This window comes from Daucus carota, chromosome 5 (assembly GCF_001625215.2).
Source record: "Daucus carota subsp. sativus chromosome 5, DH1 v3.0, whole genome shotgun sequence".
Taxonomy (NCBI): Eukaryota; Viridiplantae; Streptophyta; class Magnoliopsida; order Apiales; family Apiaceae; genus Daucus; species Daucus carota.
The window spans coordinates 10,475,334-10,617,971 of record NC_030385.2 but is presented as its reverse complement, the minus strand read 5'-3'; the positions used below and the strand labels follow the sequence as shown (position 1 = coordinate 10,617,971).

The 142,638-nt window shown below is 34.0% G+C and overlaps 17 protein-coding genes and 1 long non-coding RNA gene across 27 annotated transcripts; 13 read left to right on the top strand and 5 right to left on the bottom strand.

The window, feature by feature from the left end:
* Positions 1-3,464: 3,464 nt before the first annotated feature.
* On the top strand, positions 3,465-7,672 carry LOC108224106 (OVARIAN TUMOR DOMAIN-containing deubiquitinating enzyme 4). Of its 3 annotated transcripts, XM_017398661.2 has the most exons (8): positions 3,465-3,829; positions 3,929-3,978; positions 4,200-4,498; positions 4,685-4,780; positions 4,927-5,048; positions 5,289-5,329; positions 6,926-7,024; positions 7,188-7,672. In XM_017398661.2, exons 3-8 carry the CDS (start codon positions 4,288-4,290, stop codon positions 7,357-7,359), a joined length of 741 nt encoding a protein of 246 aa, XP_017254150.1. In that variant the 5' UTR covers positions 3,465-3,829; positions 3,929-3,978; positions 4,200-4,287; the 3' UTR covers positions 7,360-7,672. The 3 variants fall into 3 exon arrangements, with proteins under 3 accessions (XP_017254150.1, XP_017254149.1, XP_063950451.1); XM_017398660.2 differs by having other exon boundaries at positions 3,468-3,829; positions 4,200-4,780; XM_064094381.1 differs by lacking the exon at positions 3,929-3,978 and having other exon boundaries at positions 3,694-3,829; positions 4,200-4,780; positions 7,188-7,586.
* A 2,337-nt stretch (positions 7,673-10,009) lies between these two features.
* LOC108220843 (transcription factor bHLH130-like) lies at positions 10,010-12,345 on the top strand. Of its 2 annotated transcripts, XM_064092951.1 has the most exons (7): positions 10,098-10,232; positions 10,305-10,612; positions 11,025-11,350; positions 11,438-11,608; positions 11,719-11,784; positions 11,872-11,940; positions 12,023-12,235. In XM_064092951.1, the coding sequence occupies exons 2-7, from the start codon at positions 10,345-10,347 to the stop codon at positions 12,083-12,085; spliced, it is 963 nt and encodes a 320-aa protein (XP_063949021.1). In that variant the 5' UTR covers positions 10,098-10,232; positions 10,305-10,344; the 3' UTR covers positions 12,086-12,235. The 2 variants fall into 2 exon arrangements, with proteins under 2 accessions (XP_017250202.1, XP_063949021.1); XM_017394713.2 differs by having other exon boundaries at positions 10,010-10,612; positions 12,023-12,345.
* Positions 12,346-19,083: 6,738 nt separating this feature from the next.
* Positions 19,084-21,247, top strand: LOC108220312 (cytochrome P450 705A1). The gene is made up of 2 exons (XM_017394048.2): positions 19,084-20,006; positions 20,387-21,247. The coding sequence occupies exons 1-2, from the start codon at positions 19,170-19,172 to the stop codon at positions 21,044-21,046; spliced, it is 1,497 nt and encodes a 498-aa protein (XP_017249537.1). The 5' UTR covers positions 19,084-19,169; the 3' UTR covers positions 21,047-21,247.
* Positions 21,248-22,254: 1,007 nt separating this feature from the next.
* LOC108220610 (polygalacturonase inhibitor) lies at positions 22,255-23,542 on the top strand. Its single transcript, XM_017394418.2, has one exon. It carries the CDS (start codon positions 22,311-22,313, stop codon positions 23,310-23,312), a length of 1,002 nt encoding a protein of 333 aa, XP_017249907.1. The 5' UTR covers positions 22,255-22,310; the 3' UTR covers positions 23,313-23,542.
* An 11,349-nt stretch (positions 23,543-34,891) lies between these two features.
* On the top strand, positions 34,892-36,153 carry LOC108220462 (polygalacturonase inhibitor). The gene has a single exon (XM_017394240.2). It carries the CDS (start codon positions 34,947-34,949, stop codon positions 35,943-35,945), a length of 999 nt encoding a protein of 332 aa, XP_017249729.1. The 5' UTR covers positions 34,892-34,946; the 3' UTR covers positions 35,946-36,153.
* A 971-nt stretch (positions 36,154-37,124) lies between these two features.
* LOC108222536 (zinc finger BED domain-containing protein RICESLEEPER 2-like) lies at positions 37,125-39,266 on the bottom strand. The gene is made up of 3 exons (XM_017396451.2): positions 38,333-39,266; positions 38,142-38,236; positions 37,125-37,533 (listed from the first exon to the last, which is right to left on the bottom strand). Exons 1-2 carry the CDS (start codon positions 39,252-39,254, stop codon positions 38,175-38,177), a joined length of 984 nt encoding a protein of 327 aa, XP_017251940.2. The 5' UTR covers positions 39,255-39,266; the 3' UTR covers positions 37,125-37,533; positions 38,142-38,174.
* A 10,451-nt stretch (positions 39,267-49,717) lies between these two features.
* On the top strand, positions 49,718-62,090 carry LOC108224072 (uncharacterized). The gene is made up of 9 exons (XM_017398621.2): positions 49,718-50,417; positions 51,568-51,708; positions 53,647-54,027; positions 54,779-54,883; positions 56,823-56,963; positions 58,422-58,625; positions 60,901-60,993; positions 61,125-61,236; positions 61,681-62,090. The coding sequence occupies exons 1-9, from the start codon at positions 49,929-49,931 to the stop codon at positions 61,722-61,724; spliced, it is 1,710 nt and encodes a 569-aa protein (XP_017254110.1). The 5' UTR covers positions 49,718-49,928; the 3' UTR covers positions 61,725-62,090.
* A 1,628-nt stretch (positions 62,091-63,718) lies between these two features.
* On the bottom strand, positions 63,719-66,535 carry LOC108220003 (squamosa promoter-binding-like protein 14). Of its 2 annotated transcripts, none has more exons than XM_017393632.2 (3): positions 66,024-66,535; positions 64,706-64,845; positions 63,719-64,456 (listed from the first exon to the last, which is right to left on the bottom strand). In XM_017393632.2, exons 1-3 carry the CDS (start codon positions 66,392-66,394, stop codon positions 63,846-63,848), a joined length of 1,122 nt encoding a protein of 373 aa, XP_017249121.1. In that variant the 5' UTR covers positions 66,395-66,535; the 3' UTR covers positions 63,719-63,845. The 2 variants fall into 2 exon arrangements, with proteins under 2 accessions (XP_017249121.1, XP_017249122.1); XM_017393633.2 differs by having other exon boundaries at positions 64,727-64,845.
* A 2,225-nt stretch (positions 66,536-68,760) lies between these two features.
* Positions 68,761-74,394, bottom strand: LOC108220298 (transcription termination factor MTEF18, mitochondrial). Of its 3 annotated transcripts, XM_017394032.2 has the most exons (3): positions 72,204-74,394; positions 70,540-70,859; positions 68,761-69,302 (listed from the first exon to the last, which is right to left on the bottom strand). In XM_017394032.2, exon 1 carries the CDS (start codon positions 74,085-74,087, stop codon positions 72,366-72,368), a length of 1,722 nt encoding a protein of 573 aa, XP_017249521.1. In that variant the 5' UTR covers positions 74,088-74,394; the 3' UTR covers positions 68,761-69,302; positions 70,540-70,859; positions 72,204-72,365. The 3 variants fall into 3 exon arrangements, with proteins under 3 accessions (XP_017249521.1, XP_063950662.1, XP_063950663.1); XM_064094592.1 differs by having other exon boundaries at positions 70,540-74,394; XM_064094593.1 differs by having other exon boundaries at positions 68,761-69,221; positions 70,540-74,394.
* A 9,317-nt stretch (positions 74,395-83,711) lies between these two features.
* On the bottom strand, positions 83,712-85,865 carry LOC108222644 (myb family transcription factor PHL5). Of its 2 annotated transcripts, XM_017396530.2 has the most exons (7): positions 85,004-85,840; positions 84,754-84,916; positions 84,595-84,671; positions 84,449-84,488; positions 84,211-84,268; positions 84,048-84,117; positions 83,712-83,976 (listed from the first exon to the last, which is right to left on the bottom strand). In XM_017396530.2, exons 1-7 carry the CDS (start codon positions 85,532-85,534, stop codon positions 83,890-83,892), a joined length of 1,026 nt encoding a protein of 341 aa, XP_017252019.1. In that variant the 5' UTR covers positions 85,535-85,840; the 3' UTR covers positions 83,712-83,889. The 2 variants fall into 2 exon arrangements, with proteins under 2 accessions (XP_017252019.1, XP_063948989.1); XM_064092919.1 differs by having other exon boundaries at positions 83,712-84,117; positions 85,004-85,865.
* A 3,090-nt stretch (positions 85,866-88,955) lies between these two features.
* LOC108222693 (uncharacterized) lies at positions 88,956-89,660 on the top strand. The gene is made up of 3 exons (XR_001807050.2): positions 88,956-89,115; positions 89,192-89,243; positions 89,323-89,660. It is a non-coding gene; the product is annotated as an uncharacterized LOC108222693 (long non-coding RNA).
* Positions 89,661-89,810: 150 nt separating this feature from the next.
* On the top strand, positions 89,811-94,532 carry LOC135152724 (uncharacterized). The gene is made up of 11 exons (XM_064093809.1): positions 89,811-89,820; positions 89,953-90,183; positions 90,263-90,328; positions 90,411-90,467; positions 90,551-90,700; positions 90,747-91,523; positions 91,616-92,074; positions 92,150-92,402; positions 92,491-93,509; positions 93,908-94,336; positions 94,492-94,532. Exons 1-11 carry the CDS (start codon positions 89,811-89,813, stop codon positions 94,530-94,532), a joined length of 3,492 nt encoding a protein of 1,163 aa, XP_063949879.1.
* On the top strand, positions 94,532-95,550 carry LOC135152723 (uncharacterized). Its single transcript, XM_064093808.1, has one exon. It carries the CDS (start codon positions 94,642-94,644, stop codon positions 95,548-95,550), a length of 909 nt encoding a protein of 302 aa, XP_063949878.1. The 5' UTR covers positions 94,532-94,641.
* Positions 95,551-113,723: 18,173 nt separating this feature from the next.
* Positions 113,724-114,311, top strand: LOC108221307 (uncharacterized). The gene has a single exon (XM_017395196.1). It carries the CDS (start codon positions 113,724-113,726, stop codon positions 114,309-114,311), a length of 588 nt encoding a protein of 195 aa, XP_017250685.1.
* A 1,333-nt stretch (positions 114,312-115,644) lies between these two features.
* Positions 115,645-116,223, top strand: LOC108222658 (uncharacterized). Its single transcript, XM_017396545.2, has one exon. It carries the CDS (start codon positions 115,645-115,647, stop codon positions 116,221-116,223), a length of 579 nt encoding a protein of 192 aa, XP_017252034.2.
* A 5,380-nt stretch (positions 116,224-121,603) lies between these two features.
* LOC108223170 (protein EMSY-LIKE 1) lies at positions 121,604-128,358 on the top strand. Of its 2 annotated transcripts, none has more exons than XM_017397287.2 (9): positions 121,604-121,803; positions 123,877-124,034; positions 124,117-124,440; positions 124,549-124,725; positions 126,301-126,369; positions 127,176-127,400; positions 127,485-127,553; positions 127,644-127,707; positions 127,947-128,358. In XM_017397287.2, exons 1-9 carry the CDS (start codon positions 121,776-121,778, stop codon positions 128,114-128,116), a joined length of 1,284 nt encoding a protein of 427 aa, XP_017252776.1. In that variant the 5' UTR covers positions 121,604-121,775; the 3' UTR covers positions 128,117-128,358. The 2 variants fall into 2 exon arrangements, with proteins under 2 accessions (XP_017252776.1, XP_017252777.1); XM_017397288.2 differs by having other exon boundaries at positions 121,610-121,803; positions 123,880-124,034.
* Positions 128,359-128,478: 120 nt separating this feature from the next.
* Positions 128,479-131,456, bottom strand: LOC108223169 (uncharacterized). Of its 2 annotated transcripts, XM_064093086.1 has the most exons (4): positions 130,888-131,332; positions 130,160-130,718; positions 129,094-129,757; positions 128,716-128,969 (listed from the first exon to the last, which is right to left on the bottom strand). In XM_064093086.1, exons 1-4 carry the CDS (start codon positions 131,181-131,183, stop codon positions 128,866-128,868), a joined length of 1,623 nt encoding a protein of 540 aa, XP_063949156.1. In that variant the 5' UTR covers positions 131,184-131,332; the 3' UTR covers positions 128,716-128,865. The 2 variants fall into 2 exon arrangements, with proteins under 2 accessions (XP_017252774.1, XP_063949156.1); XM_017397285.2 differs by having other exon boundaries at positions 128,479-129,757; positions 130,888-131,456.
* A 4,071-nt stretch (positions 131,457-135,527) lies between these two features.
* On the top strand, positions 135,528-137,151 carry LOC108223766 (delta(12)-fatty-acid desaturase FAD2). Its single transcript, XM_017398177.2, has 2 exons — positions 135,528-135,694; positions 135,790-137,151. The coding sequence occupies exon 2, from the start codon at positions 135,803-135,805 to the stop codon at positions 136,979-136,981; it is 1,179 nt and encodes a 392-aa protein (XP_017253666.1). The 5' UTR covers positions 135,528-135,694; positions 135,790-135,802; the 3' UTR covers positions 136,982-137,151.
* The last annotated feature ends 5,487 nt before the right edge of the window (positions 137,152-142,638 follow it).

Genomic DNA, 142,638 nt, shown 5'->3' with positions numbered 1-142,638 from the left:
AGAAGTCTAATACAGTTTCATTGTGAAGTTTACAAAACGTTTATACGTTATAAACCCTCTACATTTTTTTCCCAACATATTTGGAGTATTATCACGCTATACGTTAAATATCTTGGAAGTTTGTTACTTGTTCTTGTCTTATAATTCAAAAAATAAAGTCTTTATCGACAAACTAGGATTTGTTGCATGTCAAGAAGTCAAGAATAACTATGTCAAGAAATCTTAATAAATGTTGTGTCACAAAGTCTACTTACCGACAAGTATTAATACATATCATAAAGTATAAATATTGATACATGTTTCACTGTGTCGATGAATCTCCAACATAGCAAAGTCATAAAATTATATCGAGAAATCTAAAATAGCAAAATTAAAAAACTATATTGAGAAGTCTCATGTAACAAACATGTAAAAAATAAGAAAAATTATAAAATTTTCATGGTATAAATTGCTATTTAGTTTCATCATTTAAATGATTATTCTAAATCAAAATATAATTTTTAAGTGATTTTTATTATAAAAAAACTCTTTTTCATGCGAATAATAGCACATATGCAATAAAAAAATTTGAAAGTAATCAATTTTAATAATAATTTAATTGTTGAATACAAAGTCGTGATAACACATGTTGACTACTTAGTTAAATTATCCGGTTTGTCTAATCTAGAGAAGTCTGATACAGTTTCATAGGCAAGTTTACAAAATGTTTATACGTTATAAATCCTCTACATTTCTTTTTCAACAGATTTGGAGTATTATCACGCTATATGATAAATATCTTGGTGTACTACGTCAAGAAATATTAATAAATGTTGTGTAGCAAAGTATCTACTTATCGACAAGTATTAATACATATCATGAAATACATATATTGACACATGTGTCACTATGTCGATGAATCTCCGACATAGCAAAATCAGAAAATTATATCGAGAAATCTAACATAGCAAAATTAAAAAATTATATTGAGAAGTCTCATGTAACATACTCAAAAAATATACAGAGGAGTCACATATAGTCTAAAACTTGTATTATAAAATCTCGAGTCAAAAATGCTATTAAAGTAAACTCATCAACAAGTCAGGAGTTTATAGAAAATTTAATTATTTCAAATTTAGATTTGATTATGTAAAGAAGTATATTATATAATTGATGTGGGATAAATAAATACTCTAGCAAGATAATAGATTAAATATTAAATATGTCTAATTTGGTCTAAAAAAGCTCAATTAATTAGGTCTATGGCCTGTGGGTCTTAAATAATTAATAAATTCGTAGATAATTAACGATCCAGTAAAACAACCCATTAATCAAAAACTTGGTTGGACTCAATAAATAAATGGATTTTAATTCATATTTATTCTGCAAGAAAAGTGTCTTGTGCATAGAAGTTTCTAGATATTAAGGGAGGAAAAGGTTATATTACCAAAAAAAACCTAAATCTCTTTGAATGCCACTACATGAAAATCCTAATAAACATTAAGATCTCTCAACTCAGAACTATGTCTTAATTTGATTATCAACGTAAATTTATATATGAAATCTTATCAAAGAAAAAAAGGGAAAAATTATTAGGAATATGATATATCTTAGTGATAAGTATGAATATTTGTATAAGTAATTATAGCTAATCAACAGATATCACACAATCTGTAGTATTCGTTGATTAGGAATTCATCAACTGATAAGATATTTTGTAACAATTTCGTATTTCTATGATAAAACAGTTGATTAACAAATTTAGTGATTGTTGAATAAACAGAAGTGAAAAAAAATGGAGAGAAGTGAATATTTATATTTGATGACAATAAATTAAGACCACTGAGAGTATCTGCAATGAAACTCCTAAATTATTCTGTAAAAAATAATATAATATATGTCTTTTAGTAAGTAAATGAATTGAAGACAATTTCAACCCTACTCTGTATAATTGTTTTTTATTTATACATTATTATTTTTAAAAATATTGGAGACAAAATTGAGTAGAAATGGACGGAAGTGAATGTTATATTTGATCATAATAAGATAAGACTATGCAGATACTTTTTAAAAGAGCGAAGAGAATACGTTCTTAAAAATTTGAAGAGTCATTGCAAGTTTTACAAATTTTTATATTTAGAATTAAAAATTTCTTTGAATAGCGCATTAAAAATGTTAGAGGGGTGTATTGGATTGGGATTTTAAAGCATTTTTTTGCATTCATGAAATCCGAGGGTATTCGATTGAGATTGTTTAAAATCCATTAAAATCTTGAGGTATTCGATTGAGATTTTAAATTATGCCACAAAATCTGGTGGTATTCAATTGGGATTTTAAATTATGCTTTAAAACCCGATGGTATTCAATTGAGATTGTTTAAAATCCATTAAAATCTGATGGTATTCAAATGCTGATGGATTTTTTTTCATTTCATAAAATGATGGATTTTGTGGTATTCTTCAGTGTATTTTAAGTTTTATGAAATCTCATCAAAATCAATGAGATTTTGAAGCATTGTACCTAAATCCTATCAACTCTGCGACATTTTATCAAGAATTCGCACAAAATCAAAATCCCATACAATCCATTAAATCTATAGACTAAAAACAATCCATTAAAATCCCAATCGAATACACCCCGTTAGTGTATATTCTTAAAACTTAAAAGAGAGAGAGGTGTTTGTCTAAAAAAGAGAGAGAGAGAGGGGTGAGATTCTTATAATTTTTAATTTTATTTTTTGTTTTAAAGAGCCACTTTTTTTTTTTTTTTTACGTACAGGCTCGTAATCTTTAAAATCCTATTTCCCTCATTTGTTAAATCTGAACTGTTATATCTGGATGAGTTGAATTCTGAATGAGAGGTTAATCTGGATGTGAATGAATGATGTTGTTTGTTTTTGTTTCTAATTTATCTGGATGACTAACTTATAGTATGAATTATTATCAAATATATTATTTTATTAAATAATTGGCACTATTGTGTATTTTATATTTTTCACATAATTTTAAAATAAAATATGATATGATTGCTGAAATTTTAGTTTATTTTTATTTTTAAAATTTATATTATAAAATTAATTTTATTATATTACTCATGTAAAACCGAAACTTAAATCATATAATGAAATAAACTATTTTTTTTGTCACCCATATACTTGTGTCTGGTGGATATTATTTACTTTAGAATTTAATATTTTTCAATAATGTAATACAATTTTTAAATATTTAATTGTAAAATACAAATGTTAAATATTTTTAATAATTGGGCTTATTAACATATATTTAAAAATAAGTATTGTTAAATGTCAAAATCTTTAGTATTTTAAGTTTATAAATAATTATTTATAAATATATAAAATAATTTAAAGAGATTAGATATATTAATATTATTAAATAATAAAGAAGTTATAATAATATAATTAGATTAGTTTGAATTTAAATTTATAAAGAAATATTATAAAGCCCTAACAGAAGAAAAACTACCAGAACTATATGAACAGAAGCTATTTATTTCATTTTAGGTCTCGTTCAGCCAAGTTTTTGAGCTGCCGTCGTCCAGCTAAATTTTATGCTTCGTCCATGTGTTCCTGTGTCGTCCAGCCGTCAGTAGATTAAAACAAATGACCTGAATCATTGTTTGCCTCTTGTTCAGTTCCTTTATTCTCATCCAGCTGTTATCAAATGACCCCTAATTTAGAAACCGATAAGGATCAAACCGCAACACACAGTCGGTAGAAGTTGCAAAACAAGGAGGTGCTGTAATTTTGAGTTCCCAGCTGCCTAAACTGAGAGAACAGAGTATCACCCCATTCTCTCAATTGCATATCTTCTCCTTGATTCCTCAACAAAAGGTAAATTCTTTACTTGAATATTGCAATTTAAAGTTCTTTTCTTTAATTCTGCCTGCCCTTATTCACAATTAATCTTTCTTTCATTTTCTTGATTTTCAGTCTTTAGTTCAAACACAGCCAATCCTAACGGGTCTTGTACAAATCGGCAAGTACGTTTTTATATTAATTGGGTTGTTATTGAATGCTATATTTGCTAATTTGGGGAATGTTGTGAGCTCAGGTTTTAATATTGTGTTGTTATTTGCAGCTGTGAACTATCAATATATTTGAGAAAACAAAGATTAATAATTAGGGTGTATTTTAGCTTGTAGCTCTTAATGTTCGAGTTATACCCGGATTACTAATCATGATGAAAATATATAATTGGCAGATTTTATCAACTTGAGGTGGTGTTTTTGGATTGCTGGAAGGCTATGGGAAGTTCATTGATTGTTTTGGTGTGGCCGTGTGCTTAAATAATGAGTAGCTGGATATTAGGTGTTAGGTGTCGTGTACCAGCCACAGCTTCGTGTATTTCTCTCTTGGCTGAGAATGTAAAACCCAGTTATCTGGATATGTCTATTATCAGGAAAAGTCGTTGCTTACCGGTGGCTAGTCTTCAGATGCTCCAGAAAAGGTGTTTTCGACCTAGCTTTACCAAACAGAAGATGAACATGAGTATGGCAACGGGTAAGATAAAAATCACTTCTACATGCCCCTCGAAGACACACCTGAATAGATTACTGTGTTGTGAATATACATCGTTGAGGATAACTCCTAAGAGTACATGTGATGTTCGGTACTCTTCCTGGATGCAAGGCTTTCTTCCTGCTAGTTTAATTGTTGGAATTTTGGTTTGTTCTACTTATAAACCAGTAAATGCTGAAGCGCAAAATGTGGACAAAGATTGTGGTGCCTCTTCTGTCAGCCATTCACACGGAAAACAGGTCTACACTGACTATTCTATCATTGGTGAGTATATAATTTACAGTTGCTTGTAAATTTTTATAGGCTTGACAAATTTCCTACAACCTGTTAATTGTATCGTAAATCTTTATAAACAAAAAAAATTTGAATTCCATGTAAGTGCTATACTGTAATACCTTCCTCATTCTCAGGCATACCTGGAGATGGAAGATGTATGTTCCGTTCTGTCGCACATGGCGCTTATGTGCGGTCAGGAAAACCTGCTCCCAATGAAAGGATTCAAAAAGAATTAGCAGATGAATTACGAGCCAGTGTAAGTTCTCCCGGGCCTTCATTTTAAGCACAATGAGCTTGAAAATTATTTACTTATATCACAATTAGTATAAAACAAAACAAAGATGTGAAACTTAGCATCTATAGTTGCCCACTTGGCTTATGTTTTACAAATACACTAATAGATCATTGACATGATCAGCTGTTATATACTGAACATATTTGTGAAGTTACTTTATTACTAAAGTTTATTGATTCATCATTTGCTGAATTTTTCTAGGTAGCTGATGAATTTATCAGAAGAAAAGAAGAGACAGAATGGTGAGTTTGGATAACAAACTTTACTCGTTACATTTCCCCATACATTTCATTAACTTACTGACAATGTTAAAATAGATTTTCCTTTTGCATAAGGTCTTCGATTGGGTTCTATTGATGATTTGGAAGACTGTCCAAATAACACGGGGCACTGCAGTCAGTTATTTACTTAATCTGTTTATCACATGTTTAAAATTACTGCATGAACCGCTCTCAAAAGTTTTATTGTGTTTAAATGTTTATTAGGAACACCTAAATAATTGATGTACCGGGAAAATACAAAACTCCCGCTACTTAGATATTTACTCTTTAAATATAGGGATCATCAAATTATGCCGTTTTACATGTAAAACAATAAGCTAAAACTAGTTACGGGAACCTACTGGTCCTTCAATGTTGTCCCTAGAGGTTTTTAATGCATGCAACTTAATTAATAGTATTATTTTGTTATTATTTCTAGTTTTGGAATATATACATTGCGCCAGTTTGTTATAATTTCAAGTTCTAAGAGTTTATAATATATAAAACCACTATGAAATCTTTTAATATTCATGAAATTAATGGAGAACTCCAGAACTTTGAATTATAATTGATTTTCGTTACTGTATTAACATCTCTTGTTATCTTTATTGAAAAAGAAAGCAAGTGCCCCCACGAAGTATACTGTCTGAATACCCCATCTTACACACCCCCACAATATTTGTCACTCTCAAGTCGATTCTTAGTAGATACCTTATGTTTTAAATGTCGAATCATTTTCACTGGAAAACTTAAGTTCTATCTTCAACCATCACCCAATTTCCTTTTTTTTTTTTTTTTTACAATAATCTGTCTATTGCATATACATGATGCAATCAGATAAGGATATATTTGTATCCTCCAGCTGTCACAATGCTAGTGAGCCTGGCTGTGTCGTGCTGTGTAGTTGTGTCTGGGGTTCCTGCAAAACAATCCCTAATCGGGGGTGAGGTCCGATAAGCACCTCCGGTGTGACAATCAGTATCTCTCAAGAAGAATATGAATAAGATTCTTCTCTAGAGCGTACCCCTTCCTTCTCTTTCTTGCTCTCTTTATACTTTCCTTCGCTGGGACTGTGACTCTCATTCATCACACGTGCATTGGCTCGTTCCCCCTGGCTTGGGCGCCGTGGCGGGTACCCCGTTGAGTTTCTACGGCTGTCTTCTGTGAGTATGTTTGCCCCCGGTCTGGAGGGTGATGGCGGATGCTTCCCTGCATTGACTCTACCTAGATGGCGGGGGTCAGTTGTGGCTGTCTTCGGAGATGACGGGAAAGGGTGGTCCCTATCACAATCTAAGCATGTAAAGTTACATAGAAAATTGTATGTAGTGATTTAGCAATTCCACTTGTTATAGTTTCTCTGAAGATGTACATTTTTTTACCTGCCAAAAGGGAGCCTAAACTAAATAAGTCACAAAGGACCTGCCTCATGCAGGTTTATATCCAGTCAAGACAAGTAATAAATAGATACATGATGGTTAAAATTTATGTAAATATTGATGAACTTCCAACCTTTACCCCATCCCCAACCATGTTATTGTTGATCTTGGAGAACCATAAATCTTTTAAATTTGTGTTTAGGTTTATTGAAGGCGACTTCGACACTTATGTCTCTCACATAAGGAAGCCTCATGTATGGGGTGGTGAGCCAGAATTACTTATGGCTTCTCATGTTCTTCAGTAAGCTCTCTCTGCCCATCCCCCCCCCACCTCTCTTCCTCTCTCTCGCCCCCCTCCCGCCATGTTGTCATATTTCTTCCGGTTGTCATATGAGTCAAAAATTAGATGATTTTTATTATATTTTCAAGAGCTTAAGAATATTCTCTACCTGCATATACTGCAGGATGCCAATTACAGTCTTCATGCACGACAAGGAATCTGGTGGCCTAATATCAATAGCCGAATATGGGCAAGAATATGGCAAGGAAAATCCTATCAATATTCTGTATCATGGTTTTGGCCACTATGATGCATTGCAGTTTCCTGGTAAGAGTGGCGCTCGATCAAAACTTTAGCTTACTGAAAAACTTGTAACATGGCTGGCTGTCACAAAAAGGAGAAGGTAAGGAAACGAATTTGCATAAATTGATCCAAAAGTTGAGGCGACTCTTTTGATTGTAATCGACCAAAATGTACAAGAATAAATAAATTTCGATTTCAAAAATCTTTGCTTTTTCTTGGTCAAGACTGATTATGGAGGTTAAAGGATGGATCAATGGCACAGAGATACTTTTTCTCTTGAGCTTGGCTTCAAATGTATTGGTGTAAAAGCTTTCATCTTCTTTCTTTGTTATATATATATATTTTATACAAGTTGTGCACTGCAAATCTTATTATGTCATGGATTTGCCTTGGAGTGAGTTGCTGCAAATCTGATTATATCATGGACTGCATTGGAATGAGTTGCCCAGTTTTCTTTTAGAAGCCGGCTTTTTAATTAGGTTGCTAGGAAAAAAAGAGATGGGTGGCAGAACACTCTATACTTGCTCTAGAGACCGTCCAGCCATATATCATACACCTCTATTTTTCTCTCCACATCTTGCGATAGTTTTTCATGAAGTCCTCTTCTTTAAAAGATTTCATTCATGAAATCCGAGGGTTTTCAATTGGGATTATTTAGAATCCATTAAAATCTTTAATTGAGATTTTAAATTATGTTACAAAATCTGGTGGTTTCAATCAGGAATTTAAATTATGTTTAAGAATCTGATGGTATTTAAATGTTGATAGATTTTTATTTTTTTTACAAACAATTGGTTTTATCAACAAAAATCACTGATCGGAACCCAGTGAGGATAAACCCCCGAACTGTAAAGTACAATTTGATTGGGAAACAACGAACGAGCTAAATAAATAGCTGTTTTGTTTTCAGATCGTTTAACACATGGAATATTCAAATTCTTTAATCTAAAAATATTACAATAACATATCAAGCAATCAAACCTACATCACCTATGAAACTAGCAGCATCGCAGTTGACTTTCGCATAAGCATCATTTGTAAGCCTACGTTCAGAACTACCAGTTATATCAATTGATATTGGAGGACCAAATGCCCTCAAACTATGTACAAAATTTTGTTGCGAATGATGAGCTCTTGCAATATCTACAATTGTTCTGAATCGATGCGAGTGTTTTAAATCATCCAAAGTACCATATGAATCATTTTTAGAGAAACTTCTGACAACCATACGAAAACACACAGAAAACTCAAAACATAACATACTAACAACACACAAGACTCAAAACATAACATACTAACATTTCAAAAATATGGGCACGACCAACAACCTTGATAACAGGTACTCAACAAGATATCATATATCTTGGTTTTACTGAAAAACTGAAATATAGAAGAGATGATGGGAGAACGAATATGGCTTAACCGGTAAAGAGATGAAGATTTAGAAGATGGAGAAGTAGTGGCTGGAATCTTGGTTACGGGAGTCGACTCTCAAAACAGGAGGCAGAGAGAAAACCCTAAATAATCAATAGACTTGGTGAATTTTTTTGGATTTCATAAAATGATGGATTTTGTGGGATTTCTCGTTTTTTTTTAGTTTTTTGAAATTCCACCAAAATCCATGAGATTTTGAAGTATTATGCTCAAATTCTAAAAAATCTATATCAACTTTGCGACATTTTATCAAGAATCGGTATAAAATCAAACTCATATATATAATTTATTAAAATTCATAAATTAGAAATAATCCATCAAAATCTCCATCGTTCACCCCCCGAGGGTGTATAATTTAAAATCCCAAATCTGATAAAACCGATTGTTCACATATACACAGATTATTTAATAGAAACATCCTCAAGTCCGGACGAGCCTCGCGACAAACTCCAACAAGAACAAAGAGGAAGTGGTCCAGATTTTATGCTCACGAAAGCTGGGAATATTTATCCGCATCCAAGAAATTATTGCGGAAAAGAAAGTATTATTTTGTCGGCAAGAATCTCGAACATTTTCTGCATATATGCGGATGTAGTACAATTCTAACACCCATAACTGGCACATGATGACATTGAACAAATACAACTCGCCCTCTTTACTCATCAACTACGTAAAAACTACTACTAAATTGCGGCGCAGTAGTTACAAGAAAGAATGGCACAAAATAGCCGAACGTGATAATACTTAACTTTTCGTAATCACAAAAATTAAAGTTTCTTGTGCTGGAGATAACGTGATTTAGAGATGGAAATCTCGTGTGTCAAGATAATTTAGAGTTAACAGAGTTTAATGTTTGATATGTGAGGATAAATAAATAGACTAATAGAGCTTGGTGCATGAATATAATATATCTGCAATATGCTCATCATTATTTGAGATACATATGGATTTCATGTATAATCGGGGGCGGATTTTGGAAGAGACACGGGACACGTGCCTTTTTTCCATAAAATTCTTTTTTACATTTTTTCTATTATTCTAAATCTTAAAAAACTATAAAGGTGCCCCCAAAATTTAAATATACATAAGTGTTTTCCGAAAATTTGTTTGGTACCTCTAAGATTTTGTGTCTAGATCTGCCTCCGTTAATAACAGACGTTGACAATGGAGACTCCGTGAATCTGATGCCTCACAGTCGATTAGTCGTAGTCGTAGGCAGCCCCCAGTTAGCGAATTAAATGTTGACGTTATTCTTTTGCACTTCTGCTCATCCAATAATTACTTATAAGTCAAAAATGAAACCCCTGTTTTTCAAATAATACAGTCACTGTATTTATCCTCTGTCTTCGTTTTCTCTCGCTGTTCTTGATTTTTTTTTGATACGGAGCATAAACAGATTTCACAGTTGCTTCTGCTGCAAGATTTCATTCGAACTGCTTAAAATCTAAGCAGTGTTCTCCAAAAGATTATCCACTTTTTCTTGAAGCAAAAAGTGAGGACGAATGTATGATGATTCTCGAGCATTATTCTCTGATTCTAGTGCTATAATTTCTTCGAATTTCAGCCCGAAAGGAGAACAACACAATTTGTTTCCTAGGAGCAGAATGAACTTCGACATGAACAACATTGTTCAAGATAGTTACCACAACAACAGTTCCAATGAGAATTCTTATGGGGACAGTCTGAATTCTTCGTTATCGCATTATCCCAGGCATAGTTCAAGTTTAACATCACAAGCTGGACATTTGGATAATTCTAGTTTGTATAGAGGGAGTTTTATGGGAATGGATGATCAAGTCAAAACGTCTGCAGGTCTAATGCGGCAAAATACTTCTCCGCCTGGATATATCTCCCACCTTGCTAATAAATCTGGTATTCTTCAGGTTCTTGATTGTTTATAATTATTATAACCTCTACAGATTACTGGTATATACGATATTGATATAGTTTTTTTTTTTTTTTTTCTCCTAAATTGGTGAAGTTGTGGCCTTTATCTCTATATACTATGTAACTAGTAAAGACCAGACAAACAGTACATCAAAGTTGATAACTTTTTTCTTAAAAGGGGTACAGGAATATGAACGTACTCTTTTTACTTGATTGAGCCAGACCTAGTTTTGTAAATGTTGTGTATTGCACTTTTCGTCTTGTTTTCAGATTATTTTTACTTGCTGATAGATTATCAAAAATTGTTGGTAGTTACTGGTTTAAATATGGTAGCAGAGTCTTTCTAAGTAATCAGCTGCTAGATATGAAATTCTAAAATTCTCTTGGTGACATGCAGGCTATGGGGGAATGAGAGATGTTGGAAATTACAGACTGGGCAATGGTAATAACAGAGACTTGACTTCAAGCAGATTGAAGAGTCAGATAAGCTTATCATCTGGAATACCATCATCCTTAGGGATGTTGCCTCAGATATCTGAAACTGATGGCGGGAACACTGAACCAACTAGTAATGTTGATACAAAGAACAGATGTGTTAGGGACACTCAGTATCACAACTCTGGCTACCCTTTACGGTCCTGGAATGATTCTTTGAATTTTGCCGACAGCTACACTTTGAAGAGGGAACTTGATGTTGATGACAGATTATTCTCTAGTATTCAGGTAGTCTTTCGTAGACATGTCACTTATTTAAATTTTAGCAAGTGATTAGATTATAAATCCATTAACATTTTCCCCTTCCTTTATCAGAATGGTGAAATTCAAAATCGTCCATCGCTGTTTTCACATCATTTAAGTTTGCCAAAGACTTTAAGTGATATATCCTGCATGAACAAATTGCTGCAGTTTCAAGATTCTGTCCCCTGTAAGATCCGTGCCAAGCGAGGTTGTGCTACTCATCCACGTAGCATTGCAGAGAGGGTATATTTATTTCACTTCGAACTTTTAATATAGTACTGTTCAAGTTATATGATACGCACGCTGGATTAAGAAAGTTCAGCATGCTAATATTAAACGGGGCTATGATTCAGGTGAGAAGGACAAGAATCAGCGAACGAATGAGAAAACTACAAGAGCTTGTCCCCCACATGGATAAGGTAAATAAAGTGGCCACTTAATCCTTTAGCCTTTAAGTTTTCTATCAACCATTACAATCTGAAAGTAATTCTTTTTCTTCTGTGCAGCAAACGAACACTGCAGACATGTTAGATTTGGCTGTTGACTACATAAAAGACCTCCAAAAACAGTACAAGGTTTCACATCTTGATCCCAAAAAAAATTCTGTAAAATTCTTGCATCTTATATGGTTTGCTGAAATGATCTTCTCTTTTGCAGACACTTAATGATAATCGGGCAAACTGTAGATGTTCGGCCATGCAGAAGCAAGGACTCAAGTGAATGGTTTGATAGTGTACAGGGAATAATTTTGTCCTCAGAAAGAAGTCGTATTAATTTTGTTCTGCTTCTATTGAAGTTTAACAGAATATGCATATCATGTAATCTCAACTCTGTGGTCCAGGTCCTGTAATTCAGTGTAAGCTCTAATTACCCAAATAGAGGGAAGAAAATATATCAAACTGTATATGGCTTGTAATAATACATTCTTCTTGTTTGTACCAATTATTTACTATCAGTTTCTAGCAATATACTTTGTTCCTAGTTGCTCGGTGATCTTTGATTACAGTTACTACTATAATTGCTCCTGCCATTATTACTTAACATTACTGCATAACAAGAGGATGAGACATTTCCAATGAACTTTCCAGCACTTTTTCACATCATCAAATCAAGCAAAACTGAATGCAAAACCTCAGGATCCTTTGCCGTAATTTAAGCTTTGTCTAACCTCTTAAAACAAACATCTCTGGATCCTTATTTGGACAAGCCACTTAGTGGTTAGCAACTTGTGGATCATGATTCGGATTTATCTAATGAGTCTGCAGAGACTAAATTACGAACTCTCATTGCACCACCGGTGACCCCTATAAGGGCGGCCAAGGAGATTTTCTTGCAGGTACTCAACATTTGGGAAGCTCATTATTTGTTAATCCTAAGTAGACGGAAAAGGGGAGCTGAATACATTTTTACCAAATATTCATTAAAATTCGATTTTACGGGATGGCTATAAGACTACAAACTCACAACTCACAAATATGCTCGTCTAACTATCGATCTTTCTTTCTAACTCTTGGAGAGTTTAAATAAAATGTGTGCGCACAATACAATTGTGTGTAGTTATCTTCAAATGAAGACACAAGCTCTATGATTTTAACTTAATCAGGGGTGGTTAAGCAAGTGATCCCATGAGTGGCTCCAGTTCCCTTGAATTTGCACCTAAATTTGAGTGGCTCTTGTTCCTTTCCAAGTGATCCCATGCATGCTAAGTGGCGCCTCAAAGTCAAGTGGTTCCAACCTTACCGCCAACAATCTCTAGCCTGAAGACCATTTGATAAGTTGAGTGCACGTTATTATGGACTAGATGAAGTAGTCTGGCGTGTGGGGATTGTTGCTTGTAGGCTAAATCTGTCTCGGGATGCCAAGATTCACCAAGTCTTTCACTTGCCCCAACTAAAAAAAGCAGTTGATCCCACCACCCCGTGCTCCACCTTTCTTCCGTCCTCGCATAAGATTTAGTTGTTGATACTCTACCTGAAAAAGTGCTTGGAATTAGCAACACCGCTGCAGGCAACACAGCCGAGTCTGAGGTGCACATTAAATGGACTGGCCTACCTGGGAGTGAAGCCTCCTGGAAACATTAATTTGCTAACATTAACCAGAGGTTTGCAAACTTCCATCTTGAGGACAGGGTGTCACTTTTGGCCAGGAGTAATGCTAGAGCCTAGAGATGATATAAGAGGCCCGGTTCTATTGACGTTTAAAAGAACGGCAGGAAAGGCATAACAATTATTTAGTAAAGGCAAAAGGTAATTTTCAGAAGGATTGAATATAAGGGAAGTTTTTGGGGAGATTAGGGTTAGTAGAAAATTATTGTATAGATTGTGCTTAGGAGATTATCACCTCCCGAAGTGTGAGGTGTCATCTGTGGCGTTCTTTGTTTGTAATCTGTTATCCACTGCTGTGAACGATCTGTAGTATTATTAATCAAAGCTCTACAGCCAGTTTGAGTAGTAGTTCACAGCATTCTGCTGCCAGAAAAGCAGAGCGAGAAAAAGATCCACACTCTGATGTCTATGCAGTATGCATGCGCTAAATGCACGCTAAAAAGAAGACTTGATATAGGTGTATCAACCATCATTGAGAGCAAATGGACCAAGCAATTGGAGAGATTGGAGATGAACAGACCCGTGGGGCAAGTTTTGATCATCTTCTCATGATTTTTGGGCACTCGGAAGTTGATATAATAGATAGCTAATGTTTAGTATGTAAAATGCTTCTTCTTGTTTTTTTTTTGATGAAAGGTAAAATGCTTGTCATTCATGCTTTTAACTAAAGGCAATAATGCTTTTTATTCAAGCTTGTAAGCAGTAGCACATGTGTGCTCTGTGTGGTGGTCTAAATTTGTTTGAACATGAGTAGTTTACTGGTACTGATTGTATAATTTAATAGTCTAGTAAGCTTGAATAATGCTTTTTATTCAAGCTTGTAAGCAGTAAGCTGTGAAGATTTTTGAAGTTTGAGAAATCTCTTGTGACAATTGATTATACAATCAGATATTCAGCTGTATACTTGCCAATTGCCCAAGTCCAAATGTGCCCGTTTGGACAACATTAATATAAGAGGTAATTGCATATCGCACCCCCTAACTATCGTTCAAAAACGATATTGTACCCATACTTTGAGAAACTCAACTCGCACCCCTTATCTTTACAATTCAAGCCCGAGATGCACCCCTCTGCCGTTAACGCCGTTAACTCCGTTAAGTCATTATACAAATAATTGCAAATCGGACCCCCTAACTTACGTTCAAAAACGATATTGTGCCCATACTTTTGAAAACTCAAATCGCACCACTTATTTTTACATTTCAAGAACGATACGCACCCCCCCCTTTAACTTCCATTAAAATACTTCATCCGTCTCAATTTACATGTCCCTTTTGCTTTTCGAGTAGTCAATTTGACTAATTTTTGACCAACTATTAGAAAATATTTATTTATTATTTTAGGAAATAGAAAGTTATATATTAAAATAGACTAAATTTACCTAAAATATACACTTACATTATTTTAAATATAAACAATAAATATTATGTGATATTAATTATAAATAATACTTAAATTTATATAAATTTATATATTTTAGGGGGTGCGATATGCAATTACCTCTATATTTTATTCAATATATAAATTTATGTATTATTTATAATAAATATCACATAATATTTATTTATATATATAAAATAGTGTGTATTTTAAGTACTTAATATCACATAATATTTATCTATATCTATTTTAAAATCATTTGATATGTAAAATCATTTTGACTTGGGGATAGCTTAATTAAACAAAAAATTAAAAAAAATATCATCAAAAAGTAAATCCAGTCTATTTTAATATGTAACCTTCTATTTTCTAAAATAATAAATAAATATTTTCTCATAGCTGGTCAAAAATTAGTCAATTTGACTCCTCGAACAGCAAAAAGGACATGTAAATTGAGACAGAGGGAGTATTTTAACGGAATTTAACGGAAGTTAACGGAATTTAACGGAGGGGGTGCATATCGTTATTGAAATGTAAAGATAAGGGGTGCGAGTTGAGTTTCTCAAAGTATAGGTACAATATCGTTTTTGAACGATAGTTAGGGGGTGCGATATGCAATTACCTCTTAATATAATGACTTTGCAGTTTACAGTTCATTTTTCTTTTTCAAAAGTACTTGCAGTTTACGGTTACTTAGTGTAATAGGAAACTATTTATAATGATTTTTATAATAAGTATGGAGTTTAAATTATTTATTTGGATAAATCATATCATATGTGACTCATACAATTAATAATGACGTCTAATAATAAGTGTACAGTTTAAATAATTTAAATTATTTGTTGTATAAGTTATATATATTATTTATGACTCAAATATAATAATAAAAATAAATTTCACTAAGTTTTCAAGTGATGAAATTAATTGTTATTAAAATATAATTTTTCCAAAATATGCTGAGAAAAATATATCTGACCAAGATCTAATTCTAAATTAATTTTCATTTTATTTTTATATTAAATCAGTCTTAAATTATTTATATAAATATTTATTTTCAATCTTAAAATTGAAAATGACTCGAAACCGCTCCCCTCGAACAGACTCAGCGAGTCAGCGTCATGTCATATAAGGACAAATCATTACATTATTTTTGTAATTATGTTGATAACCATATGTTTTCTTTACGTTCCCATCCGGGGCGGGTAATATATTTTATAGACTCAAGTCTGCACCCCAGTACGTCAAACAATTATTATTATTTTTTCTTCTAAATTTTACAGTAAAATTCTGATCGAGACAAACGCATAACGTGGCCTTTATTTTGAAATCGGTGATAAGTGTATTAATTACATGAATATTAGTGACTCTGGCCCCCAAAATATATAATACAACTTGACTGATTTTAAAGAGTATTTGAATATCATGTTTGTATTAGGTCATTTCCAACGGTGGAACCCGTTTTTGCCTAAATTTTGGTCCAAATTTACACCGAATTATTTTTTCATTCCAACGGTGGAACCCGTTTTTGCCTAAACTTTGGTCCAAATTTACACCGAATTATTTTTTCATTCCAACAGTTTGATCAAAATTTTGGTCCAAATTCATATATCAATATTTTGTTCTTCTAACTATCTTTATATTATTATTCTAATCTTTAAACAATAATATAAGATTTCATATTAATATTAAACCCGATGAATTCATTAAGCTAGAAAAACATTATATTTAAACAAAAAAAAAGAAGAAAATTTTACATTTTACTTAAATAACTAAAATATTAATGACAAAGATTCAATACTACTCCGAATTAATATATTGTTCCATGCTCAATTTTTATTTGATCAAGTCGAAGTTTTAGTTTGTATTATATTTTTGAAGTTTTAGTTATTATGTTTTCGTGTAAGGTGTATTTGTAATTTAGCTTTATCGAATGTAATCTTTATCTTATGTTTAATGTATTGTTAATTTGAATTATTTTAAAACTGTTTAATTTTATTATATTTCAAAATTAATATATATAATTATTTAAGTAAAATATATTAAAAATAATTTATAACTATTTAATAATTATATTAACATTATAGTAAAGTTCTATGGAGTCCACTTTTTATTGGAGTCCTTGGAGTCCATGCATGTTCTGCAATTAAAATATAGCTTAAAATAATACAAAACACATTATATTCGAATGATGTTCTACAAACATCATTATTTTATTGTAAATCTTGCGGATTTCATATATTTTACAAGTAAAACATTGCAATATATATTATTCTATAAAACATGTTTAGTTTTGCAGAACATACATGTTCATCTTGCAGAACATATATACTGTACTGAGATTTGTAGGATTTACAATAAAGTAATGATGTTTGTAGAACATCATTCGAAAAATAATGTGTTTTGTAATATTTTAAGCTATATTTTTAATTGCAGAACATGTATGGACTCCAAGGACTCCAATAAAAAGTGGACTCCATATAACTTGACTCTAACATATAATCATTCAATTAACTAAATATATAAAAAGTAAAAGGTTATTATTATATTAGTAAAAAGATTTAGGCCGGTGAATAGTGCCGGCCTAAATATAGGCCAGTACTGTTTAACTGCCTAAATTTGGACCAAGATTTAGGTCATTTTTGGAAGATTTAGGCCGAAACTGACCCAAATTTGGATTTTTAAGCCACGGTTGGATTTGGTCGAATGATACTTTTCGACGTCTTTTAGGTGTTGAGTCTATCTCTAAGAAGATAAGGGAGGGACGTTTACGTTGGTATGGACATGTTCGGCGTAAATGTAACTCAGCCCCGGTTAGGAGAGTAGAACACATATCGGTTCGGGGTAAGAGAAAGAGGGTCGGCCTCGTCGGACATGGGCTGATCAATTAAGTTTAAATCTTACGGGTGATATGACATTAGATAAGAATGATTGGAGAAGGCGTATTAGAGTAGTTGAGACTAGGTCTCGTGGCTCACATAGATTATGAGGGTTATGGTGTTATGTTTTAAGGGAAGGGTTCAGCTCAGTCATTACCAGATGCATTCACGACAATCAAAAATGTTTGGGTAAGTCCCATGTGAAGAAGGCCATGGGCTAATGTATTATATTCTTATTATAGCACACACTATTTTATTTATTGTGCACTAAGCCGGGGTCTTCACAGAAACAGCCTCTCTATTTTAAAGGTAGGGGTAAGGCTGCGTAAATTTTACCCTTCTCAGACCCTACTCTCAGCGGTATACACCGAATATGTTTGGTTTGGTTTGGTTTACTAATTTAACAAATTGTTTACTTTTCAACTGGTGGCGTCTATTAAACGATTCCAATTAATTAGCCCCCCACTTCTCCCTTTCAGTCTTGTATATTGTACACAGAAATTCGCCCCACCAGTAACATGGTATGTCTTCTTTTTAAGATGGGTGACTCGTAAATCACATATAATAGACCGGTTTTGGATAATTGAGTAAAAAAATTGTTTTTGAAAGAAATTGAGTAAAATTTTAATCAGATGATAATTCGATATACTGCTTATCAGATATAAATGTAATAATATTAATGAAAAAAAATCCAAATATATTATACATGTAGTAATCATACAAATATGATGATATATATAATTAATTCTAACATTAAACTCGTGTGAAACATGGGCGAATAGTTATTCGAATTCTATGATTTATAATTTATTCTTTATCATAATTTTATTAGTGGTTAGCATCTTTGGATGCTCATAATTTTTGTGCGTGAATATTTATAATAATGAATTGAAATTTGATTAAATTATATCAACGAACTGATTATATTTTATCTTATTTTTTTTAATTTGTAAATCGGTGGTATAAACAATAAATATTTTTATTATCTATCTGTAAATGTTTTGTAGTAGGGAATTACCAAAATTATCATTTTTTTTAATTTTTTTTGTGATTTTACTATATTTTGAAAATATTGGCAAAAAATACGATCTCTGACTACATGCAACTTGAGCTAATTGATCCGCAGGAGTTTGCAAGTATGATTTCATCTTGTCGCAAGTATAGTTGCATATTTTTGCAACGGATTACCTATAGTGTTTTTGCAAATTTTTCAAAAAAGTTTATATTCTTGCAACCTATTTAAAAAAATATATAATATTTTTACAAAAAATATTTTGAACTTTGGGTATTTGTAGAAAATCTCTTTCCGCTCAAATTAGAAAAATTGAAAAGTTCACGCAATGGCTCTGGTAAGTAAGTAATGTTACTAATGTATCATGTAACTGCTGATATTTAGGCTATCCTTTTCTGTGCAACTAAACTAAACAGGAAGCTGTTGCAAAAATGGGCATCACTTCCATGGACAAGTACTTCATATACTTCCTCATCACATACTTAGTCACAGCTCTTCTTTTTCAGTTGTTTACTAAAAATCGTCGTCCCAGAATCCAGCTTCAGCCTCCTCCAAGCCCACCTGCACTGCCTATACTTGGTCATATTCCTCTGCTCTACAGCTCTACTCGTCCCTTTCACAAGTCCTTGACCACGCTTGCCTTTCGAGATGGTGCACCTTTCATGAGGATCTTCATCGGCCCGTTTTCTCAGTTCATGGTGGTTTCTGAGGCTAGCTTGGCTAAACAACTTGTTGAAGAGCATGAGATGAGTTTTGTAACCATTAGGCTTAAGAATCATGCTTATGGAATGTCGAACTTGGTTTTGTTGAGGAGTATACTTGATTCTGACTCACAAGTGAAGCGTTTTGAGCATGCGCGAGAACGTGAGGTTTTGAGGCTGTTGGAAGTTCTTGTTGACAAGGCGGAACAAGGGGAGGCTTGTGATTTGGGTGCGGAGCTGGAGAAGGTTGTCAATAATGTTTTGTTTAGTATGATTATGAAAATTCAGAGTGATAGTTATGAAAGTGTGAAGATCAGGGAGTTTGTTAATGGACTTGGTGCTGAGATTGGGGGAAGGTCCTTTGTGTTGAGTGAATTGTTTGGTCAATTCCTTTGTGGAAGAAATAAGTTGGAGGGCCTATTGCTCAAGTTCGATGAGTTTTTGGAAGAGATTATATTGAGACATGAGAACAGAGGATCAGTTACAGATCGAGATGTAGTCGATAGCCTTAAGGATGAAGAACAGGCTGCAGATCTACCTAGGAACAATATCAAGGGGGTTGTATTGGTAAATAGTCCTGTCTTCTTTTTTATGATTTTATATAACTTATTATCGTTTGCTTGAAAAGTTTTGGTCACATAATTTATTGGGATTCTTTTTAATTGTAAAATGAAATTGCCATGGTATCAAACCCTCTCCCTCCACTAGGAGGTTCAGGGCCTGAGTCATATGCAGTGGTGAACATCAACAAATGAGATGTTTTAGATTTATTAGTTACAGATGGTTGAATTTCTAGCATTTTTAATCTCAATTTTCCAGTCTATAAGAGGATTTTGTCATCTGAGTAAACTGTTGTGTGCTTATTAAAATAGTTCACCTGTGTATAAATTTTGACTTGTTTGTTTGGAGGAGTATTCCGTTAACAAATTAATTAAAACGTGATTCAGGAAACTTTGATGGCGGGTTCAGGGACGATGAGTGTGGCATTGAAGTGGACACTAGCAGAAATTATTAACCATCCAAGTGTGTTGAACAAACTGAGGGAAGAGATAGTTGGGGTAGTAGGGCTGCATAAGCTTATACAGGATTCAGATATCCCAAAATTGCCTTACCTGCAAGCAGTTGTGAAAGAAGGTCTTCGCTTACATCCTCCTACTCCATTGATAATGCGCAAATGCACACATGGCTGCCAAATTGGTGGGTACGATGTGATACCAGATTCAAGAATAATCGTTAATGTGTATGCCATAATGCAAGATACTGGCACATGGAAATTCCCAACTGAATTTATTCCAGAGAGGTTCCTTGAAACCCCTAGTACATATAATGAGCTTCTAGTCGACGCAAAGGGTCAAAATCTTTGTTACCTGCCATTTGGAGGTGGAAGCAGTGCGTGCCCTGGTGCACGTCTTGCAATAAATATGATTCAAATGGTGATTGGAACATTAGTGCATTGCTTTGATTTTGAGGCTAAAGGTGGGATTAACATGGAAGAGGGGTGTTTAGGATCAAGTGCAGGTATGGCTAAGCCACTTGTTTGCCATCCTATTGATAAACATGTAATTAAGCCATCCGCCAAAGCCCTTTCCAGTGATTTTCACTTCTAATCCCACATTGGAACCTTAGACAAAGCTCAGTTGTTTTCTTGCTTTTGTAGAATTTCTCACTACTTGGTAGTTTTAGGACTACTTCGGTTAGTAATTTTTTTGGAGCAAGTCATGGTTTATTTTGGCCTTCTGGTGTAATAAATGTTGGACTATGCACATCATGGTCAATGCAGATGATGGTTTTCTCTTGTTATGACATAATGAGGTTGGCTAGTCCAGATGAGGTGAATGGATATGTTCCTCCAAATTATCTCCCATTGAACCATTTGTATCTATATGCATCAGGATCCCTATTCGTGGATCTCTCGGTTCGAGAAATCAAAATAAGAGGATCGAAGGAGCGCGGGGTGAGCGATCGCACAAGACCTACAAATATAAAAGATCCTAAATTTATAAATTCATGAAAATTTAACCAAAAAAATGTCAGTTATATATATCGGGAGTGTTAATGATTTTTTTTTATAAAATATGTAAGAAGAACATATTTTTAGTGAATTTTAAATTTTTGAATACACTTCTTTTTACAACATGTTTCTAAAGTTCATTTTATTTAAAAATTATTTAACTTTATATTAAAATAAAATTAGGGTCCTAATTTGAAATTTCGCACGTGCCTCCGATATTTTTATTTTACCCCGCCTCTCCCTCTGGTCAGTTTACCGGTTGAGGGATTTAGTACCTTAGAACTGACTCAGAAATAAACCAGGCTCATCGTGGCAGTCTCACTAATTTATGAATCACAACGCATTTGTCATTGATCTAGAAGTTATTAAGTTTATTTGCCATAAAACAAATTAACGGTCTCAATCAGGTTCTGTGTTTATAAGTCTCTCTACCTATCATGACCCTAAAAATTTTCGGATGAAATTGAAGACTTATTATACATTCTGCAAACAGAAAACACTTATCACATGTTCCGAAATGATCTGATATGCGTGGAAAGAGAGGCAAAACATACCTGCTGACTGCTGAGTTTAGCTTTCTTTATTAGGGGGCTATGTTCATGCAGGTCGACCACTCTACTATGTGACTGTGTGTACATATCCAGAAGTTTTGAGGTCAAAAAAACGTTTTCAATCCATAACTAGTACTGTAACAAATATTTTGTAGGTTTAGTCAGCAGATCTCCTGCAACAAAACACAAGGAAAATGATTCAGTATAGTGCCTTAAGTTATAAACAAAAATTATGACACAACAATTCCATCTATAAATAGACAACTGAACTTACTTCACTTACACCATCAACTCAAACACAACTTCAGTATGAATATTGAATCATCATCTTTCTACCCCATTTTGTGCATATGCATGATTTTACTCTGCCTTCCAAACAATTCTGCGTCGGAAAGATGCAACAACAATGACAAGCAAGTTCTACTTGGAATCAAGGAAGCCTTCAAAAACCCTCATCTTCTGGCCTCATGGGTTCCAAGCGAAGACTGTTGTGATTGGTACCTCGTTAAATGTGGCGAAACCAACAACCGCATAGTTTCCCTCACTATTCAAGACGACGACAATCTTACTGGCCAAATCCCACCTCAGGTGGGAGGCCTGCCATATCTTGAAACCTTATGGTTCTATAAACTCCCCAATCTTTACGGAGCAATCCCAGAACAAATTTCTGCACTCACTAGCCTAAAATCCGTCCGGCTCAGCTGGACTAATCTCAGTGGCCCTGTTCCCATATTCTTCGCACAGCTCACAAACCTAACTTACTTAGACTTGTCCTCCAACAAACTTAACGGGGTCATCCCATCTCAGCTTTCTACCCTTAAAAACCTTTCCGCCCTTCACTTAGACCGGAACCATCTCACAGGTGAAATTCCTGCTGCCTATGGGAACATTTCTGGATCCCCAGACATATATCTTTCTCATAACCATCTGACGGGCTTTGTTCCACAAACATTTGCTAGTTCGGATCCAATTAGGATTGACCTGTCTTGGAACTCACTAGAAGGTGACATATCGTTCTTTTTTGGGACTAAGAAGCGCCTAGAAACTGCAGATTTTTCACGAAACACGTTTAGTTTTAATTTTTCCAAGGTGCAGCAGTTTCCACCCTCATTAATATACTTGGATTTGAACCACAACCAGATCAGCGGAAATCTGTCTACTGCATTGGCCAAACTGCAGTTGCAGACATTTAACGTTAGTAATAACAAGCTCTGTGGCATGATTCCAGCAGAAGGGAACCTAGAAAGATTTGGCAATACGGCCTATCTCAACAACACTTGCTTGTGTGGTGCTCCATTGCCTAAATGCTAGTTAATTACCATGCAAAATGTGCCCTAAGCTTATCTTTGTGATGAGATTATGTTATGTACTAATAAAAGGAACAAAATAATACATTGTAGCCATCTAACAGTGGAATGCAGGAGGCGTATGATGACGCAATAAGTTACCTTTTTTTGTAAGATATTTGTACCTTTTAGACTTATGTCGTTCCTTGTTTGTAATAAACTTATCTTCGGTGATAGTATATCTGTATTTTCAAAGACACGTGTCCTCTTGGATTTGTGATATATTATAATATATATGTTACAATTTGTAGAGGCAGAATAAGCATGAACTCCATTAACAAACCTTCGAATGAAGCTATCAACACTGCAAACTTTATTTACAAATTGAAAGGAGAAAAAGAGATTACTTGTATTTACTTGTAAAGTGAACGTTAATCTCAATGTGCTTCGTTCTTTGATGATGTACTGGGTTTTAGGATGGCACTTTGATTATCACAATGCAATGTGACAGGCTTCGGTTTTGTAAGCCTTATTCTGCAAGTAATTTAACTAACCATGTAACCTCAGATGCTGCTGAAGACATAGATCTATCCTCTTCTTAGATGAGCTTTTTAGATACATTGCTTTGCTTCTTTCACTGACTTCCAGCTTACTAGAGAATTTCTGAGCAACAAGACATAACGTGAGATAGACCTCCATGAATAAGGACAAGCTCCCCAATTTGAATACGAAAATGCTTGTAAATTAACTGTTCAATAGCTTTCAGTATAATGCCTTGCCCTGATGTAGTGGACACTTACTTTAAAACATGGAGAAGTGAATTGTAATGAGGAAATCTTGGTGTCTGAAGGAATTGGTTTAGATATTGGACAGTAAAAGATAAATCAGGCCTGATGTGTGTTAAGAAATTGAGTTTGCTAACAAAACATCTATATATGCTGGGGTCTTGCAATTTTCTATACATGCTTCCCTCAGTTATTGAGTAAACTCATTTATGTCAAAGTAATACCAGAAGGAATATATACCACTTCAATGTCCAAAAAAAACCCCAGTTTTCCTAAGTCCTTGATGCTGAAAGTATTATCTAAATGATCTTTGAGATCAGAAATTCCTTGATGATTATTACCTCTTAAAATAATGTCATCAACATATACAACTGAAATCATAGCATTTTGATGAAAGGTGAATAATCAATTTTGAACTGCACAAATCCTTTCTTGATGAGCTCACTCAATAACTTTGCAGACCACTACCTTGAGGCCTGCCTGAATCCATACAATGCTTTAAGCAATCTGCAGACCCTATTGTATGAATTAAGAACACCTTCTAGAACATGAATATATACGTCATCATTTATATCTTCGCGCAGAAAAGCATTGTTTACATCTAACTACGTAGAAAAGAAGGCAGTGCTATGTGAACAATTAGCAAACATCTGACAATAGTCATTTTACCATTAGAGATAACGTCTCTTCGAAATCAATGCCCCATTATTTATTATAGCCTTGAGCTACAATTCTGGATTTAAAACATTCGACACTGCCATCAGCCTTTAATCTAATTTTATAGAACCATTTACTTCAAATAGGCTTCTTGCCAGCTAGTAAATCAATCAGTGTCCAGGTGTTAATTATCATGAAGGGCTTGCAACTCTTTTTCCATGACATCAAATCATCTGCTATCTTTACAGCTTTTGTATAAGAAGAAGGTTCCACCAAAGTACTACTATGATGCACAGTTGTTCGAAATGCTGATGGTAAGGTAGAATATGAAACCAAATTACATCAATGTGTGCAATCGTTACTGGGAATTAAAGTTTCACATACAAAATCATCGTAAGTAGATGTTAATTTAATAGTTCAAGTACTTCCTCTCAATGTAGGTGGTGACAGATCATGAAAGCTATCAAGAGAGAAGTCAAATGTAGAATCATTTGAAGGAGAGCTTAACTCAAAGACATTATAAAATAGATTGTGCTAACTTTGCATTTTGCAAGGATGGAAATTGCTTATAGTACTAGTTTATGAAAGGGGGTGAAGTCAATACATGTAGGAAGAAAGAAAACAAGAGGTGACTTTGAAGACAATGTATTCCATGATGAATTGGGAAATGTTGTCATGGAATATGACATCTCGAGAGATAATAATCTGAAAAGTTTCCATGTCTAGCATTTTGTATCCCTATTGGCTAGCAGGATACCTTATAAACATACATTTCTTGGCTTTGATATGGACTAAGTTATCAAGAACTTGCAGAGGCATTCGGTTTATGAGATGCACTGCTCATAATATACATTGATGTGCCAAAAATTAGATTTTGAAATTAATCGCAAGCGCATGATATCATTTTAATATTTTTAAGTTCGTACTCAAGATATTAAATTAATTTCGCCAACTCTTTAATTTAAAATTTAGTCGAATTAGTATTTTATTAATCTAAACTTTAATTTAAAATTTAAAATATATTTTATTAAATAATAATTAAACTTAGATTATTAAAACCTAAAATCTAATTATATTAACTAAATTTTATCTAACAAATTATATTGCACGTTAACTAAATAAAAGATTAATATTTGAATAAAATAAAAATATTAAAATAAAAGCAAAAGCAGAGCGCGAAACGGAAGGAAGAAACAAAACAGCACATCAACAACGACCCAACTTCAAAATCTACTTTAACATCAAGAATCAACCCATCAAATAAAATTTAGCAAAGACAAAATGAACTGGATCTAGAAATTTGAAATGAAAAAGATGACTACAAACGAGGTTAGATCAATTTATACTAAAAACTAAAGTAAAGGCTAAGTCGATGATTAACGAGAGAGAAAAAATATTTGTATACGCCTGGATTTGAGTTTAGGGGTAGAAAGTTCTTTGTGTCTCGTAAGAATAGGCATTCATCCTGTTCTGCTCGACCCCGATTTGAACACTGCTCTTTAGGGGTTCGGGGAATTTTCCGGAATCAGGGCGGGGAACGGGGAAAGTTTTATAAAAAAATCCGTGGGTTGGGGATTTATGTCTCTCCGCCCCGATCCCCGACCCCGATTGTGTGTGTGTGTATATATATGCAAATAATAATATATTCATATATTATACAAAATAAATTATCAAAAATAGGTATTTTTTATAATATTATTTAAATTAAAAAATTATCTTTATATTTATCGATCGATTATTATAATATTTTAAAGTAATATATTGTAGTTTATTTATATTATAAATTAATTTTAATATGATTTGATGTTAAAAGTATAAGATAATATAATTTATTAGTATATTATGAGTTAGTAGTTTGTTTTTTTATTAAAAAATATATTGTATATTATAAAATTTTTTTTTTAAAAAAAATTAAAATTCCCCGAATCCCCGAGGGAATTCTCCGTTTCCCGTTCAAGACAGGTATCGGGGAGGAAGAAAAATCTCCGTTAGAGGTTCGGGACGGAGTCGGAGATGAGTATTGAATTCGGAGATCGGGGGCGTCCACACTCCCCGACCCTGAAGTGCCCCCGTGCCCATCCCTAGTATCTTGATTTCCTTTTATTTTCTTTCTTTCTTTCCTCTTTTGCCTTTCTTGGACTTTTTTGTTCTTTCTCCTCTTGAATTCTTGATTATTTATTTATCAACGAGTTCCTGAAAATATAACAAATAACTAATGAAAATACGAGAACAAACAATAATAGGAAATCAAATATATGCAAAAATATGTAACCATCATTTGTGCTTCCGTTCAACTGTTCGTTTTATTGATGACTGTTACACAATTTTTTTGATGAAAAATAACTCTCATGGCATAAAATTTCATTATCTTACTCTCACAAAATTTAAGAGCATCATAACTTTTGAAAACTTTAAGAGAACATTTGGAAATGTGCATTTCATTTGAAATGATGGATTTCAAATGAAATGGTTTGAGTTTATCGTTTCAAATTCTCAGTTCATGAACAATTATATAATACAAAACATCTACAGTGAGAATTGTAACCGCTTGCTCTCCTTCCCTCAGCCCCCTCTCCCTCTCCTGTCGCCCACTCATCATCACCAATATCAACACCGTGTCCGAAGTGGTTTCGTATATGATGCAACATATACCGTATATGTTTGGGTTCTGACGGTTTAAATGATGTGATGGCATCATAGATAGTTGTACTCCTCCTAACCAGCGCTAGTTAAAGGCTACTACCCGCCATGTTCCCGCTCGGTTTCAAATCTATTCTGTAGCGACTGCCCTAGGTCCTTGACCCGACCAACTCACGTAAGTCCAATACTTGAAGTCTACTCTTCCCGCTTAATGTCAATTGTCTACGATGAGTATTGATGGACTTCCCCAGTCCTTTACTTTTTACTTTAAGGCTTCGAGCGGATAGACAATGATAATTGGGAGCCAATAGACAATACGAACTACGTATCCAAGCCTTCTTCCCGATGGTTTTGATTTTTCCATTCGTTCCTTTACCAGACTTCGCCTCCAACAATAGAGAATATTTAAGTAAGTCCCATGTGAAGAATATCATGGGCTAAGGTATGGTATTAATATTATATCACACACTATTTTATTTATTGTGCACTAAGCCGGGGTCTTCACGGAAACAACCTCTTTACTTTAAGGGTAGGGGCAGGGCTGCGTACATTTTACCCTCCTCAAACCCTGCTCTAAATGGGATATACTGAATACAATGGTATGGTATGGTATTTCAAATTCTTAGTTTATATTGATATTTGAATGTCTGGATTTCAAGTGAAATCCAAATCCAAATTTTCAATCAGGTTATTTGATCAAATCCAGAATTCTAAATGAAATCCAGGTTCTCAAACGGGTCATAATATCTTTTCAGAATTGTGTGTAAATGAATATGTATACAAAAATCTCCAAAATTGACGTAGCTTCTAACTTGTGTTTCATAAGAAAAACCCAAGTCGTTAGAGTGAAATCATCAACTATTGTAAGGAAAAATATGTGGTCAGTATGAGTTTGTAGAGACCCTAATTGTCGACAAGAATAAATATAAAAGCTTGTGTGATCCTCGTATGACCAGAAGGGAAAGAAATTGGAGATTGTTTAACTTATGGACAAATCTTGCAAATACTGTTAAGAGTATCAATAATATCCTTTTCCAAAGACTTCAGTTGTATCAAGATTTGTATAGCATATGGCCATTCTCAGATGTCACCATTTGTGTTTTTCATAGTACCATTTACAAGAGTACGAGTATTATTATGAGTTAATTACAAATTGCGTCATTAATTTGAGTCCAAACATACTTTAGTATAAATATTTTTGAAAATTATATCTCGCATTCCCTTACTGTTTTGTGCGTAGTAGTATACACCCTTTTTATCATTTCCTAATTTAGTGTGTATTACTAGTAGGGATGGCAACGGGTCGGGTCGGGTCGGGTCGGGTCGGGTTTCTTGAGATCCAGACCTGATCCATTATATTTCGGTTTGGTCCGGGTCCGGGTCCGGGTATGGAAAATGAAGATCCAGATCCGATCCGTCGGGTTTTTTCGGGTTTCAGTTCGGATCCGGGTCTAATTCGGATACTTAAAAAAATAAAATAAAAATTAAAAATTATATATCTAAAAAAAAATGTGATGATTGATTTTTTTAAAATTTAGAAATATAATAAAGGGTTTTACAAGTTTCGTTTAGTACAATAAACACGTGAAACATGTTAACTTAATTGTATACAATCATTCAACTTATCATTTATATTTTATATTCTTATTATATTTAGATTTTTTAATGCACAATAATTGAGAAAAATATTGATGAAATGAATATAAATTATGTATTGGGCATATAAAATTAAATAAAATGTTAATATTCATACCTAATAATTCATAATATTTCAATATATATACTCTACATTAAACATATAATATATGTATGTATGTATGTATGTATGTATGTATGTATGTATGTATGTATGTATGTATGTATGTATGTATGCATATATGTGTGTGTGTGTGTGTATAATATATTGTATCGGGTTTTTTTCGGGTTTCGGTTTCGGGTCGGGTTTCGGTTCGGGATAACTGAGATCCAGATCCAGATCCAAACTCTTTCGGGTCTGAAACTAAGATCCAGACCCAGATCCAAATCCAAAAAAATCGGGTTCGGGTAGACCCAATCGGGTCAGAACGGGTCGGGTATCCATCGGGTCGGGTAAAAATGTCATCCTTATGTATTAGCCATAATTATAATATATGAAACTATACTTTATATAATCATTAAAATTTAAATGCGCGTGAAATGTGAGGAAGAGAGAAAATAACCGTTTCCTGATAATTCAATTGTTACCCGAGTGAATCCTCTGCCGACTAGTAGTCATTCTGGATAGATAAGATCTACAGAATATCTAACCTTACCCTGAATTCGGGGACTTTTCACAAGAGGTTAAAAACCAATGAATTGACGGTGAATAGGATGCTTGTGACTTCTCTGCCACCAAACGTGAAAATGGTGGATGGATAGTATTGGCATATTGTGGGTTTATCCCCTAGTCGTTTGTTAGAGCATTCACTTAACAAAAAAACGTATCACTATCCGGCTCCATGCAGGTCTGATGAGGGTAGGATATAGGCTGTATTGTTTTCATTTAAAAATTGAAGAGAAGAGTCTTACTTTTATTTAAAAATAAAAGAGACTCTTCCAGAAAAGATCTCCGACTTTTGTGTATATGTGTGTGATATTTAAAAATCACTCCCTCTGCCTCATTTTTCTACGATTTTTCACGCGGCTCGACACGAATTTTAAGACGCATATATAACATAGTTCTATAACTTATTTTTAAAATTTTTTATTTTTTATAAAAATTTAAACATCAAATATTTATTCAGAAGAAAAAAAGTTTAAAATAATTTATCAAACTGCGTTTTATGAGGGCATTGGAATGTGTGCCGAGCCCCGTCTCCCAATGTAAATAAATGAGGAAGACGGAAGGAGTAGAAATTACTATATTCAAGAAAACAAGACATATCATGTAATAATCAACAGAGTGCATGAGTTCATGATTGTCTTCGCATGAATTTCCCGGTCTGTGATTGAATATGACAATAGAGCAGTGTTTACCAAGTAGAATGAGTGGAAACTTTCCCCTCCCGCTAGCAAGATTTTAAGAGACCTGACGGTACTGTTCCCAAAGACATTTATGTGGATTGCTTGGCGTAGATTTGATGGTATTTTGCCGAAAAACACTCTTATGGGGTGCTCGGCCTAAACCTCATAATTCGCGCAAAGACATTCTTGCGGAGTGCTCGGCATAGACCTTATAAGAACTTGAAATCTTCCCTCCCCTGACGGGGCTGTCAACTCTGGTGTCTGCGGATGACGCTTGTGCGCGGCGAATGATGCTTGTGCTTGGCGCTGTTAGGGTCGCTGAGTAGTCCTCGGGCTCTTTGCACACGTAGTGTAAAGATTTTTGGAGTCCTCATCATTTCATTTTAATGGACTGTTAGAGTACTCATTCTTAAAAAATGGATAACATAATCAATATGCACAATAATTAATTTTATAAATCGCAGGTCATATTAAATATATTGTAGAACAAAGCATCCTGTGATTTGAAAAAATAATTGCTATGCATGTTTATTATGTGGTAGAACATAATTTTTAGCTTGTCGGATGTTTATAAATATTATAGAACAAAAAACACTAAATTTGAAATCACTAGATTATATTTTATCCAATTTTAAAGAATGAGGACTCCAAACCTCCATTGAAATGTGGACTCCAAGAAACTTAACTCATACATACGGGTTCCATATTATTTAGAACGAAATTATAGTCTATATATTGATAACTCAACATTTTGGGAAAATTTTGAGAAAAAAACTGAGATATATATTTAACATTCCTTTTGACAATATACATGCATCACCCAATTTTTTAATGGAAACATAGCACATCGAAGTAGGGGTGTTCATCAAACCGCCCACACCGCATAAACCGCCCGCACCGCTCTGCATCACACCGCAAAATGCGGTTTTTCTTTTTCATGGTGCGGTTGCGGGTAGGGGTGATCGCGGTGCGGGCGGTGCGGTTTTTCATCAAAACCGCAAATCAAACCGCGTATGCGGTTTGCTTGAAAACTCAAACCGCAACCGCACCGCGCTAGGATAAAAACCACGTAAACCGCACCACAAAAATGCGGTGTGGTGCGGTGCGGTTTGTGTATGTTTAAGAATAAATATTTTTAGTTGAAGTTAGTAATAAAATTTAAATATAAAATAACTAAAATTTTTTCTTGTAATGAATTTATATGATATTTATCATTTCAGAACTACAACTACAAAAATAATGCACATAAAAGTGTAAATATAATAATAAATATGAGTACTAAGAAACATATTATAATAATATAATCATATCATACAAATTTGGTATAATGGTAATATAATGGTAATGCGAGATTGATAAAATAATAATTAGCTATTGTTTAACAAGATATAAAATATATAATATAATTTAACATAATATAATTTTATTTGACATAATTATAAAAAACATATATATATATATATAATTTTATTTGACAATCACTAATATATTAATATATATATTATAATACCATGGTGCGGTGCGGTGCGGTTTAAACCGCACTAGCAATATGCCAAACCGCAACCCGCACCACACCGCGTGATTTGTGAAAAAATCAAACCGCAACCGCACCACGAAAATTAAAAACCGCGTTTTGTGGTGCGGTTTGGTGCGGTGCGGGCGGTTTATGCGGGTTGGGCGGTTTTTTGATCACCCCTTGCGGGTTGAAATTTTACCAAACCGCGCGGTGCGGCGTGGGTTGCGGTTTGATATTATACATGCGCGGTTCAAACCGCACCGCACCGTTATTTTCTAATATATAAAAATATATCACATATAATTACAAATATTTATATTATATAGGTAAATTATTTATTATGATGTTATATTCTATATGTGTTATATGTTCAAGTTACTCAACTTAATTTTAATAATTTTACAATACAAAAAAATGTTAGCTTTAAGACGACAAATTAAATATTATAATTATATTTTTTTTTAATAAAATGACTTGTAATTGTTGAAATCTTTTGATCTTCATCATTATCATACTCATATTTTAGTTTATATTTCTTTTCATGAGTATCGTAACTCTATATTTGTGTGTGTGCGCGCGTATATATATATATATTAAAAATTATTTTTAAATACATATACTTTAAAATTATATTTATATTGTCATTCAAAAGTATAATTTTTTTGAATGTATAAAACACGCAAACCGCATGAACCGCACCACAATTTTGTGGTGTGGTTTACGCGGTTTTTATATTACGCGGTCCGGTTGCGGTTTACGAATTTTCTCAAACCGCATGCGCGGGTTGGTTCCCGGTTTTAGGAAAAAACCGCACCGCCCGCACCGCGAACAGCCCTACATCGAAGTTTCAGCGTTCTCTTAAGGTCTTTAAAATAATGGGCTGTTTGGGTTAGTTTAAAAAAAATGATTTTTTGCTTATATTAAAGAAGTAAAGTAGAAGTGAGAAGTAAATAAATTAATAAAGAGTTTAGAAAAGAAGCAGAAACTGTGGGAGAGAAACTAGAATTCTCAGCTTCTTAAAAATGCTTATAATTCTTTACACAAATGGGTTAAGAAAAGCATAAGTCAGAAGCAGTTTCCGCTTCTTCTTCCCAAACATGCCCAATATATACTGTATGTATCAGTCATTTAATAGAAGTCGTATATAAAAGTTAAAAGATTTTAGATAAAGTTTTTTATTTTTGACCGAATAAATCATCTAATATGATGACTCGGTAATTAACTGATTGAACTACGAATTTTAACATGATATGAGATAAGTTTTTTCAGTTAGAGAATGTTTGTGTGTCTCATAAATTACAAAAAAAACTAATTTGATAGTTATATAATACAACTTTTCATTTAAGATAATTAATTCAATTTAATATTCAAAATATTTGATTTTATAAAATATTATAACAATTTGTACTCACTTAGTTATTTTCTCAATTTTCTTTTATTCTATTATTTTCATCTATTTTAAATTTTTTTTATTTCATTCTAACCTACCAAACATAACATTGCTCCCTACTCCACAAATCTCATAAATCTTCTTCAAGTAGCTAAGTCTCTCCTCCTTCGGTCTTTAATTAATAATCTAAGTCACTTCTTTATATTTCTGTCATTAATTTTCCCTACCGACACATTGTTATTATTTGTTAATAGAATATAATTTAGGCATAAAGAAGAAGCCACCGAACTACCGACGATGACAAGTATCAAAGCTGTTTAAGCATTTTAGAGTTTATATTTATATTATTTTTAGTAGCATTTTAAGGGATCGGTGGTGATGCTTTAAAATATAGGAGGATGTATAGTTTTTTCTATAAAATAAATTATAGAGTGGTGGTCGTATTTTTTATAATTTCTGAAAATGATAAAAGTTTCAAATTCATAAATTAATAACTAAATTTTCTTTTCATCATTTGGGAAAATGGCATCCGCTAAATTTTAATTAGTCATTATGTCAAGAAATGGAAAATAAAATTTGATTATTTTTAGAAAATAATTTATAAAATAATAACAAACATTATTATATTGAAACGTAAAAATTGAAGTTGACCACGTATACGCAAACTCGAAAGAGTGGCCACTTGACTGAAATATTCGAGATAGACAAGTAGACAACGACCCGTACGTCCTAGTCCCCCTCACCCAGTCGTGACATTGATTGACGGGGTTTTGACATATTTTTTAATTTTTTTTATAAAATATGGTTTGATAATTTATTATTAGATTATTTTGTCTGAACAAAAATTTAATATTTAAATTTTTATACAAAATATTTTTTTATAAAATATAATATAAACCTATATTTTATATGCATCTTAAAATATATGTCAAATAGTTAATACAAAATGTTAAGAAATGAATAAAGAGTTTAGTGTTTAAATTGAATTTTTACATCACTAAATATATTTATAGAGTTATATCACAGATAAATTAATGAGCCTATAAAGCTTGGAGGGTCAGTGAATGTCAGAAAAAATAAATAATGATGTTGTAGTTAAGGGCTTAAGGCTATAAAATCAAGTCTGAAAAATTTCTGTATACAGCCGTTTTAGACAAAATCAAAGAAATTTGTACCAAAACCGATTGTCAACGTGCTTTTAAGCTTTTCTCATTTGTTTAGGGGTCGTGTATACTTTCTTTTAAAGGACGAGCTTTTAACATTTTCTCTATAATTTTATTAATACTTTTTTCTGAGGAAAATTTTATTAATAAATTAAAAAGTGTGTCCATAATTTATCAAATAGCATATTTAAAAAATTGAAATAGCAATTAAAAAATAGAAACAAAATGATTTGAAGATAATTGTGAGAGAAGATATTTAACTTATTTTATATGTAATGGCTAAGAGGATATTAACTAAATATGATATTATCAAAAAAATTCATAGCACAACATGTTAGCCAGTCGTAAATATCCAAAATCGTCGTAAGGTGAAGCCACAGTTTGATATATGTCCACTTGACTATTTAGCAAGAATAAACTTTTAAACTAACCCCACAAAACAATCCCGTGACTCCCGTCTATAAATAGGACACTGAACTGCCTTCAATTTTACCCACAACTCGAAAACATAATCCAATAATTCAATATGAATATTGAATCATCTTTCTGCCCTATTTTGTGCATATGCATGATTTTCCTCTGCCTTCCAAACCTCTCTGCATCACAAAGATGCAACAACAACGACAAGCAAGCTTTACTCCAAATCAAAACAGCCTTGAAAAACCCCACCATTACAGACTCATGGGTGTCAGACGACGATTGTTGTGGTTGGGACCTAGTCGAATGTGACGAAACCAGCAACCGCATAATTTCCCTCATAATTCAAGACGACGAAGCTCTCACCGGCCAAATCCCACCTCAGGTGGGAGACCTACCATACCTCCAAGCCTTATGGTTCCGTAAACTCCCCAATCTTTTCGGAAAAATCCCAGAAGAAATTTCTGCACTCAAAGACCTAAAATCCCTCAGACTCAGCTCGACCAGTCTCAGTGGCCCTGTCCCTTTATTCTTCCCTCAGCTTACGAAACTAACTTGTTTAGACTTATCGTTTAACAAACTTTTGGGTGTAATCCCTCCTCAGCTTTCCACTCTTCCGAACCTTAAAGCCCTGCACTTAGAACGTAACGAACTCACCGGTGAAATCCCCGATATCTTTGGGAATTTTGCTGGATCCCCGGACATATATCTTTCGCATAACCAGCTCACCGGGTTTGTTCCCAAAACTTTTGCTAGAGCAGATCCAATTAGGCTCGACTTCTCAGGGAACAGACTAGAAGGTGATATTTCATTCTTGTTTGGGCCTAAAAAACGCTTGGAAATGCTAGATTTTTCAGGAAACGTGCTTAGTTTCAATTTCTCCAGGGTGCAGGAGTTTCCACCCTCTTTGACATACTTAGACTTGAACCATAACCAGATCAGCGGAAGTCTGTCGAGTGAATTGGCTAAATTGGACCTGCAGACATTTAACGTCAGTGATAATAATCTCTGCGGCAAGATTCCAACAGGGGGAAACCTCCAGAGATTCGACCGTACGGCCTATCTCCACAACAGTTGCTTGTGTGGTGCTCCATTGCCAGAATGCTAGTTACCATGCAAAATGTGCCTTAAGGTTATCTTTGTAATGAGATATATTATGCAGCTCAAGCAGAGCAATAAGTTTTCCTAATTTTGTTATAGTAAGATATTATTGTATTTCACAGAAAGTGTCTACTAGGATTCGTAATATATTATAATTGCTCATAATTGTATCTGTTTAATCTGTAATCCAAAAACCTTTATGTATTGGTTTGACACTTTTGAGCTTTACGTGCATATGCATCTGTGATGTGAGTCCTTGAGTCTGACGGATTTGTACGTACGTGAACTCGTGAAGGTAATGCATGCATGAATTTCCTCAATAATTAAGCAGGGCTGCCACTCTACCAGTCAGTCTGTCACTGACGCCACTAGGCCAGAGGTCGATTATACGAATAGAGCAAAATGCTACTCCCTCTGTCCCAGTCAATTGTATACGTTTCTTTTTCACTGCTCGACACGTTTTTTAAGGCTCTTATAAAACATAGTTCTACAACTTATTTTTAAGATTTTCTTTTTTCGTATAAAAATATAAATATTATACTTTTATAAAAAAAAAGAAAATCTTAAAAATAATTTACAGAACTATACTATATTGAAGCATTAAAGTCCGTGCCGCGCCCCCGTCCCCCAATGTATACTATTGACTGGGACGGAGGGAGTAGTCTTTATTTTCGGCTGAAAAAAATAAACTTTAGCTAAAAATAAACATTACTATCATTTACAAATTCCAAGTGCATGCATCTACACGTATATATAGATTATTCTGTGATACTAGATTTTCTGCAAAATAAGTACAACTAGACAGGGAGTAAAATTAATTTGCTTCATGATGATTTGGCGGCCGGTAAAGGGTAATATACAACTAGAAGACCATAGAAAAATAGTTGTCAACTTGTCATTGTACTATTGAGGAAAAAACCTAAACTTATTCAAAACCATAAAACATAGAAGTAAATCAGGCCTGTCAAACGGATAATTAGGATACGGATTTGCCTATATCCGTATCCGTATCCGGGAATCAAAACCTATATCCGGATCCGTATCCGTATCCGCAACTTTGAGGGAGAGGATATCCGTATCCGGGATCCGTCGGATAATATCCGGATACGGATATTATCCGGATCCGTTTTTCAAATAAAAAAAATTTAAACTGGACCACTGCTAATATGCAGCTCACACACCTTCAGCAGTTCCAGAAACATTTGCAAAGTGATCAAGCAACTGAATGAAGCAGAAAACAAAAGAAACCCACAATACAAACTTATCACCCACCATTCAAGAAAGCTTAGATTATAATATACAAATCATCTGCTCATATTCTCAATAAACAGAAGCAGGAAACTAAACATCAGCAAATATTCTCTTAACATCAAATAGAGTACATCCTTAATTTCTACACAAGTTCAACAGAAGTTCAAATAAAACAACTACAAAATGAATCCTGACATCTTAGTTTAGAAATAAACACCAACACAAATATTACAAACATTCAGATTAATGCAGTAATTTTTCAACAAAACAGAGAGCATCACAGTATGCCGTAACTTCCAGAAATCAGCAAAATCTTCTGGCTCCACTATCCAGTAATAGCAAACCTGCAATTTGCATTACAAAAAATTAGCTCTTGTACCCTAGCAATACTTGTTATTAATTACAAAGATTAATGGAAGTCTTGTATTTTCAGCAAGGACATCACTTGAAATTATCCAGGCCATGATGTTGTTGCAAGCTGCTGAATGCTGGTGATTAATTTGCTATACTTTAATATTTATTCACTATGACTGCAGGCTGTAACTATGAGCAAAAGTCTACATTTGATGTATTGCATATTAACCCCAAGTGGGACATGAATATTTGGGTGATAAATTGTTTAATTAAAACCTGAAATTGGTTTTTACCGCATTCTTTGTACACAGGTTACATTCAAATAAGAATGCACAGGACACGTACATGTTAGCAACTCAAAATCTGAATATAGTTTAAGATGGTGCATTAGCAACTTTTAGCAATCCAAATAAGATGGTGTAATCTCAGACCTGAACAAAAAGGACTATAATTTGAGAATATCAAAACCTCTCCTAAACCTGACCTTGACATAGCATCAGGCATCACATTACCAACTCCCCAAGAACTAGTACTATACACAACCTCATATATTAACAAAAATAATAAAAACTCAATTTGTCTGGACTGTGTAACTAACCTGTAGCTTTTGACCTGTAGCTTCTGAACTTGCTCAGAACTCCATATCCCACTCACCGTAGCTTAAATCATCCTCTGCAATATCTTCAGATTGATCTATAACAAAATTAAAGAGTAAAAATAATATTAAAATTATAAAGATTGACCAGAAGTACAGATGCAAAGTTAATACATAATGTATTGAGAACATACCAGTAGGTCCAGTACCATCTCTAATGTCAGGGAGCCAATCCTTGACACACATTAAGGTCTCAACTGACTCAGATTGTAGAGAGGAACGTGTGTCTGTGATAACTCTCCGACACTTACTAAACGAACTCTCAGATGCAACTGAAGATGTAGGTATAGCCAGAATATCTTGCGCCATCCGTGCAAGTATCGGAAATTTAGGGCCATTAAGCTTCCACCAATTAAGAATGTCAAATTCAGAATCATTATCCATTGGAAACAAACCTTCTTTCAAGTATTCATCCAACTCACTCTTTCTTGCTTGTTCCCCTAAATTACTACTTGCAACAAAATCTTGGAAACCACCCAACCATTCTCCACTAATTGAACTTCCACCTAATCCACTGCCCAAACGAGAACTGTCCACAAGCCCGCTGCTCTTTTCATATTTATCAGAATATTCTTTAAAAATCTTTGACAAAAACTCACGTATCTCCAATATATAAAAATCAGCTTGGAGATCATAAACACCTTTATATGCATAGGAAACTATAGCCATCTTATATCTAGGATCAAGAATAACAGCAACCGTTAACAACTTATTACATTCATCCCAATACTTGTCAAATTTCAGTTGCATCTTTGAACCCATGAGACAAATCCATTCATCACTAGATTCAACCCACATCTTGATGCTTCTACGAATTTGAATCACATCAATAAAATACAGATTTGCAGTGGGATATTTGACACCGGAATGTTTTTTTGTTATATCTGAAAAAATCTTTAAACAATCACACACTTTCTTTCCATTCTCCCACTCGATTTCCGAAGGCATACACTTAAATTCAGAATCTAATTCTTTTAGACGTTCAATAGCGGGACGGAGTTCAAGAGATGCAACTATCATTTCATAAGTTGAGTTCCAACGGGTGTCTACATCCATGGGGATCCTTCGCATAGTCCGGATTCGGATACGGATAATATCCGCTTTCTTCCGGATACGAAAATTATCCGCTTTATTCCGGATACGGTTGCGGATAATTCGAACGGATACGAATTTTTCGGATTTTTTTGACAGCCCTAAAGTAAATTAAACAATGTTGAACCTTGATATGATAGAAATTGAAAAACTAAACTCATTGTTTCGTTTCATATATTTAGACGAATCAAAAAATTTAACACAGCCACTTTCATACCTAATATATTATGGGGCCGTTTGGGTGAGTTTAAAATAAGCGCTTCTTGCTTAAAATAAATAAGTGGAGTAGAAGTTAGAAGCAAGATAAGACTTATAAGTGATTAAAGTGTTTGGGAAATAAGTAGAAGCCCTGAAACAAAAGCTAGCATTCCTATCTTTTTATAAGTGCTTCTTGACTTATTACACAAACGGTACGAATAAGTGCTCTTAACTTATAATCCGAAATTGGACTTATAAGTGCCAGCCAAACACCCACTATGTGTCTTCCGAAAATGAGTCACTTGTTTTTGCATGAAATATCTTAATATGTTCGGAAGATGCTGATGTAAATAATATTCTTTTTATCCGTAATTTTTTTAGAATTTTTTCACTGCACACACTTTAGTAGCATATTAGATATAGTTCATAATTTTTTTTAATACAAAGTTAAACATTAATAAATTTTTATTTAAAAGAATAATATATGAAACAATACTTTAGATAGCCTTCCTTTAAAAGAACTCCTATATTTTAGGTAGCCATCTAATTGTTTCAAGTTCACATATATACGGGTCTATCCTTGGTTGATCTGATAGATGAACTGCATAAGCATGATCAGAGTGATGGTTTTTCATCATATCTGGTACTCTGGCTATTTTTACAGGTTTGATGGAGCTTGTACTTGAACTGGATCATGAACATCAAACCTTTTCCAATTACCATGCCTCTTAATTCTCTTTGTGGATGTACTCCCCATATTTTTTATGGTTCTGTCGCAACTTTGAAGAAGTAACTGGGATTATGTTCTAATTAAGATAATTCACATAGAACTTTCACATTTATTGTGAGACAGTAACGGGAAGTTACGTACTAGCATTAATATTCGTAAGGTTAGTAAGGTTGTAAAGTTTTCACCGCCGGCTACAAAGTAGAGCACATCTTTCTTATAATGAACATATTGTTATGCCTAGATTTTACAGGCGTCAGGACACGACGGGAGGTACTGACGACATGACGCGTGCAGACATATAAAGAACAGATAATGCTAACGGATAGAGGTTGACTCCTACAATCAAAGGACGACTGCAGAATCATTCAACCTGTCATCCAACTTGTCCTGAAAAATAGGAGATAAGGTTGGTAACAACCCTATCACTTTCCAACACTTATGCAACCCACCTTCCAATAAAATAGCCCACGGTTTAAGCTCAAAATCAGCTATAAATAACACAAGAAGATGAGATAAACACAAGTCATCTACATCTACTCAAGCATACTTATCATCCACACACCTTCACAACTCCACTTTTCTTACGTATAAACCTAAAGCCCAGGCCCAAGATATATAAAACCACATTATATATACTATACTTATCTCCTACATATCGAACAACTACAATACACCCACCATAGCTTCTTCATCTTATCAAATGAGCTCTACATCTTCATCTCCTTCAAGTCTTCTTGCCGGCGGGTACACACTGCCGCCGACGGGTACGCACTACCACCGACGGGAACATCTTCTGATGACGACGACTGCGTTTATTTATACTTGTATCTTGTTTTTATCATACTTGTAAGCTCATACTTCTATCATTATAGTGGATATCTGGCTGGGACATTCCCACCTGCGGTTTTTAACCTTTTACAAGGGGTTTTCCGCGTCATCAAAATTGCTTGTGTTCTTGTCTTTTGTTTTCTTTTCGATACTTGTCCATTCAATCTCTAAATATTCATACATAAAAATACTTACTCCATTGTTATAGAAATTAAATAGGCTTGGCTTTTAACCATGCAAATATTGGTAAAAACACATATCGAGTTAGGAGAGGAGCTTGAGGGCTGGGCTAGATTCCGAGGTTAACAAGATTGATTTAAGTTCCGTGAAATCACCCAAAACAGCGACGCTTAGACATGGACGACATCTACGTTGAAGATCTACGTGACGAGGGAAAACCTCTCATGAACGATTACAAAACGGAGGAGACAAATGATGAAGGCTACAAAAAATTGACATCAACATCAGTCCTTTGACGAAGAAAAGCATCAATATACCAAGAAGATTTCTGATCACAAACATTTAGTTGTCCGACGTGTGGGCCGGGGCTGTCCGACGGGTTGACTTAATTAAAGAACATGACGCTCAACACACACCATTGATGTCTAAGATACTGATCTTTAACGCATTACAAAAGTCATTTATGAGTAAGGATGTTAGAATTACACCGACACGTCCAACATTACAATTGTTCATGGGACTGCCTGACGAGTTAATCAACTTGTCCATATATAGTCGACATCTTTAACCTACGACACGTGATAGTTTGAGAAGACGATGGCATACATGTGTCTCATCGTTCAGTGGTACACAAAGACTCTAAGAGGGTACTTGTCAACATTAGATAAAGTGAAAGTGGTTGCAAACGACCATGACATATACGACGGGAACAAGTTACACTCATCTCATCATGTCTGACGGGTACCAGTAAACAACACGTGACGCGACACGAGCAACAAGACATGGACGATATCTACGCAGCAAAAAACAACATCACAAGGGGACATGACGTGACACCAAAGAGAGAGACCAACATAATTGATTTTTTGACAGGAAGAATGGACATCTTCGCTTGGGAACACGGCGACACAATGTGTAGCAGTCTCGACATGAACATACACAAGTTAAATGATGACAAGTCAAACCATATACATGTCAAATGGAAATCAAACAGAATTAAGATAATCAATCGCAAAGTAGACAACTAATTCAAAAAGTACATGATACATGAAGTCGAGTATCCAAAATGACTAGCAAAATGATGACAATATAAAGATAACAACATGACAGCTGGACATAAAGTCTTGACATGATGATCGACGTGACAGCTAGACATGAACTCTAGAAACATGACAGATCATGTCAAATACATTATCACCTATGAGTCACAAACAACGACCAAGTCACATATTTTGCTACTTTTGGGACTGATTTCAGTCCAAGTCTCCTATTTTAACAGGACATGACTAGGACTTGTCCTAAAATCGCCACAAGGGGACAATATAGCATACCCAAAACACGATCGACATCACTGGTTCAACGTGATGTGAAGTAAAAAGACATGACATGACGACGAAGGATAAACATAGAAGAAGAGTCAAAAATGGATTAGTTGTTTTGACAAGTCCAAGAAACTTGATTAAGGTCAACTAGACGACATGGGACACGAAGGTGAACATGAACATGAATCATTGACGCCTCTGGAGATGTCCGACGACTTCAACCTGATTCAACAATATATTACGAATTACGAATTACAAGTCTCTGGGGGCTGGAACGCGCTGTATTTGAAGCTTTATCACATGTAAGTGAACTCATCCTCTTTATTCTCTTAATCTTTAGCAATATGATAATAAGTTGATTACGATCTTTACTTGGGCTTATGCCATTTAGATGATATTTCATGCTTCGAGTAAATGTTTTCTTGAATGATTTGTAATCTAAGCATAATGTTACATGTGCTTGTTACTTACATGACTTGCTACTCTACTTAATTTGATATGTGTGATGAAATATGTTATGCAACTTGTCTTCATATTTGACTGCTAAGAGTTGGCATCTTCATCATGATATTTATTGTGACATGATATTGTATAAGTATAAATTATATACATATTTAATAGATAAGGAGGGTTGATCACCCATCATACTACGGTTGATCATTATCGAAAGATAATGACGACAATACTACACAGTACACAAATAACTAACGACGCCACGAACAATGATGCATTAAAACATTATGAATATTTCATAATCACATTACAATTACGAGCTAAGTTTCAAGAGGGAAAGGCCTTTTAACTAGCCTACGAATGCATGCATCAACGTTTGAAAATAAACAGATTTGTCGAATACATCAACGTTTGAAAATTATATATTTGTCAAATACGTATTCCACATGCATCAACTTTTGAAAATTATATATTTGTCGACTACAATTACGCATATCACAAGTTTAAATACATTGACGTATTTAAGATACATGTCGACGAAAACTACACAATATTACGCAAGTCACGACCCTTGGTCGGGCACATTAAACATGATTATAACATACATTTTATATGTCAGCACTTACACGTGTCATAACAGATTGCATCGACTATATGTCACACATTATAATTACAAGTGACACATACAGTTCCGAACAACATATCACGTTATGATGACGAGATACATATCATGTCTACAAGTTACACATTACGAACGGAAGACATGCTACAAAACACTTTACGTGTTGGTACTCCTATTCATTACGTCACAGTAACTCCAAATTAAGGGGCCACATGAAACTATTTCAAGCCATAGACACATAGAGCAGCCGACGATGACAAGATTATACGCAACGTCTTGCACATGTCGGAAGACATCTACAAGGGGCTTTACAAATATAATGTAAAGTAATGTCACAACTTGACATGTTAATACTGCGTGGCTGATTTCAACTACATACAAGCCTATAAACAACTAGAGCGAAAACAAAATGTTCTTATCTTAGAACGTGAAACTGACGACAGCAAAGTAGCTACTTGTCGATGTTTTCATCATTAGAAGATCTAGACACGATGATAACTTAAGATAACATTATAACGATACAACGAGATTGACACTTGATACATGACGACAACAAGCATTGCAAGTCAATATGGCATGACGAGAATAGAAGTCAAAACTACCACAGTTGTAAGCGTCAGTAGTAAAATATAACGTTGGTGTTCTCTTATCACAAAGAAATAGACGACATCGACGTTAACCCAAGTTTATCTCTCGTCAACAACATCAAAACAAGCCAAAATCCTCAAAGCAAAAGACGTCTTCATTGAACTTTGGAAATGAAACTTCACCTCGACTTCAAGTTGGTGTTAACTGCTTGGTCATCTAGTCACGGGGCTCGACACTACAAGTCATCGTCCATTCTGATTGCTCCCTAGGTGAAGGAATAAATCCCAAGTGGGTGTTCTTATTTGCCATGATCCGAGGAAAAAGGAGTGTTCGTAGAAGTAATTTCATCGGTTGCATGTCTCCACCCAATAAAATTAGGGGCTATTGTTGTGCCTAGATTTTACAGGCGTCAGGTTACGACGGGAAGTGCACTGACACGACGGGGAGTACTGACGACATGACGCGTGCAGACATATAAGAAACAGATAATGCTAACGGATAGAGGTTCACTCATATAATCAAGGGACGACTGCATAATCATTCAACTTGTCATCCAACTTGTCCTGAAAAATAGGAGATAAGGTTGGTAACAACCCTATCACTTTCCTACACTTATGCACAGGGCCGGCTCAAATGAAAATGAGGCTCTAAGCGAAATTTTAATGGAGACCCTTTTCTATAAAAAAAATATTTTATTTTATAAATTTCTATATTATTTATAACAAATTTTTATGTAATACTTATTTTTTACATTTGAAATAGTTTATATTTTGAGATTGTTATAAAATAATTATACATAAAAATTATTTATGAGAACATAATAAATATATTTATATTTTACACAAAATTTTTACATCTTTTCATATATTGTTCTTTTTTTTAAATATTAATTTGTATATTAATATATTATTTAAACTAATAAAAATTTAAAAAAGTATTATAACACGAAAGATAGAAATCACAAAATTATAATAACATAAAACTTATGAAAAATAAAAATAGATATTATTTAATTAAAAGGTATGTTATTATATTTATTAAGTACTTACACGTATCCGTGAAAAATTCAAATTCATTTGGTTCATCTAATTCTTATTTTTTAATTTAATCTTATTTATATTTATTAATATTTTATTATTTATATATTTTGCTTTTAAAATATAATAACTCATATTTACTTTAAATATTCTTTTTCACAAATATAAATCAAAATTTAACTTTTATAACCTAAATATACATATACATGTAAAAAATCTGAGGCCCTTTTAAGGTTGGGCCCTAAGCAACCGCTTAGTTGGCTTCACTGTTGAGCCGCCCCTGCTTATGCAACCCACCTTCCTATAAAATAGTCCACGATTTAAGCTCAAAATCAGCTATAAATACCACAAGAAGATGAGATAAACACAAGTCATCTACATCTACTCAAGCATACTTATCATCTACACACCTTCCCAACTCCACTTTTCTTACGTATAAACCTAAAGCCCAGGCCCAAGATACTCCCTCCATCCCAAATTAGATAAGCTTTTTGGGAAATTTTTTTATCCCAAAATAGTTGAGCTTCTCTCTTTTCAATGCATATTTATCAACCATCTTCTATCTTTACACTCTCATATTATTATTCCAATGTACCACTAGCTAATACTACAATAAAAAGTCAACACAATAAATATGGGCAAAGAAGGAAAAAGAGACAACCATTTAATACTTCTTAATATGTGTGAAATGAGCAAAAGGCTCATCTAAATTGGGATGGAAGAAGTATATAAAACCACATTATATATACTATACTTATCTCCTACATATCGGACAACTACAATACACCCACGATAGCTTCTTTATCTTCTATCAAATGAGCTCTACATCTTCATCTCCTTCAAGTCTTCTTGCCGACGGGTACACACTGCCGCCGACGGGAACATCTTCTGATGACGACGACTGCGTTTATTTATACTTGTATCTTGTTTTTATCATACTTGTAAGCTCATACTTCTATCATTATAGTGGATATTTGGCTGGGACATTCCCACCCGCGGTTTTTAACCTTTTACAAGGGGTTTTCCGCGTCATCAAAATTGCTTGTGTTCTTGTCTTTTGTTTTCTTTTCGATACTTGTATTCAATCTCTATATATTCATACATAAAAACACTTACTCCATTGTTATAGAAATTAAATAGGCTTGGCTTTTAACCATGCAAATATTGGTAAAAGCACATATCGAGTTAGGAGAGGAGCTTGAGGGCTGGGCTAGATTAGGGGTGAGTGAATATATTGGAGGTTGTGCCATCACGAACCAGGATAAAATCGATCGTGTGGTATTTACTTACCTTATATTATACTTCTACACTCATTAACAACTTGGTAAAATTATTTAAAATGGAAAAATATTTTTAAAAGGCCATAATAATTTTTAAATAGATGATTAAACTATTCCACCCCCTTCTAACTTAATTTACTCCGATATCGGGACCTAATATTCTTGATAGCAGCTCATAGACTATTATACTTCATACGTTAATAGCTTTGATATAGTTGTCGATCTTCACTCCACTTGAGTAGTTCACATGACTTAGAATATTTACAATATTTCATCCTAATTACACATCTATTGATATTTGAAAACTATATCAGTTGATCAAGTACTTGTCCTATCAACTACTAACATGAAAAAACATATATTTTGTTGATGAGATACCAGATCAACGGATACGACAAATTGTATATTACCCGTTGATCAAATACATAAAATGAAGACTCCATATTTTTTGACTTATCATCAAGGAACATCATAATTTTAGAATGTCTAAGGCTCCCGAGAAGAGCCCAGGGCTTGTAGGAAGTCTGGATGGCATCAAGAGTGCTTCTAATCTCGAAAAGAGCCTCGAGCGACAAGAAATGCCCGGTGGCGTCAACAGTTCTTTTGGCTCCGAGAAGAGCCTCAAGCGCCAAAGAACACTTTTAAGTTTCTGAAATCGAGAAGCTTAAAGCAAAAATCACATAAATGAGAGCTTGCTCCAAAAATTCAGTTTACAAAAATAAATTTTATTTTCAGAACAAAAATTTATCAAAATCATTCAAGTAGAAGCTTGCTCATGGAGCTTAGTCACTGAAAGCAATTTTCATTTTTGGTGGAAACCTAAGACTGGGTGTAGGAATCAAAGTGCTTGAGCGAAATATCTAGATGAACTATATAGCTAGCCGACTGGAAAGAAGCTTTGCCTAGCAAAATGGTCTGGAGTAGGGTGGCTAGGAGGCATCTTGGCCGAGTAAAAAGTTTTGGCTAATTGAAATGTTTCCAGACGACTAAAGCAGTTGATTGAAGGGTTGATGTGATGATTATTGCCAACCAAGCTTGAAGAAAGGCCTTTGGCCAACTAAAAAAACTAACCAGAATGCTATGGAGATCATTTTCGAGCAGAAACCAAGTCGGGCGACCAAAACATGGTCTAGCCGAATGAAACCACCACACTCGGCCAAAACTGTCTGAGTAGAATGAACTAGGAGGCACTTGGAACCAACTGAAACTAGTTGTCTAGCCAACTGAAATTGATTCTAGAAACCAAAAACTGGATTCTAAAACCAAAAAATGCTTGGTTTTGCTAAAAGAAAACGAAAAATAGGAAAAATTCTTGATTATTTTTTTTCCAAATTCTTGAAAATTCTAGGAAAATTAGAAAATATTATTGGAGTTATTTGAAGGATAAAAGACTCTCGAAAAGTGGAAAGTCAAGAAACTGAGCTGCTTACAAGGAAAACGAAGGCTTAGAGAGGTAATTACGAACTTACAAATGAAGTCGGGCCAAATCATTCAACTTAATTTCTACGAAATTCCATGAAGTTTCCTAGAATTTGGAGAAAATAATATGGGCCAAAGTAATCACATAGTTATAATTTAATATTCATTTAATATAAGTGTGGAATACTTGACAAGAGCCCGACTCGTTTAAAGATTTAAGGTTTAACTGTATTGAGAAATTCGAATTGAGCTTAATTACTCGAACTAAAAAGCAAGTTCAGGAGGCTCGCATAGTTTTTAGAATGACTAATCATAATAGGAAACTCACTTCTGCAATAAGATTTCTAGAACAAGAATTGCGAGGAGTTTTCTCTTCAAAAAACCTAGTCGAGTCTAATACTTATACACTCCATGTAAATACTTCTTGAATCTACAAGTAAGAATTATGTCTTGACTTGATTCTTAAACATGTTTTGAGATACGGAGACACTTTGCAAGAGGATGACGGGATGTATAGTCCAGCAGTTAGTCGAAAAAGCCCAGTCCAAGACACACACATGGGTGTATTAGATTGAGATTTTAAAATATTTTTTTTTTCGTTCATGAAATCCAAGGGTATTCGACTGGGATTGTATGAAATCTATTAAAATTTTGAGATATTCAATTGGAATTTTAAATTATGTTACAAAATCTGGTCATATTCAATTAAGACTATTTAAAACCCATTAAAATATGATGGTATTCAATTTGGATTATTTAAAATCCATTAAAATCTGATGATATTCAAATGCTAATGGATTTTGTGGCATTCTTTAGTGTATTTTAAGTTTTTTGAAATCTCACCAAAATCTATGAGATTTTGAAGCATTGCGCTTAAATCCTATCAACTCTGCGACATTTTATCAAGAATCCGTACAAAATCAAAATCACATATAATACATTAAAATCCATAGATTAAAAACAATCCATTAAAATCCAATAGAATAAAGTTTGATGATCGTCGATCAAAGTTTTCATGTAGATTACTATATTATTTTATTTCATATTAATTACATTCCGCGTCCAGTATTGGAATTTTATAAATAGATATCGATACTTTAGTAATTTCAACAAAATTTGAATTTTGGACAATAGAGAGAAAAACGAATTGATGATTTTAAAAAAAAAATTCTTAGACTCGAGAAAGCATCTTTAGTATTTTAGTTATAACTTCAAATTTATATTCAAGTTTATAAGATTTTACAGCACGAAACTCACAAAATGAAATTTAATTCAGTGACGATCTAACCGTAATATTATATATAAATAAGATATATTATACAATATTAAACGATTATCAAATGATAATGTCTCTGACAGTTATTTTTTGTTCTTTGATATTAATATATTATACAAACAAATTAAATTTTTTATACATAAGTATATAATATATATAGATTAATATGTAACAAACAAATCTTATTTATAGAATAAAATAAGTAAAATTGTCAAAATGTAAAAGATTAATTGTTATAATATAAAATTTCTTAAAACACAAAGGCCGAAAGTTAATATTCCTTATGCTTCCACCTAGTTTATTCCAGGGGAGGGACATGACACACATTTCGAGATCCTTATAAAATATAGTTCATATCTTCTTTCTAACTATTTTTTAATAAATCTTTAATTCAAAATATTCATAGATTATTTTAAAAACAAATGCATGTCAAATAATATAAAAACATTGTAAATAAATAAGACGACAGTGGCAGCAGTAAAATAAATCGCACTGAATACTGATAATGTCCGGAAAAGAAATTGCAGTAAACAAAGGGCGAGCGGAAAATCGAAGAAACGATACAAATCATCCGAGCACAAGAGAAGCCCAAAAACAAACTTCCCCATTCCATTCGTCATCACAATTCACAACACAACACAACAATCTCTCCCTCCGCAGAATAAAAACATCTCTCTCTCCCTCTCTCTCTCTCTGAATTCCACCATGAGCACCGAGTCAGACTCAGTGGAACCCACACCATCAACCTCAACACCCCCACCTACACACAACGCGCAAACATACATACACCCTCGCCGCGAGCCCTTCGAGCACGGCCTCATCCCCATCCCCAAACTCATTTTCACCGACGCTTTTCAAACCCTAGCTTCTTACAAACTCAAGCTCCTCTCAATCAATCGCCGTGTCAACTCCGCCGCTATTGCCGAGACGCTACAGATCTCCGTCCAGGAAGCCAGGCTCGTCATCGAGACCGTTGCGTCCGTGCTTTTTCACGATTCGGATCCGCTTGTCAATGCCAAAGCCGACGAGGTGGAGAATGTGGGGGTTGATGTCTATGATTTGGTCTTGTTTCTGTATGCACAGTCGTATAAGAGGCTGCTGCCACGTGGACACAAGGATTCAGCTGCTGTAGCTGATGTTTGGCCTTCCACATCCGCTTTCGATGGTTTCTTGTCCGCGCTTACTCCGTTGCAGGTCTCACTTGAATTATGCCTACTTTTGAATTTGAATTTAAATGCTGTTTTAGGATTGCATAATAAACGTCATTGATATTCATATGTGGATCGTATATTTAATGACGTTCAGTTAATTTAGTTTCACACTTGCTGTCGAATAGTACTGAAGTTGTATTTAATGAAAAACAAATTTAATTCCTTAACAAGTCAAGGATAAGTTGCAACTGAAATATGATTTGTAGTTAATTTTTGTAATTGGTTGTTATTTTGTAATCTTCTTATTATGTTTATCAAAGTAGGATATTTTGCAAAGATATTAGGAGCCCGTTTGAGTGAGCTTATGGCTTATAACTTAACGTGACTTAAAATGTCTGTTTGGGTAATTTTGGCTCTGAATGACTTATGAGTTATTAAAAATATAATAATAATAATAAAAGTTATTTATATATAACTTATGTCCTACGGGTATTTTTATTAAAAAAAAGTTTTAAAAAAATTAAGTTACCGAGAAAAGTACCTCAAACTAATTTCTGGCTTTAAGTTAGTTTCTAGCTTATTTCTAACTTTAAGACGACTTCTGGCTTATTACAAACAGACATTTTTCAGCTTAAAGTCCGAAATAGCTTAAAGTCTGGGCTTCCCAGACAAACAGGCTCTAGGCCACTTTGTATTAGTTGTTGATTTGAGTTTCATGCAGCACCAGTTTTCTTGCATTTTGTTTTGATGCAAACTGATGATGTCATAGAAGGAGTGTACTATGTACCTACCTCATACTATGTTTCTAGCTAATCTTGTATGATGGCCCTCAAAAAAATGAATTTCTGGTTTATGAAATTGAGAAGTACTGTATATTATTTCTTAATATTTTCCTGTGTAATTATCACATTACAAATTAGTGGTATATGTTTTGCTCGTACCGGGGCAAAAATTGCAGAAAACTGATTTAGCTTTAATAATACCCTATTTATGTTACAACAGAATAGAAACACTGATATTTTTTAGTATGTTTTAGTGGCATTTTTAATATTGGCAGTCTTCAGACACAAGTTGTATCCTACCAAAAGTATTCTTCTTTTTTATTGTCAAAGAAAGGATATATTTTAGGTTGAATATCTATGGCACATCAATTTACTAATCATAAGCTTAATGTTCCCCTCATTGCATGGCAGCTTGTGCGCAATAATAGTCGCAGATTTATGCCATCACAAGCCGACGAAGAGGCTCATCAGCTACTGTATATACAAAAACACTTGGGCAACATTGTCTCCCTTATGGCCGACTCCACAGAAGTGGAAGGCGAGGATTCTTTGGTTTGTCAACCTCTTTTCTAGCATGTATTATCATAAACCTTCAGTTTAGTTTATACACATGATTTTCAAATCTGATTATGGGGCACAATACTTGCTACTTTGAGTCTGCTATGATGACACATGTTAGCCACAATTTCCTCAATACTTGTCTTGTTTCAGGTGTACATGTGTGTGTGTGTGTGTGAGAAAACATAAACTTACCTTAAATTCAGACCTCGACTTTACAAAATAAAATATTAAACAAAATGTTTTGATCTAATTTTAATTCTATATATATATATAGGGGCTTACTCCACTAGAAACTAAATTGACCTAGAAACTAAAAACTAGTCCTTGACCAGTTTTTCATCACTGTTTTTAACTAGAAAAATCACTCGTTTGTATATCAGAAATCACTAATTTATATATGCAAAATCTGACAAATATAGATATATAAATACATATATATACAACGTATATCATCATCATCTTCGATCATACTACCTTGATGAAACTCCCGGCATCGTTATCAACCCCTTCCACCACTGCGGCCTTCACTTACAACCATGATTTGCCTATAATTGTTTGTCATCATAACTTGCTACTACTAATAAATATCTACCATCACCACACACCTAATCCCGTCATTTGCTACCATCAGAGTCCTTCTACAACTATAATTGATTATCAATAATCGACCACCAATGTTAATCATAAGTAAATTTTCTCAATTATTAAAAATAAAAACTGATGAATATACAGTATAAAATAGTGATTAACAACATAGAAACTAGTGATGTATGTGGTTTTAAACAGTGATTCAAGGAATGGTTTCTAGTTTCTAGAATAAAATTGGTTTCTATTTGATCAGTTGCCTATATATATATATATATAGAGAGAGAGAGTTAAGTTTTATGGAGTAGACATAAACATTGAAGTATTGGAGTAGAAAATTAAAAAAAGATATAATCTAGTCATCTGAATTTTATTTTTTTTGTCCTACAATATTTGTAAATATTCGACAACATGTAGATTTTGTTCTACAATATAAACATTGTAATCAAAACATAGAACAATTACTTTTATAAATCAGAGAACATTATGTTCTGCAATATAACTAATAAGCAGAACATGAATCTTAATACTTGTAAAAGTTGAAAAATATTATTGATTGATTGATAATTTTGTTTAAGACAACTTATAAATGATAAATTACATAAAAATTTGGATAATGAAAGATATTATTTTTGATTAAACTAAAAAATTGTAACTTGGATTCCAATACTCCAATGTTTTTGTATACTTCATTGAACTTAACACTCTCTCTCTCTCTCTCTCTCTCTCTCTCTCTCTATATATATATATATATATATATATATATATATATATATATATATATCAAGTGGTAAATGAAAGCCCTTGAATTTATTTATTTTTCATTAACTAATGTAAAATCATTAATTATTATATATGTATCAATTAGCATAACCACATAAAACTTACATTACAAAAAACAGTAGAACAATTAAAATAGCTTGATGAAAATCGACAAGAATTTGGATCAGTACAAAACTACGAATAGTTGATTAAGTTAAATGAATAACGTAAATAACGTATGCAGTTGGAAAATTTTGTTTGTATTGTGTGGTATGATATAGTGTTTCCACCAAAAGATGTTAAAACTGACCTACACTTAATACTTGGGTGTGTACATGCGGTTATTTTATTATCCAACTCTTTCCTATTTATGCTTCTATATGGTGAGAAGGCTGATTATATTGTAAGGTTACCATGGTATAGTAATTTCTGTTCGAATGCATATATTTGAATTTAACAAACAATGAGCAGCAACTACATAAACATATACTTCAGTTTCAACTTTGGTATATGATACTATGTATGGGTCTATGGTGCTCTGTAGCCGCCCATTGAATTGCTAATTTCACCTGAATATGCCAGGTGTTAACAATGGAAAATTTTGAGCACCTTGGGTATCTGATTTATTTTGGTGAAAATGGATCGGAGAAAATTCCATTAAGTCAGAGTGCTCCATTTTTTGCTAATTCGGATCCTGATATGCCTGCTGTACCTGTTCCTGCACCACAAGTTCATGATTGGCTTCTAGAAAATATTTCATCTGCATTGGGACACATTGCTGAAACAGTTTCCACAAAGGAAAATGGGCCTACCAGCTCCGCTGACCAGGACATCCCAATGGCTGATGTGTCTCATAGTCCTATAAAGGCCACAACCTCTGCTAGGGGTCATAGTTTTATCGAGGGCATCTCTAAGTCATCGTGCATGAAGCAGGCATCTGATCTTAAAGGCTCTTCAATAAAGGTTCATTTATTTGACTCTTTTTTTTCTCTGATTTATGTGGCATGTCAAATATCATGTAAGCTACTAAAGCTGGGTGCTCAAATCCGAAGTTTGAAATATTTTTACGGTATATGCTTTTTCAAATCCCAATCTCGGATTTCCAATCCAAAATTCATGATATTTTGCTTGTAGTTCAGTTTTTCGAGAAGAGAAATCTGATTAAAAGCTTACTTGAACTGATATTCGTTTGGAAATATTTCAAGCTTACTTTAGCTTATGATATTTGTTTGGAACTATTATTATAGTAAAGAGCAAGTGCTTACATATAATACTTAAAATATTAATTTCAGTAGGTAAGATTAATTTGCAATTGCAATTATGAAATTATTACATCGCAGATTGCATGTTCTATGTTCTTATGTTTATAGTGAGTGGAATATAGATATGTGCTTATATGCAAAACCATCATTCATAAATATTATCTTATAGGTATGCTTAAGGTTGCCTCAAGTATCACACGAAAACACCTAGTGAGGTGATATTGATTGTATTGCTAAAAACTTGTCTGATTAACAAAACATTTTTGTAAACACTGTGCGTGACTGCTTATTTGATTGTATTATTGATAAATTTTTTTTTGATTAGATTCAAGTTGGGACGTTATTTTCCATGTCATATATGTTGTGTGTCCTTTTGCAGTAGTTACTTATCTCGTATTTTATTTGAAACAGGACTCTGCTTCAGTGATAAAACTTTAATCATATATTTGCAGGTTGTGAATTGCCACGAATCAGTTATTTACATCTTAGCACCATTGAGATATGCCGCAGTATATGGATGTTCTGATGCAACTATAGTTCTTGGTGCTGTAGGCAAGGTAATGGAATGTGATGTATAACTTTCTTTAGGTAAATGTTTGATTAATATACATGAACTAGTTATTTATTGGAAATATTAAGAGAATTGTCCTGTAATTGCCATTATAGTCGAAAGATATATGCATAAGTAGATGTTCGGAACAATAAATAATAGTGCAGTTGATGTAAGAATTTTCACCTCAATTGCAAGGTTTAAAAGTGTACATAATATTACAGTTGGGTGCAATTCAGCGAGATTTACTCTTTTTATTGAATATATAATACATATATTTACAGGTATGTAATGATTATGTGATACTATAATCGTAAATTATAGTCTTTTCCGTAAAGGTTTGTTTATGATATTTTGATATTAAATAATTGACTAGGTTCCTAGTACGTGGCTTTGTATATATACATACTCCCTTAGTCCCATGTTATTGTTTATATTTGGGATTGAAGGTTCGACACGCACTTTAAGGCTTCAATAAAGTTTGGTTCATATTCTATTTTAATTTTCTTCCCTTCCGAATAAAAATTTAATGTTTAAATTTTAATCCAAAAAATGAAATATTTAAAAATAAGTTATGAAACTATATTTTATATACACCTTAAAATGTGTGCCAAGGAGTGGAAAAAAACTTTAAAGAAATGAGTGTGAAGGGGGGAGTATATTTGCTGGTATGTAATATATACATATAAATCTTGCATTATTCTGATAATAAAGAATCGACTAGGTCTTGATATATGGATTTGTAATACTGCGTATTTATACACATGTATGCAATAATAATAATATTATTATTATGGTAAATCTTTTGGTGAGAATAAAATGGTTAAGGATTAGAACGCAAAATTGTGAACTAATTTTATGGAGAAAGAATGATGTATGAGAGAATAGTGACTGAACACGTGGTAGTCCAAATTGTTCTGATGAAGAATGTAGAGAAAATGGTAAAGAAATGAATGTATCCATGTTGGATAGATTTTTAATTAAAAGAGTTTGGAATGAAATGAAAACTATAAAAAATTTCCCTGTCTTTCCCACCCATATAAGAGTACAAATCTTATCCATTCCATTATAGTGAACAAAACCTTGGAATATCTGGTAAAACTGTGTTTGCGATATTTATATGTTAAGTTATTGATTAGGTTCTTGATATATATATATATATATATATATATATATATATATATATATATATATATATATATATATATGCTAGTGGTCAAATACAAACCAAAAGTAAAATACAAACTACAAACTAATCTAAGTCATTAGATCAATTTAATCTAGTGGCCCCCTAGAATTCACCCCACACAATAAACCTGTATCCTCCCACATATGATTCCACAGAGTCCCTCCGTTTTTAATTTGATTTCTCCCGTCAACCGGTTCTTTTTTTTTTTTTTGAAATCCGACTTCACTGTATTTTTCTTCATCTCCCAACAATCAATTTCCATACCATATTTGATATATTTCCATGTGATTTATAAGTTTTTAATTTTGGTTTTTAGTTTATATTCGAAGAGAGGTTTGTAGTGGAGTAGCACCCTATATATATATGTATGTATGTGTGTGTGCGTGTGTGTCTGTATATATTTGTAGGTAGCTGGTCCAGAACATACGAATGATACTAGTACACTTCTTGTGGAAAAAAAGTGTTGGGCGTGAAAAATCCTAGGATCAGGCAATTCCGTTGAATGATACTATAGCACCCCTGTATATACATCAAAAACTTGGGGTTAAGCAGTCCAACACTTTTCTTCCGCTGAACGTATGCTACTAACATACATATGTTAGGGACTCGGACCCATATATATATATATTTGTATGTGTGTGTAATGGCAACCTTTCATTGATTGGATAAGTTGTTTTCGTGACACATCATTAGATCTTGCTACATTACAAATTTGATGTATAATAATTTTAGTTTAAAATATCCTATCAATTTACAGGCTGTAAGGATTGAACATTGTGAACGAGTTCATTTGATAACAGCAGCCAAAAGAATCTGTATTGCTAATTGTCGTGAGTGTATATTCTTCTTGGGGATAAATCAGCAACCTCTAATTGTTGGTGATAACCATAAACTGCAGGTCAGTTACTTCTTTTTATGATGGTCGTTCAATGAAATAAATTGATGTCTTATAAGGAATCCAGATTAATTTCAATATTATGTAGTCAGATATCGGTAAGTGTTATGCTTGTCCGTTCCCAAAGCTCCTATGTTTTGTATTTTAGATGTTTACTATGTTAAATTATGTTGCTGATTAATATTTTTTGTGAAAGAAAAAACTGTTCTTGATTTAATTTGTAGAACTAGTTTGATATTCATGTAGTCATTGTGTTTAAATACTGTATGTAAAAAGATCTTGTCTATAACTAAGAGCATGTTTGGCAATCATAAAAGCTGGCTTACGAGGGCTTTAAGCTGCTCCGCACCTGTTTGGGAACCCAATGTTAGAGTGGGCTTAAAGTCCAAAACAGCCCAAAAGCCAGAAGTCCCTGTTAGCTACATCTCAGCTTTTCTCCGGACCGACTTTCTTCTCTTCTATCTTTTCTTGCTCTCATTTCCACTCTTTCGATTAACCCCATCCATCTTATCCCTCTTTTGGCGGCAGTTTACTACTTTACTGAAGCTGCAGTTCCTACACTAAAATGTATTTTTTATTTTGGTTTATTTTTAAAAAATTAGTCAAAATCTACTTTAAATCAAAATTAACCAAACACTTTTACTCCTTGAAATATAAGTCTTTTGACTTTTTTACACGTATTTTTAAGTCGTTTGACCGCATGTTAAAAATCATTAATTTTGAAAATTTTCTTTTTTGAATAAAAATATAAACCTTACATTTTTATTTAAAAAAATAAAAAATATTGATTTTTAGCATGCGGTCAAAGGACTAAGAAATGTGTGCAAAAAAGTCAGACGACCTGTATTTCAAAATGCAGGGAGTATTAACTTTAAGTCAAAAGCTGCTTTAATGTCAAGATTTACCAAACACTGCGATTAACTTTAAGTTCAAATACCCAAACACACACATGTAACTTAAAGTCAGAACTTTCACGTTTAACTTTAAGTCACATAAGCCAACTTTAAGCCATAAGTAACTTATTTTAAGTCCACCCAAACATGCTCTAAATGGAATGTAGTTGTACATTTATTAGTTAAATGAATCTAGTAATTATGTACTCAATATAAGTTCATAAAAGGAAAGAATATATATAAAAAAGTTGACTTGACTGGAATAATTGATCCGGAACCAAATTACTCTTAAATAGAACAGCAAAGCAGCTAACCCGCGTGCTAATATATTGGAAATATCAATTCCTAGATGCAGTGGCCCTGTTATTGGGGCTGCCATTGTTTAAAGTCATATAAATGTTTCCATATGTTCCTAAAGTCTACCTGTTTTGTTCTGTTTGTAGAGATGCAGTATGGTTTTTAACTCATGATCCAACTGAATAAGATTCCTGTTTGAATTGTTTTCTTAATTAAGTTGTGTATGTGCTTAAAAGTTTCCCAGTGTAATTTCCTCATTATCTGTTTCCAGGTAGCTCCATATAATACATATTACTCACAGTTGGAGGACCACTTGAATCAAGTCGGTATCGATACCACTATTAACAGATGGGATGAACCTTTGGCACTGGGAATGGTTGACCCACATGATTCTTTATCTCATCCTGTAGGCATTTCTGATGTTCAGGCCGAATCCGCTTCCCGAATTGACCCTGATCAATTTACAAATTTTTTGGTGAGCTTATGTTACTGCAATAGCACTTCACTATTCGTCATTAGTTCAGAAAAAGATTTTTCATTAGACGTCTACGACTAATCTTATTTTTGACTTCTAATATTTTGAACTATATGGTCCTTCTACCTTATTTCAAAATTTTTAAGGAGTGTGCCCTGAACCAATGCACTTTCTCTCTGCTAAATACTCTAATTTTTTATTTGCTTTAGAAATGATGTGTACATTATTATTCTTAATCAACCATGTGACCATTGTTATCACGGCATTGCGCATTGTCGTAGTTTGAAAAAGCCGAGGTGTCCTGATCGATTATTGTTCTGTGCCAGATCTGTTTTACTGCTGTCCAGGCTCGTCTGTTTTTCCCTGTCCCTTATGCTGGTTTCACCGATCTATTTGATATGGGTTAAAATAATGATCCCTACTTTAGTTGATAACTTAGTGACCACATGAGCAACTCCACTAAGCAGCTTAGTTTCTCCGTCGGAAGACATTTCTTATTTCTTGTTATCTTCTTCCTCTACTCTGTCTATATTCCAGTTACATTTTTGTGCCATTTATCTTTTTGTCCCATTTTTTCTTCTCGGACTAATCATAAGCCTCTACACTATATAATTATAATACCTGTACTCGGTATTTGAGAACATAATTCTATGTCGAGAAAATGTATATTATATAAGATTCCCTCCGTTCCATTTTTCTTGTCACCTTATCAAAATCAACATTTTATTCAATCATAATTAATACGTTATATGTTACCCAAAATTTATATTGTTTCTCAAAAAAATTAACAAATTTAAATTTAATTTACCATATTAACTTAATGTGGACAACCTTTTTGGGACTAAAAAACAAGGAAATGAGGAATAGAAAAATGGAACGAAGGGAGTATATGGACTTGATTGGCCATTATGTATATGATTATATGGACTATGGTTTTTAAAGAATACCCTTATGTCTATGTATTACTATTAGTATGGAATACCGGAAAGTTGGTAAAAAAGAAGCTACATATTAATTATTCAACTCATATACTTATGTATATGTATTTATATTGAAAGATTAAACTATCTATATTGTGTTATTAAAGCCGAAATATTTAAAATTTGGTTGGGTGATTAGTTGTTTGGTATGGAAGATAAATTAATAAGATTAGAAACATTAGATTCAATATATTGTATTTTATTATCAGAAATGCTACTAAAAGTCTAAGTTTCGAATTTTGTCGATAACATACTAAAAATCAACATTCATGATATTAGTTTTAAACATATAGACAAAATATATTATTATATTATATTATATATTATTATATTATTATATTTTAGTTGTAAATAATTTATTGTTGACATTATAAATAATTAAAATTATATAAATTATTAAATTATATGTAAGAAAAATTATAAAATATTATAGTAGACCTATGCGGATTATAAAATCTCGTGTGTGTATGATAATGCTTAAAGAGAAACCAAAATTAAAATGGAACTAAAACCTAATTTAATCTCTCAAATCAATCTAATTTTATGGCCCCCAATGGCCCTCACAATTAAAATACACTCTCCCATACATAATCCTACATAAATCCCTCCATTTCTAATTTGATCTTTCAGCTTTTTTTGTAATTTGACTTAAATTTATTTTTCTCCATCTCCCAACTATCAACATGTGCTATATTTTCGAAGCGATATAGGGAATTTTTAATTTTAATTTTTGGTTTTTATTTTAAGGAGGTTTCTTGTGGAGTAGACCTTTCATATGTGTGTGTCTACACACACACACACACACACACACATTTATTCTCGTATGTTTTTATATATAATTTTTTGTTTATATAGCATTCTATTATAGAGATGTGTTTTCATTGAACTTGTAGGTTTCAAATTTGGTAATAGGTTTATGGATGTATTAAAATAATATATTTTATCAGGTCTGTTTTGAGTAATTAGACAGTCGAAACATATTTATAAATAATTAGACTAAGTAGATGTATTTAAATTATAATAGTTAAAGGTATTATAATTAAACAGAGCTGGCCCGTTACTATAAATATTAAAAATAGAGAAGCCCGTACATTGGCCCAAATATCGATTGTCAACCAACTGAACAGAAGTTTTAATATTTTGGCTTTAATATTATAGTAATAGTATAGATTGTATTGATAGTATAGATATGATCATCATTAAGCTGGCATACTGACGTCTATTGTGATTGTCCTGGAATCTTCATGTCGCAAGTCTATTCGTTTTGTTAACTTGCAGTTGCTTTCTTTGAACAGATTCCAAACTGGTTCGAAGGAGAATCTTCAGGATGTACTAAAGACAATCCTTTTCCTCTTCCTGATGCCTATTTGAAATCTCAACAGAAAAATGTTAGTTGAAGAGCCATATATCTTTCTTAAAAAATTAAAATTAGGAGCTACTGGTCTGGTGATCGAACTTATTTATATAGGTGCTAGAAGATGGTCTAATATGCAAGTTTTATTTAACAATTTTTGGACAGTACGAAAATCTAGGGGAGATCAAGCAAACTTTAAAGGAGACACAGCTCGAGGATAGCAAGAAGCGAGAATTATCGAGTGCACTCCATGGCTACTTCAAAGACTGGCTATATGGTAATGCCCTTCCCCAATTCTTGTTCTTTTAATACCAAAGGGATGACAGATTATATGTTTGTTCAATCTTATTTCTATAGTTTGTGAGTCTTGCTAAATAAGAAATAAGTTGCAAGGTGATTGCGTAGGTGTGTCTGAAATCCGTTTCGTAAGCGACTTTTGTACTTAAATAACACAGTGGTGAATTATCAAGTTCCCCGATTGAGTTTACCCCTAAAAGAGGACCCTTTTGTTGTCATAAAGTTTAATTAACTTCTTCTTTTTTTTCTTTTTTCTTTCTTTTTGCCAAGTAAGTTTAATTAACTTGTAGGTGCTGTATAAGTGTATATAATTCAAATTTCTGTTTCCCCACCCACTTTTTAACTGGCTCTTGGACATATTTCCATTTCTATGCTTCAGAAAAATCCAGTAATTTGTGTTTACTTTGATCTTATTATTCAACAGCATCAGGAAATATTAGACAACTTTATTGTCAACAAAATGATTAGAGAGGCATGACATGGTGGCAGAGACAGAGGGTTAGAACCCAAAGTTGCATGTTTCGGATTCTATACCTTCCAAGTTTTGGTGGTTGCAAGTTGTCATTATTCTTGTCCGCCCGGCTGATAATCCAAAAAAAGAAGTTTTTTTTTTTGTTGCGGTGCATTAGGCTGACAAGCAGTATGCAATAACATATATAGCTCTAAGTATGGTTTTTTGTCTTTAAAAATTTTTATTGTAATATGTTAGAGACTATTTTCGAATCAATGTCGATCCAACACTGACCTTTTCCTCAAAACTTCTAAATGTATGAAAGTTGTAAGAGGATAAAATGTGTGGTCTGAATCATAGAAATTGTAATTCTTGATATGAAATTTCCAGAAAAATTGACTAAAGGGCAGCGGTTTTTGGCTACAATGGCCTTGCATATGCAGGGTGGGCAGTGGTTTTTGAACGGCCTACTTGCATATGCAATTTGATCAATTTCCACCACCCGCAATTGCAACATTTGAAATTCGACTGCACAAACCATATCACGTAAATGCAATGTGGTGCTGCCAAATTCCACTATTTTGTTCTTTATTCTGTTACTAACTTTGAACTACAGATTTCAAGGGAGTCCCTTGAAAAGATGCTAGAGCTTTAGCTATCATTTATGCAAGGGCAAGAAACATCGAGTCTTTGTTTTCTTGAATATTTTTCCGTGTAATTCACGATCATGAAAATAATTCTGATTTTTTTTTTGAGAGAATGTTCAATCTGAAAAGAAAAAGGTTATAACAGTGTACTCAACTGGATGCCACTTGTATAATAAAAACATTCTCTCTTATATTTTGCTACTCCCTCCGTCTCTAAATACTTTTCTTGTTTGTATTTTTCACGTTTGTCAACACACAATTTTGATCATTAATATCTTTCATTTCGTAGTAGCATTAAATATAAAAACTTCACCGTATTAAAGTACCCGTGAATACGAATCTAACAAGATCACTCATGACTATATTTAGTTTTATAGATTAGATGTAAATTAGTAATTTGTATCATGTTATGAACAGTACCGACATCCCAAATAGGAAAAGAATAAAGAAACGGAGGGAGTAACATAAAGCTTATTTGAAGATAAGTTTGCATTTTACATACCCTCGTATTTTCAAATTTATATACATAATTCAATTCCATGAGCCAACTTTATCAGTGGTATAATGGTTGGTTCCATATATTTAGTTTGGAAAATTTTGTGCTTCTTCTCAATAGAAACCACTAGAAAATGAAATTTTGAATGTAGACATGCTTTACCACGTTTGTACGGTCACATTAAATAGGTTTTCTAAACAGAACATGTTTTTGAATTTTCTGGCAACTACATTGTTATTCTTTTCTTAGCTCTGCAGTATACTTTTTACATAAGAAGCCTGCATCTTTCAACCAGAAAACATGGGGCTTGTAAATGATACTGTTCCTTTACTGGTTCCCACTTATGTCATTTCGGCTCAAACCCAAACCTACAATGTTGTGATTTTGGCTGACATTTGAAAGAACTTGATTGGCCATTTATATTGGAGAGAGTTCCCCAAATATTGATGAAGCTGATAGATGAATTTCCGACTGATTAATAAGGCTTCGGAGAATGTATCAATTGATCCGTCAGCTTGAGTCCTTGACCATTGAAAATCAGGTGATCCTCAATTCTGTAGAAGCGCTGGTCTTTTGCCAAAGTGAATTAGTGGAGGCTCTCAATTCCGAGGTCCCTGGTATGGATGAAGTCTCACAAACGAGGCACTGAGCTTTATTATACCTCTTGCAGACAAGCCACGCCAAGGGATCGCGATATCTATTTCCTTTCCTGGCTTCCGAGGTCGATACTTGGCTGGTTAGTCCTAAAATGCCGGAAATTTATCAACCAAACTACCCTGAGTCCCTGAGTCCTGACCATCAGGTATTATGTAACAGGCACACAATAGAACAAGGTGATTCCCTTTTTATAGGTCCAAGTTCCACTAGGTAAAGCAAAAGATAGAGCAAGTTAAGTAGTTAACAGATCCGATAGATAGTAGTTTGCAGTCATAACTTACTAGTACATAAATAGAGCAAAAGGCGATATAGTTTTGGGTAAACAGGCATCCGAAGACTCAAGTTGACCAATGCATATTGTGTGCGGAAGAGTAGTAAGCCCTCGATGGCTCCAGACTTGTGGATGGTCTTCCACTCTGCTGGTTCACTTGCAGCTCCCCAGCATAGACCCTGTTCCCAGGCTGTGTAAGTTGACCAAGACTAGAATCAGAAAGCATGTGAAGGGTGCTGGTTCCACTTTCATTGCCCTTGTAATCCCAAGAGCCACTGGGGAGATGACTGATGTTAGTCCCATGAACTGCTGTGGGTGAACCCATGTGGCAGTTATCGGTATCCAGTTCATAGTTTGACCCAAGATTTGAGGATTGGCCTTTTAAATTGCAGGGTTGCCTTGACAGAAGAGAGAGAGCACAGCTGGAGTCGGATGCTCCAGTGAAAAATCCTCCAGAAGAAAGATTAGTACCATGAGAGGGGTTGTTATTTGTTGAACCTTGAATCTCAGGCTGAGGACTTTCTGAGTTGCTTTGCCATGGTAGAAACCTTCCAAACTCATGGTTTTGATTTCCTGCCACCTGCTCAAATGCTCTTGTAGGTGTCCACTGATCTCTCCAGGTTGCCCTTGGATAACTTGTGAAGTCCATCACAAAGCTTCCAGTTCCACTGCTGTTTTCTGTCATAGCAAGCATGAAAATTATGAGCATATATTACCACAACTCTTCATTTGGTCTTTAGTACCCGTGTTGGACACTCGGACACGGTTATGGACACTCAGACACTTGTTTTAGGCAAATAACATTTATGTTTTTCAATGTAGTGCCAAGTCCGACACAGGGACACATGTCAATTTTGGACACTTCCTGCCCGAGTCCACTAACAAAGTATATTAAAATAACAATCAACAAAAAAGAAAGAACCAAACCGTATAAGGTTGATGAGAGACCTCCATAGCGTGTGGACAGTAATGATCCAGGAGGAGGCTTCCTACGACGCTCATTGTGGCCAGCTAGACGCCTACGGCAGCTTCGTTTTCCTTGATCAAATTCAGGCAGATTATGAAACCTGAAAACACATCATTCAAGAAGCCATTAACTACACAGAAGGGAGGGCAATACACTTGGTCATTACTCATTATCATATAAGTTCAAGAAGCATCACAAGAACATAGTCAAGCTTGTTCTTAATTGTATAAGAGGCATCCATCTTAAACAGACAGACAGTCTTGTTACGTATAAGGTAGCTGAATTAGCAAGGCAGCAAATGGAACGTGTACAACAGAAGTATTAACCTATATAATATATAATAGAGTTTATATGGCATCCTAAAATATTAATCTAATCATACAGTTCATATGTAGATACAGCTGTTTAGACCAAAACCTGACCAGGAATCGGGATTCAGATGTACAGAGATCACAAGGTCTCTTTCCTCCATTCCAGCCAGGCAGCCAACCAGCTAGTTGTATAATAATTCAATGCAGTGATGACTCGGAATTTTTGTACAACAATTCAATGCACCACTAATAAGGATGTCTAGCTTTGCAGATTGCAACAAGACAAGAATACTCACTTAGCAAAGAAAGTACAGGAATACTCTATAATGAGCCTTCACTTACAAATTACTTGATGGTTACTACTCCATTATGAGCATTTAGTTTCACAGTGATATGATTTATGGATGCATTGATTCAAGCATCGTAGGCTGCATATGTAACCCACTCCCACAATTGTTATTATTATTCACACCAAAAAATCCTCTAATTTCAGTAATAAAGTTATTCCACAAAAGAGGCAAGTTCAACATTTCTGCCCTTCAGTTCTTGCAACCATAGTATCAGACTAGCAAATTCTCTTAGTTCTCTATGCCTTAAAAGTCGAAAGAGTGACATTTTCAGCAAAAAAACACAAAGTTTAGAGATACTAACATGCATGCCCACTTAAATGACATGGAAACAAATGGTGAAAATATGTACAAAGAGTATACTCGAGGGCCTAATAGCAAATGTAACAGTTATTGAGTACTAGTTTACATTAATGTCAAAAAGGAATACCAGCAAATACCTTCACCAAGTCTTTTACAAGAGTATCAAGTATTAAGGCAATCAATTGTAATAGAAATAGTTGAACCCTAACAACCTAGAAATGAGGCTACTAAAAAAGAAACAAGAAACATACACAATTAAAGAAACAAGAGGGTGAAAAAATGCAGGAGCAGTCAAAAAAAGGGCAAGACAAACTGACCTGCTACACTGCTGGCAAAATCTTTGCTCATTACCTGAAACAACCACCTTACTTGACTTTGAGTGCATAACACAAACTTTATGCCTGGCATAATACCCTTTAGCATCACTCAGATCTACTTTACACCCTTCCACTTGACACCTAGGGGGCTGCTGGCCACCAGCAGCAGCAAACCTACCTTTCTTAGCTGGAGAAGCTGGTGCCACATCTCCAGCTGATGAACAAGACACACTCCCACTCCCCCCAGATTTGTTGGAATTGTTCCCACCACCACCACCAGCACCACCCACATCCTCAAAGTAGATTTTCTGACCAAATTTCAAGCCATTAAGAGAATCAGATGAAGTAGAAGAAGAAGAGTAGGAACCCATCTCAAATCAAGATTGTGGTGGATTCTCTAGTGTTCATTCATTACCTCTCAACCTCAAATATCAAACACCTTTTAGGTCATATCATAATAATAGAGATGGCAAAGTAGTAATAGTATCCCAGTTCATTTCTTACACATTCAACTGACACCAACTTTAACACATTTATACTACATCAAACACAATCCCTGATAAAGATACATTAAATATTTATGTAACACATTTTATTAACTAGTTCCCATTGGATTTTTTGTGAGTTAAGTTGTCTGGGGTAAAAAGAGGAAACAGTAAAAGCAGACAAGTGACAGTGGGCCATGATTACAGCTAAGTGAGAAGAAAAGTAGCTAGCTAGCTATTACAACACAACAGTACACTAGTCTAGGTAAACAGGGCTAGTAAATAATAGAGGAAGAGGATGTCATGGTACTTTAGGTGTGGGGGCTCCTGTAAGTTAGCTTCATCAAACTGACACAACTCACTTGCCTTTACCAGATTCTTTCATCTTTCTCTCTCTTTGGGTTTATGTTTGTTCCTTCATCTTTGTCTCCCTCTTGCTCTCAACTCACTAATATTGGCTTCTTCTTTTTCATGATAACTACGTTTAGGTGCTAAACAAACCAAACAACTTTCACAGTCCTGCGAAGTACGCCCTCCGTCCCAAAAAGAGTGAGCTGGTTTGACTTTCACGGAGATTAAGAAAAATGTAGTAAGTTTAGTTGAAAAGTAGGTAAAGTGGTGGGACCTACCAATATTTAATAATAGATTTGAGATAGTGGAGGGAGATAGTGGGTGTAATAGTGTTTATATTATTATAGAATGAAGATAGGGGAAGAAAGTAGTGGATGTAATAGTGAAAAGTAGTGTTCAAAAATAGTAAGTATGGTAGGTTCATTCTTTTTGGGACGTCCCAGAAAGGAATAAGGGTCACATAAAATGGGACGGAGGGAGTACCATTCATCCGATGGAGTGGAATACATGTGATGCTTCATTAATTTTTACCTACAAATATAAGTAGGTTAGGTAGGGTAGCAGTCAGACAACATACAAGAGTTTCGTAGTAGTCAGTACTACCTCGGTCCATTTAATTTGTATACATTTTTCGTTTTAGGATTTTCCATTCAATCCTATTTATTTCAAAAATTTTCTAAAATATTAAATTTTTATAATACTCCTTCCGTTTCAAATTATATATCCACTTTCAAAAAATCACATAGTTTAAGAAAACTGGATGTTGAGAAAAAAAAGGTGTCTTAGCCTCTTAAGTCATTAATTGAACCTATGTGTGGTATATGGTTGGTCTTAGAAATATAAATTTGAAATATGTGAAGGAGAGTTGATTTTAAAAATATAAACTTACATTAAAAGTTAAAGTGCATAGATATTTTGAAACAAATTTTTTTTTCTAAAGTGGACATGTATTTTGAAACGGAGGGAGTATAAAAATCCCACCCACCCACTAACTTCATCTACTTTTTCAAATCTATCATTTAAATATTAATGGGTCCCACCACTTTACCTACTTTTCTTTCTTTTTCTCATTACTTTACATTACTTTATACACTTTTCTTAATCTCCGTGCCCGATACAAATGTATATATTTCAAAGGGACAGAAGGAGTACACTGTTATGAAAATATATACTCCGTCTGTCCAGGATGTTTACGTTCACTATTTGCACACATTTTGAGGCTCCTATAAAATATAGTTCCATAATTTTTTTCTAAAATTTTATTTTTTTGAATAAAAGTTTAATTATCAAACTTTTATTCGGAGCAAAAAAGTTTTAAAAACATATTATAGAACTATACTTTAAATGAGCGTTGAAAAACGTGCCAAAAAGTACAATTTTTTGTATTTTTCAAGATTTATACATATTTTTGTCAACCAAAAAAACATGTTTACAAAAAATAAATATTTTTTTGTAGTATTCTCAAAGCTTAAATCATGATTAGTTTTTTTTTGTAATTTGTTCAATAGTATATTCATGTGCTTTTTTTTTTCCCTTCCAAAAATGAGTTCTTTAATTGTTATTCTTTTTTTGTTTTGTCTAATATGGCTTATGGCTTATAGCCGAGTTGAGCCAGAGTCAAATCCAGGATCTGGACGAACGGGGATAAATCCTTGACCACCAGGCTATCCAATCGTGCTCAAATTTTAATTTTTTTTTTATATAACTGTTCATTTTAACACATACAACTCATAATTATCATAAAAAAATATTGAAGGGGTTGAAGAGGGGACACGGGGTTGAAATCAAAAATTGAGTTAAGGTAGTATGAGGTTGAAGTATCATTTATTAATGAGTTTGGTTGAGTGTTGGAATGAATATGGTTAAAATATTTATGAGTTATTAATTGTAATTGATTTAAATTATTATTAAATTAATACTTTTAAAAATTTTGAGTTATTAATTTTATTTTGAGCTAATAATTTACATGGAATGATATAAATAGAGATGAAAAAGAATAAAAAAATTGATTCATGAAACCCATGTTACATATCCACATCTCTCTCTCCTTAGCATACCTGGTGGGTTAAGAAATGTGTATCATATAAGAAAATTTTCACCCAAACACCAAGTATTGATTTTGAATAAACCTGAATCAAACTACCTCTAACTGAATCCATTTCTCTTGTCTCAAGAGAAAAACAAGAATGACATTGTTATCATACTTAAGAAAACCTTTACTAAAAACTAGAAAACCACCCATCTTCATCTCTTCAAATCAGAAAGAAATCCGCTTCGGCCAACTCTAATCCTTCCTCTTCCAAGTTAGATTCGAGTCATCTTAAAAACGTGGTAGTGATAGCTCACGTTGATCACGGGAAGACTGCATTGATAAATCGATTGTTGTAATAGTGTGTAGCGGATATTCCTCGTGAACGAGCAATTGTTCTCGTTTAAATGGGTGCTGAAAATTACCATCTCCTCTAAGTTAGATCTTGTGAAACTTGAATCCAATAACACAAATTCAACTAGACCCTCCTTAACCCGGTAAACTAATCAGGCAAGTGCGTGTTCTCTACCGCACGACTATGATATTATTTAATGGTGTGCTATATCATGTTTTATATCTATATATTATAGAACAAAAACTAAAAAGCACTGAAACTATAATTGAAGGCACACCAAAAACTGAAATAGTCAGGTACTTAGTGTAAAGTTAGACTGAAATATAAAATTTGTATATAAAAGAGTACTTGGAGAATAAATTAAATTTGGAACAAGATATAACCAAGACACATTATTAGTTTAGCATTAAAAATCCCTTTTTAATGCTAAATTATAGCAATATCTCCGTATATTTCGGCACAGTCATTGCACTTGCTCTTAGAATAGTTGTATAAGAATATGTATACACAAAAATATGCATATATGTATATGTTCATATGTGCGTGTAGAGAGAGGGGGCTACTGAGTACTGATGAGAGATAGACGACCTGGACCTAATATATCGATAGTGTACTTGTTCTGTCATTTAAAATCGGATAGGCTCCGGAGAGAATTTCAAATTCATACTCCCTCCGTCTCAATTTATACAGGTCCTTTTTGGAATAAACACGCATATTAAGAAAATAGTTGGTTGGATATAATTTTATCTCATGTATCATTAATTAGTACATTGATAAGGGAGAATAGAATTGAGTTTCAAAAAAATCACAATAAATATAGAGATTTAGCGCATTGAGAAATGAGAATAATGTTGAGTTTCAAAAAATTCACAATTAATATAGAGATAAATTTGTATTGAAAGAAGAGAAGGACAAATATTTTGGAATAATTTTTTTTCTCCAAAAGAGACCTATAAATTGAGACAGGAGGAGTATATATATAGATTATAGGCTATTAATTAAATATTTGGATTTGGGCCAATCTCATTTCCAGAGTCTATTAACAACCACCTGATTTGAACAAACCCATTATTTCATGTGAAATGATGGTTCCTAAACATGCCAGAGAGACATTCATAGCAACAAGATTATCAACTTCAAGCATGGTCATGGAGGATAAGAAACAAACAATCATAAATTTTACTGTATTTATCAGGTTCGTGGAGTTGCAATGTCACAAGACCTTTTCCTAGTCATGCAGAACTTCACAAAATCACAGGAAAAAAGCTTGATTCTTATGCCTCAAACAATACTTACTTGGTCGGAGGTAATATCTGACTTTGAGATAGCAAGTGCAGGAGCAAGCATATGCAAAGCAAGAGACCGCAAAGCAAATATAATGCCCTGTATCAAGATTCTACAAATCTTTGGGTTGATTTTCCTCCACAAAGGCTCTAGATCAATGTCTAGAATAGCAATTGTTTCGATGATCATGGGTGGAGGTGGGATGATTATCTCCCTCCATGTCCACTTGATTCGTAGAGTATTCAAGTTAGTATCCAAATCAATACACTCTGGCGTTATCTACTTGACAGGATTTGTTTCTTGAGGAACAAATATTAATTCGTCCAGGGAATCTGCAAAGAACTTACTAAAATCATTACCATTAACCTGCTTAACAATCAGCTTATAAGTTTCTTAGTTAGATGCAGTAGCCAAAGGATCAAGTCATAGGTTACCATCAATAGCAGATATATATAGGTGGCTGGATCCATGACAAACGGAATAACATGTAAAATAAAGAAATCAATATAAGGGGTTCTATCATTGTCAGGTAAGTTGGCATCGGGGCAAGTAGTAAGCAGTAAAGGAGTGCCCTAATTATCAACTATACAGGGGGGATGGCAGTTTATAAAACAATCTGGCAATTTGTCAAGGTGAACCCATCATCGTTAATTTAAAAGGTTTTAGTTTGGCTAGATCAACATCTGGTCAAAGGTTTCCCAACAACACTTAGCGATAAGATGAGCCATTTGAGGTCCAATAAGTGAGTGAAATGACATTTTTTTATCCAAAAATGGACAACTTTAGTAGCATTGCTAGTGAGATGAGTTTCTTTATTAGCATCAGTTGTTTGCAATTCCTAAGGAATTTCTTCACAAAAAATGGAGGAACTTCTTCCACGAAGAATAGAATACAGCTATCTTTAAAATCTAACAGTGATTAGACAAAACAAGTGTCATCCATGTGAGTGTTCATGTAAGGAAGAGCATAGCTTAGGCTATTACCAGCAATTACAAGTTTCCAAGTTGGCTGAGTTTTTTTTGGTGCACCTGGGGCTCATAAATTCTATTTTGTTATCTCTAGGTATCCCAATATAAAAAAATATAGAGAAAAACCTAGACTTCGACGTCAAATAACATAATTAGGAACCAGAAGTAATGATCAATATTAACATAAACAAGTAAATGAAAGAATTAAGTCCTCAAACCGTCATTACCAACAATCTTTAGGATAATCTAACTGCATAACAAATAAGTAATCACATATAATATTAAAGAATAAAGATAATAACCTCAACTTTAATAGTTAATTCGATATGTTTCAGATCATATAAAATTATAGTTAAAGGGTATAAAATGACTGCTGTGTTTTCAGATACAATCTTGAATAAACATTTTTTGGATCTTTCTTTTTCCTTATATATCAACAGCAATTGTACATAAATAATAACAAGTGCTAATTAAACCCGAGCTAGATATGTGTTTCATTACTAATATTTTAGGAAGGCCTAAAATGGAACCAAAGAGAAGAAGTGAGTTAGTGGAGATGGTCAAGGGAAACCAAACTTCAATAAATCGACTCATACAAGCTTCCGTGTTTCAAAATAATCCTTTTCGAGTTATTGGATCTTGTTGAAACTTTACATAATTATATTGGGGCTGGTAAATAAAATTCATGATAAATCAAAAATGGAATACCTGTCCTTATTCAAATTCTCTGCTCAAGGCTCAAGCTCTGTGTGTTAAAATCTAGTGAACAAAAAGCTCTGACACTCGACAGATGTTAAATTGCATGAGAGCTCCCTGCTACGGAGTTGCAGGAGAACATATAACCATACCTAAATAATAACAGTAAGACTCTCAATCAGAATATATTTCTCTCTTCAACTTATCCCAAATTTCAAGACCTCTAGGATGATGATCTACATACTGCTTTATAAATGCCAAATCCGAGCATGCAATGATGGTACTTAAAGCTAGATTGGGTTCTGCAGTTCCTTCTGCAACTAGCCAATTATACATTGAATATCTAAGATTGACTCGTTGTATTGTGTATGATATATAGGCTGGAAATACTACTAAAGAAGACACTGGATAACCTAAACCATTTACAAGAAAATCAATCTTCGTCTCAAGCATGTCCGTAGACATATTAAGGATTTGAGGCGCTTGTTTAAGCATTTCTAATAGATCCTTGCGATCCAAACCAGCATTGACCAAATAATTAAATCTATCCTGAAGTTCTCCTGCTTTGCCTCGAAAAACCTTTAAAGCTTTTTTCATTTCAGGCGAGTTCTCAACATATCCTAGGTCCAGCAAGAACTTAATCCTCTGTTTTTGTGGACTCTCTTTCTTTAGTTTCAATGGCTTCACTCTTGATCCCATAACCCAATTCTTTAGAACTTGTGGGTCTTTGGTGATGATTTCACGAAGTCGAGCTTTACCAACATTCATGCAAACTAACAAGCTGTTAAGCTTTTTTAAATTACATGAACCAAGCAATTCAGGGTGTGTGCGCACTATTCTCCCAATCTCCTGACCATTTAATTCGACCTCAACAAGGAAATGATAGGATTGTCTCATATTTTGTGCAAATAAGCCAACTTCGCTTTGTGGGAAGTGCAGAAACATATCAATTATCTGATTAGAAGTGACTCCAAATTTTAGTAAGAAACCAATCAGTGAACTGGCTGTTCTTCCAGAACACTCAAAAAGAAGTCCTGGAGTCTGGCACAAAATTTTTGGGAATAGCAACTTACTGCAACCCATTTTGAGTAACAAGAACAAAATCTCATACACATGTCTCCAATTGAAAGTCTCCCCCTTCAACAAATGTTCCTTAATCCAACCACACTCAATGCCCAGAGTTTTCAACTTTTCTACTGCTATCAAGAAATCCCTAAAAATATTTTCCAACAGAAGATACGGGTTTAAAACAACAATGTCACTGACGATAGACTTATCAAACCCCAATTCTTCAAAAGATTTTAGCTTTGATTGCAAAATCTCGCAATCATGCTGAAAAACCTCCGTAGCTTCCTTATAAATCCTCCCTATCTTATTCCGGGCAATACCATAATTACACAACACATAGTAATTCTCTAGCAACAACTTATCATCATTTAGGAAAAACACATTGCGCGGCAGAAACGAAGAGTACTCTTTAGGACTCAAACCAATACTCTCAAAAAAGGGTTCAAACTCATTTATCGGATGGTACCTCAAAAATCGAGTCATCGATTTTCCAATATTTTCTTCGTCACTAAATTTCTTCAAAATATTTTCAAGAAACTGCGGTGAATTCTTACTCATATTTTCAGCATCCATAAACTGTATACTCCTAGTGGAGTGCAAATATTCTAACAAAGCAGTCTGCGCCTCTTTTCTACAAGCCTTACTACAAATTAATGTACCATCCTCATTTCTGTTGCCTCTTTTCTTACCATAATATCTAGGGTTTTGAACAATCTGCCAGGACCCAGATAGCCGAAAAGCAATCTTTGACGATTCAAAGTTGTTAGACAATTTAAAGCAAACCCATTCAAGATTAGACCTTAATATATGTTTCTTCAAATGTAACATAGCTAATGGGATTAAGTATGAAGTTTTTTACTAAAAACATACAAAAGGGTCAGCTTTGAAGCTTCATAGTTATCTAAGTTTAGATTTTTACCTTGTATGAGGCTCATTTTCTTGACAATTGTTGAGGGCCGCCATGAGAAGGGTTCTAGTGACGATTGTATAAATGGGGTTTACTCAACGATGATTTAGGCATGGATTGCAGATGGAGCTGAAGAGGGTTTAAGAATCAAGGGGTGTATTATACTATTATCCAAAGTTTTAATCAATTATACTCCGATTATTATGAATTATGAATTTTAATCAATTATATCCGATTTAAATGGATTTATGAATTCTAAGAGCATCTCAAGGGCTCCTAGTTGGCTCCTAAGAGCAACTCCAGCAGTTTCCCTATTTCATGTCCTAAGTCCAATTATAAGGAATGTGACATAAATTAGTGCTCCAGCAGTGTCTCAAGGTGCCTTAAATCACTAGGATCCTCCTTCCATGCCTTATTACAGTTAAACCTCTTTAAAGTAATACCTCTCGGACCGGAAAAAAAATATTACTTTATCGAATTTATTATTTTATCGATATAATAATATTTTATTACTTTATCGATAAAGTAATATTTTATTATTTTACTGAATTTCTATATGTTTACAAATTATAATTTATTATTTTTAAAAACAAGAATCAGTTACATGCAATGTATTTGATTTAAAATTACTTTTATAATGATTAATAATATGTGAAAACTAAATTCATGCATACACTAGACGATAGCACATCCCAAGCGTGTCATCAAACGAAGCACTTCAAGCAATCAACACTTTAAACAATTACTTGTTACAACATGAGCAAAACATACCGGGAGTTGTTTATGCTTTAGATAAAATCAAGGATGAGGTTAATTTTGGGCTTGGTGGAAAGAATAAACAAGCTACTATAGATTCATATTTTAAAAAACTGAATTTTATAATTCATATACATTATGTGTATATATTCTATTCATGAATTATTATTTTACATATTACCTGGGCTTTTAATAAATTTCTAAATTTTTATTATCTTATGCTTTTAGCGAAAATATTACTTCACAACACCGGCCCAAGTTGGGACCGACAAAATTTATTATATAAGCGAGGTTATTACTTTATCGGATATTACTTAATCGAGGTTTAACTGTAATAAGGCACCACTAGTCATGCCTTATTTGATTTCTTTAATAAAAAAAATCATTTCTCTCTCTTATTGTAACTTATTTTCTCTCTCTTCCTTACATCTTTTATCAATCTCTTTCCAAATTTATTATAATAATAATAATAAGGAATGAATTATAAGGATCATTGTTGGAGTTGAAATACAAAATCTTGTCCTAAATCACTAGGATTCAATATTTTATGATATTTATAAGGAAGATACTAAGACACTGCTGGAGATGCTCTAAATATATTATAAACAATATGGATCTTAGCAATTTAGTACAAATTTAAGAGTGTCAAACTCCAACAATACTCTCTATATCTCTTCTCTATTCCATATTTTATTCATATTGGGCTCCACTATAAAACAAAAAGAGAGAGAAAGGTGGAGGTGAATTGGAGTGTAGGAATTTTTTATTGTGCAAAATTAAGTTAAGAGCTATGTGGTGGCTCTTAACTTTGAGGCGAGAGAAATAAGAGGCTCTTAGTGATTTGAGGAGCCACTAAGAGTCTCTTGGAGCAACTTTTTTTCTCATTCTCCACAAATCTCAAGTTAAGAGATTAAATAAAGAGCCTCTTGGAGATGCTCTAATGAATTATATTCGACTTTTGATTTTAAATGGATTTTACATAAAAAGTTGTACAATTCATACAGAATCTTCACGATTTAAATATAACTAGCATTGTAACCCGTGCGAGGCATGTCCTGTGCTTATATGCGTGATGATTTTTATTGTTCAGACATTGGAGCTCTTATGGACGTGTTTCCTCTTTAACCTAATGCATTATTAAGAACTAATTTATGTATTTTTCGTAATTATCATTCCAAATTAAAACATAATATCACCATTGTGTGCCTTGTGGAGAAGCTTTGGCTCCAGTTGTGTCCAAACTTACTTTGTTTTATTGAATTTTTTTAGCGTAGTTCCATTCCGACTATTTGTTACTGTTCGAAGATACAAATATAATAATTTCAAACACGTAAGCTGAACAACTAATAATATCATAATTATTTTATGCATATCACTGCCAACCAAATTATTTTAACCAATAATTTTGATCCCACTTCAAATATACCCCCGCTTTTTAACTGATGGTCTGAACTTGCGCATGGGACATTATTCCTACTGTTAAAAAGATGCATCATAAATTTCATACTGATATTCTTATATCATTGGAGTATCACCTTGATATACAAGTGGTTGTGACATATCATCATAATACTCCTCCTACAGTGGAGTATCTTGTGGTATTTAAGGCACTTCTTACTCAATATTCATATTTTGGTCAAATATGACTGAAAATTGGCTATTTTCACAAATATTTATCCATGAATTTAATTTTTCATATAAATATATATGTTACTCCACTCCCAATAGGGTATCACACTGATACTCCTCTACCCGTGGAGTATTACCATGATACGATACTTCACTGGTTGTGACATATCATCATATGAATTCTCTTACAGCCAGATATTTTATAGATATATTATCATCTTGCCTACAAGAAACCTTATTTGTAAAAGATATGATTGGCTGTATAAATGAAAAAATAATCTGATTTGATTACTTCAAGCATCTAATTTGATAATTTCAAACACGTAAGCTGAACAACCAATAATATCATAATTATCTTGTGCACATTACTGCCAACCAAACTACTTTAATCAATAATTGTGATTCCACTTCAAATATACCCCCCTATTTTTAACTAACGGTCTGAACTTACGCTTGGGACATTAGTCCTCCTGTCGAAAAGACATATCATAAAGTATCACATTGATATTCTTCTATAATTGGAGTATCACCTTGATATACAACTGGTTGTGACGTATCATCCTGATACTCCTCCAACAATGGAGTATTTTGTGGGTATTTAAGGCCCCTTCTTACTTAATATTCAGATTTTGGTCAAATATTGCTGAAAATTGGCTATTTTCGCAAATATTTATCCAAGAATCTAATTAATCTTGTGTGTGTGTGTGTGTGTGTGTGTGTGTTACTCCACTCCCAATGTATATCACATTGATACTCCTCTACCCGTGGAGTATCACCATGATACGATGCTCCACTAATTGTGACGTATCATCATGTGAATCCTCTTGTATCCAAATATTTTATGGATATTTATGACCCTTTATACCGACTATTCATACTTTAGTTTGTTGAGGCAAGAGCTGGTATGATGGGTATTTAGGGCCCTTTCTTATTAAATTTTCATATTTTGGTCAAATGTTGTTGAAAATTGGTTATTTTTTATGCAACCTACGTGTCACTATGATATTACTCTACTAGCGGAGTATCATATTGATATTCAATTGGTTATGGCGTATCATCATGAAACACCTCTAGATATGAAGTATCTTGTCAGTATATAGGTCTCTTCTTATTAAATATTCATATTTTAGTCATATAATGTGTTTTTAAACATTATTAAAAATATATATTTTGGCTGTAAATTAATTATTCAGTTGTAAATGTTTGATGATATAATTAATTAAATAGCCATTAATAATCGACATGTTATTTAGAAATCCGGGTCATGTTCCGCTTAGGACCCTAAGAGCAAGTCCAAGAGATACCCTATATCATGTCCTAAGTTATAATTTAGGGCATTTGATAAAAAAAGTTGATCCAACAATGTCCTAGTGATGCCTTATATCACTAGGACAACCTCCTAAGCCCCATTTTTGAGGCACATCTCTCCTTTTTAATAAAAAGAGAGTATAAAGTAGAGAGGTAGTGGGTGTAAGAGCATCTCTAGTAGGCTCTTAAATAGGCTCTTAACTTATGATATAAGGAGGATGCTCAAAAAATTGAGCTCCAAGAGGCTCTTAGTGGCTCTTAAAAAGCTTAAGAGCCTCTTCTTTCTCCTCTATTTTAAAAGCCATGTAGTGACTCCTAACTTGTTTTTAATAATAAATTTCATTCCACCCACTACATGAATTTGAATCTTTGACATAGTGGGTTTAGATATGAATAAAATATACAATAGTGGGAGGATATATAGAGCATTGTTGGAGTTGCCACTCTTAAAATTACACTATATTACTAAGAGTCATATTTTTTATATTATATTTAGGAGTCTACTAGGAAACTATTGGAGATGCTCTAATAGTGAAAAGTAGTGTTAAAAAATACTAAGTATTATAGGTTCATTCTTTTTGGGACGTCCCAAAAAGGAATAAGGGTCATATAAAATGGGACGGAGGGAGTATTTTATTATAAATTCTCATGAACACTATCTTCTCTCTCTACTTTTACATTATGCTTTAATGATGAAAAAGAATCTTTAATAATAAAATAGTAAACATATTGTGGGAACAAAGCACATTGTTGGAGTTCAAGTTAGTAAATTATGTCCTAAATTACTAGGACGTGATATTTTATATTATATTTAGGGCTTGACCTAGGACACTCTTGAACTTGCTCTTAGCCAAAGAACCCTTGGAACACTTAGTCTTATTTCTAGTATTATTAAGGTTCTGCAGCAAAACTACATATGCAAAAATGTCGTGTTTATGTATTATATTTTAAAATTATATTTGAACACACAACGATGCAAAAAAACATATATTTAGATTTAGATTCTGAAAATTTATTTAAAATTTAGGGTTCTGGAACAGAACTTTAATGGTTCTAAGGTTCTATTGGTTCATTGTTGAGCGCGACCCTAATATATAACTCTCTCCGTTTTTTTATTATCCGACGCTTTGACTTTTGACACACACTTTTAAGTCCTTTGACCAGGTGATTAAAAATATTATTTTAATTTTTTTTTGAATAAAAATATATAATCAAAATTTTAATTCTAAAAAAAAAATAAGTCACAAACAATATTTTTAACTACCCGGTCAAAATAGTTAGAAATATGTGTCGAAAGTCAAATCGTCAAATAATAAAAAAACAGAGGGAGTAGATATAATTATATATATTAATCATAAACTATTAATTATATGTATTAATAAAGCAAGTTAACATATTAATTCATACTATCTAATTAACCACTTAATGTTTTAAATATGATCATGCATATTAATTACAATCATTAAGTGCAAACTATTAAATATTTGTTTCAATGAAATAGAGGGTTAAAGAGTAATTTCATATGATGATTAAAATGTTGATGTTGGGCTATTATAGATCGGTCTTTCTAATGTGTGCCCAAGGGCACACAATAAGCACCAACTCTCATGAAAATGGCTTCATTTGATTGGTGGAATTGGTGTAAATGCAGGGGGGCCATCAACATTTATTATCCATCCACCAATCAAAAACTAGTATTCTTATGGGAGTTAGTGACTATTGTGTGCCCATGGGCACACCATAGAAAATTCGATTATAGATATATAATAGATAGATAGACAGACAATCTAAAATTTCACAAAATCAATAATTTTATGAAGTCCAAAAAGTCTATTAATTTAACCGATTTTAAATAATTTCAGTTGAATTCCATCAAATTTTAATCATAATATAAACCATGATTGAATATCACCAGGTTTTGTATTATAATTTAAAAAGTCCCAAGATTCTGATACATTTCTTAAAATTCAAGTTGCATACACCCGAATTTCATAACTGAAAAAGATCATTTCAAATTCTAATTAAATACACCCACAAAGATGTTTAATTTTTTATTGAGAACAGATTTATTTATTACTCCTTCCCTCTCTTCCTTTTCCATTCGTTAACAATATTTTTAAATTGATTGTCACGCATTCTAATATGTATATAAAATATAATTTCATAATTTATTTTTGAATTTTATATTTCTGAAAAAAGTTTAAACATTGTATTTTTATTAAAAAGAAATAAAGCTAAAATAATCTATAAAACTATACTACATAAGAGCTTTAATATGCTGTGTCCAAACCTCTCTCCAAATTGTTAACAATCTGATGGTATCCCAGGAGTAGAATCATTTGCTAGCCAAGCCAAATAGAAAAGTCGAATGGAATTGAAAACCGAAAATCAAACCTGCTAATTTAATTTGAGTTGTTCTTAATTTTCTCAAAATTAGGTGTATTTGGCTTGGATTGAAATAAAGAAAAATAAACTCTTACATTTTGATTTTAAAAAATTATCTATAATCCAAACGATTAACCAAATATAAAGAACAATATAAAATATAAGTATCTTATAGACAATAATTTTAACTTTTAATAAATTATAATTAATTAATTTTTTCTAAAAAAATTCTTCTAGTTTTATAATTATTATTTGATTTGATATATTTCATAACAATAAATAATAATTTGTCTTATAAACTATTTTATTCTATCCATCATTTTGATTGGAGTATCACAATCACATTCATGCACAACAGCGCCAACAACGAAAAACCTTCAATTCCTTCAATTCACATCTGACTGGATATACATCATAGTTACGAACAATGAGACATATACACATATGGTGATGAGCTACAATAATAATCAAAGAGCATAAAATATGTAGGTTAATAGATAATTGAGTATGACATAAAATTATTAGGTTAAGATCTTGTTATTGGCAAAATCGTACATTTACTGATAGGCCGGACCGATGATCAACAGACCTTGATTTAACATATCTAAGAGGCCGAATAAGGGAATGAAGAACCCTTCCATGAAGAAAGGGTGTGATCTTTGAAGGGCTCGACTTATATGAAAGACGACCCTTTAAGGGTTCTGTCCTCTCCTCGACCTATATTCATTTACATTTTGAAATTTTCTTTAAATTTGAGGAGTACATATGATCAATGAACTTTAATTTCACATGTCTAAGAGGCCGAATAAGGGAACGAAGAACCTTATCACTAAGAAAGGGTTCGGCCTGTATGAAGGGATACGATCATCTAAGGACTCGGCCTGGATAAAAGGGTGAGACCCTCTAAAGACTCGGTATTCAAAAGTCTCGACCTATATGAAAGAGCGCGACCCTCTAAGAACTCGCCTATATTGAAGGGTGTAACTCTTGAACGGCTCACCCTATATGTAAGGGCGCGGCCCTCTAAAAGCTCAATCCTTGAAGGGCTCATACTATATTGAAGGGCGCAGTCCTTGAAGGGTTCGACCTATATGAAAAGGCGTGACCCTCCAAGTACCTGGCCCCCCTATATGAAAAGGCGCGACCCTCCAAATACCCAGCTCTCGAAACACTCAGCCTATATAAGAGGGTGTGATCCTTTAAAGGCTCGGCCCTTGAAGGCCTCTACCTATATGAAAGCACGACCCTTGAATGGCTCAATCTGTATTAAAAAGCACAACTTGCGATGGACTCGGTCTCTATGCAAGGGCGTAACCATTCAATGGGCGAACCTAGTGTGCATAGTGACATGCAACCTCATCTAGAGTTGTTTATGAAGAGTTAAGCACATAATAGCCTTTTCCATTTGGGAAGGATGTGGTCAATTAGAGATGTATGAAGACCTATGATTCATGTAGAAGGTCTCCCTGAGGTAGAAGGTCTCCCTGAGGTAGCGGAGATGATCATAGCTTCTGGAGCCCATCTGGTTGTTATCTACAACCCTCAATTCTATATTTTGACCGAAATTTCTCCTGCGAGGACTTGAGGTGATCACTATACTTATTTAAGGCTCTCCTTAAATTTTATCAAAGATTAAAGACCTTAAAAGGCAACTTATATTTATTGGTGTTGAATATTTTTTTTCGATAACAAACTCCAATATGGTTATGACTAAATTCCTACTTTATCAATATTAAAATTAGAGTAATTTACACTTTGCATCCCATAAGTTTAAGCGCTTTTTCGATTTGGTCTTAAACAAAATTTCTTATCAATACGCACCCTAATGTTTAAAAAGCGCTTCGATTTGTACCCCTTTAACTATATTCCGTCAAGGTGACTGTTGAAGTGAACGGCTGCAGGGGTAAAACAGTAATTTTGTACAAATTTTTTGAAAAACGTTTTGTCTCTTCTCTCTCCTCCTTTCTTTTCAAATTTCAAACACACATTCTTTCAAAAATCAATAACTGTTCTTGATTTTCTATTGATTCTTTGCAGTTCAAGCAATGTTTGAAGATTAATCTTCATGATTTCGCCGTTTTTGCTTTAAACCCAAAGCTTTTTATCCCATTTTTGGGGATTTGTCTTCCGTTTTGGGGATTTTTCGAACCCCAAAAACGTAGATCTGTTCTTGTTTCTTGGGTTTTTCTTTGTTTTCTTGGTTACCCATTATAGATTATTGCTATACGAACATATTTTAACGATCTCATGGGGTTTTCAACCTTTATCACTACTTTTTGGCATATAAATATCTTGACTCGGTCTCAACTCAATCACCATTCTGAGCTCAGTTTGTGGGTTCTTGATTCTTGGCTCGTGTTGACTTATTCTGGTGGCCAGCTCTGACTGCTATGAGCTTGAGCTGTTCTTGTTCGTTGTGCCTTATTTTCCCCGTTGTGAGTCAACTCGCTGAATTGGATTGCTAGGGTCTGTTGTTGTTCTTCAGTCTTGGGGTAGCTCTTTCCAGCCTAGCTTCATTAGCTTTTGTTGGTGGTGTTATGATTGTTGAAGGTGCTATTTTGACTCAGTTCTTGATCTCCAGCATTGTGCTTGAGCGGTTCTTGTGATTTGCTCTCATGTTGTGTTTCAATCAGTTGTTGGTCTATGTGAGCACCTACTCACTTGAGCTTTTCCTATTGACTTGGAAGGTTGGGTGGTTTTAGGCCGTTCATTGTTGTTGTTTCTCTGTTTTGGGAATAACTTTACATGAAAAATATGATTAGAGCAAAAAATTGTACAAAATTACTATTTTACCCCCGTTGTTATTAACTTTAACAGTCAACCTGACAGAATATGGTCAAAGAGGTTCAAATCAAAGTGTTTTTTAAATATTAGAGTGCGTATTGGCAAGAAATTTTGTTTAAGACCAAATCGAAAAAGCATTTAAACTTATGGGGTGCAAAATGTAAATTACTCTTAAAATTATCATGCAAAAGATTCTCTTTTCCTATTTAATTTTATGTAAGTCTCAAAAGAGAATATTAAATAACGAATTAAACAAATAATGTAAAAGTATTATGTTTGCCTATGATTATCATCACTTGAGGTTTTTAGCAACACGAAACCGGTAAAGAGAATTAAAATTGGTCGGCAAAATTCGACATGTAAGAGAATGTGCACTATATTTTAAAAATATAGCCGATATGAGCTGGCTGGTTATATTTTAGATAAGGGTAACACATGATCAAAATGAATAAAAATTTACATGTTATCCATAATTTTAATTGTTATGATTTTTGGTAGCTAAGGTTTTTGAATGTCGGAGATCCTCTTACTCTCCAACTTATGATGTCTTATACCAGAAAAAAAAAAGTTAATATCAAACACCTTTTATAAACATAGATGGCCTTATGTTTCTATTCCGGTAGAAGTTCTTATGTGTATACTTGATCCTCCATTTTTTGTATAAGCTTGCTTGAAAATGATGATTTGTAAAAATATTCCTTTACTCTTCCTGACCAACTTAAATTTAGAAATACAAGAAAAAAGACCAAACAATATGGTACGTGTAGCAACCTAACTAATCTCGGATGGACAAAGAGAATTCTGAGTGAACTCTCCGCAATCTAATCAATATAGGTATCAGGAAATTTTGAAACTCATAAATCACTTGTTTGCCTTCTGTTGCTCCTCGAACATAAGTTTTAGCTGCTTTCCTTGCTCTTCAATCCTCAACTGCAGATTTCGCTGGATCTGTTTGAACAAAATGTGCGTAAATATATTGATCTTTTCCAGTGAAAAGAATTAAGCAAGAAATTATAAACCTCAAGTTGCTCATGAAGACTCTTTTGGACGTCTATTTGCAATTTTAACGCTTCCTTGAGTTGCAGGCCTCTGCACAAAATTTAGTCTATTTAAGTAACAGTTATCAATAGCTCAAAGGCGGAAGGTATGTTTGGAGATGCAAAACAGAGTGAAAATATGTACGTCTGTATGTCGATTTGTTGATCTTGATCATTCCTGGTAGTCATGTTCTGAGACTTTTCTGCAGTAAATAAAGAAGAAATGTTTTAGGATTATTATTTTGTGAGATATAGTAAGGATAACCTCATCAAAATTTCAGCTATATTTATATCAGATAATATATATTTTCTTCGGCAACCCCTGTAAGTTTTAGCATTTGATGATCCAAACTGCAAATCCCAACATTTTGCTAGAGACTTACCCTCTGCGGAGTCTGCCATACACTTTGCATTTCGGTATTTCTACATAACAGATGAATACCAAATGAAAAAAAAATATTAATTCTATTCTCAATACTGAAAACACCAGACAGAACCAAAGCATGAAAGCTTATGATTATATTAGTACCTGTAAATGACTTTTCACATGAAAGATAGTCAATCCCTCAGAGTCCATCAGCCTCAGTATTGCCTTTGGTGTCGCCTCTAATGTTGACACCAAGAAAACAACCAATAAACAGCAGAACAATCTTCAAATAATGCTTCATAACATATGACAAGGACTTACTTTCAGCACCGCCAAGGCGATTCACACTGTCAACAAACCGATCATGAAGATTTTGACTCCATCTGATTCGCGTCTTATTTGATATAGCAGCTGCAGTATTACAAGAAGTTCTTGCGGATTGCCTTGTATATTCAAGTCGATCAGCATACAAGCTGTGTGAGATCTAGAAGAAGATTAGAATACTTAATCAGAATATGTATTTGTTAAATAACAGTTTGATATACCAAAAATGAAATATATAGCAACTTACACTAATATCAGTATTTCCACCGAAAGGTATTGATACTTGCCTCCTATTATCTGGAGTGTTGAAATTCCCAAGCAACTTTCTTTTGAGCTGCAAAAGCTGGTCTCTCTCAGAATAAGATTTCTGATAATCAAAGCTGTACTGATAGTTACAGGAGTCACCTTGCCAATGGTTGGTTCGTTCCAGGGATTCAGTACCAAATTCGTTTTCGTATGGCTGATAGGAGACCATCTGAGCATCATAATTCTTGGATAATTCTGGAGAAGAAGTAGAACTACCAACTTGATAATTAACCTGAGGAAGCCCCATGTATACTTCAGTTGCGTAAAAAGCAGAAGTTGGTAAACTAGTATAGCTCATCATTGTGCTGGATGAATTAGCAGGGCTAATCAAGTCCTGAGGTATTGTCCCTGCTTCAAGAACTCCCCTGTGGTAAGCCTTTTTCTCAAAAAATTGTTCGGATTCATAATCATATACATCCAAGTCAAGATCTCGTTGAGTCCTCTCTTGGCAACCAATGTTGTGGCTATTCATTAGCAAGTGATTTACAAATGAACCAAATATATGCAGCAGCCACAGTGCACAAAAAACAACACTTTCTCACTGAATTGTTTGAAAGGGAAGATGCATATATCTGAATGAAGAGAATTATTTTCTTCCTTTATGTAGAAAGACAGTACACATATACATGCTAAATTGACTTCAAATATAAGATAAATTGAATACGTCACGTTTATGGAGCCCTTTGTTTATTCTGTTCATTGTAGATGTGGATGAAAATACAATATCTTTTGACAAATCCAAAGCTGAATATGTATCTCCAGATGAGCTAAATATTATTTTCAACGATAAATTTTTGCCTGACCGCGAATAATAAAGAATATGAATAATTTAGTAGGCGTGTCAAAGTTGTCTCTTGCATGAAATAATTGGAGAATAGTATACTGAGAATAGTATATATTCACTAGTCTGATACTTTAAATTTTAATTCTGATCACTTTCTCGCGCAGAATGGTGACTGCCATGAGTTTCTGCTAATATTCTACTTGTATGCTTACTGTTGCTGCACTAATGCGAATATCTGGAATATATTAGTTTAAAAAACAACTGAAAATTTCCGAAAAAAAGGACTGTGGTTAGACTTAGACATATCCAATTTGAGCTTCAAAACAAAACAAACACACAGAATTGCACCATGATCTCCACAGCAATAGAATAATTTGATAGTACTATATATCTGTAATCTGTGATTGCAGTTTCTAGAAATACAATTAGGATTGATGTTCAATGTATGGAAGATTGCTGAATCTGAGCCTGAAAACAGATTTAAATGTACCATGTACAGTCATATTATCACACACATAAGTACAAGTTACTCGTCGCTTGAAATCTCTTTCTCTCTCATTTTAGAGAAATTTGTTTTTAGAACTTAGAATATAATATATGATCATTGGTAGCCCTCTTCCTAATCCCTTAAGGACGGTGAAGTGAAACAGTTTACGGTGGCATCTTGGTGATGGTGATACATATTTTAAAATGTGGGACTAAAGTGGCAAAATTCATCTTCTTAAATGTCTTGTTCTGGGATAAAATCAGTCAAAATATGCTATCCTAGTCTTTTTTAAAGCTGATATTTAATCTGCAATTGCCATAACAGGAAGGCAAGTGGAAATATATTTGAACAAGTTATATTGAATAATGTTCGAGATTTAACTAAACGCGGAGGAAAGAGCATGGTTAGACTTGGGTGTGTTGTTTGTTACAACTAGATCAAATGGAAAAGAACAAGGGGAAGAATAAGAAGACAAGAGGAAAATATTGTTGATTATCAGTCATAAAAAAATAGATGCAATATTAACTTTTTACGTTGTTCTTATTTGCTCCCCTGTCTTTGGTGCTCTTGGTTGGACGTTTTCTATATAATGGCCCTTAGGAGTTTCGAAAGAACATGCAGATAGGCACTCCTTATGCACCAGATGTCATGACTCCGTTCCAGTTGGGAATACTTATCTGGTAGTATGTTTTATATATATAATAAATTACAAGAGAATCATTTATGATCTTTATGGTCTTTTAACAAAGCTAGCCAGCTAGATTGTGTGTGGCTTCTTTCTATCTTGTCATATGTACTTTCCTGGTTCACCTAATTTACCTGGTTGAAGAAATAAGATTCATGTATTTATTACTTTTACTAAAATATTAACAGTAGTTTTGGCGAGGTTTTCATCAAACACGGATAAATAAAGTTCTCGAGGAACAACCCTTCAACTAAAGCATTCTCCAATTTGTTTGTTGTCCAACTTGCAAGTTTCTTCGGTTCACTTACCCAACGTCAGAGTTGAGGTCAGGGTCAGTTCAATTAGATTTTAATCTATTAACTGGGGATCAGTTCAATTAGGTTGTCTATTAGTATTAACCCAAATCACTTTCATGTGTTTCCAAATCAGATGCTTAGATAAATAATGTTTAAAAACAGAAGAATGCTAGAGAATCCAAAAAACTTTTCAAAATAACACAAGACAGATTGTGATATGTGTTATTATATGCATACCGGAGGGACTTGTATGGGAGAGAAATCAATAATCTCATCCTATTTTGACGACTAAATGCAAGTTTTTATCAGTTTAATGAGTTAATTGTTAACTTTTTGATTTCAGTTACCCAAATGCAAGTTAGGAGTCAGTCGACGATGTTTCAGCCTATTAACCCCGCTACATTATACAAACTCAAGCCCTCTATTTATTACTGCCAACTCCCCAGGTTATACATTTCTCATATGTAACAGTAATTTGTTACAGTATCATGATTGAGATTAAAGGTTTCATCAGAGATGTTAAGGGAATGCCTATATGCTTGAATTTGTCTTCAAAGCCCTACACGAATTTAACCAGGAGAAAATCGGTTAAGTGTACAACTAAAGAGCATATTTAGCACTCGGCCACATTGATGTTGAATTCCACCGTCTTCTAATATGGTAACTGTCACTGATGTATTACCTGTAAAAATTGCATGCTGCTACAGTGTCCTGTTACAAATTTAAGGTATAACCCCTCAAAAGCCACAACTCAAGCTCCGCTTAGACAAAAGGTGGGCTCTTTGATTGTGTATTGGATTGGGATTTTAAAGCATTTTTTTGCATTCATGAAATCTGAGGGTATTCGATTGGGATTGTTTGAAATCCATTAAAATCTTGAGGTATTCAATTGGGATTTTAAATTATGCTACAAAATCTGGTGGTATTCAATTGAGATTTTAAATTATGCTTTAAAATCCGATGGTATTCAATTGGGATTGTTTAAAATCCATTAAAATCTGATGGTATTCAAATGCTGATGGATTTTTTTTCATTTCATAAAATGATGGATTTTGTGGCATTCTTCGGTGTATTTTAAGTTTTTTGAAATCCCACCAAATTCAATGTGATTTTGAAGCATTGTACCTAAATCCTATCAACTTTGCGATATTTCATCAAGAATCCGCACAAAATCAAAATCTCATACAATCCATTAAAATCCATAGACTAAAAATAATGCATTAAAATCCCAATCGAATACACTAAGGTTTGTTTGATGGCTGCTAGAACAAACATGGACATAGCAGGCAGGCACACATATCCCATATGGGCCTGCTCGGCTTTTAGACAAGATAAGATCTGTTGGAGCATGTATGACCATCTACAAGTACATATATCTTCTAATATACCCACTTTTTTTTTCATTCTTTTCACACATCTCTTTATATTATATTATAGTTGCTACTGCGTGATTACTACAGTAAACATGCCAATACAATTGCCCTGGAAGTTCTGCTTTATTACAAAAATGCCACCGCCTAAACTGCCCGACTAAACTGCCAACTGCTTGACATCTGGACATACTGCCACCTTGCTTTCTTGCAGCCATGTGCACTTATATAATTTAATATTAACTAAAGTGTACGCTGTTTGAGCTTACATGAGAAGCTTTGGATCATTTTCTTTTGTACTTCATATAATATACACAGTTTCAAATTTGAAAACTAGCTTACTCCATCCTCCATTCCTAATCTGTAGCTAAGACGATCACTTTTGTAATCGGCAAATTATCGCACCCAGCTCTGTTCAAGCCATGAACCAGGTTTGTTCAGGATCATATATACATTCATCCATGTTTCTTACCATGTTGATCTTTAATTTAATCATATTTTATTCAGGAAGATGATGATTGTTCATGGCGCCTTTTCACTTCCGAGGACATGATAGATGGTATCGTAAATTGAATACTGATTTTGTTAGTTTTTGTTACGCATCACTACGGTTCTCTAATCTCCCTTATCTTTTGCAGGTTATAAAGCTTTGAAAAGGCGGAAAAAATGCACGAAGATGAATAAGGATGTTCGATCATCCTCGAACAAGGACACGTCAGAGGCTTCACCAGCTACTCCCTGCCATACATGTTAAAAAAACTCTCTTGCTTTTGTATTTCCAGCATTGAATGTATATTGTTTGATATAAGTTGCCTGGCCATGTTGAACAACTATGCCATTTATATAAGAGATTTGTGTTTTTATAAGATGTTAGCTGTAAACTATTGATGCATATATTGTTTCATTATGCATAACCTTTTATACCTGTAATTTTTCTGAGCAGAGTGTCTCATTTCAGCCCAAATTCTAATTTCATGCTTAATTGTTATGTGTTTTGGCACTAATTTCAGCTAATAGGGAATCCAAACATGTATTCAAACGTGCAACCAGATTTGATGAGAATAATGAAAACAGTCCCTTCTCTGTTTTAACAAACATTAGCACGGTGACTGATGACCATGGTTCTATGGAACAAGGTATCGACAAGTTTATTACTGTGGAACACTAATTCAGTCTAGATTTTTCATATATTAGGCTAGATTATAGATAATAATAATGCAAACCAGTTTCTGACCATAAAATAATTACACGTTCCTGAAAAACTGCAGGATCAAACACGGCAACCCTAAGTACCAGGAAGCCATGTACTAGGACTCCACTATCGAATATCACAAACATACCCTCTTTTACAAACCTGCCTAACAGAAGAGACAAACGTAAAGAAAAAGCAATTAACAAAGACTGGGAAGATGTACCTCTCAAAGATTGGAGTCGTAATCTTTTTGAGGAGGAGTTCAGCAACCGAACGAAGACCATTCCTAATCTGTACGATGATAAAGGTTGGGTTACATTCTGAATTCCATATGTTTTTAAAAAATTGACAGTGTACTAAGCCAACTATTATTTCTTGAATTACAGATGAAACCACAGCTGAAGGTGGCTACTTCTCAGATGATGGTTTGTTTGATTCTGAGTGCAGTGAAGGTCTGTCAATCTTCTGCTACAATTTGCTCACTGCTACATCTGATTAATTAAATTATGATTCTAATATTAATTTTTTTTCCAGATGATTTGCACGGCCCAACAAACTCTGAACCGGATTGCTCATCTGAATCTGAAAATGGTTAGTCAGAATGTTGCTTCATAGTAAATTATGAATTTTGTAGTAATGCGATAAATATTGATTTCGAATCAACTATGTTACAGGTGAAGAACACAGTGCCAGGTCTTCTGGAAATAAGAAGAAGACACGTGCTAATCAGTACATACCCGAGGAGTATGCAACACTTGGCGCTCCTTCGTACAAGTGTATTCACTGCCATGCTCAGCTCTGGCACGATGAACGTGTGAACAAAGGTGTTAATAAAGGAACTCCGATTTTCTCCATATGTTGCAAAAAAAGGTGAGGTCAGTTTACCTCCGACACCTCAAACTCCTGCTTACCTGTTGTCACTGTACAACGATGAAGTAAAAGGTCGTGATTTCAAAAGGAGTATTAGACTGTACAATGCAATGTTTGCATTTACATCTGCTGGGGGGAATGTAGATCATTCTATAAACAAGGGCAGAGGACCATATGTTTACCGCCTCAACGGTCAAAATCATCATGTGTTTGGTTCTCTAATTCCGGATGACGGCGACACACCGAAATTTTGTCAACTCTACATATATGATACTAATAACGAAGTTAACAACAGATTGCGTTGGGTAAATGTTGCTGATGGTCAGGTTGTAGATGCAGAAGTTGTTGATGGACTGATCCAAATGCTGGATGAAAATAATGAATTAGTGAAGAAATTTAGAATGGCACGTGATAGATGGGAGAATAATGATTTAGTTGATTTGAAATTGGAGCTTAAGGTTTGTCGATCGCAGTCGGGTCGGGAGAACCATATTTCTCCCTCTGACGAAGTTGCAGGGATAATGGTTGGTTCCAGTTCTAATACTACTCCTGACCGTGACATAATAATTGAGCCAAAGATGGGTAAGCTGAAACGAGTATCCTATGTTCATCCGAAGTTTATGGCACTCCAATATCCGCTTTTATTTCCGAATGGAGAAGATGGCTACCATGACAAAATTCCATTTAATAGCGCTGATCCTGATAATCTAAGTGATCGTGATTACTTATCAATGAAGGATTACTATGCTTATAGGTTTCAGATTCGACAAAATGAAGGTATAAATGGAAACCCTGTCATTTCACACCTTGAGTTACATATTAAGTTCTAATACAAACCTGTAATAGTATTGTGTTATATTACTGTGCAGCTTTGACACCTAGGCTTGGTGGTAGGCTCTTTCAACAACACATTGTTGATGCATTCTCCTCCATTGAACAAACACGGTTATGGTGGTTCAGGAAAAACCAGACCATATTAAGGAATGAACTTTATAGCCATATCTGTGATTCTGTACGCAATGGGAATGCTAATTCAGCTGATGTTGGAAAAGGAGTAATTCTACCTTCAGGCTTTGTCGGATCAAAGAGGTACATGCAACAGAATTTTCAAGACGCTTTGGCGGTTTGTAGACATGTTGGTCATCCGGATGTTTTCCTAACGATGACTTGCAATCCTTTGTGGGATGAAATTCAAAAGATGATGCAATTGGTACCTGGTTGCGAGACAGAAAACTCACCAGATATTATATCTCGAGTTTTCCGATTGAAACTTGATCAACTAACAACTGACATTAAGAAGAATGGCCATTTTGGTGTTTGTGTTGGAGGTAAACTTAATCTTAGCAGCATGATTGCATTTGGTTCAGTCTATGTATAAATTTTAACTTACTATTTTCTCACAGTTATGTACGTGGTTGAGTTCCAGAAGAGAGGTCTTCCGCACGTTCACATGCTCATATGGCTTGACAGTGCATCGAAGAAATATCTTAAGAATAACGTGGACAAATTTGTGTCAGCAGAAATACCTGATCCGGTTAAAGATCCCGTTGGCTATGCAGCAGTCAAAGCCTTTATGATACATGGCCCATGTGGCCTTCAAAATCCTAAATCTCCCTGCATGAAAGGCATGAAATGTATCCGGCATTTTCCCAAAAAGTAAACTCTCTTTAGCTTTTTATATTCTGCACCGCACGACGTCATTTATGTACATTTGCTTCAATTGCACTCATTAATCTAACTTCAGGTACTGCCCAAGAACTATGTTTGATGAGAGCGGTTTCCCACTATACAAACGGCGTCGACAAAACATCACTGTCAAAGTTCGCAATGCGGAGTTGGATAACCAGTGGGTAGTGCCTTATAACAGAGATTTATTAGTCAAGTACCAATGCCATATGAATATTGAAATCTGCTGTCATGCTCGAAGCCTTAAATATTTATTCAAATATTGCTTGAAAGGGCATGATACAGCAACTGTTCATGTCACTGGTAGGAAGCGAACATCATCGAATGTAAATCCTAATGAGCCTGTAGATGAAATTCAGGCTTACTTTGACGGGAGGTACATATGTGGTGCTGAGTCTGCTTATAGGATTTTCGGGTTCCCTATACACCACCGCACTATCTCTGTGGAGCGTTTACCATTTCATTTGCCCGGACAGAAGAATTGTACCTTCTCCTCCAGCCAGCCTTTACAGAAAGTTGCAGAGAAGGAAAAAGACAAGCTAAGCAAGCTCGAAGCTTTTTTTCTACTGTGTGCTTTCGATAGTAATGCCAGAAAATGTACATACCAGCAAATCCCAGAGCACTATGTCTGGAATGATGGTCAGAGGAGATGGAATCCAAGAAAGAGAGGTTTTCAAATTGGACGTTTATCATACACGCATCATAGTAGTGGTGAAGTATGGTTCATGCGTTTGCTCCTCACAAAGGTTTGTGGTCCAACATCATTTAAAAGTCTGAGAACAGTTAATGGTGTATGTCATGCGACTTTTCGCGATGCCTGCAAGGACTATGGTTTGCTTGATGATGACAAAGAGTGGCATGAAGTTATACAGCAATGTGCAAATGGTGGTTTACCACCACAGATAAGACAACTATTTGTGCACATAATAGTAAATTGCAAGGTCACAGATTTATTACATCTGTGGAATTCCCATTGGAAACACATGGTTGAAGACATTTTACTTAAACGTCGTCAACTGGCCAAGGATGATAACCTCATGCTTAATGATAAGCAGGTCCAATTTTATGCTCTTGCAGGTACATCACTACAAATATTACTAAAATATCTGTGCTTTGAATATTTTTGGTTTTTTATTTTTTTTGCATTTTTTATGCCATTATACCTGCATTATATATTTGCCCAGAAATGTTTGATTTGCTCAGTTCAATTCTTTTGCATAAAGTATTTCTCAGAAATATGTTTTGACCAGATTGTTTTTGTTTTTTTGCATAATTTAAGCTCTTTGTTACATATGAATTACATTTTAAACATTCACAGTGGATAATATATTTTGCAAGAGTTATGATTTGCTCAGGTCAATTGTTTTGCATATTTTTATTTTTTTTTAATTTCCAGGTTAAAGCTCAAAATTAACACTGCATAGTATTATATTTCTAAATTTCAGCATTAACCCTGCTTAATATATTTTTTTCAGAAATAGATGATTTGCTCAGATCAATAGGGAAGTCATTGAAGAATTTTCCACAATTACCACAACCTCCAAGCTCATATTTAAACCATGGTTCCAACAACTTGATTATAGAAGAAACCAGTTACAATATTGCTGAGATGAAAGCCGAGAATGAAAAATTGTTGGAAACAATGAATGAAGAACAAAGTCATGTGTACAATGCTATACTGCATTCTGTTCATAACAAAGAAGGTGGACTTTTTTTTGTATATGGAAGTGGTGGATGTGGTAAGACGTATTTGTGGAGGTCTTTGATATCAAAGCTAAGGTCAGAAGGAGAGATTGTTCTTCCAGTCGCCTCTTCTGGCATTGCAGCTACGTTATTGCCTGGTGGTCGCACCGCGCATTCACGTTTCAAGATTCCTATTGTCCTTGATGAATTCTCACTATGCGGTATAGGTCAGAATTCTGACATTGCAGAGCTTATCAGAAAAACAAGACTTATTATCTGGGACGAAGCCCCTATGCAACATAGATTTGCATTTGAATGTTTGGATCGGTCACTTCGAGATATAATGAAAGTTGTTGATCCAATACATGCCTCACAGCCTTTTGGAGGGATAACAGTACTTTTGGGAGGCGATTTTAGACAGATTCTCCCAGTCATTCCACAAGGTGATCGAAGTCAAATTCTGTCTGCGTGCATTACTAGATCTCGATTGTGGAATATTTGTACAATTTTTCTTCTAAAGAGAAACATGCGGCTTAACAAGGGTAATTCCCAGCAAGAAATTGACGAACTAAATGCTTTTGCGCAATGGGTTCTGGACATTGGTGATGGAAAATTTTCAGGGCCAACTCTCGCAGGAGCTCCTGACATGTTAGAAGATGATATCTTGGTCCCAGGTCAATTCTGTGATATGGATAGAGAGAATTCTGTTGAAAATATGATCAAAACAATATATCCAGATTTTGTCAACAATTGTGGAAATGCAAAGTATTTGAGTGAGAGGGCAATATTGACACCTACTAACCAAACAGTAGGTCACCTTAATTCTCAAATAGTTGATATGATTCCAGGCGAGTCTGTTACTTACTATAGTGTCGACAGTGCTGAAGAATTCGCTGGGAATGACAGTGATCTACATTCTGCTTTTCCTGTAGAGTACCTAAACTCAATGAATCTCCCTGGAATGCCGCTTCATGACCTCAAACTGAAGGTTGGTGCTGTTGTAATGCTGATGCGGAATCTTAATCAGACTCTAGGACTTTGCAACGGAACTAGGATGGTTGTCACAAAGTGTCTCAAATTCTGCGTTGAGTGTGAGGTAATATGCGGATCTTTTGTTGGTACTAAACACTTCATTCCAAGGATGGAATTATGTCCTAGCGATACTAGGATGCCTTTTAAGTTGGTTAGGAAGCAGATGCCGCTTCAGATTTGCTACGCGATGACCATCAACAAGTCACAAGGACAATCACTTCAAACTGTTGGCCTTTATCTTCCTAAACCAGTTTTTACGCATGGCCAGTTTTATGTTGCCATAAGCCGGGTAACATCTCCATCTGGGTTGAATGTTTTTATTGATGATGAAAGTGGTTGCACCACAGATTTAACACAGAATGTAGTGTATAAGGAGGTTTTCTATGCTCTGCCAAAAACTTAAATTACAGAGTTGTACTTATGTTCATCTGCACTCTCATTAGGAATCACCTTTTTATTATATTTTCAAAATATGCTAATTCCTGTTGTCAATCTTACCATGTCATACAGAAACAACATACACCAGTCATACATTGGACTCTATGCAGCAGAAATGAAAATAAACAGCTCAACGAATTTTAATAACCATTCATTGCAGAAATATCTTACATTGTTCAGAAACCATACTACTTCAACTTGGGAATTAAAATCCAAATACAGCGACCATAATATTCATGGCTCTTAAGCCAAAACAAGAAGATGGCATAAAACATTCTTCTGCAGCCAAAATGATAATTTAACTGATAATAGACTAGCAAATTCAACTAACAATGTTAACTTGAAAAGTGTTGTCTTCCACAAAAGAGAACACTAACTTCTGCCCAATTCGGAGTTTGTTATCTAAGGTGAACGAATTCCATCCAACTCCAAAACGACATGTTTTGTTCCTCCTTAGCACTGCAACTCTCCAGGTTTTCCCTTTCATAACAAGATTGATCAGAGTGCTTTTATTCCACTTTCTGAAAATATGCGTAAGATATCTCGGAAGGAACTGCAAACAAAATATGCCAGGTTGTTTACTTCTTATACATTTTTAAGTGAAATTACACTGTATTCATTTTGTACAGTATGCAATTAAATACTCACCACGCCGTGTCCATTTTGATCAACATGAGATTTTAGCAAATCCACCTCAAAGTCCGTCAACAAATCAGCTCTAAATTTCTTCCTCTTATGCTCATTGGTACAATCATCTGAAATTGATAAAGCTTCTCCTTAATCCCACAAACATAAGTTCACAACAGGAAAAAAGGCTTTGTCTTAATATCAATACTACCTGCATTACAATGTCCTGCAGTCCCATAATTTAATCCATCAAGTTTTTCTGTTTCCTCTATTCCTAAGAAAGAACACAGTACTGATACATGAGAAAAATAAAACATATGTACAAATACAATCATTATAAAAAGAAGAAGCAGACCTTTCAGTAAAGTCCTTAACATTAGCTTATCCGTCAGTTTGTTAAAAAGATCTTCACCTTCTTCATTGTATATTGTTACATAAAAAGAAGACAGCCCAACAAATTCAAAGAACATAACATATTGCTCTTTTACGGCATATGTCATCATCAAATCTTTCAGGCCGTATAGCAGATTTCCCTCAATAGAGAAATAGGCATGAAATTTACCACCATCAGGGAGAAATAAGTTTACGTCTTCTTTCAGTTTTTGACTGTATTGTTCTGCAAATAAAAAAGGTACCTCCTATGGAAAGCATTAAAAACATTTTGGATTAGTTTATTAATCTGACTTTTTTATGTCCGCAGAAATGTGGAGTCAAGTATGGAAATATACCACATCTCCAATAACAGCACTCTCCCAGTTCATTATTTTAAACCATTTCGGTTGTCCTTTTCGTTTATCCACTGAATTAAAGAGAGAAATAAAATAGACAATATTGTTATTTAAGGACAACAACATATAAGTAACAAATACAAAATTTAGAAATTTGTTACCGAATTTGTTAAACAAGGCACAAGCATCCCTTTCAAAAACTGCAACCTCAAATATCTGCCAATGTTTGTCTCTCATCAGCATTAGTTTGTCCCCAACTGCTAGCTTCCCAGCTTTTGCAAATGTGTTCCACTGTCGGTCAAAGAACAAATTACCATCTTCCCATTTCAGATCAATTCTCCACATGAACTTTTTAAATCCAAACTCCAGCCATTCAATCTTAGCATCTAAATCTAACTCAGCACATGCATCCCTACTCAGAACCTGATCCAATATTATTATTAGTCTGTTGCGTAACACAAGTAGATATACATTATAAAAAAATGTTAAAAACTAACCATTGTCCAGTCTGTTTGTATCAAATGTTCATCCTTTATCACAAGTACATACTCTGCAGTGAAGGTCGTGTATGCGTTCAAAAAAAAGCATGCATGCATTTTGTCTTTCTCATACTCAGTCACATCCATCGTAGTTTCATAGTGCAAGCTCGAATCATTATCACAAACAACATTGCCTCCCAAATTAGCACCTCTAGGTGAATAACAAATCTCAACTGCATACTGATTAAATATTTCTAAAACAAACTCTGTCCCACCGTAATACTTAAAAACTAAAAGGTGAAAATTCTTAACATTATATTGTTTGATTAGTTCCTCCAGTCCTTCTATTATTTTCAACTCCCTGTTATACCGAGCAAGCCAAACTGCACCATCAGGTAGGTGCAGCCCAACCGGACCATAGAGGAACTTACCAACATTCCCAGCCATGGCATTAGATAAAACCTGATTTAAAGAGAATGTATAAATAGGCTACTGAGTTCTGATGACCTACTCAAGAATAAAATCATTCTATTGAAAACAAAAGGGGAAACGGAAACTATACCAAGATGCCCTTCTTTAGCTTTGAATTGTTAGTATTGCAGACGAAACTTAGATCATTTGTGCTCTTTTCCATTTGCAGATTACCTGACATTTAAAACATATAAAATTTAATTAGAGGTATGGTTATAAAAGCTCAGAGGGAGAAAACAAGATGCGCCATTACATACCCATCGCACATGCACTTGCTATCCTGTCAAAATAGAAAAATTAATAAGTAAGAATATAATTTTTAGGTTAACTGTTATGCAGTTAGACAAAGTGGATGTTCAAACCTTCTTGAAGAAGACGAAGACATCCTCTATTGTACAGGGAGAATAAACCCTTTTTGGCAAATAAGCTGATGTTAACTGAGAGATTTTTACCAGAGCAAGTACAGTGGTTTAATGTCATTAACACCATTTAATGTTATCAAGTCAATGGACAGTTAAATATTTTATTTAGGCATATGTGTGACGCTTTGGCACATGTCTCGGTTGTGTGAGATCAAACACTCTTGCATTATATGAACTTCAAAATGTTACGAGTAAATAAGCTCAAAATTTAATCTTTTAATTTTTGATTTATATCCTTTTGTTTATAATTTATATCCTTCTCTGTGAATTTATTTCCCTTACTAAATTTGATTTTATATTTGAATGAAATATCTCAATAACACAATTATAAGAAATTAAAAACTTCCTAATAATATAGTACAAAATTCAGATGATTTCTCTTTAAAATAACTACGAGAGCATACACCAAATAACGACGACTAACCAGATATAGTACAAAATTCTTATCAACAAACAAATACAAAGAAGCTAATAAGTTTTTAAATTTTCTTTTAAGAATATAGGCCAGAACAGGATTTCTGCCATTGGAAATATAACCTTTTTTAAATGAAGTATCTACATAATACATCATGACAATTCAAATAAGTTTACTTTAAAATATATACGCCAGCATGCAGCAAATAACGACTAACCAAACACAGTGTTCATTTCGGAATATATAAAATTAGATTTCATTTTAATAAAAATGAATACTACTTCCCAAAAATAAAAATTCCAACATATTATAACATGTGTTCTTATGTATATTTTTTTTCTCAAATACTCAAATGAATTAATTTAATATTTACTTCTAATTTTATTATGTTCTCCGCAATTTTCTATATTCAACAAAGAATTATATGCAAAATTTTCACAAACAAACTGTTACAATTAAGCTAATAAGTTTTTAAATGACCTTTTCACAACAGACTGTTACAATTAAGCTAATAAGTTTTTATTAACCGTATGTTAAATATTTTTTTGATAGAAATAAGTTTATTTACACATTTATTTTATTCCTATTTAAAAAAAAAATCTAAAATCAAATATGAGTTACTCCCTCTGTCCCATTTTAACTGGTGTTTGACTTTCTAGCACTTCTATTGAGATGTAAAAAAATAATATCTACACTTAATAAAATAATTCAAATCTTATATCAAATATAAGTTTAGGTTCTAAACTTTTATTTGATATAAATTTTATAAAAAATTATTATGTTTATATGTGATTTTTTTAACATCTTAAAATACGTGTAAAAAAATCAAAAGCAAATATGAGTTACTCCCTCTGTCCCATTTTAACTGGTGTTTGACTTTCTAGCACTTCTATTGAGATGTAAAAAAATAATATCTACACTTAATAAAATAATTCAAATCTTATATCAAATATAAGTTTAGGTTCTAAACTTTTATTTGATATAAATTTTATAAAAAATTATTATGTTTATATGTGATTTTTTTAACATCTTAAAATACGTGTAAAAAATCAAAAGCTGTTAAAATGGGACGGAGAGAGTACTATGTAAATAAGTTTTGAAATTTACAAATAGCGAGGGACAGCCTGTCACAAAGAGACAACTTGCATATGCGTTGTCTTAAACACAACCTTCGATTACGGCACGATGATCTATAAACACATCGTGCCCGTTAAAACATAAATACTGTCTGAAATATAATCTTCTTCAAATGCAATAGCATTACAGATCTCAGTTGTATTTAAGAGAGCAGCTGCCTTCTCCTTAATTGAAAGCTAAGCCGCCTGACAAACGACTGTAAGTTCAACCACACTCTCCTTTTACATTAATACAGATTTAGACATGGTTAGTTGAATTCAATACCCTATTTGTTTGCTATCACTTTGTCACACGATTAGCTTTACATTTATGTCAGTTTTGCTGCAATGGAACTTAATGTTTACGACCCGCTGGAAACTCTTGACACAACAAGTTATGATTGGAACTGTAGAGTACGTGTTCAGTCCTTCTGGAAAGGGATGAACAGAGGAACACAGGCATTTTGGGGGATAAATATGATACTAATTGATGACTCGGTATTCTAACTGCATCAGGCTTTATTTGTTTTGTTACCCATTGTGTTCATCATATTTTTGGAGCAACATCTAATTAACGTTAATTATGTGTCTAATAGAACAACAGAATGCATGCTTTTGCTAATTCAAAGCATTGCGATGATCGTTTCAAAACACTAAAGGAGGGAGACATTTACATTATCAAGAATTTGAAAGTGAAAGACTATGTAGGAGATGAGACATATCGTCCAGTAAGGACCGGGAAACATGTTTATTTCACCAGTTACACTGAATTTAACAAAGCTGAAACACAAGGAATGCAGATTGAAAAGTATGTTTTTGATCTCTTCCACATGACTGCAGTAGAGAAATTGGCTGCTGACAATCGATTCTTGATTGGTAACTTCTGTAACAATTAGATAGTGATATGTTTAGTTTTTAGATTTTAACAATAAATTTTATGTCAGATATGGTAGGAAAGGTGGAGAATGTTGAAGAATTGATAAAATCCAACAAAAACAATGAAGAGAAGTCAAGATTCAAATTTGACATATCTGATGGAAGGTTGTTTACTTAAAAGTAACTGAGTTATTTGAAGTCTTAGTTATCCGGCATTTTCGTAATTATTTTGTTTTTGTATTAACAGTAATGTTGTCAAAGTGACACTGTTTGAATTGTTCGGAGAGCACATTCAGAACGAACTCAGCAAACATGATAAGAATGATACTTTCATTATCATAGCATGCGCAAAAGTTGGTCGGTATGAAGGTGATTGGATTTAAGTTCGTTGCTTACATCTATCTATGATTTTGTAATATATCATATAACACATACCAAATTGCAGGAGTGCCATATCTGTCAAATTACCAGTCAACAAGAATCTATATAAATCCAGATCACTACAGTGTCAAAGAGCTGAGAAAAAGGTTACTTACATTTACATTCAACATTATACTACTCAATTTTCATCAGCTGAACAATAGGATTTTCTTTAGTTGGGTAAACAAGAGCCGAGTTCAAGTTCCAGAAAAAAAAATTGAAGCTACACCTGAACCAACTCCACCACCAACTATAAAAATTCTTACGGTTAAGGAGATCAGGAACATCAAGTCTGAATTGAAACAGGTTATTGCTTTCCGTTCTTCAAGTTACATTGGTTGTAAGAAAAAATTACAATTATTTCGTCTTATGACTTTTTATGTATACAGGATTCAGCTTACTGTCAAGTTATAGCAAAAAGGTTTACAGACCAAAAGAGTTGGTATTTTAGAAAATGTACAGGTTGCAATCTGGAACTTGAGAATGAAGGTGGAAAGTTTGTCTGCTCACAGAAAAACGGATGTGGTAGAACAATCCCATATCCGGATAAAAGGTCCTATCTTAAATTTTTTAAGAGATTCTGCCGGTTTCATATCCAAAATTAATCTTCATAATATTTGTTTTACAGGTTCAGACTATGCATATTTTGTTCAGACCAAACAGGGGCATTGCCGATTGTGTTTCCAGATTGTGAAATCCAACGCATCATCGACAAAACTGTCATTGATCTGCAAGCAGATTGTGCTGATGTAAATTTAATTGATCAACTTACTACATTTTTGGGATGTGTTAATCAATTTGATATTTTCATGTTTTCTGTACAGGAAAAAGATGAAGATAAATTTCCTCAAATCCTAAATACTATGTTAAAACAGAAGTACACAATCAATCTTCTGATTACCGATGAAAACATCACAAAGGGATCAACAGTTTATGATGCTAAAGAAATCATTCAGGAAGTGGAAAAAGTGGAAACGCATGATCCTCTTAAAGTCCCAGATGCGGAAATGAAAGCGGCTGAAATGGACGAAATCTCTGTGTTACATGTAAACTTCTGAACTATTAGCTTTCATTTAAATAGTTTACTTTTACTAATACATTTTTATGACACTTTAGGATACATCACCGGAAGGCCGAGCCACTGAGACACCGAACACAGGGAAATCTACAAACATGAAGACCAGAGCACGCAAAGAAATGGATCCACTGGAGTTCAATGCAGAAAGCTTAATGGAGATAAAACCTGTGAAGAACATTAAATTGGAGAAAGTATGTAATGAACTATATTATGTTCATTATCAAGTTCAAATCTAATGAATAAAGACGTTGACTTATTTTTTTTTATTTATGCAGCCATGACACCAGAATAGGATTGGACAATCTTTTGCCATATCTCCCACCGTAGTTGCATATTACCAGTTGGAGATATAACTTTATGTTCTATCAGCCTAATGCTTTCCGTACTTTTGTTTGTTGGGATATTTATCACATCTTGAAACATTTATTATGCTCAGTAAAATTCTGTCAAATCCTGAATTTAATCCTAAGGATATTTGCAGCTATTGGTCACTTGATTTACAGACATTGTTGTAATCATTATTTATTATACCATGCAAGTCTCATTTATTTAATGCATATTACAGAAGTTAGATGTGTTGTGCAAATTTACACTACAAAAAATTTCACTAGCATATATACACCATCAGCACATTACTAAAACAAAGAAGACATAACAAAGCGTAGAGAAGATGTCTGCTACTAAATATGATAACATTCAAGATCTCCAAATTGGAAGCTACGACTACAAAATCAGAGTAAGGGTTATACGATTATGGCGTGGAGCTACTAGGACTGGAGAACAATTCAAAAACTTTAATGTCATTCTGCTGGATAACAAGGTCAGGGTTGAGTTGTTATAGTTTAAAAGTTATCACTTTGTATATTTAACAAGTTTTCATCTTGAAGTCTTAAATTCATTGGCTGTTATAATTTTGTGCAGAGTCAGAGAATGCATGCTTGGATTCCTACTTCACGCAACGATGAAATGGCAAGAGTGATGCACATAGGGAAAATCTACAAGATCAGAAACTTCACTGTACAGTTCCACAAACCAACTGACAAGTTCAGATGTCTACGTAATGACAAACAAATTGTTTTCACAAAAGACACCACTGTACAAGATATGGCTGAGAATGAAGTTGTGATTCCTCTCGACTACTTTGACTTCTATGAACACAGCCAGCTTAAAGAACTATCAGAGCAAACTACCTACTTAACTGGTAAATGAATACTAAATTATATATGTAATTTTTAAAAATATAAAAAAAGGTTTCATGTGCGCTTTTTTCAGATGTTGTAGGTATTATCAAGAGACACGAGGATTTTAGAGATCTGGAAAACAAACATGGTCAAAAACAAAAGCAATCAAAACTGGTGATCACGGACGGAAGGTTTGGCTCTTCACATATTAGTTTAGACACAGAGCTATGTTATGCCTCTTGCATATAAAGCATACCTGTTTTTTTATCTCCAGATCTAACGTCAATATCACTTTCTGGGATTCATTTGGAATTAAGTTTGAAACAGATATGAAACAAGTTGTTCAGAAGCCTGTCATTATTATCATATCATGCTGCCGAGTGGGAAAGTGGGATGGTATAATACTTCTGTTTTCATCAGCAACTTTTTAATTTATGTAATACATGACAATTTAAATGAAATAATTTAGGGGAGATCGATATTTCTAATGTTCCTGCAACAAGAATATACCTCAACTACAAACACCATGTCGTTGATCAACTGAGGAAAATTTCAGTTCTCTGTTCACTTATATTAATTCTAACTATCATCTCAACTACAGTCAGCATATTCTATATTCCTTACGTATTTGCTTAGCTGTAATGTTGCAAGAACAGGTTAGCCAATCCAGATTTTGTCAAACAAGCTTTGGCCGAAAAGAAAAAAATGGAGATATTACTAATGAAAATCGAAGATATCAAAAAGCTGGGAAAAGAATACATTGATGTCAGGCAATAACATTTATTCTACAATACGAGACTACTGCTTTTTAATTAGTTTTGCTAATATTTTGTCGCCGTCCCAGAACAAGGTGTTAACACATATCAGGATTACGTCTGTGGAACACACAACAAATTGGTGTTATACTGCTTGCAGTGGATGCTGGAAAGAAATCAAATTGGAAAATTCAATCCCCGTTTGTGAACCATGCAATAGGTTCGTCCCATACCCAGAGATCAGGTAATTAATCCATGTAATGCATTAGTTATATTTTATATTAATCAGTACTTTAAATATCAGGCTTACAAAAAATTACACACTAAAATGGATTTCAGATATCGCATTTCTGTCAAGGCAGAAGATGCCACTGGTGAGGTACAAGTAATCCTCGGAGATAGAGAAGTTAGGACACTCATCCTTAAGAGAGCTAGACAACTGCTGGAGGAGGTACACCTTACTTTCGGTTGTAAATGAAAAGTTAGTTCTACGTAATAATTTTACATTTGCCATTGGAAATCTTATTTCCTATAACATACAGCATGCTGGAAGCGGGGATATGCCGCAGTGCTTGAAGACTCTAGCTGGAAAGGACTATAGTGTTGTACTAAACATTAAAGAAATGAACATATCCAAGTCCTTTCATGTTTACTGGGCAAGCAACATATGCAATGGATTCATCCGCTGGGGAGAAAAGAATAGAACTGACACAACATCCACACAGGTTAGATCTTATGGCACATACATACTAACATTTTCATTGCTTGGAGTTGCTATCTTTCTAACTTCAATTTTTTTTTTTCAGAATCAGCCTACCACCTCCACAAACACTGGACAGACTACCACCTCCACATACACTGGACAGGGTATTTCTGATCTCGACCTCGCATCCACCTAGCACTAAAACCAGATGCAGCATATCGAATTTTGTGTTTTTGTTTATAGCCAGATCAAATGTAACTAAGTTGTAATGATTTGGCTATCTGCTACCTTATGTAATTCGGCTTGTGTAGAACAAAATGATGCCAGGCATCAACAGGCATTCAGAACTAATTAAGTATTTAATCAAATCCCAGCTTTGCATTTCTACTTTCATGAACCATGGCAAATAGATTCAATTACTACTTCCATATGTATCACTAACTACTTATATATGTAACCAGCCATTGTGCTGCGGTTTTCAAACTTTTGTAAAACAGTACTGGCAGAGACAAAGTGAAAGCAAAAGCTTGACCTTTGCAGAGCACTATGGCATGCAAACAACATATACTTTCAACTACGAATCCAATGTCTACATACCAGAAGCAAAAGCACACTTTGTGGACAAAAACATACAGTCCATATATGGTGAAAGCAAAATAATAGAGCACCAAGCAGAGGAGTACTCATTTAAAGTGCGAAGATTCCTTATGATAATAGCTAACATCCAAGGAAGAAACAGTCCTCACCATTAAAGCATTCAAAGAAATATCAGTTTAAATACCAGTCTGCTTCAAAGCAAATATTCACAATAACATGGACAACTTCCCATATCAAATGATAGCAAACCTACGCCCTCACACTACAACTGCATGGAGGATTAAGGTCCGAGTATCAAGAATGTGGCGAACTTTAAATCGGCATGGAGAAACAGTGGCATTGAACTTGATTCTCATTGATGAATTGGTAAGTACACATCTATCAACATAGAAATTATACATCCTCATAGCTTAGAACATTACTAAATTGACTGTCACGCTTACAGGGAGGCCGCATTCATGCATCGATTCCACCACAAAACATCGATCAACTAGAGATTCATCTTAATGAAGGAGGAACCTACAACGTGCATAATTTCGTTGTTCGGCCATATTCAGCAATGCAAACTGAAAGATGCTTTCAAAATGATATATATATACAAATGTATCATATGACTGAAGTTTTCGTTACTGGAGGGGTAGATTACATCCCGGCTCATATATTTCAATTCACTGATTTGTCAGCTATAATCAATGCTGCATTGCAAAATATATTCCTCATTGGTGAGCTCTATTTCTCAAGTGCACGCATTTACCACAACTGAAGCACTTTCTAACTGTATGCTCTCTTATACAGATGTTGTTGGTATACTGCGACAATTCCAACCAATAAGGAACTTCAAGAACAAATATAATCAAGAACAATCCTGCATTCGATTTACGATCAATGACATGCAGTTTGTGCTTGGAATCTTCATCTCTAATTTTATACAAAGACTACATGTACAACAATTTAATTTCTTTTTCCATCTTTATACAGTTGTTCAGCAGAGGTTACATTCTACAACGAACTGGCTCATTCTTTTCATCAAGCAATCCAGCAAGCTGACGAGCATCCCATAATTGTTATCATTTCAAGCTGTCAATCCAAATTCATTCAAGGTACTTCTCAAAATAGAAAATTATCCTTTTCTAATGTCTTCGTAAAACATTGTTAAATTTGTGTTTTAGGTGAGCCAAAGTTGAGCAACTTGCAAGCAACAAGATATTTCCTAAATCATAATCATGAGGCAGTGGAGGATTTGAGGAATGCATTAAGGTTGGCAAATTGGCGTCTCGACTAGGCTTCTTCAGTATCTTTCAGCAAGAAGATGAAATCCCTGTTATTTCATCATTTTATTTCTGTAATGAATTCTACTGTGTGTAATAACTTACGGGAACTTGCTACCACTCTGTAATATTCTATGGTAACTCGGTACTTTGGCTCTCTTTGCATTCGGTCGCCTCGGCATGTTCTGCAACATAAACTCCACCGTGTAATCTAAAGTAATATATGTATCCTAACGTGCAGCTTCGCGTAGCTGCTTTCATGAAACATGGCATAAATAGTATCAGATTGTTTCTTTGTTAAATTGAAAAGCCCAGCAACGCGGGCAAAAAATCTAGTCTGTTATTCTTTCTGGCCCGTCAGCTATAAAACGAACTCCCTCACTTATCCACCCTTGGGCATCTGACAATGTGAATGCAGGAGCCATATCACCCTGTCCGCATTTCTGTCATTCATTTTAAAATTGTGTCCAGAACTTCTTCTAAAATTTTTAGATGAGTGTTGAACATCAATTGCACAAACTGCAGTGGTGATGTTGACGAGTATAAATTGTGTTCAGAACTTCTTCTAAAATTTTTAGATAGACTGATTAGTTAACATAATATCTTTTTTAATCGTATGACTGGGAGAGTATTAAAGAGTATAAAATCGAGTTAACATCTTAAGTTCCCTTTTGTAAACTTGGGTATGTGCTAATTTCCCTTATATGCAGTGTATCTTAAGTATTCTTAACATGACCTTACAAGTATTTTAATTAGTTTTGTGAGCTAAGGTGCTTTTAAGTTAGATGCTCCATCAGACAGTCAAATTCAGGAACACAATATTTCGGTTCGATTTTAACCTCTAAGGCTATCTCCAAGAGCCTCCTACTTAGCTCCTAGAATATATGACTCGAATAGTATAATATTTTTAAGAATGTCTTTGGTTTATAGTTTATTAATATATGAACTCAAAAAAGAGGGAAAAGTGATGGATGAGTAGAGAATGGATTTCTTATTTAAAAAAAAGTTAATTGCCATATGGAAGCTCCTAAAAAATAAGAGAGAATAAGTTCTAAACTTTATAAAGAACCTTCGAGAGTCTCTTGGAACACTATTTGAGCCAAGATTCTTTATTTTTCTATCTAAGAGCTCAAGTAAAGAGGTTATTGGAGATGCTCTAAGTCATGGAAAAAATGTCACCCGATGAGTGTTTCTCTAGGAGGGAACAGCTTACAGAGTCCAAAGATGAAATAATCTTATATTGCTTTAGTAATTTAGGGTAACTGAAGTTGGTAATCAGAATGGCGATGGTTAAGGCTCTAGAGACCAAGGTCGTTAACTAATAGAGTGACATTTGCAGTTCTACTTGTTAGACATACATGTATTCTAATAATAAACGGACCTTCTTTGATATTATCTTTGATCATGGCAAGGTGTCCATCAGATTCAAAAGCTTAGCAGTTCTTTTGTTAGGTAGTAACACATGACCATAGAAACACCTACTTCTGAGGTGAAAGTTATTACTCCCTCTGTCCCATTTTAACTGATGTTTGACTTTTTAACACGTATATTGAGGTGTAAAAAAATAATACTTACACTCAATAAAAATATTTAATTTTTATATCAAATTAAAGTTTGGATTCTAAACTTTTATTTGATATAAATTTTATAAAGATTAATTATGTCTACATGTGATTTTTTTAACACCTTAAAATACGTGTAAAAAAGTCAAAAGCAGTTAAAATGGGACGGAGGGAGTAATTATAAAGGCATCTAACATCAACCTTCATAACTAAACGACACAATAAGTAATAGTAAGTAGTAATACTGCACAATGAGTATATGTTGCTGTTAGGAGTCTCATTACACTAATCATGACTTTTACGGACTTGAAATGTATAGATCAGTTCAGTAAGAAGTTCCAGGTTTAAAATAAAACTATGAGTTTACGCATATTTGAACATTTCTTTTGCCTCTGATTATGACACGCATAAGGCAGATAAGTCCACACCTCTGTTACCACATATCCCAGAGTTTGACAAAAATTGCAAAAAAAATTGCAGATTATTTTCGTAATCTGCAATATTCTAGTAATCTGCAGATAAGTGATGGATGAGTAGAAGAGAATGAAATTTTTATTACAAAAATTGCAATTTTCTAGTAATTAAGTGCAGTTTGCAGATTAATTTTTGGTACTTTATTTACAACACTAATCATTCCCAGTTTTTAGGTTTTTAAGTGGAAACCTTTGGTTGGATTTATAAATGTAAGCCATTTTTACAAGTATCTACTGCGAATCTGCTCAAAATGCTGCTATGAACATTCAAGTTTCAACTGTACAAGTTATCAATTATAATTTGTATCTCCATATGACCTATTATGGGTTTTACACCTGTGGAAGTTCATTTGCTTTACGCGAAACAAAACGTTAGCTGCTGATTAATGAATACATTCATTGGATTTAAGCACCTTCACTCATTTATCCTTAACATCATAACAACTTTGTGGATGAATTATGTCATGCTAGGTTCTGTATATACCTTCAATGGTCATATAATTAGTCCATTGATGTCATTGAAGCTTTCAATAATTGTGAATCTTTCTGTCAGTAACATTACCAAATTCACCAATTGAGCAGGTAGCTAACGTATAAGCCTCTCACTCATTGCTTTGCTTATACGTAAACTGCACCTTCAATTGCAGAAGGGCGATGATTCAGAAAATCCTGACAGCTATTCAAAGGTAAATTTGAGATATTGTTTCATCATCAGTGTTCTGAATTACTAATTGTGTCAATTGTCATCCATGGCAAGCAACTTTACGCCCATGGTTTTATGAACTTTTCTTGTGACCATTTTGTCATCCATTATATCGCAGTAAAGTTATACTCAGTCTTTCATTTATATAGATCAATCCTTCTTGGTCAGAGGATACTTAGGCCAGAGACGTAACTGTGGAGACTAAGTTATATTCGCTTAACATTGCATGATACTCTACCTAAACTTAGTAACTGTTATGACATGCGTTTTTGCTAGTGTACAACTGTGAATGCATCTGCTGATATATATTTTTTTTTTTGCCCTTTTTGAAAATTTGATATCTGTTACATGTCAATTATTTCAGCCTTACATTCACCTCTTCTCACGAATAAGCAACGGCCAGACTGAAATAATTACTCAGAAGAGTGAAATCAACATAGTAACTTTAACGTATTCTCTAGTACTCTTCATTAACTTGTACTGTCCATATCGTTTAACTAGCTGTTGATAGCTTGTGTAGTTTCATGTTGCGTAGGTGTTGATATCTGATATGCTATTGTTTTGCTGAAGTATATTGCAGTACATGTTTTACCACGTGTTTGGAATAAAGTGTTCTTGAAAGCCTTGAAAGCTAATATTAACATGCGACTTTGAGTGAGGTGACAAGTGATTCGAGAGAATAAATAAAGATGATGTATTCACATCTTTTTACTGATCGACAATAAAATTTTAGCGTAGTGCTCATCGTTCACCTTTTGAATTAGTTTGTTTCAGATTCTCCCACCCCCTCTCTCTGCAGTTTCAGGTAAAACCACTACTCCAGAATCATTACCTCTTGTTTAGTTGTTTCCCATCAGACCTCTTGTTTTCTAAAAAAGAGGTTGATGGTTCGAGTCTCTCTCTTTTCAAAACACAAGATTATTCTTAGAGTGTGACCATTAAAAAAAACAAGTTTAATTAGGTTGGAAAATCTTGTGTCTAAGTCTATTAGAACTCGCGATCCCTGTGGAAATATAACTGTGATGCCATACCAATTGACCAACTCCTGCAAACCTTTGAGTTCAACGCATACTTAAATCGATCATACTTAAATCGATCATATTATATCTTACACATCCCTATCCCCCGCCTTGAGAGGAAAAACTCCAAGTATGTACCAATTTAAAGAACATTATATCGGTGACTTTTAGCCATTGTTCTTGTAGTTTCCAGAGGAGTTTCTTATTGTCTTAAAACAAGGGTTATGTCAGCTTGGATGTGGAATAAAGTATGGGAAAGAAATTACACTTCAGTGTTCTGCAGTGAAGCAAGCTTTGTTAATTACCAAGTCATGTTTAATATAACTAGTTGATTATTATACAACTCCAAGTAGAAGTAAACAATTTACAGGAGACATGACCTGAAATTAGGGCTGAGCAAACGGTCGGTTCGGTCGAAAACCGAACCGAACCGAACTAACCGAAAACCGAACTTTCATATTTTTCGAAACCGAACCGGACCGTACTTCCCTTTCAAACCGAACCGAACCGAACCGAAATTACTTCGGTTTTTTCGGTTCGGTTCGGTTAGAACCGAACTTCAATATATATATATAAAGGAGGATGCGGACGTCTCTACAATCGCTCGATTCATTCTTCTGATTTTTCTTAAATTTCGGAGAGAAAATATAGTTATAATTCAAAAAATAAGGTTCAAAAATTCTAAAGATGATACAATTCTTTTCTCATTGAATTCCAAATAATTCTAAAGATGATACAATAGTATTTCTTATTGAATTCTAAAGATGATACAATTCTTTTTATATTTAGTAATCCTAAAAAAATAGGATTATATTTATTTAAACTAATAATAATAGATAAAATACAATTTATAGTTACTATTTGTTAAGTAATATATACAATTCTTATTTTCGATACAATATATTGATAATGTAGTTGAATTTTATAAAATAACAATTATAGAACAAATATAATTAAAAAATACAATTTTTATTTTCAAAAGTTATTAAATTTTTCTTTCAAAAAAAATTGTTAAATTTATAATCTTATTTTATTAATTTTTTTCAAATAATATATTTAAAAAAAATAAAAATCGGCATCTTCCAGAATCTCACATTGTCTAAATAGGTTCGTAGCGCTAAACTCACGTCGTTCCATAATGATCAACAAGAAAATAACATAAAACAACGTCTTCGCAACCTCATTCAAATAGTATGCATGGACTTACGACCAATTTCGACAATAGTTCGATTCAGTATTATAATTTTCTTGAATTTCGAATAGAAAATAAAATTATAATCCAAAAAATCAAATTCAAGGATCTTCTTATTTAGAAATTCTAAAAGAAATAGGATTTTATTCATCTAAACTAACAATCATAGATAAAATATAATTTATATTTAAAATTTATAAGGTAATACGTACAATTTTTGTTTTCGATTAGTCTTATAATTTTCTTAAATTTCGAGTAGAAAATTAAGGATTATAAAGATAATAATCATTTATTCAAAAAAAAGATAATAATCATTAAAAAAAACTAATAGCACAAAAATTAGAATAATAAAAGAATAATATTTTTTAACTAATAAATAGGAATCATTAAATAAAAATAATAATAAATAAATAGGATATATAAAATAAGAATCATATATTGATTTTATGATAATCAAAATGATACTTGATTAGTATTATGTTTGATGGGCACGGGAGGCGGCCCAAACTAATTTTTATCTAAATAGTAATAATTTTTCTATTAGTATTGTGTTTGACGGGCACGGGAGGCGGCCCAAACTAATTTTTATCTAAATTATAATAATTTTTCTATTAGTATTATGTTTGACGGGAAGTGGCGAAAATAAATTTTTTATCTATGTTATAATATATTTTTTTGTTAAAACAGGACCACGGTTCAAAATAATTTTTATCCAATTATAATCTTTTTCATATATTATTCTATTTCATAATTTATGAATAGATATTACACGCCGCCGCGAAGTAATCACACCTTATAACAAACGGTTTTTATGAAGCAAACAAAGTTTTACGATAATACACCTTAATATATCATACATCCAAGGATTCTTGATAGTTTGATAGAATATTAAATGAAAGCCACTTAAGCAAATTTTTATACTAATTATAATATTTTTAATTAGTGCTATGTTTAACGGGGAGATGACTCAAAAGAATTTGTATGCTATTATAACATTAGTTCATATCAGAATTTAAAAAAAAGATCATGACACCGCCGCGAAGCGCGGCTTTTTTCACTAGTTTTATATAAAAGAAAAACATTAGTTTGTTGTGCTTGTTTCTGGTCCCTCAACTTCATCTTTCTTTCTATTCCAGCTGACTATACTTTTTGTTTAGAAAGGACGGAATGTGAAGCGAAGCAGGTTCATGTAGTTTGCGTAGCTTCCCCAACTCAAAGCCATATCAATGCTGAAGATGGCAAAGCTCCTTTACAGCAAAGCCATTTTCATTACATTTGTTAATACAGAGTTCAACCACAGACGCTTCCTTAAACAAGGATTACTAAACTCTCTGGATAGTCTCCCCGGTTTCATATTCGAAACAATCCTGATGGCCTCCCTCCTTCAGACCCACTAAATTATATATAAATATAATTTATATATTTTTATATAAAACTTCGGTTATTTCGGTTAAACCGAAGTTTTGTTTTTTAAAAACCGGACCGAACTGAACTTTTAGTTCGGTTATAACCGAAAACCGAAGTAACCGGAGTTTTAAAAAATTTCAAACCGAACCGAACCAAAATTGTACGGTTCGGTTCGGTTAGTTCGGTTTGGTTCGGTTTTGCTCACCTCTACCTGAAATTCTTGGAAGCTGGTTGGAAATATATAACGGAAATGTCTAGCCTCTGAGTGATATCATAAACATATTGACTATTCCTATGTGAAAATGAAGGTATGGACCATTGAGTATCTGAATAAAAATTACTAGCTAGGATTAGGATGTGGTATCTGAGTTGATCATTATTTTAACAAGTCTTTGTTATATAATATAAACTGGAAAGACTTCTTGAGTATAAAACAGGAAGATTTTACTATGAATGTCTTTCTTCTGCACCAATCATATACTTCAGTTATCAGGTTATTTACCAATACCATTTGTTGCGGGATTTTTTACTTAAACACGCTCACACACCTATTTTATTTTGGTTACGCAACTCGCAGGTTAGTAAACATGACCAGACCTTTATAAAGACATCAGAGCAGGCTGTACATGCTATCTCACTCCACAAAAATGGCTGGTCCATCTCATCTAAAATCTCCCTACTCATTTTATGTTTTCTCTTTGAAATTTCCATCTTCTAGTTCGTCTACTTCTTCTATTGCTTTGAGATCCATCAAACTCAAAAGCCTTGTTCACTCATTCATCTCGTCACACTTGAGGCGTATCAATCGTGCTGCCACCAAAGCCAAATCCATACTCATTGAGCTTATGAAAGAAATCCAACTCACAGTACTCTTTAAAGAATCCTCAAAGAGCCAAAACAACAAAAACAAGCTTTCTTTCAGTTCTTTCAGAAGACAGAACAGCTGGTGCACATCTTCTCACGTGTTACCGGTACCCTCAATCACTAGTCAATTGTATCATGATGCTACATGGAATTCTATAATATCGCCAGGGTGCAAGGAGATAGAAGCATCACAGCTATCCGGGTACCTCCAATGGCTTGAGCACAAGGTTGAGGATGAGTCGAAAGTCGAAGATATGAATGAGATAGATAAGCTTGCTGATAAGTTCATTGCAAACTGCCATGAGAAGTTCCTGCTGGAGAAACAAGAATCATATAGGATGTTCCAAGAAATGATGGCCAGAAGCTTGTGACTCTCTTCTGCATCCACAAAATTATAAATCTTTGACCATGGTGAAGTACCTCTGTCTGCAATTAAAGATCATAAATAAATAGAACACAGGTGGTAGTATATAGTAGATGTTATTCTCACATAGTGTTGTTGTAATGTTCTCAAGACAAGATCAATTCCTCTTGTGCATGTAAATACAAGTTCTCTGTGTCATGTTACAACATTTAACAAAATATGAAATGTGATCATGGTAGTTACATGAAGGGTACTTGGGCATCTCATTTTACTTCTTTAAATTTCTGGCTACTGAGATTGCTATGCACATGGTCACTGTGTCACTGACTACTACTTCTCGGGTTTTGACTATGTCTTGATAGATCTCTGATTTATGATCTGGGATAACATGACATTTAAAAATTCCAAGCCAATCGTAGTTTTCTGCTCTAATTATTAAAATATTATATCTTTTAAATTTGGTGAGATATCAAGAAGGAATGTACGCGAGTGATGCATATACGCAAGTCTAATTTATAACTTGCGGTCCCTGTGGATATATAGTTGTGATGCCATACCAATTGACAAACTCCTGTAAACCTTTAAGGCATATTTGAATTGATCATATTATATCTTACACATCCCTATCCCCCGCCTTGAGAGGAAAAACTCCAAGTATGTACCAATGTAAAGAACATTATATCGGTGACTTTTAGCCATTGTTCTTGTAGTTTCCAGAGGACTTTCTTATTGTCTTAAAACAAGGGTTATGTCAGCTTGGATGTGGAATAAAGTATGACAAAGAACTTACACTTCAGTGTTCTGCAGTGAAGCAAACTTTGTTAAACACCAAGTCATGTTTAATATAACTAGTTGATTATTACACAACTCCAAGTAGAAGTAAACAATTTACAGGAGACATGACCTGAAATTCTTGGAAGCTGGTTGGCAATATACAATGGAAATGTCTAGCCTCTGAGTTATATCATAAACATATTGACTATTCCTATGTGAAAATGAAGGTAAGGACCATTTGAGTATCTGAATAAAAATTACTAGCTAGGATTAGGATGTGGTATCTGAGTTAATCATTATTTTAACAAGTCTTTGTTATATATATAAACTGGAAAGACTTCTTGAGTATAAAACAGGAAGATATTACTATGAATGTCTTTCTTCTGCACCAATCATATACTTCAGTTATAAGGTTATTTACCAATACCATTTGTTGCGGGATTTTTTACTTAAACACGCTCACGCACCTATCTTATTTTGGTTACGCAACTCGCAGGTTGGTAAACATGACCAGACCTTTATAAAGACATCAGAGCAGGCTGTACATGCTATCTCACTCCACAAAAATGGCTGGTCCATCTCATCTAAAATCTCCCTACTCATTTTATGTTTTCTCTTTGAAATTTCCATCTTCTACTTCCCCTGTTGCCTTGAGATCCATCAAACTCAAAAGTCTTGTTCACTCATTCATCTCGTCGCACTTGAGGCGTATCAATCGTGCTGCCAGCAGAGCCAAATCTATACTTATTGAGCTTACTAAAGAAATCCAACTCACAGTACTCTTTAAAGAACCCTCAAAGAGCCAAAACAGCAAGAACAAGCTTTCTTTCAGTTCTTTCAGACGACAGAACAGCTGGTGCACATCTTCTCACGTGTTGCCGGTACCCTCAATCACTAGCCAATTGTATCATGATGCTACATGGAATTCTATAATATCGCCAGGGTGCAAGGAGATAGAAGCATCACAGCTATCCGGGTACCTCCAATGGCTTGAGCACAAGGTCGAGGATGACTCGAAAGTCGAAGATATGAATGAGATAGATAAGCTTGCTGATAAGTTCATTGCAAACTGCCATGAGAAGTTCCTGCTGGAGAAACAAGAATCATATAGGATGTTCCAAGAAATGATGGCCAGAAGCTTGTGACTCTCTTCTGCATCCACAAAATTATAAATCTTTGACCATGGTGAAGTACCTCTGTCTGCAATTAAAGATCATAAATAAATAGAACACAGGTGGTAGTATATAGTAGATGTTATTCTCACATAGTGTTGTTGTAATGTTCTCAAGACAAGATCAATTCCTCTTGTGCATGTAAATACAAGTTCTCTGTGTCATGTTACAACATTTAACAAAATATGAAATGTGATCATGGTAGTTTCATGAAGGGTACTTGGGCATCTCATTTTACTTCTTTATATTTCTGGCTACTGAGATTGCTATGCACATGGTCACTGTGTCACTGACTACTACTTCTCGGGTTTTGACTATGTCTTGATAGATCTCTGATTTATATGATCAAATATTTAAAAATTTCAACCCAATCATTGTTTTTTACTCAAATTATTAAGATATTATATCTTAAAAATTTAGTGGAATATAAAAAGGAATGTACTCATATATGAAGGACACCTTATCCAACACATAGCTTCCTGACTATTGGATGAATATCCAGTGACCATAAAACAGTGTGTTTCATATTTATTACATCGAGTTAATAGGCTAAAAATATCACTTAACTAACTCAAAATTTGCAGTTGAGTTATTGAAGTAAAAAAACTTTCACTCGATCAACTGAACTAATATGATTTTAGCTAGATCCGATCCAAACCCGATCCGTTTGCAAGCCTATATATGACTAGTAGTTGCATAACAACCAGTATTATCAGTTAGTAGATTGCTTCACTATTCGTTGATGAATTTGGACAGTAGCTTATAAAATTTTATTTCACATCTATTTATAACTTAAATATAGTCGTTGATTTTAGCTTCGCATGTGTTATTGTCATAACTTAAAATAGTTACAGCGTGTCACCTAATTATATATCATTATAAGATAATAATTATATCAGTAGATTAACTTATTTTATCAATTGCTAATTTATAAAGAGAAAATTAAATTATAGGTCCCTGAACTACTGACGTTTTATTGTCCAGGTTTCTGAACTAAAGATTCTGTTTTTAGGACACTTAACATTTCCGTTTTCTGATGAAATAATTAATTCTAACGTCCCTCAACTATAGGCTGTTTATTATCTGGATCCCTATCCTATTTTTTGTAATAATACGATCCTTAAACTTTCAAACTTTTTCGATTCGGATTCTTCCGTTAAAAGTCAACTAACATCCATTAGTCAATGCTTACATGGCAAACACAAAAAAATGAAATTAAAATAATAATAGCTGACTCATCACAACAGATATTTGTTTTCCTCAAATATGAACAGGCTAGGGCCAGGGATTTAAATTGAATCTGAGAATTCATATGTAATCAAAGTATTGATGAATTTGTGAAGTTAAGTTGTGTTGGAAAAAAGGGAAGGTCAAGGAAGGGAGAAACGGTGAGGGTTAAAGAAGGAAAGGAGAAATAGGAAGGGTGCGTGCGATTGAAATGAGGGAGGCGAGGGAGCCACCGTCGACTGCGACGACGGGGTTCTCGCGGAGGAAGAAAGTGCCGAAGGAGGGGGGAATACAGCAGGCGAGGGAGATGAGTTGTCTGTTGTGATTGTGGTGAGGTTGCTGTGGGTAATGGTGTCGAGGGACGGAAAAACCGCCGATCATGGCGAAGGAGGGAGGGAGGGAGAGAGAGAGACCGTTGGAAGACTTTCTGGTTGGCAGCGGTGGTGAAGAATGAAGGAGGAGGGAGAGAGAGAGGAGAAATGGGGAAGAAGTGTGAGTTGGAGGGGATGAGGCTGCTTACAGGGAATAAATCTATTTTTGATTTATTTTTAAGTTCGCCACATCAGCAAAACTTAACGTAACGGACGTTCATAAAAATTTAACGGAAGGACTTTGATAAGAAAAATTTAAAAGTTCAATTACTTTTCTCTTTTTATTTATAGATCAGGGACCTAGAAAAAAAGTGACAATAATTCAGGGACGTTAAAATTAATTTGCCCTTTTCTGATCTAAGTCCTTCCGTCAAAAAGATTCTAACGATGTTAACTAGGGTTTTGAGTTTCATAATGATCAAAGCAATTTTGAAGGTGTTGGTGATATCAAACTCAAGTTCAAGTAGTCAAATTGAAGTCAGAGTCGCTAACGACACTCATATGACACTGATTCAAACTATATGAGTATCGCTAGTGATTCAAACTTCAATTTGACTACTTAAACTTTGAGTTTGGATATCACTAACACTTTTAAAATTGTTTTGATCTATATGAAACTCAAGAATCCTAGTTAACACCGTTGAAATCTTATAGACGAAAGGACTTAGATCGGAAAACAAAAAAGTTAAGTGACCTAAAATATGAAATTTTTAGTTCAGGGACCTAAACAATAAGACGTTAATAGTCCAAGGACCTATAATTTAATTTGCCCATCTATAAAATACCTATTTTGTAATAAAATCTCATGCGTTGATGAGCTACCTCATCAACTGACACCGTAGGAAAGTATGTTATGAGTTCATAGTTACAATTGTTAAATACAAAATTATACAAAGTATTTTTGACCTAGTAACAGTTTTAAATACAAACTAAAAAGTTGCATAAATTATTAAAAATAATAATATTATGGACAAAATACAATTCAATATTAACACTAAAAACACTTACAAAAAAAAAATCTTAACACTAAAAATGTTATATTCAGGTATATGATATTTTAAAGGGAAAAATGAATGATTAGCATTTTAAAAATGAAAAGAAACAATGTGTTAAATCTATTTTAGAAAAAAGATTATGAGTTAAATACGTTTAACTGAGAAAATAATTTATTTATTTATGTCACACCATGACAAGTAAAACTCTCCTTATTAAATATAATGAAGAAAAATATTAATATGGGAAAATAAATTGATACGTCCCTGAACTATTCCACTTTTATTCGATAGGTCCCTGAACAAAAGATTCCCTAAATCGGGTCCTTTAACTTTTCCAATTGTTTGTATCAGGTCCTTCCGTTAAGTGGATTCTAACAGACGTTGGAATCTTGCTGACGTGGCGACACATCATCAGCTGATTGTACATACATTAAAAAAAACTAAAATTAAAATTAAAAAGCAAATGTTTATACCCCCAGATGCACCCGATTCACTCATTTCTTTCCATTCACAAACAGGGTTTAGGATTCCATAAAAGGGAATTAGGGTTCTTGATTAGTAAATCAGATTGGGCAGCTTCGATTACATATTACTAACGCACTACACTACATACTATCATATACTACTATCATCACAAACATTCCCGCCATCTATTCAGAGATATGGAAGCTGAAATCACCCTGTACATTCATCACGTGGGAGAGTTCGTGCAGGGACTGGGATGTGTAGATCAGGCGGAGGAAAGGATGGAAAGAGATGGAGGGTTAGGGAGTTGTGGTTCAAAAGCACGGGCTAGCGATAGCTGCAGTTCTGGTGGAGAAAGGAGCAGAGGATGAGAGGGAGGGAGGGAGGTGTTCCGGCATAGGGCATAGGCTGCTGGTAGGGGAGAGCATGGGCCAGTTCGGCTCGGTTTCCGGATAAAATCGGAACCGCAACCATATATCTTCGGTTTTTAAAATCGAAAACCGCAACCGCCTGTTCGGATTCGGTTTCAGTTTCGGTTTAAAAACCCCGGTTCGGTTATAATCGGTTCGGTTTCGGTTACAAAACCGACAAATATAAGAATGAAAAATAATATATATATGAGACAAATTAATGCGCGTAATTTAGACATAATAACGAATATAAAATTAGAATTTAATAAAAATAATAGTATTTTATATAATGTTCAAAAGATTATGGTAAGCAGTGAGCATAGTCTGGTGTTAAAGTATTTATTTTCTGGTGATAATTGCCTTATTAACATCTAAAAAACAAAGTCCTGGATAGTGTTCCACTAACTAAAACAAAGCAGCTGAAAAAAAAATATAAGAGTATAAAAGCTTGAGCTTGATGAAGCTAATTAAAAAGTTTCAGAGGCTACCTGTCTGCTTGATATAATTATGTCAAGAACAGAAGGGTGTATATGCAAGTAATAACTCACAGAGTATATTACAGTATTATCTATGTAAAAGATTTTGAGAAAGTTACGTGGAGAGTCTGGAGATTATACTTTGTAGTTTTTGTATACTATGTGAACTTATAACTTGAATAGCTTTTTTAATTTTCAAATTCGAAATAAATTAGATATTTATTATTAATAAATATATATAATATTTATTATTTAATTATTATTTTAATAATCGGTTCGGTTCGGTTTTTGTCGTTTCGGTTGGAAGGTATAACCGGAACCGAACCATTTAAATCGGTTCGGTTTTTGATTTTTCGGTTTTGGTTTCAAATCGGTTATATTCGGATGGTTTTCTCCGGTTTTTCCTGGTTTCGGTTTCAAATCGGTTTTTTGCTCGGCCCTAGCTGCTGGTGTTCTGGGGATATAAACACGCTTAGAAACTCACGTGAAGGGCATGTGATTTGTTTTTTGATTTTAATTTCAGTTTAATTTCTCTTTTTTTTAATGTATGTGATGTGTCGCTATGTCAGCAAAATGCGTCGCCACTTTAGTAAGATTCTAACGGAACAGAAAGACCTGATACAAACAATTGAAAAGTTAAAGGACGCAGTTTGGGGAATCTTTTGTTCATAAACTATCGAATAAAAATGGAATAATTTAGGGACATATCAATTTATTTTCCCTATTAATATTAATTTTTAAAAGCACACTATATTAATTCCATTTTAAAAGCTAAATCCAAAGAATACATTAAAATATAGAATTGGTAATTTGAAGAACCGTGTTCCGGACATATAAATTTTAAACTTTGATTTTGGATATTTATGTTAAAAGCTGCTGGTGTTCTAGGGATATAAACACGTTTAGAAACTCACGTGTAGTGCATGTGATTTGTATTTTATTTTAATTTCACTTTAATTTCTTTTTTTTTAATGTATGTGATGTGTCGTCATGTCAGCAAGATGCATCGCAACTTAGTAAGATTCTAACGTCCGTTGGAATCTACTCAACGGAAAGATCTGATACAAACAATTGAAAAGTTAAAGGACCCGGTTTGGAGAATTTTTTGGTCAGGGACCTATCGAATAAAAGTGGAATAGTTTAGAGATATATCAATTTATTTTCCCTATTAATATTAAATTTTTTTTGAAAGTATTAATATTAATTTTTAAAAGCACACTATATTAATTACATTTTAAAAGCTAAATCCAAAGAATACATTGGTAATTTTAAGAATCGTGTTCCGGACATATAAATTTTAAACTTTGATTTTAAATATTTATGTTAAAAAAGGGAAAGAAACATGAATTTCTGTTTTTTTGGGAAAAGCAAAGTAACAATAACATATAAACATACGATTGTTTAGTTGGGAGTTGCAAGTTGTAACTGCAGTGGTGCCCCCAGCAAAACACACATACTTAGAATCTCTTAAAATCTGAGTTTGGTCATAACCCCTCTTGAGTTCTAGGGTTTTCTCGTACACAACTCCCGTATCTTCACTTACAATTATACATATAATTCACTTGCTGCTGCTGCTTCTCCATGGATTATGGTCTCCACAATACCCCTGGTCAGTTCATTAGCCAAATCTATATGTGTGTGTGTTTGTTCAATGTATTTAAACATTTATCTTGCTTTGTAGTTGTTTCACTTCTTGAAACAATTTCTTGATTTGGTTTGTGATTGTGCAATTCGCAGCTCCTTAAACCCTTTACTCAATGTTTCCTCTCTTTTTTTTTACTGAATTTTTGGGTTAATTATTGGTTTCGATCTGGGCATGCAGTTTAATTTGTGGGTTTTAATTTTGGTCTGTGTAATTTGAGGTGGTGAATTTTGGTAGTGAAGTACTCGAATAATAAATTTTAGGGTAACTTATTGCTTTGATCATCTTCAAACAATTACTTCGTAGTCTCTAAATGATATTTGTGCCTGTTCAATGTTTTCTGTGTGTTTTTGGGTGTAATTGTATGAAGTTATTTGCTTGATGCTAGTTTAAGATTTATGTCAATGCCATTTATTATAGTCTTGTTGATTTTTTTCCTTTTTGGAAAAATAAGGGATTTTTCAACCAGAAGGTTTACAGTTGGAATCTCCTTAGGTTCTTACCTCTATGACACACTACTTTCGGGAAAGTGCTTGTGAATTCAATATGAGTGTGTGCCGCTTAAGGAATGTCATTTACCTTTTATGCTAGGTTTTAGTTTCGGTCAATGACAGTGTGGGAAAAGAATAAATCCGTTTTGTGAAATCTGCTTATAATTTTCTCCACATGTTTTACTACTTAGCATAGAGATGGAGATGCTCCCTGTTTTGTTATTCAATGATTTTTCCATTCCCCTCCATAGGTGGATAAGTGTGGCTGAGGAATTAGATGATGAAAGTAAATTTCTAAAAAGTTGCATTTGATGTGTGTTTCTTTTCCCATAAAAAGTACCTAGTGCTAGAACCTGTTATGACAAATTCAAGTGATGACAAGAAGGTAAAATTTTATTTAATATTAACCAATTTAAGAATTTAAGTATAGAAATATTAATGTGTTTATATGACAGTATATGCATTATGCAGGTCTAGATGACAATAGAATTTCATTTTGGATTTTGGTTTTAGGTTTGGATATTTATACTGGTGTCAGCAGGGTTTTTTAGTTGGGGTTTTTGTCCTACGTAACTCATGTTACCACAAACTTCTTAGCTTATTAACTCTAAATTATATTGTAGATTCAGATTGTTCTTTATATTATGGATTAAGATCCTTGCAGATTTTCTTTCTTCTGCATCACATTTGAGATTGAGAAATCCTTAATCTAGTTGATTTGTTTGTGGTTAATTCCCGTAAGGCATTCTTTGTTTATGTTATCTGTTGATATTTTCTAATTGTTCCTTGTTTCTAAATTTTATCTTGCATTACCAGTCCCTCTCCTGAAGAACTGCATATGGTATATAAGTTACGGAGTTACCATTTAATGTTATATTTAATCTTTAAGAATGCAATTGGAAATCCCTGTCAAGACTAATTAAGCCTTTTACCTGAACACACTTCATATTTTCAATATATGTTTAATATGTTTCAGAATATAACTGGCATTAGCATTTAGCAGCAAGAGAAATGTAGAAATTGCTATCACGCTTCATTTTTTGGATATGTGTAATATTTCTTTTCAGAAGATTACCAGCGTTACGTTTAGCTCCCAGGCAAATGTAGGAGGTACTATCACAGACTAGTTTTACTACATGATGTATAATCTCAACGAGGTACTAATTGAGTGATGGGGACATGGGAAAAGATGTACATACAAAACTACTTGATAGATGAGAAAATATCGATTCTGGTGAATTAACCATAAAAAAAACTGCAGAAAAAGGAAATTAGTCGCAATCAATAATAAGTATGTTATCTATAAAGGGGTTATATTATATTACAAAAATATGAGGATCCTATTATAATCAATATTGTTCCACAATGCACTTGTAAGTTTATCACCAAATTTTACTTTGACTAGAAGGAGATTATGACTTAATTAATTTTCACGTGCATAGGGCTGACAGTAAGGAGGTCTTACTTTGTTTTAGTACCAAACTTATATAAACATCTACTACAAGGTATTGTATTGATGAGTTTGCACCTCATTTTGATAAAATTTTAGTAGGGGGGAATTATGGTGGCACTGAAAGGTTTGTAGCGAATCCATCCCCATACTCAAAGATACAGTTTAACATGGAATCTCAAATCCACCAGCTTGAGCAAGAAGCATACTGTTCAGTACTACGGGCCTTCAAAGCTCAATCTGATGCCATTTCATGGGTAAATCCATCTCTTTTTCATCTTTCTTATATTTTCTTTTCTTATCCGTTGCTTATAAGACTTTGTTATGTTCTTTTCTCAGGAAAAAGAAGGTTTAATAACTGAACTAAGAAAAGAACTAAGGGTATCAGATGATGAGCACAGGGAGCTACTCTCAACAGTTAACGCTGATGACATCATTCGTAAAATACGAGAGTGGAGAAAGGCTAGTGAGAGCCAAACTGGCTTGTTCAGTGTGTCCCAACCTGTGCATAATTTGCTACCCAGTCCAACTTTTGCAGCATCTTGGAAGAAACAAAAGACATCCCAATCAGGTTCACTAGCATTTAGCAGACAAATGCAGGGTTCACTTAATCAGCAGACACAGCCATTACCTGCAGCTTCAAATTGGGCGCCTTCATTTGACGTAAGAGGAAAAATTCTAGTTCTATGCTGCGTGTTATTCATATCGGATATATGAGAGGTCAAAAACTAGAGTATAAATTTATATCTATTTGATTTTGTTACTTAACAGGGACCACAAATGCCTGGACTGTCTGCAAGGTACCCATCCACTGGTCAAACTCCAAGAGGTGTTTCTAGTGTTGAGGTAGCTAGACATGAACCACTTATTGGAAGGAAAGTAATGATGCGATGGCCTGCAGACAACAACTTCTATGAGGCCATCATAACAGATTACGATCCTCAGAAGGTACGTTTGAGACTCGGAGAAATTTTTGTATCTCCTTGACACTCGGACTGATACTATATACTACCTGCCTCCTTGGACTAATTAGATGTATCAGTTTTAATATCTATAATCAAGTAGCCAGATCATGAGGTGTAAACGTCAAACAATATATACTTGTACTGAGATTTCTCTTAGTGTTATCTTATATCTCTTATTAATTGTCATAATATTGTTTCACATCCATCTTGTTACCAAATATTTGATTTTCGAACACGCGCGCGTGCACACACACACACACACACGTGTGTGTGTGTGTGTGTGTGTAATAGTATCTTTCACTTTCATTGGTCATCCTGTCAATTTCTTATTGCTGAACCAGATAGTCAAATAACTGAACTGGCTCAACATTTATGATATTGGGGTATGTATGATGCATGATACTAGAAGCCTATCTAAGCATAGGTTCTTACCTCTTAGTTTGTAGTGTTGAACTCCTATAATAATAAAATATATAATAGATCATATGGATCCTAAATGTGTTCTCCAGTTTATTTTGAGAGAGAAGAAAAACGAAGGTGGTTATTTTATTTCTCCCCGTGTTCCCATGTTTTTCTTTTGTAAAGAGAGAAAAAAGGATATAAGAGGTAAAATATAAGTATTTATTTTCATCTATTTTCTCCCGAAGTGGAAAGATTTGGAGAGGAGCAGATACCTTGATGAAAGCATTTCTTATTCCAGCATATCTAGGGTGCCGAAATCCAACAATACCCAAAACCTGACATGAAAAATTATGTATTTGGCCCAAGATTTTGAGTTTCAGGTCGGATTTAGGGTTTGACAAAAAATAACCTTAGAAAACCGGGTTAACTAGAAATTGATCCTTATAAAATCTTCAATTTTTTCCTGCCTTTGAAAAACTCGGAAACATGAGGAAGAAAAGTTATAGATCTTTTTTCCCTCTTTCAAGTTCAGCTCTTTTCTTTTATTTATCTCAAAAAATTGAGAACTCAGTCAAAAAATTGGGAACACAGTCAAGTAAAGAGTAAAAGATAAGAAACTACTCTACTAGTACATTGATGAGTAATCCTACATGTCCTAAAACATCTACCAGAAGATGTTCTGGACAAGGTAGGCAGTCTATAATTTCTAGAGAATTGAGATGAACATATGAACCAATAATTGGTTCTTACTGAACCTTCAATATTCTAGTCCAATAGCAATAGTCCTTCCCAGTTACTAATTGACTATCGTCTCAGATATAGACAAAACTCCTAAAATTACTCTGCTACTATAGTATTTTTTGGCTTATTAACTCTGCTACCATAATTAATACCTTTAAATTAGTAGTTAATATACAGTGTTGATACAAAAACTAGATGTAGAAGGGAATCATAATACTAAATGTTTGAATGATTGTCGTCTAGTGAACTATATTTTTTATTAAATGTTTGATAAATATGTATATTAATTAATGACAGATTTCTTTCTTGCTCCCCATCAGTCCATAATCGGCCGAGTTGGATGCTTCAAACTCCAAGTGGGGCATATCGTTTATATTGTGTAATGCATTGCTAACTTTCAGACACTATTTTGCAGGATCAGCATGCTCTGGTCTACGATAGAAATACCCCAAAAGAGGCTTTGGAATGGGTTGATCTTAAAGATGTACGTTGTGGTTCTTGAACCTTGTCAACTTATTTTCATATTTTTCCTGCATCAAAGCTTGTTGTTACTACTTGTTATATCCTTGTACACAGACATTTCATTTTGTTCTAACGTCAATTGATTGCCATTTATTGTTTCTGCTTCTTAATAGTCTGTCGTTCTTTATAATCCAGCCAGGTCTTTCGAACATTTTTAAATTAACATAAGGTTCGGGTCTATAAATAGTTTTCTGTCTTTATTATCAACCAGTTTCTTCCCTGTGGTTTAGTCTTTTCCTTTTCCACCCATCTATATTAGGTACTACGATATATGTATATCTCTATTTTCTTTTCCTGAATTATGGGGATATAGTAATTCTGTGGTGCGAGTTGTCGTTATTTTCAGCCTATTGGTACCTGACTAGTAAATTAAAATTAAATGCGCTAGATATCCGCTTATAACGTGTTAATTTACGTTAAGATGTTTTAGCTCTTTTCTATTTTGGTAGGCTGAGTTTAATGATTACTGGAGCTATATTATCTACATTTTATCCACCTCCCTTGGATAGTGTAGTTTGGTCGATAAAAAAAATTTCTTTGCAGACAACACAAAATTTGAAAATTGATTTCACATTATTATTAACTCTTGCTTCTTATTCTTTCATACTGCGTGTCTCTACATTAGGAATAACGATTATTATTGTTTCATTGTTTGATGGCTTTAGTTATTGCTTACACTTTCGTTTCAGTTTTGGCTCTTGTTCCCCGGCTCTTACGTATTAACTGTGAATTTTTCTTTTCTATTTTATTGTGTTATCCTAATGGTAGATTTCTTCTGAGGACATCAGATGGGTGGATGAGGATCCAGGATTATCCCGTCAAAGAGTACTTTGTATCCAAAGCAATGAAAACCCTGAAAACCCTGGAGGTTATCTGAATTCTGGACTAGGAAAGGAAACCATGAGGGATCATAATGAGATAATTATTCCATTTTCAGAATTGGGTGCTTCTGATGAAATTGAAATACTTCACACAGATACTCTAATAAAGGAGGTATGTTCTTAAAGAATAATAAGCTTGAGCTATATGGTAGCTTGTCAATATCAGAAGTTACCTAAACCTCCCTTTTTATAACAGGTTCAGAAAATATTTACTTCGTCTCATCCTGATATGCTTGAAATAGAGAAGGCAAAGAAAATGCTGAAGGTTAGAGTTGAACACCTGACGAAGTTTTATATTTCACCAATTGTTGTAATTGATTATTTGATTATTTGATTGGTCTTGATAATAATGCAGGCGCATGAGGAAGCACTAATGAATGTCATTTCGAAGCTTTCAAATGCATCCTATAGTGGAAGTGGTACATACATCTCTTTTATTGACGAGTTCTTTTTCTGGATATTCACTTCATACCAAAATTGACCTCTCTGTGCTAAGTGCTAGCAAAACCTAATAATTATAACCTAGCGTTTAGTTTGGTGAACTGGTATCCAAACTCTGATTGTTGGTATAGGGTTTCGTACTCTGCATTGCATGCTAATACATGGAGGAAATTGGTCCTTGAATCTGATATTTGTTTTCCCATGGTTGTACATGCAGAGCAGAGATCACCACATGCAAAATCTACGGGAGAAGAGCGGAGATTGAGGAACTCCCAGAACAGTGGGAACAGCCATGGACCTTGCTTAGAAGCTGAAACAACAGGAGACGCTAATGGTTCTGCAGCGGCAAATAGGGGTCAACAAGAGGATGATATTATAGAAATCTAGTTGCTTAAGAATTTCAGGGCCTTTCTTTTGGAGTTGATACTTGTTTTGTGTTCAATTAGGAGGCACACTGTTAAATTAGGAGCTCAATGTCAAATTAGGAGCTCAATGTCAATATTCTTCTAGAAATTTTAACTGTAACTTGCTTTACATCTGATTGTGATTAGGATGTTGTGATGATAAGAACTTGGCCCTCTACCATGTATGTTTTTAGCAAGTTTAAAAAGCGACTGTACAGTAATTAATGTGCCGTGTACTTTCTTTCACAAGCTTTGGAACAAAAGACCAAGCAGGCTTGCTTTAGACCTCAAATTGAACAAATAACTTTGTTCGATGAACTGCAGAGGTCTGGAGCAAGATGCATCTTAGTAACTAAACTGGAAGTAAGAATCTATTGTAGTCTCACAGAATAAGTTGGCCTTGGGTAGAGCTCAACAAAGATGTGCTCAGATGCGAAAAACCATCCAACGTGAATTATATACAACAATACTGAAAGGTGGCAGTTTGACGAGGAACATTAAGTAATACCATGTCAGAAGTTCTGCAGCAAGGACAATCTTCATCAAACAAAAAAGGAGAATAATGGAATCCTTGTCACTTCCTTGATCTTTTCTTTGATTGTTTAGGTGTCTCAGCATCAATGTCTTCTATTGCCCTATTACACTTTCCGGATCCTGCCAATCCTGGAGTGGGTGCTGCAGCTCTTTTTGGTGGCCGTCCAAGCTGTCGTCTTGTCAAGCTGCTCTCCTCATTCAGTAGCTTCCCTCCGGAGCTCCTCTTCGCCTTTTCCTTCTTGCTACCACCCTTACTACCGCGATTTCCTTTCTGCTTTGATTTTCCTCCTCCTTGATGAGGACTACACATTGAATTTTCCAATACATCAGTACATGGCTCATTGTTTGGAGGTGAGGATTTATTCAACCTATCTAAGAAGTTAGCAGCACTTCTTGCCATTCCTGTTGAAGCAACGTTCTTCTCACCTTTAGACTGTGATGGCTCGGTAGGAGATCCCAATTTCCCTCGGGTTTGATCGGAAATAATCACCACTGGATCTTCATCACAAGGAGTGGTGGCCAGGTCTTTTCCATTTTTCTTGGGGCTTATGGAGTTCAAAGCCGATCCATTTGTGGTCCTCTTGGTGATTTGACGATGTTTGTCGGCAGCAGGGAACTTAGTACTCTGTTTAGATTCCACAACTGGTTTGGGCATGGCTGCTGCTGCTTGCAAGCTCCTTCTATCTGATCCTGAAGAGGATGAGATAGAACCTCTTGAAGCAAAAGAACTGCGCTTGCGGGACACCCTGGTTATTCCTTCTATCCCCGATTTTAATTGCCAAGAATCAGATGGTTCCCGAGCTATTTCGGATAGCAATGATCTTGGTGGTACTGATGTCTGCTTGCCAGCAGTGAGATCTGCCTTGAAATTTCTCTGAACCAACTTTTCTGAAATATGCTGTCTAAGCTCAGTGGCAGCATTAGATTCTGAGATATTCTTTTCAAAGAAGAGAATGGCATTGTTAACAAGCAGCAGCAAATCTCGAAAGAACTTATGCTCGGAGTCTGAATAAGAACCACCTACTACATTTTGATACACCGACTTTATATCGATATGTTGTCGAATCAAGTTCCTATAGTTTGAGGTTTCCTACACAATTTGTGAGGGGTAAGTCAAGTTTCTACAGGCAAGGAAACTGTAAGCCGGAAGCAGATTCAAAAATTATATGTTTAACAGCTAGTGCGTTCAGTTCATCAACAGACAATTAGACCAGGACATCTATGAATTACAGTATATAACTAATCTACTCCGTTCACAACAGAACTAGTTTACTCAGTATTAAAAAAACAGCGAGTCCATAAAACCGTACTACTCTACTTAGGATTAGATATACAGTAGAGTCCTAGAAATTCAGAGTACTGCTTAGATACTTGGATCCTCAAGAGTCAAGAGAGATTACAGTACACTACAATATATCTACTGATTAAACGCTACGTTTTCTGACAAAAGACGTTAATGTATTTTTCTGGGTAAAGATTACACTATATATACCTGGGAATCAAGCAACCTCTCGGACACCAGGCCAAGCTTGTAAGACTTCAAAATTTCAAGGATTTCAATAAGAGGCTGTGATACGCTAGACATTTCTTTCAATAGCTGTGACTCATTCTCACGCCCAGCACCCACACAGCTACCAAACTGCAACTTCTCAATCTCCTCCTTCCTCAATCTACTTGTAGTACTCAGCACATCCGAACTCTCTATTACCCCTAATTTCTTCGATTCAGCCACCGTCTTACACACCTCAGCCAATTCATTCACTGCAACCTCTGCTTCTACCTTCACCACCGTCACCTTTCCCGTCTCTTTACTAATACTATCCGTGCTCCCATTACACGACTCAGCCCGAATCACATCATTTTCTGGTTTCACCTCGCAGGTCTCCAAGTTTTCATCTTTACCACCAACCACTTCCTCAATCACCTTCTCCGGCAAAAACTCCTCCAATTTAACCTCACTCGATCCATCCTTGGAACCCAATTTCTCAACACAACCTCTAAAACTCTCTTCCCCCTCCTCCCTCAATCTCTTGACCTTCGAATGCAAGGACCTACCAAAAAACAATCTTATTAAACGCAACACAACATAAAATCCACAACACATGGCCTAACATACAAGTCTAGACTTCACTAACGTGCACGAGTATTTAAATTTCTGTAATCGACCAAAATAAAACGACAGAAATGACAAATAAAGTTAAAGGAAAAAAGGGGTGTTACAGAATGGAGAGATCATAACGTTCCAATTGAGCCTTAAGCTCCGCGATTCGACGATTCCTCAAATCATCAAGCCACGGCACAAAGGAGTGATCAGTAGTGTTATCCGCGTAACGGGACTTGAGATGATCGAACCTTAACATACAGTGAAGAGGAGTGAGACAAGTCAAGGAGGAACAGCGTTTCTTCATCTCCAAACAAACGGAGTCCCAGGACGAGGTGCCGTAACGTTTGACAGCGAATGCTAGTAAGAGTTCTTCCCATGTGCCCCAAGTATCTTGCTCCTCTGCTTTCTCCATTTTAATGGGGAATATGATTCTTGTGTTAATTATAAATCAAGCTCTTTATCATCATCATCATCATCATCTGGGTTCTACAGAACCTAGGGTTCTCTGTTGTATTATACTCCAATGGCAGTGAGGTGATCGGGCCGGTGTTGTATTCAACTACCCGATTGTGTTGCCTCTTTTTTCTTCTTCGGACAAGTCCAATTTCAGCGATTCTTACTTTATTTATTTTTCTTTTTTAGAAGGAACGATTCCTCAGTTTGTCTCATAATTTCAATCAGATATGCCGAATCATTAAGCAAATTTCTGTTTTGCACTTTTGCTGCATAAAGAAAAGCTTATTTTCAACTAATAAGATTTTTTTTTTTGAAGGAATAACTTATACGATTATAAATATACTTTTTGAACTATTTAACGATTAAAGTTTAAATATTATTATTATACAATTAGTAGCAAACAATATAAACGTTTATAAATAAATAAGACAATATATATTATGTTGATCGGTATATAAGTTTATTATGTTATATTTGGTCGGGGAGAATAGAAATAAATTACCGAAACATAAATAAAATGATAGAGTTTTGAGAAAAGTTTAAAAAAGAAAAATCGGTGGATACAAAACTGTATATATAGATTTCAGAAGAAAAAGATTATAGAAACAGATAGCGTTCACTCCGGGTAAAACATAAATCTAGCCCTGTTATATTATTGTGAGCCCAATATTATATTTAGTAGTAGGAACCCTGTTGTTAAATTAATTTGAATTTAAATCCAGCCCAACTCATTTACTGATCTAATTCAAGCTCGCTAAGCTAATTGAAGCCCACCTGAATTATGAGTTGACAGAATGAATTGCAAAGCTATTGAGAAACAGAGAAAGTCACGAAATTAAAATAAAAAACAACCCCGACTTGCGTCGACGTCCCCTGGCTGTTTCCGGGCGAACAGAGCTGCTTCACAGTTCACTTGTTCTGTATTTACGTTTATATGCTAGTTTGCTTATTTATTTTTTTATTCTTTTTATTAGAAGTGCGTGAAAAAACTTTTTCAATCTAATTTCGATAAATTTAGAATTTTGGACCCACCCTGTGAACTACTCCCTCCGTCATAGTTTTATAATTTTTTTTCAAAATTTTCTTTTTTTAATAAAAGTTTAAATATCAAATTTTTATTCAGAGCAAAAAAATTTTAAAAATATATCATGAAACTATACTTTAAATGAGAGTTGAAAAGCGTATCAAAAAATAATGTAAAGAAATAAGGGAACAGAGAGTGTACCTTCCTACTGATGATACAGTTTAACGCTCGATAAATATACTGCGGGTAGGTGTTGATTATACGCCAAAAGCTTGTCAACAAAAAGAAGTACGCAAGAAAAATGCACTTAGAAAGTATAAATATAATTACAATTTACAGGGCTAGCCGAAATTGACTATTCTCTTTGTTTAGTGAGAAAAAAACAAAAGAAGCCATCCTCGCCCGCCCACACGAGGAATATATACATTTATCGCTTACAATATGCTACTGGCTGGAGTGAGATATCACTGTAGGGGTGATCATTATTATACTCATATATTTTAATTTTGGGAAATCTACAAAACTACCTACCTTTTCTTTTATTGTTTTCAAAAATACTACCTTCCAGAATTATTTTTAAAAATACCTTTTCATAAAAAAAAAATTCCAAAAATACTGTTTGCAACTTTTGCAACCTCATTTGCAACTACAGGCGGCGCCAGCCGTGTTGCAACCTGATTTCAAGTTCCAGTTTTCAAATGTCATTTTCGACCTCATTTTCGGAATCGATATATATATATATATATATATATATATATATATATATATATATATATATATATATATATATATATATATATATATATATATCGATTCCGAAAATGAGGTCGAAAATGACATTTGAAAACTGGAACTTGAAATCAGGATTTGTAATTGCATATATGGTTGCATATGGTTGTATTAAGTTGCATATGGTTGCATTCAGTTGATTCTATTGTAATCTAATGGCCCCGCCAGGGGCACACCATACATCTGTTGTTACTTACAGTTTTCAGTTGCATTTAGTTGCAACTGAGGTTGCAAAAGTTGCAACTGCAGTTGCAACCTCATTTGCAACTTTTGCAACCTCATTTACAACTATATATAGTTTTCAGTTGCATTTAGTTGCAACTGAGGTTGCAAATGAAGTTGCAACTGCAGTTGCAAAAGTTGCAACTTCATTTGCAACCTCATTTGCAACTTTTGCAACCTCATTTGCAACTTACAGTTTTCAGTTGAACTAGTTGCAATTGCAGTTGCAACAGTTGCAACAGTTGCAACTTTTCATTTTTATTTGCAACTTTTGCAACCTCATTTGCAACTTTTGCAAACTCATTTGCAACTTTTGCAACCTCATTTGCAACTTTTACGGCTGCGCCGCCCAAGGTTGCAAATGAGGTTGCAAAAGTTGCAAATCATATTTTTGGAAAAAAAAATTTATGAAAAGGTATTTTTAAAAACAATGAAAAAGATGGTAGTATTTTTAAAAACTAATTTTACAGATGGGTATTTTTAAAAAGATCTCTTTAATTTTAGATATTTGAAAATTATTAACTCATTTCATTATTAATTAATTATAATAATAAAATTAATAATTAGACAAAGATAAAATGTTACAAAATAATTCGAAAAAGAGAAAACAACACATAAAAATAAATTTAAAGCATTAAAATGTTACAATAAAATACTAATTCTCAAAATTAGTATATTCTCCCCACAAATAGTCAATTAGTGCATTTCGAAGTTCAAGATCGATTATCTTGGATGAACAAGAACTGATTTAGTCGACGACTAAATCGATAATTTAATTTTTATTTAAAATTATATTTTGAAATTTTAATTTATAATTAATCGTCGTTTTAATTATATTCTAATCTTTAATAATATTAACAAAATCATCAAATAATAAGAGTAATAATATTTTAATGTTAAAAAGAGTTGGATCAGTGAATAGTAGTAATCCAAATTTGAACCAGTACAATTCATTGATCCAAATTTGGATCATTTTTTTAGTTCACGGTTGGAGTGGTTTGGGGAAAAATGTCCTAAATTTGGATTTTTTGGGAACACGGTTGGAAATGCCTTCAGGGAGTGAATATTTATAAGTAACCAATTCATCACTCAACATAATTTTTTATTAGATGCAGTTCCCGATGTTATAAAATTAAAAAATTTAACGACATATATTCGTCTGTCCCATCCAATTATATACATTGGTTATGGACGGAGAGACCCAGAGAAAAGGTAAAAGATGAGTAAATCTGGATGAAAAATAGTCTGGAACTAGGCCTGTAAAAGGATTAGATATCCGATTTGCGTCGATCTGATCCGTGGTTATATAAATGGAAATGGATATTTATCAAAAAAAATCCGATCTGCTAATAATCTGATCCAATAATAATCTGGTCCGATAAAGAATGGATATGGACATGATCAAATCTGATCTGTTAATGGTCCGATCCGATACACGTTTAGCTATATTATTATATATTTATATTAATATATTACATACAAAATGAAAATTTCAAAATATACAAGACAAAATCCTAAATCATATTTTCTTACAACCATACAGCCGTTCTTAAGTCCTAAATCCTTATAAATAGAGGAGCAGATTATAGTGGGCATTTGCGAAAGTCGGGCCAATAGATTTTCTTCCTCCATAGTGGGCATTTGGGAAAGTCGGGCCGATCAATTTTCTTCCTCCAAAAGTATCAAGCAACTTACTTATTATTTTTTTATTCTCTTGATACATTCTATCTTGAGGGTTTTACAAGAGCAACCAACTAAATAACATGAAACTGTAGAATTTATTTTACTACTTTATTAGTTCCTTTTTGTGTTTATTAAGTTAAAATTCATGTATTAATATATAGAAAATATCACCCTTTTTCTTTATGAAAGGTTAATATATTGCCCATGTGGTCTAAAAATATTTTTCTAAATATTAGTAAGTGGATCGGATCTCCGATCCGATTATCCACGATTCGAATGGACCAGATATAGATTGACTTGTAAAATTTCCGACTCATAATCTGATCCGATCCGATCTGATCCGAATCCGATAAAATTAAATGATTAAGATATGAATTTAACTAGATCCGACCCAAATCCAATCCATTTACGGGCCTAGTCCGGACACGTGGAGTAACCGGTGCTTTCACTTAATACAGGCCAGTTACTTAATGAGTGGACAGATCCAGATAGAGTCCAACATGGATAGCAGTCTTGGATTGACATCGCCCGCCAAAGAAGACCTACAACATACATGTGTAGAAAGACCATTGTCACAGAACTACTTTTACAATCAAATTCATTTTGGCTGGCGGAGTTTTTGAATAAATACCACTCCTCTTTTGTGACCAATATCATAACACAACTCCTCCCTGGGGTGACCTCAATTAAGTAACACACCCACCAAAGCTCCAACTCCACACACCCAACTATTTGTCTCATCTTCTCCGGTAAGTTCAAGATTCCGAAAATTTTAAATCACACACCTGCATAAATTATTATTCGGCGACGGGCACTAAGTATTTCCGATTATTTTGGCTTGCAGATCAGTAAAAAAAATGGGTGCCGGGGGGAACATGGCAGCTACTGAGGATTCTGGTCACAAGGCCAAGAGGGTCAGGGGAACAAACGTTCTCCCTCGAGCTCCCCACGAAAAGCCGAATTTCACACTTCGGGACTTGAAGAAGGCCATACCGCCACATTGTTTCGAACGGTCACTTTTGCACTCTCTGGCTTACCTTATAGTGGATTGGATTGCCAACTATCTTATGTACTATGTGGCCTCCAATTACTTTCACCTTCTACCCTACAAACTGGCATATCTGGCCTGGCCGATTTACGGGTTCTGTCAAGGTTGTGTTATGTATGGCCTTTGGGTCATTGGTCACGAATGTGGCCACCACGGCTTTAGCGACTATCAATGGGTTGACGACGCGATAGGTCTTTTCACTCATTCTCTCATTCTCTGCCCTTACTACTCGTTCAAGATCACTCACCGCCGCCACCACGCCAACACCTCGAATCTTGACCGTGAGGAGGCTTACGTGCCGCAGACCAAACCGGATCCGAATTCATGGTACTGGGGAATTTATGGCACATCGGGTCGCATTGGAGTGTTGCTTTTTAAAGTGACATTAGGCTGGCCTTCGTACCTTCTTTTCAATATGGCTGGAAGAGGCTACACAAAATTCGCAAACCATTTCTATCCCTACAGTCCTATGTATTCGGCACGAGAACGAATCGAAATCTTGATCTCGAACGCTGGAATTCTCGCGATGCTTTACGCGCTCTATCTTTTAACCGTCGCCAAAGGCCTTTCCCACACACTACTTGCATACGGCATTCCTTTACTAGTCCACAACGCTTTTCTCGTAATTGTGACGTGCTTTCAACACACGCACCCTTCGCTGCCTCGCTACGATTCATCCGAATGGGATTGGTTCAGGGGAGCTCTTTCGACAGTCGACAGAGACTACGGAATTCTGAACCATGTGTTTCATCATGTCACCGATAGTCACGTAGTGCATCATTTGCTGTCCACAATCCCTCATTATCACTCGATGGAGGCGACGGAAGCCATTAAGCCGATACTGGGAGATTATTATCAGTACGATCCGACTCCGTGGTACAAAGCCATGTGGAGGGAGATCAGGGCGTGTCTTTATGTGGTGCCTGATGAGGATGAGAAGAACAAAGGGGTGTATTGGTTCAGTAACAAGACCAAGTATGATGATTAATCAGTTTATGTGAACCAACTACATTATGGACATGATTCATCCAATTTCATCTTTAAGAGAACAGGGGAATTGAAATTTTCAAACTTTGTATGTGCTATAAAGATGATGTACCCAGCTGTGAAGTTGTATATCGAATTAGAAATAATACTATAGCTTAATTCTGAAATAAATTTGAGGCTCCAACTTGATCGTTTCGCCATTTTGTGCAAAAGTGTTTTGGTTATATTTTCCGCTATGTTTATAGTTCTCTCACCAATTCTGGATGTAATAACAAAAAAACTACGATAGTATCTTGAAGTAATAGAATTAAATACAGTAATATCTCAAGCACCATACTTAAAGGAAAGAACATGGTCGGTTCGGCTCGGTTTTCGGATAAAACCGCAACCGTAACCATATGTCTTTTGTTTTTAAAATTGAAAATCGCAATCGTTGGTTCGGTTTCGGTTTAAAAAATCTCGGTTCGATTATAATCGGCTTGGTTTCAGTTACAAACCGGACAATTATGAAGCTAAAAAATAATTTACAAACAAGATAAATTGATGCACGCAATTCAGAGATAAAAATCTGTTTTATATGTTATATCCATCTCCTGCAGTGTAATGTACATTATATATTATAGAGTAACTCCAGTAAACAATAGGCACAATACAAAATTCATATCAGATACAACAATGCAAGTTGTTTTCTGATAGACAACTTTTCTATCGGCCACATCTCAAAAACAGAACACAACATAGATAGTGTTCCAGTAATTATAAAACATACAACTAGTAAAAATAATTAATCAGCAAATAATCAAGAAGGGACTCCAACTTGTGAAGGTCCAGAATTTATGTGACTTGCAAATCAGTTAAATTACTCGAGCAATCAAACTGGAGATCAGTTAACTTCCTGGTATAGTCCTAGTTCTGCAACTTGATCCATAATTTGTAAACAAACATTTTAAGATGTATTTCATGGTGATAAATCTATCTTAAGAAATGCAATACAACAGAAGAGCGACTAACTTTGATATTTTCTGGAGCCGTATAGAAAAAATGAACAGGAACTATTCTTCATACTTTTGACTTGTTTTCGCCACAGATAAATAGGCATTATCAAATTTGTTGACAGAAGCTACACCTTTTATATTACTGGAGACAAACCAAATGCAATGCATCTAGGTATTTCATATGTAAACTAAAGAACTAACCTTGATCAAATCAGATAGTAAAAGTGCAACTTATTCATAAATTTGAAACGATAACAGAATGTCTAAGATGCCAGCATGCACTAACAAATGAGTACCATTCTATCAGATCGCCAAAAATAGATTATATATTTATTATATTAAAAAATAGATTATGTATTTATTATATTATATATATAATATTTATTAATTAATTATTATTTTAATAACCAATTCGGTTCGGTTGGGAGGTATAACAGAAACCTAACCATGTGAATCGCATCGGTTTTTAATTTTTTAATTTTGATTTCAGATTTATCGAGATAATTTTTTTTATTTTGTCCGATTTCGGTTCAGTTTCAATTTCAAATTGATTTTTTCCTCAATCATACCATGCTCCCACTCCGAGGTCCCAGGGCCCAGCTCCGATAAAGCAAAGCGAATTAAGCATATTCTTAAAGCTGTTGCAAAACAGTACTTACTGTATTTAAAGAAGAAAAGAGCACTTCAAGCGACCCACGGTTACTGTGGCTGTGTCGATCTGGCTCCATATCAGCGTTAACCGAATAATAACAGAGAGAGAGGATCATATAACTAATTTATATAATTAAATTGGGAATTAAATTGGGGAGCTATACGGGATATACATGATAATTACCCAGAAACATGGATTTAGAGCATTCGAAGTGCAAAATGTATAATAGTTGGCTATATTGATTGGCTATATAGATTATGTAAATTTTTTGCTAAGAAGACATGTATATGCTCTAACGGGATTATCTATAATTTTACTTGTGTAAAATTATACCTAAAAACTCACTTGGTTCGACAAATATAGCCAATCAAACATGATTGGCTATATTTTTTTGCTAAGGGGTGGAGGGTTGGAGTGCTACAATTTTTAGATAATCTCTGTAAGTGCCACCTGGATGCCACATATACAATTTTTGCTACGGGTTTTTGGGGTTGAAGATGCTATTATATGGCTAATATCTTAATAACAATATGAGATATTAAATGGATACTCCCTCCATCCCTCTAGGATGTATATGTTTAGAATGAACACGAAGACTAAGAAAAGTGTATAAAGTAGTGTAAAATAATGAGAAAGACTAAACAGAAAGAAAAACAAGTAAAGTGGTGGGACCCATGCATATTTAATTGATAGATTTGAAAAAGTAGATGAAAGTATTGGGTGAGTGAGATTTTTATATTATAAAAATTCACTATTTTGGGAAAATTTTGAAATGTATAGAATTGAATGAGACATCCTGAAAACGAAAGTGTACAGAAATCAAAGGGACGGAGGGAGTACAATTCTAAAAATTTCTCGATAAATTATAGTAATATAATATCTCTCTGACCCAAATCTCTTGGCAACAACATGTTCTAAGCAAACTTTATATAATCTAATTTTATATATATATATATAGAGTGAGGTTCCAGAGAAAACCAAATTATCAAGAAAACCGAGGAACCCTCTTAGATGCCGTTGATTATTTTTATTACATATAATTATTTCCCAAATTAAAATCAATCATAATCTAACACACACAGGGGCAAAATCGTAAGCAATCTGTTTTTTATTAATTAAAAATATTTTATTTTTGGCATCTGTCCAAATCAAATCAAAGCACACAAAATACACTCAAATCATTACATCCGAGATCATTACATATACACACTGTCCTGAAGAACGACTAAGAGATCGTTTCCAAGATCATTACATATACACGCCATCCTACGAGATCGTGGAAACACTGTAATTCATCAATTGAAGGTCTGTACCACACATCATTCTCATGGATCTAAAATCTTTTTCGTAAAATTTGTTTGTTATAACTTTTGTATAATCTGCAGACCCACGTATTCCTTTTCCAGAGAGAAAATGACGGAAAAGAATCTTCATGAGAACACCGGCCAAAATGACGAAGAAGAATCTCCATGCTGAGATTCTTTTAGGTGTTTAGCTAGGTTTGAGGTTCTTAAGATTTAAGGTTTCTTTTTATAATGTCATGTTTTATGGCCTGTGATTCCGAATCGCTTGCTAACTCAGAATCGTCTTAAATATTGGCAAGTGCAACAAAGTGTTTCTTGTAGTCTTTGTGGAGAGATTCCTGATTCTCTTTCATATTTATATTTTCAGTGTGGATTCTGTCACTTTGTCCTTCCGAAATTTCAAAAAGAGGCTATTGTTTGTTGTACCAAGGGAATTGGGAGGAGTTTATTCGAGAATCTGTTGTTGCTTGGCAAGGAAAATCTTTGAATGTTCTAATTAATAAGCTCGTCCTGGTTGCTGTAGTTTCTCATCTTTGGAATGAGAGAAATCGAAGGCTTTTTCAGAAGAAGAATAAGTCTGTTGGGTAGATTATTGATGATAAATCTGATGATATTCGGAAAAAATTGCAGGGGATTTCAATTTTTAATTCTCCGAGGATGAGAGATGATTTGCTCAGATGGGGTTTAAATTATGAGCTTCTGTTAATCAATCATGTTTGACATGGAGGATGTCTTGGTTTTGGCGGTAGTTTATTTTTGGCTGAGCCAAGAATCCGCGTCTGCTATTTGTTTCTGGGGTATTTTTTTGCATCAGCCTACTGGATTTGTAAATTGAGTATTGGCCGCCTGTTATGGGTGAAAGCCTTCTTTTTTGTATGTTTAGTCTTGGCCCATGCTGGGAGAATTTTTTTTATTTCTCTGTTGATAGAGATTTATTTCTGGAAAAATCTGCAGAAAGTTGTTGATGCTGCAGTTCACTGGGCCATTGTCTTTTTATGGTGCTGTGGTATAATTGATGGTAGCCCTATTTTATTTTTCTGTGATTTGTTCCAGGATTGCTCTAATCGCAGGGGATTGTTCTGCTTGAGTAATTTCGAGGCGCTGCAGTTTTTTAGGTGGTCTGGCAGAGTTAAATGTTTGGTAAATTTTCTTCTTTTATTTGATAGTTCCAGTTCGATTGTTTGTTGGCTGCCACTGGATTTTTGTTTGGTTCTGAATTGTCCTGTGATTCTGTTAAGGTGATGAGTAGAGGGTATGTTGGGTGGATGCTGCAGGAGTTGCTGAGGGGTCTTTTTTTTAAGTTCTTTTCATGGACAATTCTGTTGGCTGAGATGGTGGTTGAGTCCTTGCTTGCTGCTGTTGCTCGAGTAGAGTGGTTATGGTGGTAAAGTTGCTTTTGAATATTTTCCCGCCGCCTGATTTCGAGATGTGCTCTATTCCTAGCAGTATGCTTTGATTAAATTTTAAGAATTTAATTTCGGGGTCTGTGTATCCAAGATATTTTATTAATTTTAATTTTTAATATTTGTACCATGCAAGATTCTTTTAAAATTCTGAGATTTGTCTTGTATAAATTTTTTAGAATACTAGGTTCTTTACTAAGGTGTAAGTTTATCTTGAGTTAATTTTTGGGTGTTCTAGTTTGTGTTCTAGTTATGTTTGCTTAGAATACTAGGTTTTTGTGGAAGTTGTTCTTCAGTTAGTTTCTGGGTGTTCTAGTTTGTGTTCTAGTTATGCTTATTCAGAGAAAACTTCTAGTAGAAACTTGATAATAAAACTTTTAGCAGAATCTTAATTTTAATATTAAATTAAGACCATACAATATTCTATTCTCTAAAATATTTTATTATTTTTAATAACAAAATTTGTGCCATGCAAGATTCTTTTAAGATTTGAGATATTTCATGTATAAATTATTTACCTTATGATATTCTTGTGACTCTTTTAATAATTTTAATAATTATTTTGAAGAATCTCAAACCAATTAATATAAAAGAATCCCAATACAAAAATTATAATAATATCTAAAGGAACACTTTAAGAAACCTCCTCCATCCAAAAATCATAAATAAAAATAAATGCTAGAATAAATTCATGAAATCTTTTCTATTTATCAAGTTCAATCTTTTGAAATTTGAAATTTAAAATTCAAACTGAATACACACTGATTAATTAAGATATGAATAATATAGAAAAGGAAACCAATTAATTGTATATCTTATTATTTATGTTAATTAAAAGAACGTGTATATTTTGTAAGATGTTAATAAGAATGTTTAATGATAATATTTTAATACTATTATTTGTAAAAAAATTAATAGATTTTACGAACATTTGGTAGGATATTAAATAATTTTTTTTAATGCTTTAATTATTTTTTAACTATTTTACAAAAGAAACATGATGTATTATATTTTTTTTTATTTTTGTGACAAGTGAAAGATTAATATTAAGATTCTATTAACCATTTTACTTTTAACATCATTTTACTAATGATGTTAAAATATTAAGATTCTATTAACCATTTTACTAATGATGTTAAAATATTAAGATTCTATTAACCATTTTACTAATGATGTTAAAATGTCAAAATCTTATTTTTTATTCAATAGTAAATAAGTAATTAAAACATTAAATAGAAAGCATTTAGTATCATAAATGCTTAATATTTAATTTAGTAATTTGATATTAAAACACTTAATCGAAT

What these genes read in the sequence shown, in the direction of transcription:
- LOC108224106 (XM_017398660.2), top strand. Translation starts at nt 4,288, where the DNA reads ATGAGTAGCTGGATATTAGGTGTTAGGTGTCGTGTACCAGCCACAGCT. An exon ending in CAGATGAATTACGAGCCAGT is followed by an intron (nt 5,049 to 5,288) that starts GTAAGTTCTCCC and finishes GAATTTTTCTAG; the next exon opens with GTAGCTGATGAATTTATCAG. An exon ending in AGAAAAGAAGAGACAGAATG is followed by an intron (nt 5,330 to 6,925) that starts GTGAGTTTGGAT and finishes ATTTGTGTTTAG; the next exon opens with GTTTATTGAAGGCGACTTCG.
- LOC108220843 (XM_017394713.2), top strand. Translation starts at nt 10,243, where the DNA reads ATGTATGATGATTCTCGAGCATTATTCTCTGATTCTAGTGCTATAATT. An exon ending in CCACCTTGCTAATAAATCTG is followed by an intron (nt 10,613 to 11,024) that starts GTATTCTTCAGG and finishes GGTGACATGCAG; the next exon opens with GCTATGGGGGAATGAGAGAT. An exon ending in TTGTCCCCCACATGGATAAG is followed by an intron (nt 11,785 to 11,871) that starts GTAAATAAAGTG and finishes TCTTCTGTGCAG; the next exon opens with CAAACGAACACTGCAGACAT.
- LOC108220312 (XM_017394048.2), top strand. Translation starts at nt 19,170, where the DNA reads ATGGGCATCACTTCCATGGACAAGTACTTCATATACTTCCTCATCACA. An exon ending in ATATCAAGGGGGTTGTATTG is followed by an intron (nt 20,007 to 20,386) that starts GTAAATAGTCCT and finishes AACGTGATTCAG; the next exon opens with GAAACTTTGATGGCGGGTTC.
- LOC108220610 (XM_017394418.2), top strand. Translation starts at nt 22,311, where the DNA reads ATGAATATTGAATCATCATCTTTCTACCCCATTTTGTGCATATGCATG.
- LOC108220462 (XM_017394240.2), top strand. Translation starts at nt 34,947, where the DNA reads ATGAATATTGAATCATCTTTCTGCCCTATTTTGTGCATATGCATGATT.
- LOC108222536 (XM_017396451.2), bottom strand. Translation starts at nt 39,254, where the DNA reads ATGGATGTAGACACCCGTTGGAACTCAACTTATGAAATGATAGTTGCA. An exon ending in AGATGGTACTGGACCTACTG is followed by an intron (nt 38,237 to 38,332) that starts GTATGTTCTCAA and finishes ATTTTGTTATAG; the next exon opens with ATCAATCTGAAGATATTGCA.
- LOC108224072 (XM_017398621.2), top strand. Translation starts at nt 49,929, where the DNA reads ATGAGCACCGAGTCAGACTCAGTGGAACCCACACCATCAACCTCAACA. An exon ending in GTGATAACCATAAACTGCAG is followed by an intron (nt 56,964 to 58,421) that starts GTCAGTTACTTC and finishes ATCTGTTTCCAG; the next exon opens with GTAGCTCCATATAATACATA. An exon ending in ATCAATTTACAAATTTTTTG is followed by an intron (nt 58,626 to 60,900) that starts GTGAGCTTATGT and finishes TTCTTTGAACAG; the next exon opens with ATTCCAAACTGGTTCGAAGG.
- LOC108220003 (XM_017393632.2), bottom strand. Translation starts at nt 66,394, where the DNA reads ATGGGTTCCTACTCTTCTTCTTCTACTTCATCTGATTCTCTTAATGGC. An exon ending in TTTTGCCAGCAGTGTAGCAG is followed by an intron (nt 64,846 to 66,023) that starts GTCAGTTTGTCT and finishes ATGTGTTTTCAG; the next exon opens with GTTTCATAATCTGCCTGAAT. An exon ending in TCTCTCATCAACCTTATACG is followed by an intron (nt 64,457 to 64,705) that starts GTTTGGTTCTTT and finishes TTGCTATGACAG; the next exon opens with AAAACAGCAGTGGAACTGGA.
- LOC108220298 (XM_064094592.1), bottom strand. Translation starts at nt 74,087, where the DNA reads ATGTTACATTTGAAGAAACATATATTAAGGTCTAATCTTGAATGGGTT.
- LOC108222644 (XM_064092919.1), bottom strand. Translation starts at nt 85,534, where the DNA reads ATGAATAGCCACAACATTGGTTGCCAAGAGAGGACTCAACGAGATCTT. An exon ending in GTGGAAATACTGATATTAGT is followed by an intron (nt 84,917 to 85,003) that starts GTAAGTTGCTAT and finishes ATCTTCTTCTAG; the next exon opens with ATCTCACACAGCTTGTATGC. An exon ending in TATGGCAGACTCCGCAGAGG is followed by an intron (nt 84,269 to 84,448) that starts GTAAGTCTCTAG and finishes TATTTACTGCAG; the next exon opens with AAAAGTCTCAGAACATGACT.
- LOC135152724 (XM_064093809.1), top strand. An exon ending in CTCATCTGAATCTGAAAATG is followed by an intron (nt 90,468 to 90,550) that starts GTTAGTCAGAAT and finishes ACTATGTTACAG; the next exon opens with GTGAAGAACACAGTGCCAGG. An exon ending in CCAATTTTATGCTCTTGCAG is followed by an intron (nt 93,510 to 93,907) that starts GTACATCACTAC and finishes TATTTTTTTCAG; the next exon opens with AAATAGATGATTTGCTCAGA.
- LOC135152723 (XM_064093808.1), top strand. Translation starts at nt 94,642, where the DNA reads ATGCGGCTTAACAAGGGTAATTCCCAGCAAGAAATTGACGAACTAAAT.
- LOC108221307 (XM_017395196.1), top strand. Translation starts at nt 113,724, where the DNA reads ATGGCTGGTCCATCTCATCTAAAATCTCCCTACTCATTTTATGTTTTC.
- LOC108222658 (XM_017396545.2), top strand. Translation starts at nt 115,645, where the DNA reads ATGGCTGGTCCATCTCATCTAAAATCTCCCTACTCATTTTATGTTTTC.
- LOC108223170 (XM_017397287.2), top strand. Translation starts at nt 121,776, where the DNA reads ATGGATTATGGTCTCCACAATACCCCTG. An exon ending in ATTGGGCGCCTTCATTTGAC is followed by an intron (nt 124,441 to 124,548) that starts GTAAGAGGAAAA and finishes GTTACTTAACAG; the next exon opens with GGACCACAAATGCCTGGACT. An exon ending in TGCATCCTATAGTGGAAGTG is followed by an intron (nt 127,708 to 127,946) that starts GTACATACATCT and finishes TTGTACATGCAG; the next exon opens with AGCAGAGATCACCACATGCA.
- LOC108223169 (XM_017397285.2), bottom strand. Translation starts at nt 131,183, where the DNA reads ATGGAGAAAGCAGAGGAGCAAGATACTTGGGGCACATGGGAAGAACTC. An exon ending in CGTTATGATCTCTCCATTCT is followed by an intron (nt 130,719 to 130,887) that starts GTAACACCCCTT and finishes GTTTTTTGGTAG; the next exon opens with GTCCTTGCATTCGAAGGTCA. An exon ending in AGAGGTTGCTTGATTCCCAG is followed by an intron (nt 129,758 to 130,159) that starts GTATATATAGTG and finishes CAAATTGTGTAG; the next exon opens with GAAACCTCAAACTATAGGAA.
- LOC108223766 (XM_017398177.2), top strand. Translation starts at nt 135,803, where the DNA reads ATGGGTGCCGGGGGGAACATGGCAGCTACTGAGGATTCTGGTCACAAG.